This window comes from Anastrepha ludens, chromosome 5, assembly GCF_028408465.1.
Source record: "Anastrepha ludens isolate Willacy chromosome 5, idAnaLude1.1, whole genome shotgun sequence".
Lineage (NCBI taxonomy): Eukaryota > Metazoa > Arthropoda > Insecta > Diptera > Tephritidae > Anastrepha > Anastrepha ludens.
The window spans coordinates 89583434-89727612 of NC_071501.1; the positions used below are offsets into that span (position 1 = coordinate 89583434).

Genomic DNA, 144179 nt, shown 5'->3' on the forward strand with positions numbered 1-144179 from the left:
TTAAAAAGTATAACATTACCGGGTGTATATTTGCAATAGCAGCAGCAGCAGCAGCAGCAGCTTGAAATCCTTTTAGATTTTTAATAATAAAAAATGGGAAAATTGCAGATAACGCCTACGTCACTTCTTAATACCCGCACGAAATCGACGCTGCTACTCAACTTAATGGATTCACAATAGCAGCCATGCCTACAAATTCAGCGTTTCTATGCGCGTATATTTATGTGCGTATATGTGTGCATGTGTGTGTATGTGTGCCTTTGTGAACTTACCTACCCATCAATTAGAAAATTACTATTTGCAGCGCAATCCAATTCAGCCGATGCACCTTGAGTTTTGTAAACTGAGACCAGAGCACCGCCATCACCACCACCACCGCACATCACTCAGATGTCGATGCGATCACATCTCGCAAACCCCATCGATTTAGGAAAGTTGTTGTTGTGCGCTTTTGATCAAGATGAAAGTCTCATGTTTACAAAAAGGTGCCGAAAATAGCGAAAGGATAATACAGCAGAGCAAATGTTGGCGCAATACTCATAAAAAATGCGGCAAAACACCAAACAAAAGCTAAAACTAAGTGAAGCAAAAGCAGAAAACAAAAACGAAGGCTGCGAAACGCAAAATAACTAAAATTCATTTTCCTTTGCTTTCAAAATGTTTTGTCTGTCCAAATTAGATGGATTTTTATATGCCGTCGGTTGTTAAAAGGAAAAATAGTCGGTGCAGATGAAGGAAAAAGAGGTGAAACGCAGCACTTCATTGGCATTGAATTGGCAAATTAGTAAAACGAGCGGGAAATGCGATACGCGCATGCAACAAAAAAAAAAAACAAAAAAAAAAAAAAGAGTAAAGCGAAAAGAGTGAAAGAAGAAGAGTTAAAAAAATATATGTTAATGTATTTGTGTTATTCTAATAAACTTTACACATATGTATATGTGCGAGTTTCCATTTTGATTGAATTGAAGCATTTTTACCTCGTAGAAGATTTTCCGATTTACCATAAGAGGACTTTGATTCGCCAAGCATTGGCGAATAGATGAAGCAACTGGTATAAATATAGCCAAGGCGTATCTATGTGTAGAAGGTGTTTAATTCGCCTTGGGCATTGAGCCGCTCCATAAGTAAAAACACTCTCAGCTGGTTGTCGAAAAATGCCCACAGCTGAGATCACCTGATTCCAAAACGCTACATGGTTGCCTAAAAAATTACTAAATTTCATAGAAAATCGTATCAAAAAGTCTAAAAAATGACGTAAAAACTTAGATATTTCCCAATAAAAAGCATTATTATAGCTAAGAAATATAGGGTGTTCCAATAAGAGGTGTTATTTTGATATTCAAAGAAAATTGCTTTTTTTTAATGTAAATGATCGGATGTTTATTTCATTATAAAGAGGAAGGTATGCCGTTAATAGTGGAAAATAATATCAGGCAAACGACCACCACGACCACGCTTACAGGACAAGATCCTTTTCATAAAATTTTCCATAACCAAATTGCAAAGTGGCTGCGCTATGTCCCCGATAGCCTCACGAATTCCATCTTTGAGGTCTTGAATCGACCCTGGGCTGTTGGTGTGTTGGCGTAGACCTTCTCTCACGTAGCCCCAAAGAAAAAAGTCACAAGGTGTTAAATCACAAGATCTCGGTGGCCAATTGTGATCACTTTTTCGAGAGATAACACAATCTGGACACTTTTCCCGTAAAAGATCAATGGTTTCGTTGCTTGTGTGGCACGTAGCGCTGTTTTGTTGAAAATAAACTTTGTCCAGATCAATACCATCCAATTCCGGGAATAAAAAATGGTTAATCATCTCTCGCGCAATCCATTCACCAATTCCACCTGTTATTGGAAAACCCTATACATCAAAAATATATGTTATTGTAAATTTTTTAAGTCAAAAAAATTATTTTGCATTTTTTTCTATTATTTTTAATGCGCTCCATCAAAAAGACCGAGCACTCACACCATCACACACTTGACTGCCTGTCGAACTCACACCAAGGGTACCTGTCGAAAAAGTGGAAGAAGAAGAGTGTTATTACTTGTATGATTAATTATGATTAATTCCCCTGAGCGCTTATATCAAAAATATGTGTTTTGCTTACATATTTCGTTATTTACATTATTATATTGAAATGGGTTGGATTTTTTTTATTCCCTTTGTTCACTCGGGAGCATAGCGCTTAGAAAAGACTTTTCCATCGTACACGGTTCTGGGCAGTTGTGTTTTACGACGCCCCATGTGATGTCGGTAGCTGCTAGCTCGCGCAACATCGACCTTCTCTAACTACATAAGCTTTGGCCGACCGCGACCTCTGCTCCCTTGCGGGTTCTAGTCTAGTGCCATTCTCGTTATGCTATCTGGTGGTTTTCTAAGCGTGAGACCTATCCATCGCCACTTTCTGCGTTTGATTTGCCATAGGATGGATTTCTCATTCAACGCATTGTTGCTGATGGTGTTCGGTCAGGATATTATACAGAAGATGCGTAGGAGCTTGTAGTCTCTGTGTGATGGTGTTAGAGATCAGCCGTGATTCACACCCGTGCAACAATGCCGACTTCTCACATGAGTTGAATAGTTGCTGTTTAGAGCGCCCGTATGTATTCGCTCGAACGCCGCCCTTGCTTTGTTTAGCCTGCAGTTGACATCTTTATCTGCTCCGCCCTCTGTCGTAATAATGCAGCCGAGATAGCAGAAGCTTTCGACAAATTCCAACGGGCACCCATCAACCATTATATGTTTTCCTTTATATGACTTGTCTTGACTCTCAAAGCCTTCGTCTTAGCGATGTTGACCACCATATGTCATCGGCGAAGTCCAAGTTCTGGAAATGTCTGGTGCAACTCCATGCGATGCATCTTTTGTGCAGTGTCAATTGACTCATAACGTCGTCTAGCACGATGGCGAAGAGAAGGGGCGACAGAGGACAGCCTTGCCTTACGCCTGCGTTGTTGGTGGTGAAAAGGTCACTGATATTGCCGTGGTGTAGCAGTGCCAGTTCGGAGTTCTCGTAAAGGGCTCTGATGAGGCGGATTAACTTAGCGGAAACTCCTTTTCTACTCCGGGTCGGCGACCAATAGTTCTGGCTGTATGCCATCTTTGCCCCCGGCTTTGTTCAACTTCAGCTTCTTGATTGCACCCTTGTGCTTTGAACTGCTGCAGGGTTACATAAAACTGGTTGTTGTTGTTGTTCCCCATATATGTACGGGGAATAGTACCGCAGTGAGAGTCCTTGGCCGGATATAAGTCCCTGTCGTTCCGGTAACCCACTGTCATGGGAACTACCCAAAATTGGCTGTCAAATGAGCGCTGATCTGTCAATATTCTTATCTATCGCCTTATTTTCCATTAGGTATAAAGTTCTCGGAGCCTAAGGCCACTCTATCGGCGGTCTCCCATTAGTGTTTTCCAAAAAGGTGAAGTATCTAGGTCTGATCCTGGACAGAAATCAGTGTTGAAAGCCCAATACTGAAGAGAGGATTAAAAGGATATTAGTGATCTATAATTTAATGGTCCATGGAATCCTCATCTGATGGAAGGCGTTGGAGAAGATTACGTTGGTGGAGCAATTGGAGAGTGTACAAAGAGCTGTTCATTGGGATCAGTGGAACAATTCGGGCCCATAACCTGTGAGGTGAAAAGCATTTATTCTCAAAGCCTGCCGAGGAGCTGGGGTCACTGGCTTTCCTTGCGGTCTCATCTGTATACTTTGCCATCAAGCTTATATGAGTACCAAGCTATGCAGAAGGCTGCACGTCAGATGAGCTGGTTAAACAGGTAACTCATTAAATGGTCGCTTTATGTAAAGAAAGGATAGATATTTTCTTAACTACCAATAGATCTGCTCTTGGGCAGTTGAGGCTCAACATGTAAGAAGGTGAGATCACTCTAGCTACGTGTGAATTTCTGGCTATCGAAGGAGCTTGCAATTCTAACAAACAACTGGAACTTTCGATAGTTTTTTTAACTGGATACTGACCGATGGGTATGCATGCCATGAGGTTCATAACCTACAAGTATAATCGTATCACAATGGATGGATTTTTTTCGGATTAATAGAATTGCAGTACCTACCACGTCGCATTGACGAGGTGAGGTCTTCCCTAGAACATAATTTTACGCAGCTGTCACTTGCCAAAGAAATTGTCCCAGATTTCCTGTGAAAATGTCTAAGATTAGGAGGCCTGGAGAAGCATGAATGAGTACGACAACTGTAGTAGGCGTATAGGGATTTTCAATGTGAAACTTGAGTAAATTTGTAAAAGCGTCAAAATGGTTTCACTAATTAGGCTAATGACTAAAATGAGGTTATTCCTGTGCCGGAAGTATGCAACCAAATAATGTACCCACTTTGCACCCACTAATTGGTTTAAAGAGATGCTGGGAAGCATTGCAACTAACTAACCGACTCATAATGAGTATAGATATGCGAGGGGGTTCAGTAAGTACCCGTGTTAAAAATGAAGACACCATTTTTTCAAATAATTATTTTTTTATTTTTCAACAAAGTCTCTTTTCAGAGAGATACACTTCTCCCAATGCTCCGGCCATTTTCAACCCCTCCAACATACGCCTATGTCTCCCTCGTTTGAACTAAAATTTTTTTCTGTGAGCCATTTCTTCATGCCAGGGAACAAGAAAAAGTAACAGTGAGCCAGATCGGGTGAATACGGAGTGTGTGGCAGTAATTCATGCAGTTTGGCGGCGACAACTCCGTATGAATGTGCTGGTGCGTTGACTTGGTGAAGCAGTGCCTACTTTTTCGACATATGCGGTCGTGTCTCCTTCAATTTTTTGTGAAAGCGGTCCATAAGTGTGGTCATAGATGGCGAAACGTTCCGATAGGCAGCACCCAACTTTGCTTTTATTTCCTCGCATTCTTCCTATCCAAAAATAAAAGGCGAATTAGCGAACGATACTACTCTTTTTCCATCTTATCGAAAATCACGAAACACGCCCTACTCGAATAGCTGCCAAATCCAAACTAACCTATACATCGATCTGAAATTTGTTTTGCCGTCATTTGATGGATGGCAGCACACGATGCTAATACTCGTACCAACTTCTCTCAGTAACACCCTCTGTCATCAAACACGGGTACTTATTGAACCACCCTCGTAAAACTGAAAGTAATTTACCTTTACATCTGCATTCATTGATTCATTTCTGAAACAAAATGTAAGACATAAGTTGCTAATTTTTAGTTTACAAAATCTTTTTATTTCATTACGAGTACTTTACCATTTATTTCGTATAATTGCAATAAACAAATCCGTTTGAAGAAAATTTTTATTCAATGACAGGTGTGAAAATGGTATATTATTAAAAGACATTGAGTTAACGTATCCTAATAATGATAATTCTTGAGTATCATCAAAAGAGTTATTTCGCAAGTCGGTGTTCGCTCACTCTTACTCCGGGTCGTCCTGTTGAATGAACTGATCTCTTTAAGGTGTGAGAGATATCGGGTAGTTGCTTACGTGGATGATCGAAAACTTATTCTTGGAGGAAAGATTTTGAGTACTCTGTTTGAGTTGAAGCAAAGATACATAAAATTGGTGGTCAAAGATGATATAAACAAAGGCACTCTCTGGAAGTTATTCACTACTGACATGTAGACGTCACTTTTGAAAAGCAGTTTAGAAAGTTCTTGGCGGCCACCGTAGCCGAATGGGTTGGTGCGTGACTACCAGTCCGAAGTGTAAGGGAAGGTTCAAAACACCGGGTAGGAGACACCTCAGTTAAAAGACAAAAAATTGTAATAGCGGTTGCCCCTCGCCAAGCTATGTATTTCTGCCATGGAAAAGCTCCTCGTAAAAGCCATTTGCCGTTCTGAGTCGGCATAAAACTGTAAGCCCCTCCATTTGTAGAAAAACATAAATTTTTCTTATTTAGTTTAGCTAGAAGGTCGATTTCTAAAACAAGGTAATTTCATTTGGCTTATAGTATATTATTATTTTGTTTTATTTTATTTTGTTTTACTTTATTTTGTTTTATTTAATTTTATTTTATTTTATTTGAGCTTAATCCATCTCGGCTATTGCCGGAGATTACACATCCCGGATAAAATTTTCAAGGGATTGTGCTCTGGTGGAGCGTAGTCCAAGTTCTACGCCCATGCGATTGCTATTGCTTAAATATTTAAAAATCTACGAACTATTGCACATGTGTCCAGTATGGTCGACTTCTGCATGTCTTCTAAGAGGTGTTGGCAGTCATACTTCTTCAAGTTTTTTATTAAATGCTTAGGCACTAATCCAGTGGACGATATAATTATTGGAATTATATTCACTTCTCTCGCTTTGTACATCCGTTTCAGTTCTATGGCCAAAGCTGCATACTTCGATACTATTTTATTTTATTTTATTTTATTTTGTTTTATTTTACTTTATTTTATTTTAATTATTTATTTTTTATAATTTATAACAGGTACAAAGATTACAATTAAATTAATGTCTATAAATATTAGGTATATAAAATAGTTAAAAATTTTACAAACAAGAAAAACGTTTACTGTAAAAAGTTTCTGACTATTATGACGAGAATTGAGTAAAGCTGCTTTCTGCATGTCGAAAATTAAATATTCTGGGAGTAGAAGAGTTTTCACGTTGTCTGTTAAGTTTTTATGCGCTAGTCCGTGGGCTGAGATGATAATTGGTAGTATGTGCACCTTCCGTAGCTTCCACTGGCATTTGACATCAATGCCTAAGTCAGAATATTTGGATATTTTTTCTGCATATGTTTTTTACATGTTTTTGTTTAGAGGAACAGCAATATCAACTATATAACCAGTCGCTTGAGATTTATCAATCAGGAAAATATCTGGCGTATTGTGGTCTCTTGTGGCATTTGTTAAAACTGTTCGGTCATAATATAGAAGGTAGTTGGAGTCTTCTTGCACAGGTTCTGGGGTGTATCTGCAGTAGGGTATTTTGCTTGGATTTAAGTTGTACATCTGCGTCAGTTTTTGATGGATTATTTTCGCGATGTCATTATGTCGCTTCAGGTACATAGAGTTTGCCAGTGTGGTGCATCCCGCTAGCACGTGGTCTAATGTCTCACTCCGACTATTGCATCTTCGACATTTGTCTGCAGCAGCATTTGGAGCTCGCATTACATATTTAATGTAATTCCTAGTTGGAATCACACCATCTTGTATGGCGAAAATGGTACCCTCCGTTTCGGCAAATATCGACTTGTTGGTAAGCCATAAGTGCGACAATTTTTGGTCGCCAGATGGGCTCAGCAAGTATTTTCAATATACGCCGTGGACAACCATTTCAGACCATCTTTGGATCTTTTCATGTATTGTGGTTGCGTTCCTGATTTCGTAGGATTGATTCATCTGAAGTGGGGTGTAATTATCATCCGCAGCAATTGCAGCCTTGAGTAGATCGGATTGGGAGCACTGATGTTGGAAGTATGCTCTTATGTTTAAGATAAGTTTGTCATGCAGTGCTCCAACATCAATCTGGCCCCTGCCGCTCGCTTTTCTAGATAGCATCATTCGAACGACAGAGCTGTTTGGATGATGTGACTTGTATATATTTAGTCATAATTGTACGTATTATTCGCTGTAGATTTTCTATTTCAGTAGATGACTATTTTACAATTCCGAAGCCATACGATATCACCGGGACGGCAAATGAATTAATAGCGTGGATTTGGTTTTTCCCATTAAGTTGGGTTTTACAAACAGCGTGAAGGCGCCTTTTAAATTCTGCTATTCGATTTTGCTCCTTTACATCGTATTTATGGTGCTGCTTTGCATAACTCCAAGTTACTTGTATACCTCTCCCGGCTCCATTTCTGTTATGTCGAGTCCGCTACTTTCCACAGTTACATGTCGATAAACCACTTTCCCCTTAACTATTGTGATCTTTCGGCATTTATCAAGTCCAATAGGCATATTAATGCCATTGAAGAAGTTTTCGACACATTTCAAAAGATTTTCTAGATGTTTGGAGCTGCTGGCGTAGAGTTTCAAATCATCTACGTAAAAAAGGTGGCTCAGCCAGAATCTTCCAGACTGTCCGTGCTGTAATACAAACCCATGTCCCGTCTCATTCAGGATGTGTGACATTAAGGGGTTCATGCTGAGAACAAACCAGAGTGAACTCAACGAGTCACCTTGAAAGATGCCATTTCGAATGTTTATTTCGGTTGTGTATTGAGAGCTTTCAGGACCAGGTATTTTTATTTTATTTTATTTATTTTTTACTTCTTTCTTTTATTATATTTTTTTATAAATTTTATTTTATATAATATATTATCTTATCTCATTTTTATTTCACTTCATCAACTGCAATAGCTCTTCTTAATTTGGCCAATTGTCTACCTGATCCTTCTTTAGGTGGCCTTCGGCCTTCTCAGGCGCGCGTATCGAATTATTAATACGAGTAAAAAACCATCTTTCCCTTTCAACTTTTTCAAACTCCTCAACTCAATAAAATGTGGTGTGTACGGTTGTGTGCGCGATAATTTTGTCATGATGAAATCATTACAATGTCATGCAACAAACGATCGAGATGCGTGCAACAAAATAGACATTTACACACACACACAAAAGTATTCAACTACACAACTTGGCTTTGGCCAACTGCACAAACACTTAGCTGCTTGTGTTGCCACTGATTTATGTGGCAGGCAGTATGGCCGTTTAGTAGACCATAAATACTCATAACAGGCTGGCGGTGTCGGTGCCGCTGCGCCATGTGTGCAACATGTCTTTGAGTGGCTTCCGCGCGGCCACCTTTGCTTTTGATGAGATACCAATCAAATGGCGCGAACGGGTGTCCGAAACTGAAGACCTACCCGTAAACAAGCAAAACATACATACACTTATGTGCGTATGTATGTATGTATGTATGTATTGTATTTACTTCATGCCGACCGACCGACAAGCGGCGCGCACCGTGCGGATATCAGTACAATCTGCTAGTCCACAGTGCCGGTGGCGATGCCGGTGTCAGTATGCGCATGTAGGTCATGTGTTAGCCACTGATTGGTTGATTGGCTACTTGTGCAACGCTTTGATGTGGGCGCTAAACCACCGCTTCAACACGCCGAAATCCGATGGCGGCGCAGGTTGCATATCCTTGTGTGGCATTGCCTTACTTGGCCATTTTTTTATAGCCACTTGCTTGCCGGTGTGGATGATGCAGAATGAATAGAATGTCTTAATTGATGGCCTTTTTTAAATAGGGGCGGACAAGTTAACGATTAGGGGTCTTTAGGGTTAGACGAGCATCGCTACGTTTATTCGTTTTATCATCAGCAAAGTGGATGCCAGGTAAATATTTGATTTTAGTGTTTTGGGAAAAGTTGCAACTGGGGAGTCCGAAAATGTTTCTTCTTTAGTAAATAAATAAAGAAAAAAATACCTCCACGTTGTTTGGTTTACATTTGGTCTGTGCTGTTGCAACGTCTCTCTTTGGCTCCCTCATTTTATGATTGCTTCGCTTGCGCAAAAATCCTTTCAAACTCAGTATGGCAAATGGAGGACAGCAGCGAAATATTTGGAACACTTTGAAGTCGTCGATTTCCAAAGGATGCGTATCTTTTTGGTTCCGGTCTATGCGTGACTGCAAGTCAACAAGTTCAACCTAACCTATCCTTTCAACCTAGCCTAACCTTTGGTTCCACCATATGGACTCTTATTAGGTGGCGCTTATTGGGTTAATCCAAAGCCTACTTGAAGAAGGTTGCCTAATAAACGACTCCTACTCCTTCTTCACTTCTATGAATAATCACTGCACACTGTGCGAACAGAAAGTATTCTAGAGCAATCGAGAGTCTGCCCAAATTAGTCTCAACTTATTTGAATCCCTCTACGAACCTAGGGCGGGGAATGCAGGTCAACTTACTTACTTACATAAATGGCCTGATCAAGGTTTACAACCCGTTACCGGATTAAGGCCAACTGCAACAAGTCTCGTCAGACGTCTCTGCTTGGCGCGCGTCTTCTCCAAGTTGTTACACCAAGCTATGATAGGGCTCGCTCGACTTTGACCTTCTATCGGATGGTCGCATGGTCGTATGGTGTTCCCCTACATCGTTGTTCTCTAACTTGCCATCTGAATACCTTCTTTGTTGAAACTTCTGCATCCATACGCTCGACGCGGCCCAGCCAGCGCAAGCGCAGAATACTGATGCGCTTCACTATATCCATATCATCGTGGTGGGAGCAATACGTGGCCGCATACCGTGACTTAAGGCCTGAATAGATCTTAAGGTGACCCCACCCTTTGTATTTATCGCACCTAACCGAGGTGGAGTTTGGGTGGAGCCGTTTATGACAAACGCAATACCTCTGGCCAAGGGTTGGATTCAATACCTGCCCTGAGGAGAAATATTTGAAGCAAGATTGTTGCATGGAATTGCTCCTGTGACGTTAGAGGGTGTTGATAAACGGTTCACTAGACAGAGCTGGTTTACTGCGGTGGCAGCCCTTGGTCGAAAAAACCCCGAGTCATTCCGGTAACGAAAAACCGACTGCCATGGGAATGGAAGACTTTTCGTAATATCTTTCTCTCGAATACGCTAAGAGCGGTCAGTCTGCGACGCAATCCATACTTCAGCGCCATAGAGTAGCACGGATAAGATGAGCGTCTTCTAGAGTATTAGTTTGGTCGGGCGAGAGAGGTCTCTAGTACACATTTGCTTACTGAGACCCATTAGCAAGCGTGATTCGTTGTGGCGGCGGTGCCAAGATATATAAATTCCTTCCGCTGAAATACTGGAGCCAAAACGCCACGTGTCTCTTCTAGTGGACAGCATATCCTTAGTCTTGCCCTCGTTAACCGCCAGACCAACTTTAGTTGACTCTCTTTCGATAGCGGCAAATGCTGCCCTATGATGTCAATGTCATGAGCATATACAAGGAGCTGTACACTTTAGGTGAAAATAGTGGCATTCGATGAACAACGGCTCTCCGCAGTACCCTTTCCATGAGTAAGTTGAAGCGGTCGCACGATAATGGATCGTCTTGTCTGAAACCTCGTTCGGTAATGAAAGGTTCGGAGAGGTATTTTCCCTCCTTGGCAGAGCTGGACGTGTTGCTCAATGTTATTTTGCAAAGTCGAGTCACCGAACTCAGATATTGTGGCCACCTATACATCATCCTTTAGCCCTTATTGAGCTATCGAAAGCAGTCTTATAATCGACAAAGAGATGAGGGGTTGTCGTTGTCTTTTTGATACGTTATTTCCAGGACTTGGCGTAGAACGAAAAGCTGGTCGATGGTCGAGTTTCCAGATCTAAAACCACACTTATAAGGTCCAATCAGTGAGCTGGCCTATGGTTTTCGTCTTGCACACAATACGTCCGACAGAACCTTATATAAGATGGCAATTAGACGGATCTACCGGTATTTGGCGTATATAGTAGGGCAAAGGACACTGAGATTCCAATCATTAGGCATACTTTCTTCTAGCCATATTTTACTCAAAAGCTGATGAATTCACCCAATAAGCTCATTACCGTCGAACTGCTCCGGCTGCCTTGTTTTTCTTCCGTTGCTGAATAGCGACACTGACTTCGTCATAGCTGGATGCGGGGCTATTCACCTCGTCGTCTTCAATTGGCGGTACCGGGTCATTTTCCTTAGCGGGGGTTTTATAGCATCATCGCCAGCCAGTAATTTAGAGAAATCCTCTTTCCATAAGATCAGTGTCTCTTTTGTATCTGCAAATCAAGTATCCTAACCTTAAACTTATTAACTAAGGGAAGCTTATATTTAGGACTGATTAAATGGTTCATCTATTAACGAAATCACATAAAACTAGTACGAAACTCATATAGAACTTCAGCCCATCCTTTATTTATCGAATACATATAAAATGAATAATAATAATTGTAAATCTATTAATTTTTCACGGAAATTCTTTTCATTTAAATCCCGCGAAAATCCATTGCTGGGTAGCTTCACTGATCTATTACAAAGTAATTTTATTACTAGCACAGGGTGTCATTAATAAACCCCGGGATATAAACAAAAATACTTTAACACCACCTTAAAATTGTGGCATTATTATGATAAAATTTTACCTACAATGTTTAAATCAAAAGACCTTATTTCACATCTTTTATGTGAATTTCAACAAAAAGTATTAAAGTTAATGAGCAAAATATTCAATTCATTTGAATCTCTCTGTCAGTCACACCACCACCATCATCTTCTGGCAACTCTCTGCACTATTCAATTCGCCGCTGGTAACGCTAAATATATGTTCGTCTGTCTCTTCGACCAAGTAAGCAGGAAAAATTCTGTTAAGAAATTTCAATTAATTTTCAATATTCGATGTTGCTATTTGAAATTTAGTTCGGAATAAATAAACAAATTAAATCATCTGTGTGTGTTTCATAAGTGTGAAGGTGAGTGAATAATTAGGAAAAGAGCGCTAGTGAAAAAGAGTTGCGGGGTTAAAATTTAAGCGTGACTGTCTGAGCATCAGCCTTGCCGGCAAAAAGCCTCCAAGTCACTCCTCTACACCGCATTTGCCAATAACATAAAATGCTCTCAGCAGTCTGGTTTGTTACAACAAAAAAAAAAAAAAAAATAAAACTCGTTGAACAATAGACGACTGTAACGGCAGAAATAATTATTCATATTCATATACGAAACATTTTGTGCGAAATGGAAATTCTAACCAACAATAAGAATTTGTCAAAAACCAAAAACAATTCGCACAATGTTGGCATATTGACGTTTTTGCGTGAATGTGTAAGTGAAGGAAATACAACAAAAAAATAGCGCCTATTGAAGCGGTCGCAAGGCATTTCACTCTTCGTTGTTTCAGCAAACTCAACACAACAAATGGGAGTGCAACATGTTCGATTGTGTTGGCAAACAAAGAGGAGCGGATGCGGATTTGTGCGCCCTTTTCCGTTTGTAAGCACACAAGTAGCTTTACAGACTAAATCGTGTTGTATTGAGTGAACAGTCACAATACTGGATTTTATATTTTTGTTTTTTTTTGTAATCGAAATTGACAAAATTTTGTCATCATTGTTACAATCAAAGTTAGTGAAAAAAGAAATTACAAAATTTTAATGTGCTACATAACCAAAAACTCAGCGCAATCCGAAAGCAGATACAATTGTAAGCTTCCGCTTGTGGAAACTGCTTAAATAGTGTGGTACTTTTTTGCCACTTGCATTACAATCCACGTTGCGACATTGACCCTTAATACTGCACCGTTTAGCAACTCGTGCAATACCCAAGTGCTGCAGCCGTCTGATGCTTGCTGAATTGCACTTGAGAATTTCGTCTGGCTGGTGTAGGCGGGAATACCTGGTTGATGCCATTCTATTTGGATGATGATATTGTATTGCACCTGACTTGCTGCCCTTTCGTTGCGCTCTACATTGACGTACTGCCCGTCCACTAGCCCACTAGTGTTTTTCGTTTTTATTTTTCGAACGGTCAGTTCATCAAGCTTGCAACTTGCTCTGCGCCTGATCGATTGCCTCACCGCGGTCATTCATTTTAATTGATTTGCCTCGACTTCTCTAATCAAACGCGAATGTTTGCGCTCGTGCCATATTTTTTTGTTCAGTTTTTGGCTTGTTGCTGGTGTTGTTAGCATTTACGATGGGTCTTTGTGGCATACCACCACGAAAATAGCTTCAGTTATTTTTGTGCGCTCCGCCGTTAGTCACAAGAGCACCGCGACGAGACGAGCGTCTTCCATTACACTTTGAATAGCCAGATTACTCAACCCTGTATTTGATTTATCAATTAATTTCTTCGTGCGAAGATGAGTGCTCAAGTGCGCGCGGAGAGCGGCGAGGATGGCGGCGGCGCGAAATTGCAACAAGTTGTTACTTTTGAATTACCTTCACGAATTTTGTCTGGCAAAGTTTTGTTTTTCTTATTATTTAGTTTTTTTTCGTGTGCTCACCTTTCTTTGTACTATCAGCTTGAATGTATTTGAAATATTTTATCTGACTATTATACTAATCGCTTTGCATTTTCCGAATTTCTTGTACTTTTTTTTGTAGAAATCAAAATTCAAAGTGAAAATGGCACCAATTAGTGAAAAAAGGTCACAGCCTCCAAATGCGAACCACGTTAAAGAAAACGGGCACACAAGTCATGGCCATGGTCATTCGCATCTTCACACTCACACGAAGGAGAACGCCAGCAGCAATGCGTCCGGGAAGAGTGCAGGTGTGAAAACGAAAGGCTTAGAGATACTTGATTTCCATGAATCGTGGCTGGAGGAGGTCGAACTTTATAAGGATAAATTGTATGTGCAAAAGAATCTTTTGCTCTCATCGCATAATCACGCCCATACCCCACATGGTTGTCAAATCGATGCACCCAGCCATTATATCAGTGTGAATAATAAGTATAAGGTTAATTCAGCATCGGGTTATACGCCTAATGAGCATAGTAACTGTAATAGTATTACAAATGACACGATTGTAAAACGGCAGCGGGGTGCAGGCACATCAGCCACTGGACCTGCCATAGATCCATCGATAATTAGCAATGCCTCATATAACAAATCAAATCGAATTAGTATACGTAGTAACACTGCCGCCCCCCTGACATCCAGCCCAGACTCGACCATACCAATGAGTGGCGTACAGGTATGTGGAATTTATGATGAATTGCTGTGTGTTAACAAATTTATTTGAATTGAATATTGTATTGTGTTTGCAAGCAGACTTTTTTGGATCGATTTGGAAGTTGGCAATTAATGTTTGTTTCGGTATAGGGACTTAAAATTTAGTTTTGATAAAAGATCTCGCGCTTAAATATTTCGAAAGTGGAATGGGAAAACAAAGGGAAAATTTGCCCCGAAATCCAACGTAGCATCTCTCTTGCCAACAAGTGCTACTTTGGGCTAAGTAGGCAATTGAGTAGTAAAATGCTCTTCCGACGAACAAAAATAAGGCTCTACAAGGCTCTCATCGTGCCCGTCCTATTGTATGGCGTCCCTTGGTGTATTTGAGGGAAAGATGATGCGGAAGATTTTTGGACCTTGCACGTTAGCAACGGCGAGTATCGCAGTTCGTGGTCAATGAGCTGTATGAGCTTTACGATGACATAGAAGTAGCACAGCGAATAAAGAATCCAGCGGCTTTGTTGGCTGGATACAAACGCTCCGGCTTTGATAGTATTCGATGCAGGCCCAGCTGGTGGTAGCAGATGAAGCGGAAGGTTGGGAAGATCAGTCGGAGAAGATCTTGGCTTCATTTGGTGTTTCCAACGAGAATGGCGCGCTTTGTTAAATTCGGCCAAAATCGCGTAGGCGGTAATCGCGCCAATCGAGAAGAAGAAGAACGTCCAATTAAAAACAAATTCTAAAGAATTCAATTTAAGCATTCGGTATCTCTTGCAAAACCGTCAACAAATTGCTCATCACGCGGTGTTGATACTGGGAGCCAGATGATAGGAATATAGAGGGCATCATCAGTCCCTACTGATGTGCAGCTCCTACATCTCTCTCGAACCCTCTGCTGACATCAGAGAGTCTAATTGATCACCTATGCTGATGCTTGTTCCATACTGGCGTCCGCCTATGACGCAGATGGCTTGTTTGAAAGTGTAAACTGCTGCCTCAAATCTTTCTCACTTCTTCTAGGTAAGGAACCTCACATTTTGTTCCACCGGATTCGCGACAGCGCTGTTCAGGTAAACTGAATCACCAAGAGCTACTAATGGACTGTACAATTGTCAAATTTTTTATTTGTTTTTATTTTTTTTTTTTCTAATAATAATAGACATTTCGTGAATCACACAGATTTTCCAAATGAAAGCCAAACTAGTCATGTTGTTTTTGTTGTAGCAGCAAAAATAATCCCCATGCAGGTACGGACTCACTCCAGTGCTCGGTCACTCCAGCAGCGCAGTGACAGTCCTTGGCCGGATATATAGTAAATCCGGGTCATTCCGGTAACGTAGAATCGATGCTAGTCATCTTCCAAATCGATTAATCGTCTGCAGGCTGTTTGTTTATAATATTTTTGTTATTACTGTCATTAGTATTCCATAAATTTTGAATTAACAACTCTGTAGATTTTGCTGTGATATCGTAAAACTAACCCCTTTATATTTGTATGTTCCTATTTTTGCTCTTTTCCACCCTTTCATACCAACCAAAAAAAAAAAACGTTCATAATGTGCCCGCGGTGACTAAACTCACAATTCAATACCTAATGTCACCCCGCTCTCCGCTTCCAATGTGCGGTTGATGTCCTGCTGTTGTTAACTGTTGTACAACTTTGTTATGCTGTTCGTTGTTATTCTTATGCATGCGCCCTAACGCTACAGTTGCTTTTAAAGCGACCCCGAGATGAACCGGTCGGAGCGCCAAAGTCTGCTGCGCATAACTCCAAACGCCATTCCCATCCTCACCCGCAATCGCTACCAAATAGCAGTTCACGCCGTTCGGCATCACCACCTAAACGAGTCGTCGGAGGTGGTGGTGTTGCAGTTAACGTAGGTGTTGGTGCTGGCATTGGCAGTGGCGCCTCTGTTGTCAATGGCGCCAATGGCTCCACTGGCATTATTAATGGTGATAGGCCCCTCATGCAACCATCCCAGAAAACGCTAAGTAAAATCATTGTGAATCAGTTCCACGCTAGTAGCCTGCTTAATCATAACGATAAAAAATCGGAGCTGCTTACACAAAATGGCCTAAATAAGACGGCAGCAACCGCTTACGAGACTAGCGTTTATGCCTCGCAGTACATGCCGCTCGATAATCGCACTTATCATAATCGTCATCCAATTGCTGATAACTCTACTTATGTGGGCGTTTCTTTAGCTAAAGGTGGGGACGGTGATCGTGGCAAGCATAATACTCCAGCTGAAGATGATCCCGGTTCAGGTATGCTGATTGTGCATGATTCACCGTTCTAATCTTCTTTAAATTACAAATATATTTCGCATTTTTATTCTTCCACTTCAAGCCATCGACGATGTGAATGCATATACAGATAGTGATTCGGAAGACGAATATACTGGTCATCCATTCTACCTCGCCAACGATTTAAATGAGATACACCAAAGTCGCAATATACGCAACCCCGTTGAACAGCAGATGAAAGATGGCTTGGAGGATAGCGAGGGCGATACCGAGACAAGCGAATACTTTAAGCCGGACTGTATATTATCGCCGAGCTTATTTCCGAATGTGCCGCCTTATTTGAATTTTTCATCGCATGCTGAAAAGGGACCTGAAGTGCCGCCAACACTGCATCGCGTGCTGAAGTGGAAACTGAGTCCTGTAATGCCAAAAATAGTGAAGCGAGTGGTGCTCAACTCAGGATTTCGCATCATAAAAAGTGAGTGACACGCCAGCTGGTGAAAAATTGAAGGTTTACAATATAATCGCATTTTCACCTTTTTGTGTTTTTTTTTTAGATACCACTGATTGGATGGCCGTCTGGGAGAAGCATATGAAAAGTCCAGGCTTCCGTACGATACGCTCACATCAAAAGTACAACCATATGCCGGGTTCGTTTCGCATCGGCCGCAAAGATAGCATGTGGCACAGTATACACAACAACATGAATAAGTATGGCAAAAAAGAATTTGGCTTCATGCAAAAGTAAGTGGGCAAAAAAACCAAGCCGGAATGGTGGCTTAATAAGATTTAAGAAATACATCAATGATCGAAAATTAGTTTTGATTAGATTACTACGAGGCTTGCACTTTGACCTCATGGTATTTTTGGCACTCTCCTCAACACAGGACCTCATTCAAACCCAGTTTCCTTATTAAACTCAGGATATAGCTGGATTGAAGTGATCGAAGATATCAACTTCTTAGTCGGCGATTGCCAAAGGAAGCGGGCATGCGGAAACTTTTAGATTTTGTAAGAACATTAGGTTTGGGTGAAGTAGCGTGAAAAGGAAAGGGTGCCCGAGATTGCCGGACAAAAATTAACATCTTATATCAGGTGGTGCCATAACAATATGGCAGCATAAAATATTAGGCATAAATATGTGGGGACGCTTGGGAGCGACGGTTCTTGTACTTAAACCGAGAGATATTTCGACGTTATTAGAAGATTTCTAACTTTAATTATTTTGCCTTAACGAAAAATCATAAATTATTTATCTAATTTAATTTGTAAAGGGTGTTCAGATTGGAGGTACTTTTTCCAATAGCGTTTTTTTTTGTTTTTGTTTGTTTTTATTAGACGTACAGCCCGAAGTGAAGAGAATATGCGGCTGTAAATGTGAGTTTTGCCGAAGACTTGGAAGAATCGATTCGGCGCCCATCTCAATAACTTGGCCTATGTAATCTTATGGTACTACTTGGGTGATTTTACGCAAAGATCTTGGTTTGAAAGCGTATAAAATACAGCTAGTCCAAGATTTGAAGCCGGTCGATCTTCCAAAGCGTCATAATTTCAGTCGTTGGGCTCTTGAAAAACTCGGCAAAGATCCGCGTTTTGGGACCCGTATTGTTCAGCGATGAGGCCCATTTTTGCTTTAATGGCTACGGCAAAAAGCAAAACTGCCATATTTGAGCTGAAAAGCAACCCGTAGCCATTCAAGACAACCATTTCAGCCATTGAAAACAACCGTTTGGTGCGGCCTATGGGCTGGAGGAATCATCGGCCCATATTTCTTCAAAGACGAGGCTGGCGCCAATGTAACGGTGAATGACGAACGCTATCGCGCCATGATAAACGGCTTTTTGATGCCGCAAATTGAAGCCCGTGAGCTCCACAACATTTGGTTCCCACAAGACGGCGCTACTTGTCAAACAATGGATTTACTGCGTTGTTGTTTCACTGAAAATTTTATTTCTCGTCTCGGACCAGTGGATTGGCCACAAAGATCGTGTGATTTCACACCTTTGGACTTCTATTTGTGTCAAGTCCAACTGTCAAGTCTAACTGGTTTGTGGATAAACCAGCTCGATTGAGACATTGGAAACTAACATTACTAAAGCTTTTCTCGAGACACGGACCGAAGTTAGCCAGCGAATCATTAAAAATTGGTGTTTACGGATGACCGATTTACGGCGCAGTTGTAGCCAACATTTGAAAGGGATTATCTTTAAAAAATAAATTTCCTAACTGGTTCTACACAAAAATAATAAAGTTTGCCCAATCAATTTGAATTTTCATTGGTTAATTTCAATTTAAAATCCGATACCTCTAAATTGATCACCCTTTATCTAATATAGACATTGTTAACAGTATTCTTTTCTTTTTACTGAAAACCCATCAACTACATTCCCTCGCATTCCTCTCGCTTTTCCCTTGCAGATCTTACATTATGCCCGATGATTTGGAGAACCTGCGACAGGTCTGGCCTAAGAATGCTTCGAGGCTGACCAAATGGATTGTGAAACCTCCAGCAAGTGCACGCGGCACCGGCATACGCATTGTGAACAAGTGGAGCCAATTCCCCAAGGATCGTCCGTTGGTAGTGCAGAAGTGAGTGTGTGTGTTTGTGTGTGTGGGCGGCCCAAGTGTATCACGAATTTTAATTTGCAATTGTTGCGCATCTTATTTTTGACTCATTACAGATATATCGAGCGTCCGCTGCTTATCAACGATAGTAAATTCGATATGCGTATTTATGTGGTTGTTACATCGATTAATCCCTTGCGTATTTATATGTACAAAGATGGCTTGGCGCGTTTTGCATCAGGTGCGTGTTTTGTTGGCTGAGCTCAACATGTCTCTTTATCTGTTAACTGTCTGCTTCTATAGTTAAATATAGTTCGGAGCTCACTAGTCTGGATGATCGTTGCATGCATCTAACCAACTATAGCATCAATAAATTCTCTCAAAACTACTCGAAAAACGAGGATTTCAATGCTTGTCAGGGGCATAAGTGGACGCTGCAATCGCTGTGGTCCTGCTTGGAGATGCGCGGTGTGAACACTAAACGTCTGTGGGCGACGCTACGTAATTTGGTGATCAAGGCGATTGTGAGCGGTGAATCGGGTCTGAATCGCATGTATCGCCAAAATGTTAACTTTCGTTATAATTGTTTCGAGCTATTTGGTTTCGATATTTTGCTGGATGAGAATCTTGTGCCATGGTTGTTGGAGATAAATATTTCACCTTCGTTACACTCAGAGCTGCCGCTAGATTTGCATGTGAAAGGCCCACTCATCCAAGCCGTACTGAATACGGCGCTCTATCAAGTAGGTCCAAACTGTCGATATGTTTGTTCAGTCAACAACTTTTTTTTTTTTTTTTTGATCTTAAAGGTGCCACCAAAACTTAACGACAAACAACAAAAAGATATAATTGAAGAATTGAAGCTAAATGGTCCACTGTGTCATGATAAGCGCATCTTTACCACTTGTCTCACTGTCGAGGAAGTGCGCAAGCACAACCAGTTCACTAATCGTTTGATTGAATTTCGTGAGGAATATCTCGATTCCATACTTGATAATTTACTGCCAGACGATATACGCTGCCTAATTATCAGCGAGGATGAGTTTGCTCGCTGTACGCCACTAGAACGCATCTTTCCGACGACCGACACGCACATGTACCTAAAGTTTATCGAGAATCCACGCTACTACAATCGTCTGCTAGACGCTTGGGAAACGCGCTATGGCAATCAGCGTGCACAAGGCATTGCATTGCTGAAGGGTTATTGCGCTGACGGTTATCATTTGCGTGTATCCGATGCTGCGCTGGAGAAGGTGATGCACTTGAAAAATGCACTGCATTAAAGTGAGACACTAAGTATATAAAATATATAAATTTTACAGGAACCTGATGTTGCACTAACGGAAATCGATATGTTGCACCAAAAGAAGAGCGACGATCAAGTTACACTTGTACCCGATAATATGGCAGGCGATAGCGCATTAGCTTCCAAAGCGGGCTCACCTGATTCGACTGCGGATACATCCGTGCGCTCGCAGCGCTGATCAAGCGCATGCTTATGGGCATGTCGTCGGTAACTGCCAGAAGCCCGAGGGTTCAATTGGTGGTGAGCACAGAGGTGAGTGAGAAACTTTATTATTTGCAATATAAAGTGTGGGCCGCCGTAGCCGAATGGGTTGGTGCGTGATTACCATTCGGAATTCACAGAGAGGTCGTTGGTTCGAATCTCGGTGAAAGCAAAATTAATAAAAACATTTTTCTAATAGCGGTCACCCCTCGGCAGGCAATGGCAAACCTCCGAGTGTATTTCTGCCATGAAAAAGCTCCTCATAAAAATATCTGCCGTTCGGAGTCGGCTTGAAACTGTAGGTCCCTCCATTTGTGGAACAACATCAAGACGCACACCACAAAGCGATGATCCAGTCTAGAATGCTGCAGCACTGCAAAGTGTTTTGTGAAAAGCCCGCAGAGAAAACTGTTGAACTTTCTTCTCAAACTTGGTAGAAAAGACCTTCGGTTGATGGTCGGTATTTACAGGACCAGCATTTGAATCATTGAGCACCAGATTTGCCTGTCTTGCTTAGAGGGGACGGATAGCACTGATCATTTTCTCTGTGAGTGTTCTGCCTTTGCTAGAGCCAGGCTACGAATTTTGGGTTCCGATGTCACGAGAATGGGTAAAATTCGTTCTCTCGAACTCGAGGTTATCTCGAATATTATCACAGGACTAGTTATCTCTTCTATCGAGCAGCCAGAGGACGAATTACCTGTTGGGATGCTCTCACTCTAACATTTCACGTATTACTGTAATCCTTACAGGCCCCTGGAAGGTAGGGGATCGTGCAGCCAGACTCAGCCTTCCTTTCAATCCCATCTGTGATCCCAGAAGCTGTGAGGTGGATGAGGTGAAAGGAAGTCTTTTCCACAATTTATGCCAACGTCAAGGTTTAACCAGAACAAGACTTCGCTCTTTCAATAAACCTTTCCTACAGCAAATTAATGAAATCTCAGATAAAAAATTTCCTGCTATATCTGGAGCGCACTGGTTCTGGCTCCAAAACAAAAAAAAAAGAAAACAAGACATCACACGAGAACAGTGGTAATGAAATGGCGATAGTCGCTAAATAAAATTATTTCAGATGAAATACCCAACCATTTTAATAACAACAACAGTTGTCTCTCCTCCTTTCCTTCCCTTGACTAGCTACCCTTTTACTTTCCTAAACTTTAAATACGATAAGCTTTTCCGCCTGAGTGGTTTAGGAGTTACTAAATCTCTCGGTACTTCTTGGTTCGCCTTTTTCAAATTTTAATTGCAACTCTGCGTATTCGAATTTTTTCTGAAATTTTCATGAGTATTTATAATTTTTTTTTTTTTAATTTTGCACGGATTTGGAAACTTGAATTTGTATCTTAAAATTTCTAAATTCTTAAAAAAATTATAAAAATTGTACGCAAAAATTGCCAAACTTGTCCATTAGTGCCTGTGCTATTATTAAACGCACTGTTGATAAATGTAATAATAGCCTGATGCATCATTCTCCAATTTTTGATGCGTGAGTCATTTCAATTATGCAGTGAATAGCTGATTTTTGCATAGGAAAATTTTTATTATTATTATTATTTTTTTTTTTTTTGTGTGTCAATTTGTATATTTTGGCTTTGGGTGAATAATTTTGTTCGCCTCCGTATGAAATATTTAGAAATTAGCTTTATGATGAATTACATTTTTCAAAAGTTGTTGAAATATACCAACTCGATTCTGTGGTTATTTATAGTTCTTAAAATTCTTAAAATTCGGTGATCATAAATCACCCAAAACTATTTAATTGACACGTCAGCTGCGTGTCGAACAGGCGATTGTCAGCGCCGTTTCCGCTTCTTTGTATTAGCCTCTGGACGTGTTTCTGGGTGTGTGTATTATTCTTTTGTTTGTATATTTGCCTTTTGCCATTGATATTGTCGCCGCATAAAAATAACGATTTTTTAATGTCTATTTTCACACTTAGAAATGCCATATTTTAATTTGATGTATGAGCTGCCCTAACACTAAACGACTGCATTCCATTTCCACTAAATTGGCTTCCATCCGCCAACCACCACTCGTCCATTGTACACGAACTGTGACGAACTATTTTACAGTTCATTCGCCCACCCACTGTCAACACTTTTTGGCTTTTTATTTTTTTTTATAATTTTTTCGTTTTCTTCGCATTACAAAATTTTTAAATTTCAAATTTTTAGTAAAATAAAAGAAAAAGGTGGCATAATTTTCTATTTAAGCTTTCTAGCAAGGCTGAGATCATACAAATAAATACATATTAACGGATTTTATGAGCATTTTTTATATATTAAAAAAATGTTAAAGCGCTATAAAAAATAATTCGACGTGACCCAAGAAAAATGCAGGTCTTTTGGTAATCATAGGAGCAAAACAAATCATTTTTTAAAAAGTTATTAGATGCGCAACTAAATTCCCGCTGTTTGTCAATAGATGCCACCAGTAGTGTGTGCTAGTCGATTCTATTGTAACATAACCTAAACGTCATAAACCAAGCTCCGACATATAGTAAACAAACTGCTTCGACACATTAGTGATTTTGTTTTGGTATCATCTACTTTTAGTTTTGTGAAAATGTCTGATTTTGTGCCGAATAATCGTCATTTGCGGGAAGTGTTGATTTTTCTCTTTCATTCGAAAAAAACGGCGGCTGAAGCGCATCGAGAGCTACAAAAAGTTTATGGAGAAACTGCTTTAAGTGAAACAACGTGCCGAGATTGGTTCCGTCGCTTCAAAGACGGTTATTTTAATGTTGACGACCGTCCGCGTGAAGGAAGACCAAAAACTTTCGAAGGCGCTGAATTGGAGGCACTGCTCAATGAGGATCCGTGTCAAACGCAAAAAGAGATTGATTCAGTATTAGGAGTTACCCGCCAATCCATTTCCAAGCGATTGCATGCTTTGCAATGATTCAGAAACAGGGGGCTCCTTATGAGTTAAAACCAAGAGATGTTGAACGTCGTTTTTTCGCCTTTGAACAGTTGCTCTAGCGGCAAAAAAGGAAGGCGTTTCTTCATTGCATCGTGACGGGTGATGAAAAATGGATTCATTACAGCAATCCAAAGAACCAAAGAAAACAAAGTCATGGGGACTGCCCGGTCATGCTTCTACGTCGTCGCCTCGGCCGAATATTCACGCTGCGAAGGTTATGCTGTGTATTTGGTGCGACCTAGTTGGTGTTATTTATTATTAACTGTTAAAACCAAGTGAAACCATCATTGGGGATCGGTATCGACTTCAATTGATGCGATTGAACCTAGCACTGCGCGAGAAGCGGCCGCAATACGCGGAGAGACAAAAGTGATTCTACAGCATTACAACGCTCGGCCTCACGTTGCCAAACCCGTTAAAACCTACCTGGAAACACTGAAATGGGAAATCCTACCCCACCCGCTATATTCTCCAGATATTGGGCCGTCCGATTATTACCACAAAAAATGGCTTGATCCGTGGATAGCCTCAAAAGATGAACAGTTTTACCGCGACGGTATACGAGATCTACCAGAAAGATGAGAAAAAGTAGCCAACGATGGGCAATATGTACTTTCAAGGATTGACTTGTAATCATTTTTTCAGAATAAAGTTGTATCTTCGTCAAAAAAAAAACAGCGAGACCTTAGTTGCGCACCTAATAAAAATTACTCGCCAGTGTTATTTCATTAGCCTGGCACATTTGTTTGCATTTCTCACCCTGCTTGTAAAATGGTGTACCTTAGGCGCTTACCGCTTGCATAACCATGTTTTCCGAAAGCAGCGAAAGCACGTTTTTCGTAATAAGAGTGTCCGATTCGCGAGGCTCACTAATCAATAAATGGTCCAAGGGTAGCGCTATCATTTTGTGCTATGTTTTTATTAGCGTGCTGTTGTGTGCTGTCATGTTGTTGTTGTTGATGTAACAGTTTACTACAATTACTTACTACTTACTATTCACATCTCTGCGATTGCTTACGGGCTTATGAAAAACACACGGCCTTCTCTCTTTCCTCTCTTCCTTTTTCTCTGTCCCACTCTTTCGAGAAGCTGCAATTTCTATACTAAAACCCGCGAACGGATTAACCATATTAAATATGTTGTAAAGAATTCACAGGTGTGACCATTAACTGCGTCTCACTGAATTTGAAATAATCAGCTGATTGGTTGACGTCACATGGTCGTGACATTACTTTGCTTACGAAAAAACTGAGATTGTGTTGGTGATATGCGAAAAAAATTGACACAACTTTCGCTGTTGTTACTTTGCTGTCGTTTGAATAACGACTGATTGGATGAGTGCGTGAATATGTGCGAAATAAGCGGGCTGAATTCTGCTGCCGAGTACCCAGTGACGTGGCAGTCGAAGTTACTCTCACAATTTTGCTATTGCGGTTGGCCAGACCTGGTATTCTGTCAGTCTTATATGCTAGAAGCCTTTTAAGTTCCTACTTGGCTTGATGAATTTTGACCTCGATGGTTCGATGATTTGCTGACTTCAAACGTTGTCGTAGAGTCACCGATGATGCACAATGCAGTGAACGTCCAAATGAGGTGGTAACACCAGAAGACATCAAACAAATCCACAAAATTGTTTTGAATGATCGAAAAGTGAAGTTGCATGAGTTTGCTGACATCGTAAAGATAAAAAAAAATGTGTTGGATTTCTATTGCTCGAGCATTTGACTATGCTAAAGCTCTGTTCAAAGTGGGTGCCACATTTGCTCACTGTTGACCAAAGCAACACAACGCACCGTTTCATAAGTTAATCAAAACAATGACATGAATTGAACTTCGAATTGCTTCCACATCCATCATATTCACCAGATTTGGCTCCCAGCGACTACTGGCTGTTCGCAGACCAAAAACAAATGCTAGCGGGTAAGTTTTTTCGCTCGAATGACAAGGTTATCGCTAGAACTGATGCCTTCGAGGATTTTGAGGCAAAAGATAAATCGTTCTTCAAAGTGGTACTGAAATGTTGGAGCGGCGCTGAAACTATTGCTTTGTTCTTGATAGAAATTACGTTGATGAATAAAGCTAATTTTGAAAACTGTTTTCTTTGTTAGGCCCAGGACTTTTCAGCCCACGTCTTATGCTCGCAGGTTTGCCATTGTCTGCCGAGACGCGACCGCTTTTTGAAAATTTTTTATCTATTTTTTGATGTTCATACCCGGAGATTCGAAGCTGCGCACTCCCGAATGGTAGTCCCTAGTCCTTGCTTCAATCTTCTTTTTTTCCTCTCGCTCCCTCATCTTTCATTACTCTCCTTTATCACTTCACTTCACCACAATCTTCCTATTGCCCTCGGTAAGTATCATAATTCACCTTCAAATGCAGAGTCGAGCGCACCTTGTACGCAAATTATGCAAGATTTTTGTGCATAAAATGTTGAGGAATGCTGCTGAAGTGACAGTCCTTAGCCGGATCTACATGCGGGTCGTTCTGGTTGATGTTGCAAGATTGAGTTACTCGTTTTCGACCAAAGTATTTCGTATTTACATTCCCACGACAGTCCGAACTACGTTACCGGAACGACCCGGATTTACCACCTTGATCTAAAAGTTCCCGCAATACATTCAGAAGATTTAAAATGTAAATTTATTCCTCAAAAGTGATATTATCGCCTTCAAAGTACTCACCATCAACTGCAACGCTCTTACGCCAGGGTTTAATCCGGCTCTCGAAACATTTCTCGTATTTTCGGTATAGCCTTCAGAGCCGTTTTCGATTTTTCCATTATTTCTTTTCGGCTGTTAAAATGCGTAATGCGTCCCCTGACATGGTTTTCTGACTCGATCAAACAGAAAAAATTGCAGGGACCCATATCAGGTGTGTTCTATGGCTGTGGGATGGTATTCGTTTTGTTCTTGGTCGAAATTTCACGTCACCTGGCAATTGTTCCAGGTCATTACTCCAGCCGCAGTTACTCTGCACTTGTATGAGGTATGTTTATGCTGCTACAACAACAACAACGGCAATACCGTCTGTCGACTGTGATTTTGAGTGCTGTCCACCGGCAAGGCTGTTCCACGGGTAGGGGGGAATGTTGCATGCTTTTGCGAGAGCAATAACAAAAACAACTTTTTTACGCAAATTTATGTCAGTGTCAAAATACCCTTTTTAGGTCTTTGGCCGAGTTTCTCCTCCTATTTGTGGCGAGCGTCTTGATGTTGTTGCACAAATGGAGGGATCTACAGAGTTAAGCCGACTTCGTGCTGGAGATATTTTTTTGTTTTTTTTTTGTATTTTGTGATTTAAAAATGAACCTTTATTTGATCTACCCTCATTTTTTTGCTTTCAATTAGTAATAATACAATTTTTCTTTTGCTTCTTTTCAGCTACTGTGAGAGTAAGGAACTAAGACTGAACTTAGCTATCCAACAAACAAAACCTATCTGCAAAGTAATAACACGAAAACGGAAACGGAACAAAAAATATTGTATGATTTAATCGAAAATGATGATCGAGCCAACAAATTGAAGTCATCGAAATTTAGTAAATTTTGTTTGGAAAATACCTTAGGAACCAACGCGCTTTATTAAGTACTGCTACAATACAACTACAATTAAAACTACCTTTACCCACATATACACACATCATTAAGCTAGTGCAAATGGCAAAACAACAACTATTAATTTATGGGAATATAATAATGTTAAATTTGATTTAAAATTGTATTTTGCTAAGCATATTTGAAAAAACAAAGTCTTTAAAGAAAAATCAGAAACAAAACGAAAGAGCCAAGACGAGCATGCAGGCACGAATTTATTATGGAGAAGTGTATGTATGTTTCTAAATGCGCGATAAATAATTACTATTAATGATGATGAATTTTCAAACAAAAAAAACAAAAAAAAAAAAAAAACAAATCTCAATTCTTGAATGAATCTCTTATTTGAGTAGTTTTTCTGAAAGTTGAAACATATTCATTGATATGGGGTGTTTTTTTAGCTGCATGAGAACTATCGATATCGATAACTATAGCTTGGCAGCTGAGAATGGTTGGCATTTCTGTTCAGTAAAGTATTGTAGTAAAGTTTGCAAGTCGACGCAAAGCAATCGTAACACTTGTTCTGGCGTCCAAATTGTGGAATTATACTTTGAAAAATATAAATCTCTTCACGAAGTTCATAGAGCGAAGTGGTGAAGAAGACGCCGATATGTCGATTTATCGCCATTCTCCGCTTGTTGGTCTTTGTCTTTCGACTACGGGGAAAATTTTACGCAAGGATCTTGGCTTACGTGCCTATAAAATACAGCTCGTGTAAGAATTGAAGCGAAATGACCTTCGTTTGCAACGCATTTTTGCTGATTGAGCTCAATTAGATTTTTTGGGAAAAGTAGTCAAAAATTGGACTGATCGCATGGACAACGTAGCTCGTAGGCGCGGCAAACATATGCCTGATGTGATTCAAAAGATTTATCAAAAGATAAAAATGCCTTGAATTTATCAGCCAGATTATCGTAAGCAAAATTAATTTCGACAAATTTTTGTCGAAGCTTTTAAAAAACACCCGATATATAAAAATGTAATTTTGTGAATAACTTCATGGCTTATCTAATTCGATGTTTCTACGGCAAGTAATTCGCCTTTTTATTCGTAGTTCGATCTCTCATTCATAATTCAGTTCCCAATTACACTTCGAATAAAGGATGATACAATATACAGGGTGGGCCAAATAAGACCTACTACTACTACGCAGCAGGTCCATAGTTTGTCTAGCAGTATGCGCAGTTGCTCCATCTTGTTGAAACCACAAATTAGGATACTGCTCCGCCATTGGCCGCAAAAATTTTTCAATCAATGTTCTGAAAGAAGCTCCTGAAATCGATTCCGGCGTTTCTTCCTCATTTTCGAAGAAATATCGACCGATAACTCTAGTGGCCATAACACCGCACCAAACAGTACATTTAGATGGGTGCAACTGATGTTGGTGTGTTGCCCTTGGATTTTAAGAGCCCCACAATCTACAGTTTTGTTTGTTGACATAACCATTTAAATGGAATTGCGCTTCATCCGAATTCAAAACATTTAAAAAATCAATTTGTGTGCCTAATTGTGTAAAGCGAATAGCGTATTGTAGTCGTTGTTGGTGGTCTCGCGGTAGGGAAATAAATACGTCGAAAAATAAAAAAGTTATTTGTGCTTAACATTAGTAGGTCTTATTTGGCCCACCCTATATTACTAGGTTTGGCCATCCGCTACAGTGAAAAACAAAATTGTGAGAATAACTTCGACTGCCCCCTCATCAGGTACCCAAGATCCGGGTACGGGTCTGATGCAATGCGAATTGGGTATCTAAGGTGACGCCATTAAAAAACAGTTACTTTACTCTGACGTCAGCTCCCTTCGCAATACAAAACAAAGAAAAGTGGGAGAAATTACATGTTTGTGGAAATTAATTGAATGGCTTGGTCGCATTGTGATTTCATGATCAAACCAATGAAAACGAAGTGCCGTGTGTTGAATTGTGAAACCACAAAGGCTTTTTTTTTGCGTTTTCGTGCGGAATACACAGTGGCAAGAAAGTGTATGTGTGCGTATAATTTCTTGTGTTTGCTTGTTTCCATTGCTTTCGTCTACTCTTCTTCTTCACAATCAAGTAATTCCACTTCCCATTGTTTGTTTATTGATGGACTCTTACGACACGGCGAATTCGGAAGGCGCAATCTGTTTCTCTAGGCCTTTTCTATGCGCCATTTCGCCGCTCGCTATCTTTATGGTCGATTGACTTAACGAAAAATTTCTATGTGAAAGCAACAACAAAGTTATCAAGCAAGATTCGCCGCTAGAGAGTATGGTCATACAGCATTAGACTGGTATAACTTCGTACAAACAAATGTAATTTAAGGCAAAGAAAAGGCCTTTTATCATTCTTGGGTCTGATGTTGGTCACATCTCTTGACTTACCTATTTTCGCCATGCTTTGAATTTGGTAACTCGCCGTACAAAATTTCGTGAGCGAATTACCTCACTTGTAAGTAATTCAGTATCAATTCCCTTGCGAATTACGAATAAATCGATGTCTTTCCAAAATTGATCGGAAATTTATCGAAGTTAGATGTCGAACTAAAACGAAAAGTTAACTAAAACAAGGGAATAAAGTGAACAAACGTACATTTATAATAATTGAGGCCACAAAAAAAAAATTGTTAAACAAAATTAACATATCGAGAAAGTTGCTGAATACTTTAAGAATTGTAAAGATGCCAAATTGTCTTCAGAAGCGACTTGCACTCAGTTAGTACACTTTCCTCTTGACCTCTACCAACGAGTACACAAGTCTTCAGTTTTTCAGCTCCTGCCACATTTGTAAAATTATGCACCCGTTTCTCACGCAGCCGCAATATCCGTTAATTTTTCGCTCCATATCTCTATCAACGACTTTCGCTGGCTTGCTGTCATTTGCTGAACTTTCTTATTGCTAGAAAAACGAAGGATGAATAAACACAAACTTCGTTAATAAAGTAAAATGAAATCTTAACATTAACTTACTTCTTGTCTCCATTAACGATTTTAACAGCAGATAATAGCATTAAAAAGCAAAGATCCAGAAAAAGAGCTGTCAATGTAAATTACAAATGCGTTGTGGAAACAGATTTAATGTGCGAATTATTTAGAGAGCGAATTATGTGTCGCGAGAACGATAACGTAATAATTTTCATACCAAAGCACGTAAATATCGTAAGAAGCAAGGCGCGTAAAAATCATTTACGTTCTTCGGTTTAGTATTTTTCGCTTTGCATTTTATGCAGTTGGCGTTTAACTGGCAACTCTAATGGCTTTCGCCTTGCAAAGTTTTGCGCTAGATGGCGCCTTTTCACGCGGTTGCTGTCTTTGCTCTATTCCAAAGTGGTGGCAAAGTATGTATTTGCATTACATCTTACGTGCGTTCGCCGTTTTCTTTGCATAAATTCCATTATTTTAAAATTGAACTAAAAAACCGCTATATTTCGTGAAATATTAATTTAAAGAATCAAAACATGGTTTCGAAGAAGTTTTTAAAAGAGTTTGCTCTTCATAAGGGAAGTTTTTTAGGAAATAAAAAAAGGTAGTCCAGTACTCTCTCCTTGCCATGAACATAGATTAGATTAGATTCAATACGAGGTTTGCACTTCCATCTCATCTTTAGTGCCCTCTCCTTGCCTTCAACCCGCCAAAGACTTCCTTCGACTTAGCTCTTGCAATTTTTTATTTGTAGTCTTATGGGTCTGAGATATTTTGTGGCATCGACTTATGTCGTTGAGTTTTTACAACGGATCTATGCTGATATGTAAGATAAACAATAGCATACAAAGAAAGAATATATCGCCGGTCTTATTGGTCGGCGATACTGCTCTTATGGACGATAAAATTTTGAGCAGCGGCATAGGATACCGTGCTCGTGACAAGGGTTAAGCACAAATCCCTTCAAATTTGGTTAGGTTAAAATGGTTGCCCAAGGAGTGGGCACGCTTGGACGAAGAAAACGAATTCGTCCGTTGTGAAACCATTGTGAAGGAAGTAAGGTGGAGCAAGACCGATGGGACGAAAGGAGAGGGCGGAGAGAGGTGGAGGTGGGGTGGTCATTAGGATGGGTTTAGTGTGTATAGATTATGAACGATGACTGTGCTGCGGTTGCAGGGAGAAGCTGCTGAGATGATTCCACCTCATCCTCCATAAATTCGACGCAAAAAGGCTCGAGGTAACTCCAAGTTTCACAGTATGCACACCTCATGGATAGTGTCATGTGAGAAAGCCGCAAAGTTCGAGAGTTGATATTTTGCCAATCTCAGAAGCACGCTCGAGCGCCCCCGATCCACACGTGGCCAGAAGGATTTCGCGACCTTACAAGATTGTGTATTTGCCCAGCGCTCGTTGAGTTGACGCGAATCCCATGTTTCCAGGAGCTTCTGTTTCTTGTCTGGTCAGCTCATCCGCCTTGCAGTTTCTCGCACTGTCACTGTGAGCAAGAACTCGGATGAGCCTTATGTCAAATAATTCGGATGCAATCGGAAGTGAATCCAGACATACCCCAACCAGTTTCAACAGTTTGGCTTGCGGAGTAAATATTTACTTACTTGACTGTTAATACGCATGTGAGTAGTCAATTAGCTGCTTCTTTGATTCCGGCTACCTCTGCTTGGGACACACTGCAGTGGTCCGGTAACCGGAATTTGAGTCTAATGGGAGCTCCTAGCAAAAGACTCCTCCGTCAAACTTTCCTTCCAACTTCGATCCATTTGTGAACAAGTTCACCAGGCCCTGTCCCCAAGTATAGCCCCATGTCCACTCTTCTCTTGCTGGAATGTGAGTGGAGAATGTTCCGATTGCACTAGGCGATGGTGTACATTGATCCCTCGACTGGTGGGTGTACCCCAAGTTTCTTGGGATACTTGAGTGTCCATAAGTGAGGTGGAGCCTATAGTCCGAACCCCTCAGTCTGATTGCGGTACGTGTAGCGGCAATTCTGCCTGCGATGTCTACCGATACCACATTTAACCTTGCGTTAAGCGCTAGAGTAGAATTAGTTCGAAGCATCCCACTGATTCCAATGAGTGCAGTCCTTTGAACTCTCTCCATTTTCTTCACCGAAGTCGTCCTCTTTAGTGAGTTCAACCATTAGATAGTCAAAAGTATATTATTACAATATATAGCCAAAAAGAACTCTAGGTGAAAGCTCCCTAATGTTGTATTCCTTGCTCTCTCCTCAATGTTGGGTTTTCACGTAAGCTTACTGTCAAGAATTAGACCAAGGTACTTCACCTTGTCAGAGCGCACCAACGGAGCACCCCCTATTGGGTTAAGTTGAGCTCTTGGTATTTTATATTTCCTCGTGAAAATTACGAGCTCCGTCTTGAGAGTATTCAACGACAGACCTCAATCCCTTGCCCATCTAACAGCCACGTTCAGATATCCCTGCATCAAATCGTACAGAGTATCCACAAATTTGCCTCAAACAATTAGTGCCACGTCTTCCGCGTAGGCAATCACCTTGCAGCCTCCTCTCGCCGGCTCCTCCAGAAAGTCATTCACAACATCAACCCAGGGAAATGGTTAGGGAACACCACCTTGCGGAGTGCTCATACTCACCTGCCGGCTGAGAGAGAAGCCGCCCCACTCTGTCACGACTATTCTGTCGCTAAGAATTCTGTAGATAAATCTGGTAAGGTCTGCTTCGACCCCCAGCTTACCCAGAGACTTAGTAATTGCCTCCGGGGATGAAAATGGCATTCCATAATTTGTGCTAAATCGGTTCGGTATTCAAAAGCTTTTCTTTAAACTACCTTTTGTCACCCGGATCTGACATATTGCTATTACCTAATGACGTGAGCTTCCAGGTAGCTTCCTAAAATTATATTTATCGATTTATGGATAAACCCTTTTTAAAAAGGCCCTCGAACAGGACGAAAAAAGGCAGACCCAGGTGCCGAACCAAAGGTTTTAATAAAGGTGTCCAATGGCGGGTTAATGCCCCGGGGTTTGTCCATCGAATACTGATGACGGCGGGATCGTCTCCCGTTTGTTATAAAATTTTATTAAACTTCTCACAGGTACATTGCGCTCAAACGAGTATTTGGTTTGTACCCTGAGGATGCTTCAAAATTACTTGAAAAATTTAAATTAATTATTTCTAGCCACTCACAGGCGAGCGGAAATGAAGAAATTCGCCACTTTTGTGGAGTTCTGGCCATCACCTTCCGTAGAGAATTATCGATAGTTCCTCGGTTGTAGCTGTCACAGAATCGTTGCAGGATATCTCACTGTTAATTTCGTTATTGACGGCTTTCTCTGCAAATCATACTTTGGGACTCAATATTCAATTTCTATAGCCGCAGAATCTAAAAATTAATGAACCTAACGGAATCTTAGCTGTACATTGAACACTGATCTGAAAACTATTTACGAGTCTATCAGTTTGAGGAAGGCAAGTTTCCTTAAATTGGGATCTATTTTTTTGCCTTCTGAATCTATCTTCACTTCTTCAAATACCACCAGTAACCTGGCGCTAAGTTATAATTAGAAATTTTATTTTAACTTCACTATCTGCGAAGTAAAGTAATTTTGTTCTAAGCGTTCCAATAAAGTGTGGCAATTTGTGACTGCTTCATGCAACAAATGCTTGTTGCAACATTGTCGCCTGCTTCTGCAACCGCATTCCAAAGGTATTCAAATGGTTGCCACTTCTATTTGTTGCCACAATTTTATGTATCGCGCCTCGACATGCACACGCACAAACATCCAAATCCGACTACTCGTACTGGTACTATAGATGCAACTACCTCAGCTGCTGAATCCGCGCTACAACCTCTCCACCACTCCGGGATTTCTTCGATTACAGGCCAATATTTTATTATAATGACAGAGACAATCTCAGTAATGACGACAATGATGATGAACTGCTTTATTAGTAAGTAGTCGCGCGCGATAAGATTGTGCGCATGCGCAGAGCAGCGATGAGCTCAGTTTCCGCGGCTCGAAAACAGTAGTAACCAGCAGTCAGCAACTTACTCCTCTACAACATTTGTAATAATAACAATAATAAAAACACTCAACACACAAATGCACTGCACGTTCGGCAATAAATAATATTTTTTTGAAATGTGAATTTATAAGAAGTATAAAATATGGAATATGTCTGTAGCTAAGCACTGACGGATTGAGCAATTTCTAAAAGAGGGGGCTTAGTGCAAAATTATTTGATATTTTGTAGAGATAAAGAAGTGAAAAATATATAACACTTCTAAAACAAAAAAAAAAAAACACAAAAAAACATTAGGAACACATTAAGAATTGTAAAGTATATTAGAAAAAATTAATGCCTAGATCAGGTTTTGTTACGGTGGCTGGTTTCCTCGGAAGAGTGCAGAGATGCAGACTGAAGTCAATTGGCTCATTGTGGTTGCACTCGTCTTTCATTTCTATGAAACCACTGCTTTTCGAATTGCTTGAACATTTCGCATATCCCCTGAGTCTACTAGGCATCGAATGAAGTGCTTATATTGAAAGATATGCCTTGCGTTCTTAATAGAGCGGGTCAGCAGCAAAGAAAATGTTCAATGTTCTAGTTTGTCATCACTTCATAGCTCATTCACTGATCGACTGTCTCTATTCCGCAGTGACTCGCTATAACACATGACAACCTATTTGGGAAGCAATCCATTTTGGAAAGAGTGGTTAGCATCTTGGATCTCTTTTCCTGAATGCTACACCAGAGCTCTTTTACCACCCTTTAAGTGGGTTACATGACCCATCTAATGTTTGCTAGTTCAGTGAAAACTATTGCTTATAGTCAGAGAGTCGACCACCCACGTTACTGAGCTCTTGCATCCATTGTTAGGTGTTTGGCCGAGCTTCTCTTACTTGATATTTTTGCACAAATTGAAGGACCTAAAGTTTTATGCCGCCTCCGAACGGGAGATAGTTTTTCATGAGGAGCTTCTTCATGGCAGAAATACACTCAGAGGTTTGCCATTGTCTGCCGAGGGAATAGGCTCAGTTTAGATGTTGTAAATTTGATCCTTTAATCGCTAGCTCGTAAGTAAAAATTTTCAGAAATCAGATCAAACTTTTATTTTTGACTGTCTTTTATTTCTCTTTGTTAACTCAACCTTAAAGACGCTGTAATGATCAAAAAGTCGTAGACTGACGTTCAGTAAAAGCTCTGTTAAATAAACTTCAGCCCAGCATTACTTGTATTTCTTAACTTTGTGCTACTCGTAAATATGACAGTGGACTTTGAACCACACTCGCTTCTGTTGGGCATTTTTGTGAATGACTTTCAACTCAGAAACGATTCTGGTGCATCAGACAGATTTTGAGTGTAATTAATTTCTCTACAAGTAAGAAGCCTTTGAATCTAATACCTGATGGTAAAAAGATCCACTATGAAATCTTTTAGATATTTAAATCTTTGTACACAAATCCAAGACTTCGAACTCTAGATTGGATATTCGCACACAAACATCTCTGCCCTAACGATAGACTTAGCATAGATTATCAACAGACCAACCTATCCGCAGTGGCTGTTAATGTAGTCAATTGTGGCCAGTTAAACATTCAGTGAATAATTTAACGTCAAGAGCCCCTAATCGTTTTATATTTTGTTTTCCGAAGGCTCTTAGCGCCCTTGTGGTGCCACAAGATGTTTGCCAAGGCAAAAGTTACTTTCAAGTTTAAATCCGAACTACTGGCTGGCCACAAAGGCGATTACGATGTAAAGCACGTATTTTCATTTTACCAAAGAGTCCTATATTTCGTGTGCAGTTTTACTTAAGTTAAGATGGCAGCAACTATATAAAGTTTACCACATCTTTGTATTCAAGCGTTGCCCTCTGCGTGGGTAATTGAACCAAAGTCCAGTTCAAAAAAGAGCCAAGGCCCTCATTGACTCACTGACAAAAGATAAACTCTGACACTAATTTACATTGCCTGCAAGCCGCAGAAAGTAATACCTATTTATTTGCTGGAAGATTTCTTTCACTTAGCACTGGCCATATCCGTTTAACAAAGTCAAACCATGTGAAATGTAAGTAGGAGGGAGAATTCAATTTGGACTTTCTATTTACAGGTTCACGTATTATAGTTTGGGTTGTATCGTGGTACCACTCTCCACTTCTTTCTAGCCTAGGATTGAATTCGCGTGGCCCTGTGATTGTGACCAGGGATCTATATGATGTTCTGGTCATTTCTGCTTGTTGCCAACCTCCGTTTCTACTCACTTTACCTTTTTGTTCATTTCCGTCGCTAATCAGCTTTGTCTCTGCTCAGTTTCGCTACATTTCCATTTTCAATTCCAATAATTTCCATTCCTAGTCAATTTCCACCCTTAATCTGCCCTCTCCCTGCTCATTGCGGCTTCAATTCCATTTCCATTTAAGGTGACATCCGCTTCTAGTCCATCTCCGACCTTAATGAGCTCTGTCCTTGTTCACTTTCGCCTCATTTCTATTTTCGTTTTCACTAATTCCCGTTTTTAGTTCATCTCCGCCGTTAATTTGCCCGGTCTTGGCTCACTTCAGCCTCATTTCCATTTTCGTTGTTAATAATTTTTAGTCCATCTCCGCCCTTAATCCGTCGTGGCGCTGCTCACTGCCGCCTCATTTCCATTTTCGTTTAAGGTTTTTTACTTCTAGTCCATTACGTTCTTAATCTGTCTTGTCTCTGTTACTTCCGTCTCATTTCCATTTCGCCATTTAATCTGCCTTGTGCCTGGCCATTTCTGTTTGTCGTCCGTCTCTTCCCCGTTATTTTTCAAATCACTTCCAGTTCTCATCATATCTGTTTCTGGTCTCTTCCGCTAGTTGTGAATCTTCGTTTCGATTTACTTCCGCTTCTTGTCCACATCCGTCTTTTATCAGCTCATCTCTGTTCACTTTGACTTCATGTTTATTTCCATTTTCGGTCATCTCCGCTTAGCGCATCTCCGTCTCTAATGGCCCTTTTCCAGTCATTTCCGTTTTATTTCCACTTCTGTTTAAGGTGATTTCCGCTTCTCTTCCAGCCCCAACCTTTAATCAGCTCTTGTCATCCTGTTTCCGGCCATTTTCGCTCTTATCCAACACCGTCTTTGCTCCGCTCCTTCTCTAGCCAAATCCGATTCGCGTCATATCCGTTTCTGGTAACATTCGCTCAATCTTAATTTCTTATAGTTTCCATCGAAAGTCTAGCTTGGGCAAAGCCCTTCTAGACTGCATAGCTTTTTTGCATCCGATAAGCAATGGTAAGAAGTTCTGAATAGACATGAAGATCTCTCGACTATTACAACGATGGTTATCTAAATCTCTACTGGAAATATACCAACATTTCAAACATTTCGTGGGCTTCAAATTATTCAAGGAACTAAGCCACACATCTTGCCATAAGAGTCTGCTATAACTCCTCTTCATGAGGAATTTGATTGTTTCAAAGCAAGGAATCACTAGGTCGGATTACATCATCGAATATGGAACGTGAATTTGGCAACGAAAAATTTTCTTGTAATTGTAACTTTTCAGTGTCAGCACCGTCATGGGGTCTTAGGCCCCAAAACCACCTTTCAGTCCCCTTCGCTTTTCCACCCTTGCATTTATATACCTAAATCCACGCTGCCGCAAGTAGAGCTGGTCATCGTTTTAGGCAGGTGAACACACATAGACGGGACAGGGAGCGCACAGTCTGTCTGTACAGCGGACAGAAATCATAATGCGAGCATGAAAACAGTTGTATGACTTTTATATTTAGGTATGTAGGTATTCATGCGCATGGCACTCCCTGCAGGGAAATCCATTAGCAGCTAAGGAGATTTTACTGAGTTTAGAAATTAAACTAACGCATTCGTTTTTGTTTTCTTATAAGCAACTGATCAGCCTTTCATGCATCACACACTTTTTGGAGCTTCTAGAGTCATCATACGACACGACCTTAAATGAAAAGACGAAGCTCAGCCTTTCGACTCAACGGTGTTTCGACAGGAAATTAACGGCAGCCATCAGGAGGCATCAGCTATTTTCATTAGCCCCTTTTTATGTATGCAGTAATAGGAGACCAAACAGCAGCCACTGTAGACGAAGAGAGTGAGTTTCTTAATTATGTAGCAGGTGAAAATTTTAGTTATCCAGGATAGACCCAGACATCCTATATATTTGCCCAATATGTGAAGAAGCTCGAACGATACAACCCACCTGAGATCACTGAAAATTCCACTGAATTCAACTCATCTAACACCTTCTAGTCTAACCGCGATTACCCTGATGACAACACTTCGTTAAACATCGATTTGGGCAGAGCTTAGAACAGCATCAACAACAACATTGTAATGCTCTAGGAAATGTCAAATGCTCCCCGTTGCATCCTTCTTTCCATGGTTTAGAGCTGCATAGTACTAAATGCGACAGATACGTTCTAGTATGCGCAACATCTCTGTTTTTACAATCCCAAGCCAATGTTGAATTCAACTTTTTTTAGCGTTTTTACAGCCATAAGAGTTGAGGCATTATGAAGGGACAAACAGTAGTCCAAAGTTTTCGAGAGCTACATTTTTTCTTGGTTTCTTTTGCCCGATGATTTTTGATACTTAGCTTTAGCTTGTGGCTTACCATCTTATGAACCAAGCGTTCTGTGTAGATGGGTAGTTTTCCGAACATTTTCCACCGGGGGTGTATGTCATCTATCCATGTGCAGATATAAATTTAGACAGAAATCTCCGGAATGAGCGAATTACCGTTCCGAGGGACAGTCGGGGGACACTCAAGGTCCTTTAGTGTATCGAGAAAATAAATTTGTTAGGAACGCGCAATCGCATACGGCTCATTTGGGTCCTAGGAAACACGGATATATCAGGGGAACAAAGTAGCTGGCGCTAGAGGGGCTGCTCTCTTGTTACCAATAAGACCCGAGCTCCCTGCTATGAAGCAACACACCATCAAGGAAAAACTTAGGAGTGAAGAGCTAAGACTAAGGGAGGTTAGTTGGCTCCAAATTATGGCGCTATACCAGGCGAAATCCTTACTGAGGTGTACAATAAAAATAGGTTTAAGAAAACCTCCCTAAGGATAGACTAAGAAAGCTCACGAGCATTCTCACAAGCCACTACAGATTTCGCAGTCATCTGCACGGGATTGGGAAATGATCCGCTGACTCTTGGCGCACCGACGGCTTGGTTTCTTTGTCGTACTTAAAGCATCAAGCTTTGTGACCGGTTATAATTTTATCGAAGGTGCAGGACTCTTATATTTTAAAATTTTTGAAGAAGATATTGAACAATACACTTACGACTCTCTTTTTGGGCAACAGTGAAATATCTGTGCAACCTTTGGTGCCGATTTCTTCGTGTTTAGTCGAGCTTCCCCGATAATTTGTCACGTGCGTCTGACAGACCTACAGTTTTATGCTGCCTTCGCACGGTAGATGGTTTTTAAGTAAAACTTTTCATGGCGCAAATGCACTCGGAAGTTTGCAATTGTTCACCGTATGGCGGACGCTATTAGCAAAAAAAAAAATGCTTCTGTTTCTGAAATTTCTTTCACTGGCCTCAACTACTTAGTTCTGGTTTTTCCTAAAGGCACTTAAACCGCCGCGTTTTGGCAGTTGAATTGCGGAATTTTTGATCGGTAACTGCTGATTTTTCTCCTCCTGCCCGGCGAAGTATTTTGAAGTACAACATATCCTTTCGATCTCGTACTGTGTGATTCTTTGCGATTTTTATATGCCAACATAAATAAATTTTATCTCACTGCAGTGCGCAGTTTTTTATCTGAAATATTTATTTGCTGTTCTGTGCCATTTTTCGCTTTTTGTTCTTTGTTTTTTTGTTTGCTCCCCTTCAAATTGTTTAAGTTCATTCGTTCGGTTGTTTTTTGTTTCAACTCGGTGACCAACCGCTCGACTCACCGCTCGTCGCATATGTCAACTGTCTTGCTAAACACATGTAGACATAAATGTCATATGTCTGCAAAAATTTTTCTTCAGCGATTTTGATGTGCTGCGCGCAGTTGAAGTCGCCAACGGGCCCACAAACAACCACAACATGTGTACATGGATACATTGCTGTTGTTGCTGTTGCTGCTGTTGTTGACATTGCCAAAGTTGTGCGTCTGCCCGCTTTGGTTTGAGCTTGACATTGACGTCCGGCAGGCAGGCGCATACCTGGTAGGCGCACTTTTCATCCTTTTTACCTTAATCGATTATCATTTTTAATAATCGATTTCATTTGGACACCATAAACATGTGGACGGACGGACGGACAGACAGGCAGGCAGCAGGCAGACTTATCTGAAGTATGGCAACGGCGACGCACACAGTCAGTTGACTCTGTGCACTTACATATGTAGGTATTTGTGGCAGTTGCAACTTGCCCACTTACAAGCAGTTGCTGCTGTAGTCCGCATTGTTCTCGTTCTCGTTCTTGTTTTGTTGATTTTTGTTTATTTTTTTCGTACTATTTATTTGTACCACCTTTTGCTTTACAAGACCTTGCCCATGTTGCCGTCTGGCCGACATGTAGTACGCAAGTTTAGTGACACCAACTAGACATTTATGATTGTCATCATCCGAAAGGCAGCCAGTAGCCAAGTGGCCAAGTAGCTAAGCGGCTATGCAGCAGCAAATGTCTAGTCTAGTTGAAAAGGGTAGATCACATTAATTAATTGGTTGATAGCTATGTATGATTTTTTATTTGTTTATTGTAATAAATAAAATATAAATGTTGCTGCCATTTATGGTTGAGCAGCTCTACTTTTTCAGTTGAAATATTTCTTGCCTTGCCTGCTCTAACAAGCAAACCCATGGCGCCTTACATTCTGCATGCGGATTGTTTGACTAATGGCTGAAAGTTGGTACTCGTATATGAATAGGCAGCTCAACGGAGAGTAACTCGATGAGCGATTCGATTATTAATTGCAAAAAAATAAATATTCTTCATTTTTCAATTTTTTTCTTTTCATTTTTCAGTTTTTTCACTTCTTTTCATAACTAGAAGTCTAAAATTTTCTCTTTGAGCATTCGGCGATTGCCCTAAATTGCAATATAAACTAATTTTGTCAAATGGGTCCTCATCGATTGATTACTTTTTCTACAATTAAAAGTATCATGTGGTTTAGGTAGGTGAAATGGTTCAAGTACCTGTCTGGGACTCCTCAAGTAGCACTGAAGCGCCGTTTTGATACCATTATGAGACCTCTAACAGGCAGATATCTACAGCCAGCCAGAGCTGTTGATGAAATGGGAAAGATTGATGGTATTTAGATTGGCGCACTGCCTCAAGCTGCCGATAGCACCCAGTGGCCTTAATCGTCTTACCGCCAAACCCGGACATTTACAGAAAAAGGCTCAGCAGTCTCCTTCTCTGAAAGGTCCCCACAGCTTCAGCAATGGGGGTTAAATGGTAACCCCAGCTTTTCCGCATGTGTGCCGATCGTCCAGTGATCGGTAAACACAGCTACGAGTTTCAAAATTGAATGGCGAGTAGTCCAAAGGACTTTCTGAGTCTTTCGTATATTGTACTGGTGCCGAAGGGTTTCCGGAATAGCACATGAAGAAATGGAGCTCCTTCTTTTCTGCGCTTTCCTGAGAAATAATTTGTGCAGTTCCTCTTCAACAACTGTCAGGGGGATGCCGATGTCCGGGTAAGAGGTAGGTCTCTGAGGCCAATTCAGTCCCCTTTCTGGCAAGCTCATCAGCAATTTCATTTCCCTCTATGTTCCTATGTCATGGAACCCAGATCAGAGAAATGATACCTGCACAGCCAAGATATTTGATCTCCTCCTTACAGGATTTTACTAATTTCGTTCTGCACCACGGCGTCATCAGAGCCTTGATCGCGGCTTGATTATCGGAGAAAATGTTAATATCTCCCTCGCTTCCGCGTTCCCCAAGCATTTTGCATGCCTGCAGAATCGCAAAGACTTCTGGTTGAAAAACACTAGCAGTCGTAATAGTACTGAATACAGTTTAAACAGATAGATAAATTGACTGATTTAGAGAAAACCCCTGCTCCCACTCCCGATTCTATCTTGGAACCGTCAGTGAAGACAGAGGTGCAAGCTTCGGAGCAGATTTTTTCCTCCCCATGTGGTCTAGGTGGAAATATTTTTTTTAAATAAGACAGTCTTCCACATATCGGAGGGTACAGGAAGTGAGCTTATGAAAATAATATGATAATTTTCTTGTTAAAGCTTATTTTAGCCTATTCCACTGTGATAAAATTATGCTTTTAAAACAATGTAAAAATTGTATCTGTAGGTCAGGAAGCCAACTTGTGACATCCACACTTGGTTTACCTGATGATAAATATACAAATTTTAGTTTTAATTGCCCTACCTACTATAAATAGTACCCTTAGCATTTTTTTCTCATATACCTATACCCGCTTGTAAAATCATAAATACACCACTGTTTCTGTTTTGGTTTTTTATAAAAACATGGTTCATACTAAAGGGTGGTTAAATTTCAAGGGCTGATGCTGAATGTGAACCACACCTAAACGTCGAGCTTTTTTTTGCATTTCATTCCACAATTTTCAATTTCAGACTAACTCAATTTGAGCCACAAGGAATGACTGTTTGGTGCGGTTTGTGTGCCGGCGGCATCATTGGGCCGTATTTTTTCCAAAATGAGGCCGGTCAGGCAGTTACTGTGAATAGTGTTCGCCATCGTGAGATGATAACGAACTTTTTGTGGCCCGAAATAGAAGATATGGATGTGGAAGATATGTGGTTTCAACAGGACGGTGCCACTTGTCACACAGCTAACGAAACAATGGCTCTTTCGCGCGATAAATTTGATGGCCGAATAATCTCACGTCGCGGCGATGTCAATTGGCCGCCAAGATCATGTGATTTGACACCGCTGGACTTCATTCTTTGGGGTTATTTGAAAGAAAAGGCGTACGTCAATAAGCCAGAAACAATTCAAGAGCTAAAGGATGAGATAATACGGCACATTAACGGCATAGAACCTCAATTATGCCTCAGCGTCATCGAAAATTTGGACCATCGGATGGAGGTGTACTACCGAGACCGCGACTGCCATTTGGCCAATGTTTTGTTCTATACATAATTGAGCCATACCAATATTATCATAATAAAAACAAATGACATTAATTTCCTAAAAAAATTCAATTTTAATATATTAAAAATCAACACCGGTCCTTAAACTTAACCACCCTTTACAACAACAATTAAAATATAGCGCAATCTTTCAAGCCTTGTACAAAATTTTTAAAAATTTGGTCAAAACTTTAAACTAAGAGCTAAAGAATTTTTTGAAGTGCAAAGCTTGAGTGATTACAACTACCGTTGATTTTTGGCAATTTTTTTCTGAGTTGTCGGTCATTTTTTTCCATATTTTTCTATATAAGATTAGGTTCGGTATATCTGGCTGATTTGAATAGATCTTATAGGGTCCGTAGTGTCATCAGTGTTGTTGGGGCCGTGTTAAACATAGTTCGTGATACATGGCTCAGAGAATTTTAATAAACAGTTTCAACTTTTGTCAGCAAAATCCTACAGAGATGAAAAGTATACCGATTCCAGGTCGTAGTAACGAGGTGTTCTAACGTGCCCCTTTCTTCTTTGCAAAAGTTCCACGCGTCGTTCCGGACCAATACCAGTTTGAGCTGCGCGATATGGAGTGAGAGAATGCCCTTGCAGAACTCCAACCACTAGCATTATTCTGGAAATCCTGTAGTACTATAGGTCGAGGTCCCATACAAACGGTTCCGCCTTCAAAACTTCAAGTGAGGGATATATGTTCGACGAACTCATCCTAGACAAACGGGTAGCTGCTTTTATAGTAAGCTGCAAGTATAGCACTCAGACATTATTAAGACCATTGTACTGCACTCGGATTCCCTTTTAATATTCTTTAAATTCACCCGACCTTCGAAGAAATCTGAGTAGATCTTGTGGTGCTAAGGAGCCAAGGTGGTCGTTTCTTAACACATCAGTTCCAAAGGCCTCAAGCCTGATTCGAGCGAAGGCGGCGCAGACGCACAGTAAGTGGTATCTGCCTTAGCAAGCTCGTCAACTTACTCATTTCCCTCTATTCCCTTGTGCCCTGGTAGCCAATAAATTATGACCTATCTATTCTCGCTGAGCTTGCCCACTTTGGATCTACAGGGTAACACGCATTCCGAGCTAGTTATTACAGCCATTATTGCTTTAATAATAGCTTGACTATCGATGAAGATGTTTGTGCGAGTGTCGAGGGGAGTAAATTTCAACGCTAATTCAGCTGCTTTAGTTACAGCATAGATCTCAGCTTGAAATATGTTACAGTGATTAGGATGACTGAAAGTCTTTTGAAGATTAAACTGCAGGGGGAAGACAGCCGCTCTTACTCTGGCCGTCATTCCATGGATCCATCTGTAAATAAAGTGTATGCCATTTTGTTCTGTTACAAGGCCAAGCCTCTTGCCAAAGTTCACCTTGGGGAAACGTACTTTGACCTTCCGTTTATGTCTTGTTTTGTGAGAATTGTCTAGTCATCCTCAGTCTTAGCGCAAATCTTTTTGCTGAGTTTCTTACTACTAATTTGATTGGAGGTCAGTTGAGAAGTTTTGCTATCACCGATGTTGGAGTTGAGCTCATAGCGCCGGTTACACATATTCCTGCACTCCTTTGCACGCTCTCCAATCTTTTAACGTACGTCATTTTATCACACGCCGTCCACCATACTAGCGATCCATAGAGCATTATTGAGTGATATGAGTCACGGAGATAAGCCCCAAGTCTTACCGAGCATTTTCCTGCACGCGTATAAGGCATTAGAAGCTTGCTTTGCTTTTTCTTCCACATTAAATCTTCATGACATGTCGATGTTTTAAGTATTAATTCACTTCCTCCAAGTATCGGTGGTGACCAGTTGGGAATCTTGTACTTTCTTGTGAGTAGTACTAAGTCCGACGTATCTTCCAGTCCAATCAATTCCACCTACTCGCAGATTTCTCTGAGCGTCTTTGTGAGTATTGCACTCATCGTTTGAGGATACCTATCTGAGATGATAACAGCCAAGTCATTGGTCTTGTAATAAGGTAAATGGAACATATTGCTAAGTCTAAGGTTACGAGTAGGACAATTGAAAATTATTAGCTCCACTAAGAAGTGGCATTTAATGATTCGTGACTATGTCCTTTATAAACATTACCGAAGAAACTTTTTTCGCATTTCTAATATTGGCAATGCTAACAAAAGGCATTTACTTTTATATGTAGGCAAACTACAAGGCCAACGGAGGGAATGAATGTTGTTTCTCAATTCTTAAAGATGAACCCTCATAAAATGGATCTCAGATAATGCTGCAATATTTCAGGTCTGATCCAACAAGAGAAAAATACAAATTCCTCAGCGTAGAAAGATCCTGGAACAACTTTGAATTCCCTATTACAAAGCCGAGCTTAGATCTAGACTTGACTATCATAAAGTCTACATGTTTAGAAAATGACATTTTCGATGTTTATAAGACATCCAAGTCTTCCTTTTCATAAATTTTTGAGAGGGTGTTTATGGGTCAACGTACAAACGAAACCAATCGCAACTTTGCGTCTACTGAAGGACAAGTGCTGGCATTTAACAGCATTAAGAGGTAAGGAGTTATCACCACACCAAGTTTCCAATTATTTGCATGCATCAGACAATGCGATGTTACAAAACCGTCTGAAATATCAGGAACAAAGTGGTACACCTGAGGTAACTTGAGGTACACCTGAGGTAACTTTCTTGGCATCAGATTTTATAGTGTTAATACGAGATAAGATATCTGTGAGATAAGATGCAAACTAATTAAGTAAGCTAGAAGACCAATTAACTCAAACTTTTTAAATGGCTGATGCTATAGAACGCTTTCGAAAAGTCGGTGAATCTAACATCGCTTTGTTGGCCTGTTTCAAATTCTTTTAAGACAAATTTTGCGAATAAACCTAAATTCGTAACAGTAGATCTACCCTTAACAAAGCCGTGCTAATAAGGCGGTATGAGATCTGAAATTTGGAACAGAATCAAATCTTGAACCAATTTTTCAAATAGTTTAGATATACTGGAGACTTTGCACATCGTGCGATCATTTTGGATATCCGACTTGTATCGGTATAATAAACGATTGTTTCTAATTATTATTTTTTTTCATTTATAGTTTCTCCTGCTCTACATCTTGTTGGGAAATACTGAAAACTGATTACCAAAGTAATTGAAAAAGTTTCACTGACTCTGATGGTATCCAGCTACCGCATTGACTTGACCCAACACTGAATGCTTTTGAAATAAATTTTATACTCTTTCAACTCAGATTAACTCAGATTAAACGTCAACATAAATTTTATTATTAAAAGGAGAAAACAGAGCACCAAATTATCTTTATTGGTTTATGTCAGCCAAGTATTTTGTGATTTATTTATTTTAAGGAAAATCTGTTTATTATATTTTTAATTTGCTGATTTATGACTTCATCAACTTTCACCAAAACCAAATTAACCACCCATCGTATAAAACGCACCTCAGGGTGAATGTTAAAAATGCCACCCAAACACTTTTGATAATTACACTGTGTAACATTAAAAAAAGAATCGTTGGATCACACGCCTGGTTTTGATAGTTTCAAAAGTATTCAGCTTTTTCGGACAAGCTGAGTAATGTACGAGGTGTGTTCAAAAAATAAGGTGAATTTTCAAATTTCGTGGGACTACCTCTGAAATGTATTCTATAGGAACTTGAAATTATTGAGGGCCCAAAAATTAGAATTTTTATAAAAGGGCAGAGGATACATTTTCGAATATTTGCATTATTGGACAATTTTATCTTAAAAATAATTTCGATTATTTTTCTTCGCTCAACATTAACTTTCATTTCATGCCCATGTCACTATGATAGGTTGCAAATTTTCATCTTCTTTTGATTTTTGGTGAAGTTGAAATGGTAGGGTAAAGAATATTTCTATTCTCTATGTACTTCAGCCTATGCTCCACCTTTTTGTTAAACGATGTTTTCGGACCAATTAACATCGTCAACGTATAAAACCTTGACAAAGATCTAACCTCGAGCTCTTTCGGGAATAGTCATGAAAAAATGTGATTCTTACTTCTGCTGAGTGTCGGGCAATCCGAAATAAAATTAACATTCACATGTAGTTCTTCTTCAACGAATTCATTACTTCTGTTGTAGGCTTTTAAGTTGATTCCTAATATAGAAAGAAGCAAGAATTAGACGTTTCCATACATTTTTCAGTTTTTCTTTGATAAAGGTGAAAATGCCGCTGAAATTGCGAATGGTGTTTATGACGCCGATACCAAAACAGCTAATTACGTGCAATTTTGGTTTCGTCGATTCCGTTCAGGCATTTCTGATGTTAAAGAAAATGTCTATAAAATCACAGATACCTATAATTGAAGTTGGCCGGCACGTTAGTAGTCGTAGCATCGCCCAGAAGCTAAATATCGACCATAAAGCAATTTTAAATCATTTTCAAAAAAAAAAAAAAAAAAAATTATAATGGATTTCTTTTTCCCCAAACTAATATATGATATGGTCCTTAAAAAAATTAAATTAAATTGATAACTAAAGGGTGGTTAAATTTCAAGGGCCGATGTCCAATGTGAATCACACCTAAACATCAACGACACCGTTGGACTTCTTTCTTTGCGGTTATTTGAAAGAAAAAGTGTACGTCGATAAGCCAGGAACAGTTCAAGGGCTAAAGGGTAAGAACCTCAATTATGCCTCAGCGTCATCGAAAATTTGGACCATCGAATGGAGGTCTGCCGGCCTTGAAACTTAACCACCCTTTATTATAGTCGAAGCTATTATACATACATTTTGATCCTGATCTGTTTAATATTTTATAAATTTTTTTTATTTTCACATAGTTTAAATATTTTTTAACCTTATTAGCAGGATCTCAATTTGGCACATATGCGACACGCCATTACTAAAATGCCGAGGTGAAATCTTCGCCTATATAGGGTGCGTACGGTATTTGAGGACAACTTGAGAGTAAAACTAATTAGCTTTCGTTTTAAATAAAATTTAACGAGTAAGACAGCTATAACTTCGGTGTTCTTAGGCGCTTCAGGGTGTTTAATGTTGTTTAGAAGGCGTTGTGATCGGATGACTCGTTGTTCACGTGTTTGCCCCGTCCTAAACTATCTTCTGTGCGTAACGTAGGATTTACACTGGAGATCTTCATGGCCAACTCGACAGATAAGACCCCCAGAAACATTAAGCGCCCTCGCAAGGACCCCCATTGATTTTCAAGGGTCCTCATCAATGATCGCTTGCACTTTTTGAAAAAATTCTGCTGATCGGACAGTGTCACAACGTCCCTCGTCTTTTTTTTTTTTTGGGTTTTGCAACAGATTTTGCGTCTGGTGCTTCCAATTGTCGCGAACCTTATGAATGAGTGAATGGTCACGATTAAGAAAAATGTGATTTGCACATATAGGCTGGCTTCGGAAGCGTCTATTGCAATGATCTCGAATAAAGTTGTGTATTCGGAAACAAATCTATCGAAATATTTGTATTGCATTGTGTTAGTGAACGCATCCAAAAAGTACTAGAATAGCATAAAATGAGTAAATAGCGCATCACTAACATAACCGACAAAATTTGACATTTCATTGTAACATTTTTGGCGCAGGTTTGAAGAAAAAAAGAATTTGGGAGATTGAGTTTTGTTTTATTTTATTTACATATTTTGTAAGTAATTACCACAATTTTTGGTCGTTTTCAGCGGACGTATGGACGGAGGAATCAAGTTTCTGGGCCTTTTACTTTATAACACCCTAATAAATGTTGAACAAAAATTTGTATTGCTACGTTCGTGACCATTTCGTTATTGAGTGTCATATAGAGCTCTAGTGTCATACGAAATGCCATGATTTGCAAAAGTAGTGTTCGATAACCCAAAACTACGCAAAGCTAACTGTACGATGGGTACAATGTTGTATTCCTGTAAGGTGAAGTTATTGTAGTAGTAGTCAGCCACAGTGATGATACCTGCACATGCACTTCATTTTTTGAATGAATTCGAACCAGTCTGCTTTTTACTACTTTTTCCAATCAATCTGACCGTATGACGTCATTGGTGGCTTTAATATTGCAATAAATCGATTGGTTTGTGCGCTGTATGGAAAGTTGCGCCCCTTTGTTGCCCAACTGTCGTCGATGTTTAGCTGATTAATTTCTGGAAACAAAAATTCGGTCAGCATGACTCGATAGTGATCACCTTTCGCTGTAACAGCGATGATGCCGCCTTTGCTCTATGAACTTCGCGAACAGATTTTTTTTTTTCAAAGTCAATTTTCCACAATCTGTAAGCGTTGCTGTGGCGTTAAATGAATCATGATGACTTGCCAAGCTTGATAAACGAAAAACCATAGTTATGGATAACTATATTTCTGAAGCAGCTAAAAAGCCTTCTTTTGTATCGACGTAGAGGTTGATGGTTAGGAAAGCTGATGCAAACATTTTCTTTCCACATTTAATTGCCACACAAAAGATGCCGAAAATAATTCTGTAACATTTACATAGTAATCTTTATGGTCTAAAATCAGAAATACTAACATGGGGTCCTTTTCCTGGCCGGGACTTCCAAAATATTTTGATCAGCTACGAAAATCTTCTAAGGCTTTTTAAAAACCTTCAAAATGTTGCATAGTGTTTTTTTGAACTCACAATTTTTATTGAGCAATTTTTCACATAAAACGCATAGCTTTAATTGTCCAAGAAAGAGCAGAAAACAGAAATTATGAAATATGAAAAATTCATATTTTGTACGAGAGCAATTTGCAACAGTACAACTTCATTTACAAATGCGGAGAAACATTCGCCAATGCATATCCACATACATACATACACACACAAGTTCAGCTGTTGGTGTGCGCCAAAAAGCCTTTGCTGGCATGCCATGTTTGTGCACTTATGCTATGTTGCAGACATTATTTCGACATAGTATGTATATGTGTGTGTGTGCGTGTGTTGCAATGCATGCATTTGAGCAATGTGGATGAGCCAAAATGTCAACGCTGACAGCTGACAACATATTATTAACCAGAAATATATGCGTGCACGGGCTAGCATACAAAATTAATAGCCTGAATTAACTGCGCACAATCAAGCAGAAATGTAGACAGCACAAACACAGAAAGACAGAAAGAAAAAACCCACCAATGAGATGAGGTGAAAGGAAGGGACACAAAGGACAGCAGTGGTGTAGACCTTTGAAACACTAACATGCGAATGCATGTTTGTAGTTGTGTGTGCTGGTGTGTTGGTGATTTTTAAAATGTTATTAAAAATGCGTAAATTTCATCGACCGCCGCCGCCACCGCCGTCACACAGACATCATTGGGGCGTGCAAATATTTTGTATGACATAACCTGAATCAAGCATCATGACGTTGTGAACCAACTACACCCGCGACCACAGCAGCCCGTCGTGAGCCGCACTGAAATTCAGAGCAAAGCGTGAGCCGTAAAGCGTGGAGAGATCAATGGCCTATTTCATTACCGGAGCGCTTTTTATTAATCAAATTCAAAATTAATTACGCGCAAAGGATCGCAAACGCGCTGCGTCTCCATGCCCACAAATCGCCCAGAGGTTGGCCTACTAAAAAGGCCTGCGCGCGACTTGAGCACTGAATTGGTAATACGAAAAATGCGAATATGCGCAGAGCAGGCGCAGATAGCAGTAAAAAATTGGAGAGACCATTCATCTGTTCATGCGCTAAAATATTTTTGGCAGCGCGTCCTCGCGGACAGCGGAGTAATTAAAAAATGTTCGCAAAATTCAAGCGCCAGTACTAAGGCGGCGCTACATGCACACATGCATGTGTATGTGTATATGTATGAAGGAGCGATCTGAACGAGAAAAATAGACGTGTATTTGTGTGACTGCCAGCAAAAAAACGAAGAAACAAAAATAAATTAAAAAATTGCAGCAAGAACATTGGCGCATTCGTCCTGCTGTCGCTCGACACATATCTGTTATCTGCTGCTGCCTGTCTGCAAGCACTTCAGCTGGAGCTCTATGCTTGGCAACAATCCGCTGAAAACATAAGTATTTAGTGATCCAACCTTAATGCCACTCGTCGTCCAGACCGACGTTTTACTCTCCATCCACACTTAACCGTCGCTCCTCTACTTGCTGCGTTTGTCCATCACGTCTGCGTCGTGTCCACCTGTGCCATCATCAGCATCAGCATCGCGTGTGATAATTACGCGCTTCGTTGACCGTTTTTATGTCGTTTCATTTATTAATTAATAATTTCATATTTTTATGATGTCTCCCCAATAATGCAGCAACCAACGCGACAAATCGAATGATGCTTTCGATCCACCGCCACCACCACCATAGCGGCCGGTCTGGTAGTGACGATCTCAATGGCGTTGACTATGGCGATGCCTGATGGCTACATTGGCGACATTGATGCCTCGTCGTGTGTTGCGCTGTTTTTTATTTTTCTTTGTGCTTTTGATGATGATGTGATTAGTTTGCACTTGTCCGGCTGTCCGAGTGCCCGATTGCCCTGCTGGCCGATTGTGTGTCTGAGCGCTTTCTACACCTTATCTTGGTTTTTCGAGTTGTATCTACACTAAGCGACAATTGAAAGTTTGAGACAAGGTATTTTTTTAAAACTCCAATATAATTGGAAAAATTTAAGATTTTACATATTTACCAAATAAAAAAATAACAGCAAACGATTTTTACTTCAATATATAGGAAGTGTGGCTCTTAAATTGTGAGTCTGACAAAGGAAACATTTTATTTTGATCTCATTCATATCTATTTTTCGCCTCCTATTATTCCTACAACGCTCTATGCAAATTTGTTATTATTCGAAACTCAGCTGGAAGTCTTCCTCTGTAAGCTCCTTTTGGACGCGTGCCATTTTTAGCTTTATATGAGGATAGGTGAAAGGTTTAGGTGAGTGAAATGGTTGAAGTACCTGGGACTCCTCAAGTAGCACTGAAGCGCCGTTTTGATACCATTATGAGACCTTCAACAGGCAGATATCTGCAGCCAGCCAGAGCTGTTGATATAATGGATAAGATTGATGGGATTTAGGTTGGCGCACTGCCCCAGGCTGTCGAAGAAAGAAGCACCCAGTGACCTTAGTCGTCTAACTGCCAAACCCAGAAGGCAGGATCTAGTCTAATAGTCTAATTTTTTTATACCGTATCAGTCATGGGGTTGGTTCTCCATCAAAATCGCTCCATAACTCTACTTTGTCTGGCTACTCTGTCTCTGATTGAGAGAATCTAAAACACGTCCATACCAATATAAACTCTGTTTCTCATACCGAGATAGTTAACTTCCGGACCTTCCAACTCTACCATGTTGTTGTTGTTGTTGAGTCCTTGGTCGAATATAAAGCTGGATCTTTCCGGTAAAACCGGCAGAGAAAACCGATTGTCGTGCGAACGCCCAAACCCACGATATTTACAGGCAGTTAAGCTGCCATAACGTGATTCCCACGACACCACTGTTCCAGTTAACCGGAAGGACTCGGATTTATATCCGGCCAAGGACTATCACTTCAGAAGCATACATGTATGAACAATGCTTATGCTGCTACAACAAGAACCAACTCGATATGTTTTAAAAGTCTTAACAGTCCCTACGCCAATACAGCGCCAATCTAAGATGTTTGAGACCAGTGGTGTTTCGAGGAATGAAGAAGCAGATGAGTGCACGAAAACGGGTATGGGACATGATTTGGAGTCCAAGGAAGCAAGTCCCGCAAGAGATACTAAAAATTGCACTAATCTAAAAACCTGCAGATTATCTTGTTAATTTTGGTCAACGTTTGATGAGCAAAGAATACGGAGCTCGCTAAAGCTTTTAAATATAAATTTTAATGGAAATATTGACTGGACACTGAACTATTGGACACACGACCGCCAGGCTTCGAGTTCCGCATAACGACGATTGTAGGAGCTACAGTGATAAAGAAGGGTTTGAGCTCCTTAAGAAGTTCGAAGCATGAGCATAAGATTTCTGAGGAATCGCTTCTTGGCGTATTTAGGTACTCCAGGCACACTTTCGCTGATGAAACTTGTTATACATATATGCATATAATTTCCTATGGTGTCGCGAGGGCGCAAACAACAACTTCCTCCACTCGACTCTATCAGCAGCATTCTTCTTCAGCTCGTTCCAGCTTTTGTTCGTTTTTTTTTATCCTCGTTTCTAAACTTCTACTCCAGGTCAGCGAGGGCCTACTTTTTAGTCGGATTCCTTGTGGATTCCAATCAATTGTAGTGTATGTGATGCCACTTGATTCTCTTCTAGGGGTTCAACACGCCCTATTTCCTTTTGCGAACTTCCGTTTATGTTGGAGTTTGGTTGGTGTTTCTCCACAGGCTGCTATTTGGTGTGGTGTTAGGCTAGCAAAATCGAAATATTGTACGCAGGCAGCGATTTACAAAGCCTTGTAGATGTGGCATGTCTGTAACTGCAAACTTCCAAGTGTCGCAGTCGTACAGTAGAACTGACTTGGTGTTCGAATTCAAAATTTGTATCCTAGACGAGCACCAGGGTGAAAAGAAGAGGAAGAGGATTAGAGAACCTTTCCTGGTCACCATAATAAACCGCTCCGGCCATTGTTTCAACACTCTTAAAGCATTTTTCCCCAAGAAGCATTGACATTTCTTTCGCTGATTAGTTGGATTCTTAATGTTTCTGATTCTGGATGCCTTATATCAACCAAAGGTGCTTAAAGGGATTCAAGTACCCTTCTTTTTCAATATTGACACTCAATTTGGTCGTTGCCTTGTTCAGAGGTGAGGGTCAAATGGCGAATGCCTGGATTTCCTGCAAGCCAAACTTATGATCGTTTCCCTTCATTTGTCGACTAGTGTAGGCACATGAGTGCATGTGGTGGAATTTTTCGCAAGGTGTTGCTGCAACATGCAGTTGATTAAAAAATTAAATTGCCATTTTTCGAAATTTTTTTTGTATTTTTTTTGTTTTTGGCGAGTAATATGTCGTTAATTACTCGAAAATGTGCCAATAATGTGGCAAGCATTGTGAGTGGCGTGGTGCGTTAATCGTTTGCGGCAGTTTTACCGGATTATACAGCTTGGATTCATGCTTCAACTAATTAAAGGTGCCTTCGGAATGTTGCACGTTTATTGCTTTCACTTAAGCATTTTGAATGATTTCGCAGCGAGCTTGCACATGCAACAGTAAAATGCAGATTTTCGCATCAGTCCATATTTAGTAGTAGTTAATTACATTTTTACTGGCTCAAAGGACACATCTGCTGTATTGTGGCGTTCCAAAAAAGAAAAAAAAACCTGCATTCATTCAATTATATTTTTATGGTAAAAGGATTTTATTGCAAATTGGTTTATTACAGTGGAGTTGATGATTTCAATTTAATTCATGTCGCTATTATCGAACTGCTTGGCTTGGATGCGGCCTAATTTACTGATTGGCAGGCTAGCAGAGCTAATGGCAAACCCAAACAGCTTACCGCCTACGGAGCTTTGGCGTCGAAATAGACACCAAGCTGAGCTGGTAAATGCTTCTACATCTCGCAAGACAGATGGAAAAGGCGAGGCTAGGATACTATACCAGAGATGCAGGAAGATCTGCAGTGGAAATTGGAATTTTATTTTGAGGATATTTATGTAGGTGCGTGCATTGCGTTAAGTGACTATAGTACAGTATAATCTCGATAATTCGGACAATTAAATACCAGAGGTTGTCCGAAATATCGAATTTTCCGGATTATCGAGTGGGTAAAAAATTTAATAGAAATCAGTAGATCAGTAATTAAATGAAATAAACTTTTATTTAATCTTAAATTGATTAATATTCAATGAGTTATATGTACATACATATATTAGTTTTTATTCGGCCGTAAAATAATTCAATATATTCGTTTGCCGCAATTTTGTTTCATTTCTCTTTCTGAAGGCAATATCTCTGAGACTCACAAGTTTTAAAATGTCTCCGGATGAAAATTCCTGTTCCTCTGCATATTTAATACAACTATCAAATGCGACAATAGCTTGAGAGTGCGAAATTTTACAATCTTGACTTTCATTTTCGTCAAGACGGCTGTTCTCGTTATCTTCTTCCTCAATCTCGTTGATATCGAAATCAGTGTCGTCATTCAACCACTCAGTAATCTCGTTATCATTATATACATCAGGGGATATTTCAACAAGAAGATCAATTATTTTAGTTGAGCTGCTGGGCCGTAGCATCGCAAGAGGCAAATCATCATCTGAGTCCCATTCTTCGTCATAAAGAATTTTGTTAAAACATTTTCTGAGCACGCGTTCATCCACATTTTTCCAAGCATTAGACTATAAAAAAGCCACATCTTTTAATGTAAAGTTTTTTAAAGATTCTGGGAGATTGCTCGTTGGGCTGGACAAAAGTAGAGACAAAAAACTCTTCCGATAGTTTGTCTTTAAAATTCGGATAGCATTTTGGTCCATTGGCTGTATAAGAGCCGTGCAGTTTGGTGGCAAAAACATAACATATATGTCCTTATCGGCATCCGACAGTGATTGGGGATGGCAAGTTGCATTGTCTAGCAGTAAAATGGCTTTGGCTGGTAAATTCTTTTCCTTTAAGTAACGCTTTACTTCTTTAACGAATGAGTTTTCAAACCAATTTTTAAAGATTTGCTCTGTCATCCAAGCATTTTTGGTATGGGAGTACCCAAGCGGAAGGTTTACTTTTTTAAACGATCTGGGGTTTTTGGCTTTCCCTATCATGAATAATGGAAGTTTATGTTCTCCGGTTGCATTACAGCAAACTAGAAGTGTTACTCTTTCTTTTCCAATTTTGCGCCCGGGTGCGGATTTTTCATTATGCAATGCAAGGTTTTTTTCTGCAAGTTTTCTCCAAAACAAAGCAGTCTCATCTGCATTATAAACCTGATCATACGTAATGCCCATTTCTGCAATTTTCTTTCGCAATTTTTCAATAAAGGGTTGCACAGCAGTAGAATCATTGGAAAGTTTTTCGCCAGATATTTTTAAGAATTTAATTCCATATCGGGAGCGAAAATTACTAAACCAACCATTACCAGCCACAAATTCCACACTTTGTCCGTAAATTTGGGAACAGAATTGTTTGGCCTTTTCTTTGATGATTTCCGAGGAAATCGGTGCATTGTTTCGTCTTGCGTTTACAAACCATTTATACAAGTGGTCTTCCATCTTTTCAAACTCCGCAGGTCGCATAGTTTTATGCTTTCCAAGGCCACATTCTGTTCTAGCAATGTAACTGCAAAATATAATCAAAGGAGTGTAAACTCTTCTTACAAAATGTTTTCGTTTCTTACCTATCAATCTTTAATCCACTTGATTTTATGTCCGAAATTGTAGATTTACCTATGTACATTGTATTTCGCAGCTAGCTGTCGAATTGACTGCCCTTCACTTAGTTTCTTAAGAACTTCTTTTTTCTGGTCTATCGTTAAAAACGTATGTTTTTTCTTAGCTGCTGGTGCCATAGTTAAATTTATACAGTCCACAGTTAAAGAAATTATGGAGTTAATGTTTGAAATTAGCTACTGAACTACACGTTACGCAAATATGCTTATGAATATGAACTAGGAGCCTGACGAGCACTTAAACGCACTATTCACGCAAAGTAGTTAGCAGGGGAGTCCCCTTTATAAAATAAAATAAAAAATAACGGAATTCCTTTTTATTTCAGCATATTCACTGGAAAATAAAGAAGTGTCCGAATTTTAGAGGTACATGAATACGTGGTGTCCGGATTACAGAGACTTCAATAGAAAACGTTTTGTTGTCCGGATTACCGCGCTGTCCGAATTATCAAGTGTCCGAATTACCAAGATTAGACTGTATTTGGATTAATTTTGAAAACGTCTTTGTTTCTTATTTAATTTTAAACTTTATTATTTGATTTATTTAATCTACTCTCATTTAATTTTAATTCATTTTTTACGAAAACATATTTCATTCACTAACAAAAATTATATAAACCAGGTTTCAAAAAAATTGTAAAAATTTAAGTGTCAAATTTGTGCAAATTAAAACACAAGATTCAACAAATTTCCATCAAAATTTTAATCAGAATTTAAGAAAAATTTCGAGTATGCAATTTTGCAGCTTATTGAATTTAGGCATAATAAAGTTTAAGTTTCAAGTGGCGTAAATATACAGGGTCCGCCATATAACTTTACGGAATTAAAAATGCTATAAAAAAGAAACTACTCAATATTTTTCCAAACTGTTTTTATTATTGTGAAGTACAATCCTTCCGGTTAATGATGGAACACAACTTCATTCATATGGCTGCCTCGGCTAGCCATGCACCAACCCATACGATCGGTCCAGTTTTTCAACACATTTTCGATTGTATGCGGCTGTATTTCAGCTATGACATCGCGTATGTTGGCCTTCAGTGCATTAATTGTTGCTGGTTTGTTGGCATAACACTGGTCTTTGACGGCACCCCAAAGTTAATAATCCAACGGCATCAAATCGCAGCTCTGAGGCGGCCAAACGATATCAGAATTTCGGCTGATAATGCGATCTGCAAAGAGAGTGCGCAAAAGATTGATCGTAGCATTCGCTGTGTGGCAAGTAGCGCCATCTTGTTGGAACAAAATGCCACCAATATCCTACTCTTCAATTTCTCGGAACAAAAATTCGTTCAACATGGCCCGGTAACGCTCCCCATTGACGGTTACGGCCACTCCTCGCTCATATTCGAAGAAAAATGGACCAATGATGCCTCTCGACCGAAATCCGCACCAAACAGTGACTTGTTGTGAATGCATCGGCTTTTCTTCGAGTGCGTGCGGGTTTTCTGAGCTCCAAATGTGGCAATTTTGCTTGTTAACATACCCGCCGAGATGGAAATGAGCTTCATCCGAAAAGTTGATTTTTCGGTAAAAGTCTTCATCTTCTTCAAGTCGATCCCAAGCCCATGAACACAACCATTTTCGTTCAGCGGAAGAATAAAACTAATTTTCTGTCAAATCAGATGACAGCTAAGTGTTACCATTCTTCAAATAATACCTAGTTCAAATACGTAGCGATAGATGGCGGGCCCGTAGCATTGATTTTTTACAATTTTTTTTCTGTAGTTGTTGGGGTTTTCTTCCTTATAAAACAATGTCGAATTGGCTTAAAAATCGCGTAGATTTTTGACAACTGTTTTTTTTTTGCTGTAGTCGAAATATCGAGCATTCGTTATATGGCAAAAAGGTCCAACACCGTCTAAACAAAAAAAATTTCAAAAATCTACACGATTTTTAAGCTAATTGAAACTTACACTTTATTATACCAAAATTCAATGGTGCATATTCAAAATTTTCTCTGATTAAAAAGTTTGCAATTTTTATGAAAATTGGGCTTGGGCCACAATTCAGTGGACTATAAAAATGCATACTCAAATTTTGTCTAATATTTTTTCAGATTAAAAAGTTTGCAATTTTTATGAATATTTAAAACTTTTTTTTTTTAATTAACGTTCGAAGCCCAAATTTATATGGTTTTTGTAGGAGAATGAACTATAGTTTCATAAGAAATTACTTAAAATTTAAAGAGAAACAAATAAATTGTCAATGCCTATCGATAATTTCTAGGGCTGTGGATATTTAACGTGGAGTTTATACGGGCGTCATAAGAACAATTCTAACGTACAGACTCACTGCTTAATTCTTATTCCTCCTTTGAGAGAGAAATAGAAGGCGCCTTCGATTCGCCAAGCGTCAGCGAGTGGCGAATAAATCAGGCAACTAGTATAAGTGTTGGCAGTACTGAAAAGGAGCTGCCAAAAATTTCCTCTGCTTGGAAACACTTACTGAGTATTAGTGAGTCTGAGTTCATATAGAGAAATATGTGTTGCTTCAACTCGTTACTTGTGACTCTCGTGCTCTGTTAAAACTCTTTTGTGTGCTCTTTCTTCTCAATATTGTTGTTGCCTTTAAGCTAGAAACTAATAATTGCAACGTGTGTGAACACGACGGGAGCACCAAAAGAATTATCTTTTCGCAAAGTTGAAGCAACAATACGTTACCTGTATGAATATCAGAATTTCAAGTAACAGTATCAGATCAGAATATCAGTTAGTATCAGAAAAGAGAGTTGACCGTTTTGAAAGTGAGGAGTTACACCAGTTTTATGAGGTATAACCATACTTGCTAGCAGTGAATCTTGCACGATAACTTGGCTGAACTCCAACAATTACTTTAAGGCGATGGTTTGCTTAGGAGGGGTTTTAGAACATTATATATATATGTATATCGATAGGTTCAAATTGGACAGCGTTGCATGGATAGTGGAGGTGGTGCTGAAGGAAATGTTGTCTGAGTGATAGAGCTCAGACCCAATTAGCACAAAAGATGAAATACTGTTTATTTAGATATCTATTTTTCATCTATTGTTCGGCCATCCCATCTTCCATGGTTTGGCATGGTCTCTCAAAGGCTAGTGTCCGGTTATTGTTGACGTAATTCTGAATATATCTGCTCATGGCTTGCTGAACAACTCGTTAGTTCTGTATTTTTGTTAATTAGGCTATGTTTGTTTAGTTATTTTGCAGGTATACATTTGTCAAGGGCCTGCTTTTGGAATAGCGGGAAGATCTCCCTTTTGTGCACACCTTGGGAACAGCCTATTTCTATCGCTTCGGATTCGTTACAGGGTGCTCACTGGCAAGAGCTTATCAGCTTTCTTATTTCCTTCTATGTTCCTATGTTCAGGTATCCAGATGAGAGTGATGTTTGTCGTGCGCGCTAAAGCATTAAGTTCTTCTTTGCATTGTGGGACTATTTTTGAATTACTTATAGGTGACTTTAAAGCTAAGATGGTTGGCTTGACTATCTGAAAAAATACATACTTCCGATGGTGTGGCACTCCGTCGTTGGAATCACCGAAGTAATACAGGGTTGCCCATGTTCGACGGAATCGATGACTCTTCGGGCCCATTCCAATCGACGAGGCTTGTCCGCAGGCAACAATCTTTGCGTCAATTGAATCTTATACGGGAATAAATGCAAATCAATGCGGATAATTCGTTGTAAAGTGGTCCGAGCAATGCCCAACTGCTGAGAACGGCGTTTTTGGGATGTCCTTGGCGACGCCTTGGTCGGTTTTGATTTGGCCTCTTTGGATTAGAAAGTCGAAAACCTTTCGTACAAACGTTTAATGGTGTTCTTAGAAGGCGCACTTTTCACATTATTTAATTTTTTATACGCACGTTGAGTTTTCACAATTGACTTCTGTTTTTGAATGTAAATTTCAACAATTTGGAAGCGCTCGCGTGGCGTTTACTGTTCCATGGTAAAAATCTGCTTGGACTGACGCTTCCAACGCGGTATGTTATTAAGCGATCTGACGTCTTTGTCAAAAGATACAGGGTTGCCAGATGGGTCCGTCGAATATTGGCAACCCTGTACTATGAGTATCGGTCATAAATAGTAGGGGGAGTTTAGACCCAGCAGCTCTTTTAATGAATAACGCTAGTTGGCTTCTCTGCTTTTCAGGTGCATTTGGGAACATAAACCTCTGATACCCCAGATGTCTTAAAAGTGAGCCTAGTCAACCCTACGTTGCTTTACATACCTTAGATTACTTTTTGTCTGAATCAATTGGAAGCCATGCTTCGCTACAGCAAAACTTCACTATGCAATCAGCTTGACCCTGTTGCTGATAAAGGATGTTTCAGATATTCCCCCAATTGCTTTTATCCAACACTTTTCAATTGTGGGTGTTCGTTAACCACCTGCTGATAGGCTTAAACATCTGGATTTAGGCTGGTTAGAAAGTTGTACAACAAAGGCGACTTTGAGAAAGGCTTGACGAAGTTATCAGCTGTATTGCATTATTACAGGCGCACCATTGATAGGAAATCCGGTATTTTGCCTACACCAATTTATTGGATTTATGAAACTAAAAGTAGGTACTCGTATTAGAAAACCATTATTAACAAATTGTATTGTGTGGCACAAAATATGCTGGGCTCACATTGCTACAAAATAAGGCAATCCCATGTGAATTCCTGCCTTGCAATAGCAAAAATACTCATACTATTTTTTGTTATTTTCGAGGCCCATAGACTTCATGACCTACAGTCCACAAAGTGTGTCACTGTTTGAGCCTAATGACATCTTCAACAGCTGTTGTGTCCAATAATTGAATACAGCACTGCTTCTTGTTCTAAACCCCCAGGTATTTAGTTGCCAATACCATGAAAAAAATCTACTTTTCATAGATCATTGGACAAAATGAATTAAGTTTTCTTTACATTAAACAAGAATTACCTTTTATTTTTTAGCTGCTTGTCTGACATTAAGATCGATTAAACCCCCTATTTGGCTATCTATGAATTATCGAATGTGTAGTCGATTATGGTGTGTACGACGACTGGCAGGCAAAAATGCCACCATTTGATTGACGATGTGTGATATTTGTCAAAAATTTCATAGACTTATTGCTAAATTTGCTGACCAAAATTAGTCGCAGATCAGCGATTACGTGAATCCATGTGGAATTGTCAAGCTGTTATTGTTGTTGTTGCTGCGTGTGCATACAAAATCGAAGCAACCATATTTGTGGCGAGTAATTAAATACTTGTTAAATGTTAAAATGCTAAGAATTGCTTTGTGGTCTTGTGGCGGAGTGGAGTAAAAAAAGTATCTATGCTTTTGTGCTTGTATATGTATATATATGTACATATATGTGTTAGTACATGTGTACACGTGTGTTCACAATAATGGCAGCGCGACATATACAAAGTTTTGATTTTTTTTATTTTATTAAAAAAATATATACAATTTATAACAAAAAGCAAATTATTAATAATTTTGAGGCATGTGATATTTTTCAAAAGATTTAAAGGATTACTAAAAAGTTATTCTTCACATTGATCAACATTAATACTTTCTTTGAAACTGTCGTTATCACTTTGGTAAAGTACTGGGTTGGCAAGTAAGTAATTGCGGATTTTGTTTAGAAAATCAAAGATAATTTTTTCATGGAACTTAATAACTTTATTCTGTAATGTATTGCCAATTTTGAGCACTGACCTTTTGCCATCTTTCAAGTAACATCATAATCCCACGTTCATAAAACTTCTGGTTTTTATTAGCAAAAAACTGAATCGGGTACGATTTGACATCATCATCATTATTGAAATTTTTGCCATTCAAGGAGTTTTATAAAGATCGAAACAGGATTATATGGTGGATATGGCAAAACATTCCAACCAAGCTCCAGTCATTTTTGCCGAGTAGCCAAAGATGTGTGTAGCCCTGCATTGTCATGATGGAATACAATACCTTTTCGACTTCTCAATTCGGGCCGCCTTTCTTCAATTGCATTATTTAGCTTCGTTAGACAATTCAATGCAGACATCAGAATTGATCGTTTGGTTGGGTGGTAAGAGTTCAAAGTAGACAATTCCTTTGTAATCCCACCAAACTGATAACAAAACCTTCTTTTGATGAATATCAGCTTTTGATGTTATTTGAGTTGGTTCACCTGGCCTGCTCCACGATCTTTTCCGCTTGATATTGTTGTAAACAACCCATTTTTCATCGCCAGTTACCAGTCTTTTTAAAGATGGGTTATTTTGATTACGTTTCTTTAGCAAATCGCCGCTGTTTATGCATTGCGTTAAATGCGTTTCTTTCAGTTCGTGAGGAACCCATGTATCGAGTTTTTGGACATAGCCAAGTTGTTTTGAGTGATTTTCAATGCATGTCTGTGATACATGAAGCTTCTCTGCAATTTCACGTGTTGTACTGTGACGATCCGAATCGATTATTGCTTTGATTAGGCCGTCATCAACTTCAACTGGATAAACCGAGCGTTTTTCATCTTTGAGTGAAAAATCACCAGAACGCTGCCATTCTTTTAAGGTTTCATCACCATAAACAGCACATAGTTTGTTATGAGCTTACGATGCGGTTTCCCTTTGCGGAAATAAAAAAGCAGAATATGACGAAAACGTTCCTTTTGATTTTCCATTTTTCAACGAAACGCCAAACGAAACTGCGCACCGATCAAAAATTGGTTTTTATTGATTCACAGCTGAATTGCCAACTATCAAATAACAAAATGTATTTTACATTTGTACTACGTCTGCAAACCTAAAAATTGAACTGAAGCCATCTATGAGTGAAATCCGCAATTATTTAGTGGCCAACCCAATATATTCTCTGTTTGTTCAAATATGGGGCCGTGTATCCCAAATAAGGTTGACCACAATGCTGATTTTTTGTTCTGTTGCCAATAATACAAATTACTCTCCAATAAATGAAAATGAACATTTTAAATATTGCCTCCATTTCAATGACGTATCAGAACGTCTTGAGCGAATTCGGCCAAATAAGTGCATAACGTTCTGATGCGTCAATGTGCTCAAAGGGTTAAGGGCATTATTACTTAGGTCATTTCGATTTTAAAGATTACTTTTAAAGAAAAACATTTTTTTTGCATGTACACCAACTGTTTTTTAATGTTAATTCAAGGGTTCGTTTTTTTTTTGTTTGGTTTGTCAGTTATATTACATAAATTAATGAAAATAAAAATTAAAATAAAAAATTAATAAAAATCATCATAAATTTGAACTAAGCCCTACAGTTAAGTATGCTGTGAACTGTTAAGTGGTGTATATGCCCCAAGATAGTTCACTGGCTTTATACAGCTATTGTAAGACCAATCATGACCAACGTTGTGCTGGTCTGGTGGTCAACTCATGGGAAGAAAAGTTCGATCAAGCTAGACAGCACTCAAAGAGCAGCTAGCTTTTGTATTAGCGTGGCTCTGAGAACAATACAAACATCAGCGTAAAATGTCATATTGCATTTATTGCCGATTGACCTGTTTTGTAAATAAACAGCCGTTAAAGTGTCCCTAAGATTGAGGGAATCATCAATGCGTAAAGCGAATAACAAGGAGCATTCGCGTATTCTGAACTGTTTCCAAACAAACTTCCCTTTAACTCAATTCCTTTCAGGGCACGGAGTGTTTACTTCCATAGATTCTGTCATGATAGTTTACTAAACTGCCCAATCTGCAAGGAGAGGGAAGACGACGTTGATCACGTCTTGTTTCAATGCCCACGTTATGCCTCCGAAACCTGTAGTATATTCAACGGAGAGAATATTACAGATTTTATGCTATATCGGATAATAACTGGAAGCGAATCTGCGCGCATATAAAACATATCCACAATGATTTAAGACTCGCGGAGGTCACGACTTTCCCGACTCAGTGGATTTACGTTCCCACGACAGAGGGTTCTACGTAACCGGAACGACCCGAACTATCCCTTCAGCACCATTCTCCGTACATGTATGAGGAATATTTATGCTGCTGCGACAACAATAAGAGCTGAGTAGATTTATGCCTTGACAGGCCTTATACTTGAGTTTCCATCTAGAGAGGACTGGGAAAATGGTGTAGTATTTTATGAAAGTGGTGCCAGCATACGAGTACATAGCGACAATTGTAAACTCAACGATCAAATGGGAGGCGGTGTCTATCCGGATACTATAGGTTCCAGTATACCTTTTCACTTACCTGATCTATGCAGTGTATACTGAGCCGAAGTTTTGGCGATTTAAGAAAGCCTTTTAGTCAGTTACAGTCAGAAGTATATATATATATTCCGATAGCCAGACAACTTTGAAATCGCTTGAACACCTTCTATCCGGGTGCACGGCTCTGTGTAGAAGAAGGTTGAATTTACTAGGAATCGCTTTTCTGGGCAGCATCGCGGATGTTGCAAGCCTCAAACTAGCTGGTATAGCCAGCTTTTTAAAGGTCACATAATGGTTTGAAGGATAGTACCGCGGTGTCACAACGGGTCTCTATTTGGCCTAGGTGCGTCGTAAGACAGCCACTTTATATATATTAAGGGTTTTCCAATAAGAGGTGTTATTTTGATATTAAAAAAATGCTAATTTTTAATATAAATGATCGGATGTTTATTTCATAATGAAGAGGAAGGTATGCCGTTGATAGTGGAAAATAACATCAGGCAAACGACCACCACGACCACGCTTACAGGACAATATCCTTTTCATGAAATTTTTCGTAACCGAATTGCAAAGTGGCTGCCCTATGGCCTCGATAGCCTCACGAATTCCATCTTTGAGGTCTTGAATCGACCCTGGGCTGTTAGCGGGGACCTTATATTTCATGGGGCCCTAAAGAAAAAAGTCACAAGGTGTTAAAGCACAAGATCTCGATGGCCAATTGTGATCACCTCTTCGAGAGATAACACAGTCCGGAAACTTTTCCCATAAAATATTATTGGTTTCGTTGCTTGTGCGGTACGTAGCGCCGTCTTGTTAAAAATAACAGTTGTCCAGATCAATACCATCCAATTCCGGCCATCTCTCGATAGCGCAATCCATTCATTCATAGCACCTGTTATTAGAAAACTCTTTATAACTGGCGCTTACACCCTTTTGGGTGTTTGGCTGAGCTCATCCTCCTACCTCCTATTTGTGGCGTGCGTCTTGATGTTGTTTCACAAATAGAGGGACTTACAGTTTTAAGCAGATATTTGTTTTATGAGGAGTTTTTTTATGGCAGTGTGCCATTGTCCGCCCAGGAGCGACCGCTATTAAAAAAAAATTTTTCTTCATTTTGGTGTTTCACGAAGATTCGAACACCCACTTTACCAAACCTAAATCTGGTTGTTTGATGAAATTTTGAATTTAAAAGTTTTCGCCAAGTATTTCCTACTTCCCATTATTAAAGACAAATTTCGTATGATAACTATTCTGTAAATTATTTATAAATAAATTTTTATGCCAATTTGGCTATAATTAATCATAAAAAACCTAAATAATAATGGCCTTAAGTATCTGGGAGGCCTTTCCCAGTAACACTTTATGGGCACACCTCGCATGATAGATTTTCCTCACAGCGCGCTGGCGCAGCCTCTAACAACCGTTTGGTGTTAGTTCAAAATAAAACGAACAAGTAAAAGAGTATTGAAATTTGGAAAAAAGAAGATAATAAATACAAAAATTCTACTGCGGGCTGCATAGAGGAATTTACACGAATTTTTAGTAAAACTGCGTCAAATATTTGCGGCAAAAAAAGGCTTGTAACAGCAACAACAGTGGCAGTAGAAGAAGCCGCAAACTGTTATTGAATGTATTTATTTACGTAAATACGTGCTTACACACACGCACACACACATACACACATACATACCTGCATATATACAGATATGTGTATGTATTTATAGTGTGTTGTTCTTGTTATTGTCGAACAGCAAATTGTCGCTGCTGTCATTTAAAATCACCTTCAGCGCAGCGTACAAACGTTGAGGAATGCGCGGCTACAACAACTACTAGAACAACAATAACGACAAAAATGAAAGCAAGAATTGCATAAAGAACAAGCGACGAAAATAGCAATAACAATAAGCGCTACGCATGCGTGCCACAGCAACAGAATTGTAACAAATGCATTCGCACCAAAGAACAACTCAACAACAATGCAACAACCTGTTGTTAAATTCTTTTTATTTTCCATTCGAGTTGCAACAACTCGACTTGTATGAAAATGGACGCAAACAAAAAAAGAGTCGCAAAAACGAAAAATCCGAAAAAAACAGAGAAAACAACAACAGAATAATACATTTCCAGCGATTAGCCGCCACTGCCTTATCAATATTCCAGCTGTGTGCCGCAAACGGCAACAAGAAGCAGTGGAATAACAATAACAACAATAGCAAAAGTGTAGCGGTAGCTGTAGAACGGCAAGTGGCAGCTGTTGCTACATACAACACAGCGATTGCTGCTGGCATTCTAAATAAAGTGTACAATTGGCTGTCGTGGCTGATGTTGTTGTTGTAGCTGCTCTGCTCTTCGGCTGCTCTGGAGCTATCTGCTTCTGTTGTTGCGACTATTGTCATTACAATGTTGTTGCCACTGTTTGTTGACACACCAACTGGCGTTCTTTTGTTGTTCGTTATTGTTGTTGTTGTTGTTGTTGTTCGGCAATCGTTGTCGTTGTTCTCACTCCAGCCGCTCGCCCAGTCGAAATGGTCAAAGGAATGCAACTTGTTTCGCATGCATGCGAATGCGGCATGCATTTGCGGTATGCCACAAACGCCCCGAATCGAATTGCTGTCATGACCAAAAACAAAAAACAACAAAAACCAAAAAAAAAAAGAGACTAACAATAAAAACTCGACATGAAAAAAGTGAACTGTAAAAAAATTAAATTACTAAAAGCACCACACAAAAACAGTTTGCAAAAAATTAAATCACTTGCCACAAAGAAAAAAACGAAAAATGTCACTTACCCGTCGCGCCGATTGTTGCTGCTGCTGCTGCTACAGTAGCGCAGCAAAAAAGAATACCAGTTGCCAACTTCCAAAAAGCTGCTTGATTTGTTGATTTGGCGGAACGTTTCGCTGTTTGTCGGGAAGTCGGAGTTATCGCAAGATTCGGCGGTGCTGCCTGACAGCCTATGAATTTGACGACGTTTGCTTCTTCTCCTTGACTCGCTGAATTGCTGATGTTGCCGCAAGACAGACAGCCACGAAAATTCACGAAATCACAAATCAGTTGCCACATTGCAGGCACTTTTCTGCGGCGCTGCTGTCTGTTGCACATCTTTTTGGCCTACGATGTGGTTGTTGTTGTTGTTTTTGGGTGTTGCGGCGCGTTGCTTGCAATCAGCGATTCAACACGTCAACAACCGAAATCTCAAACAATTGACTACTGTTATTACAGCCAAACACATACATACACACACACTCACACACATGCACCTATTTACGCGCAAATTTATGCACATACTGATGCATACATTTACTATGTATATGTCTGGTTGTTTCGGAAGTTTGGGTCGCTTTAGATTTTGCGCTTATTTCTTTCCTGCTTTGCTTTTGGCAGTTGTTGCATAATTTTATTGGCTTCCTTTGGATTTTTGGTTTACTAATTTGCTTTGTGTGTTGTGTGTTGTTTTTGTTTTTCTCCTCTTATCTCAAATTTGATATCAACATCGCAAAGCATCATTAATTTTAGTTTTTTGCATTGCCGGGACATACCTGGAGCTCTCTAAGACGCCTTTCAACATCAATTAAAAATTCCTACTGCGTTCAACTTCATTTTTTTTATCAAAACTCCTTCAAAAACTAACCTTAAACGTAGCCTGGAGCTCCCAAAGACACCTTTCATCTTTCATCTTCATTTCAGAATTCCTAGTTCCCTTTCATTTTTGTTATCAAAGCTGCTTTGGAACTTTCACGTAGTTTACTACATCAAATGATATGGCCTTAGAACACCTTATATGGATCTCACGGCGTTCGAGAGAAAGATTCTGCGTAAGATTTTTGAACCTTTGCACGTTGGCAGCGGCGAATATCGCAGACGATGGAACGATGAGCTGTATAAGCTTTACGACGACATAGACATAGCGCAGCGAATAAAGATCCAGCGGCTACGTTGGCTGGGTCAAGTCGTCCGAATGGATACAAACGGTCCGGCTTTGAAAGTATTCGATGCGGTACCAGCTGGTGGTAGCAGAGGAAGAGGAAGGCCTTCTCTGCGTTGGAAAGATCAGGTGGAGAAGGACTTGGCTTCACTTGGTGCGCCCAATTGGCCCCGGTTAGCACGAGAAATAAACGACTGACGCGCTTTGTTAAATTCGGCCAAAATCGCGTAAGCGGTTATCGCGCCGATTAAGAAGAAAAATCAAGTATAAAATAGTTTAACTTACTTATCAGCACCACATTTGTGAATCACCTGTGAGGTCAGCCTAGGAAGCCAAGTGACTCTAACTTCAGTCGACTTGGGCGAAGGTTAATTCGATGAGAAAAAGACATGCTTCTAATTCTTTTTTCGCTGAACACATACATTCATGATACCATATTCAGTAAATTTTTATATAATAATGCCGTATTTGAACAATATTTTGTTTTCTTTTTCATTGCAAATTATTCTAAATTAAAATAGATGAAATAGTTAAAATGCTTAATAAAGCGAAAGATTCAACCAGTGTGTTTGTGGACCAGCTTTTAGTTATAAGTTATAAATACTCAATTGGTAAAGTGCGAGACCTTTTTCAAACAAATTTGTTTTTTTCGACTTTCAAAAAAGGTGATAGAGGGGAAGGCACAGAGGAATATCTTTTATGAATTGCAGTGCAAAACAAAATTCTAATGGGTGTTTTAAATTCTCGGCTGTGACTGTGTGACTCAGTGGGTTGAAGTTAATAACTTTATATATATAATTATTAAAATAAAGCAACAAAAAAAAACTCATTGAGATACCTGGGGAATTATGTGAAGAAATATTGAGCAAGCTTTCCACTTGATTCTGTAGATTTTGGGTTATGGCATACGCAGACTTACAAAAATAAGTTTCAGAAAAAACACTTCAAAGTCGCGCAGGAATAGAACTCCGGCCTGTACGAAGGAACCTTAAATACTCATAACTGTGTCAATTTTTCCCCGATCAATCTGAAATTACGCCCCTGAGCATTCTCAGTTCATCCTTTAACAGAGTAGTGAGTTTTGCAAACCTCTTTTGCTTTTACCTTGATGGTGTGCAGCAAAGCTCGGGTTCTATTAAGGCGAGGTCATATCCTCTCTTGCCAATGTGTCCGCTACTTCGTTGCCCAGTTACAGCCTTGTGTCCTGTACCCAAATTAGCCGGGTGCGATTGCGCGTTCCTAGCAAATTGAAGTTTCTCGATACACTCAAGAAGCAGTGAGGACTTAATCTCTCAGGGTGGCAATGCCATGAGTACTGCCTGACTGACGCTCAGAATAGCGTTCCGTTCATTCCGGTAGTTCTTGTTTAAGTTAATCTCTGGCATATACTTCCGCTTGGAAGATACTTGGAAAACAATCCATCGGCACAGAACGCTTGGTTTGGGACCATATATTCCAGCGCCTATGCCTTCTAGTGTTTTCAAATTATCTGTGTACCAGTGCAAGGTACACTCCCGGAGTTTACTTTCAAATGCAAGTTTACTCCAGTTTACCTGCTCGTCCAGTTCAATCCATCACCTCCATCGCAACTGTGCACCCGTCATTAGAGCTGAGGTCGAATTCAATAATATTTATAAATCTATTGGGATTGACTTTGCTTCTTCTAAACTCTCTTTTATTAAACTGTTTAACCTCCCATTTTACTCTTCGAATTCATGCAATAGGCCCTCAGTAGTTGTTGCGCACCGAATTTATGCAGATCTAAAAAACCGTTTGGGTGAAATTTACCCCAGTGTGTAGATCGCGTATTTGCATATACTCGTACAGTCAATGCCCTTACTATCAAACTTCATTTTTAATTTATATAAATAGTTTTCTAACGTGCAACATAGTTGCCCGATAATTTTTTTATTTAGAACGCAAAGCCTATTTCTGACACAAATTTTCTTTATGTGAATAAAATTCGAGCAGGTGACTATATTATCCGATTCCTTTGCATAAATTAAATTAAGGATTTCATTTAAAATTTATTTTATCTAAATACTTGCAAAACAAACTCTGTTTGTGGAAAAAAGTTTATGAATTTAGGTGAAATTTCCTCCAGTGCGTCGTTTGCGTAAAGAAAGGCATAGCAGCGCCTACCGAAGGTTAATTAAGCCTATAAATAGTTTGATTTGGAATGTTTTGCTATATTTTTTTCTTACGCATTAAGATTATTATTATCTCAGACTATTATTGTTAAAACATCTTTATTTAGTCTGTAAGAAAATTTGTTTTTGTTGACTAATTTTTACTTTTATAAATAAAAAAATAAAAATGGAATCAGAAAACAAAAAATAGAATAGAAGTCGCTACAGGACTGGGAAAACACAGGAAAGGTAGCTTCAGGGGCACTGGATTGTTTTCTGCAAGAAGTAACTATCGTAAACACTATACAGGGTAGGCCACAAAGTGGTTTGTTTTTCAAAACCCAAAAAAATGCAAAAACAAGAGATAATATGTTTCGGTATATTCTCGGTTTATTCAAAATGGTAAACATTGCCATTATTTGCGGAACCATATTTCATTCTTGAGGCTCCTTTAGCTGGCTTCACAGTAGCGCATCCCGTTAACCCAGTTTTCCAAGAGCTTGGCTTGTTCGTTATTCGCTTTAATTATCAAAATCGTTAATTGACTATTTGCAAAATATCGGTCCTTTGCGGCATCACACAAAAAGAAGTCTAACGACGTTAAATTGCAGCTCCAAAGTGACCAATTGACATTGCCGAGGTGGCTGATGGCACCATAAAAGAACTTTGCGCACAAAAGATCGATTTGGGCATAGGTTGTGTAACAATCTGCGCCATTCTGTTGAAAATAAAGCTCCTCCAAGTTTATGGCTTCCATTTTCGGCCACAAAAAATCATTTATCATGCCTCTGTGGGGCTCAAAAATCAAGCTGGAATTCTCTATAGAGGTATGCAGTATTTTAGTAGAACTCCGTTAGCGCGTAGCTTAAGTTGGTATACCTACCTCGACTTGGCAAACCAGTGCGCGATAATTGAAGAAAGCTTTCGCGACACAAACTGCCTTTTTACACCCTTTTCAGTAACACCCTAAGATTAAGTCATTTAGAAGAAATATACATATTTCTTGAATCCCCACCCCTTTCGATTTTTACGATGATATCACTCGCACTTACTTGATCAGCCTGCCACCTAGACTTTTGTACTCTTAGCTGTGCTGCTTCGTCAATGCGAGCGCTAATTATTATGACAATTTTATTGGTACAGGTGAGATTAAAATGGGCGACCATTTTCACTAATGCCTATTAATAACGAAGATAAATAAAAACAATTGTCTACGACAGAAAATAAGCAAACAGAACCGCTAAAGCCACAACCAAAAAACCAATTTTTAGATATCTACCGTACCTGTCTTCGTACGACTATACAAAAATATAATTGAATTGAAAAATATTTTCTTTAATTGATTAGGATCTGCGTCATTTAAGCCCCCCAACTGTTCGTTAAAATACAGCTGCCCACATAAGCTTTTCAGACGTTAAAAGCCTGTGGAAAGTTTTGCTATTTTTTTTATTACTTCTTTACATGCGAATGTTTTGAAATTTGTTTTCGTTAGAAGCAATATGAAATATAATTGGCGCTTGTACCTTTTCTGAGTATTTAGCCGAGCTTCTGCTCCTATTTATGGTGTGCGTCTTGATGTTTTTTCCACAAAACGGAGGAGCCTACAGTTTTACGCCGCCATCGAATGGCAGATGGGTTCTTTATGAGGAGCTTTTGCATGGCGGAAACACACTCGAATATTTGCTATTGCCTATCGAGGAAAAACTTTTGCTATCAATTTGTGTCCATTTGTTTATGTCTTTGATAAAAATGACAAAAAGTAGTGACCCTAAGATGCCCCCTTGGGGAACACCTGAAGTAGCAACAAATCACCATCATAAACCATACATTTTTACCACACACCGTCTGTGCGTCAAATATGACTTAAGCCATTGCAGAAAGTCAGAGTGAAAGCCCAAGCAAGCCAATCTGTTTACTATTAGAATCTGGTGCGATACTTTGACAAATATTTAAAGAAGTCAGTGTAAACGCAATCAACTTGGAGTCCTTTAGAATCTGATGGCATACAGAATTCGCTAAAAACAGCAAGATTAGTAGCTGCAGAGCGGCCAATTACAAAAACATGTTCAATTGGGTTAGTTAAATACTTAACCGCAAAATAAATTTTGTCCTTTACAATGCATTCAAACACTTTAGTGGTGATTAATAGCTTGGAAATCGGCCTTTAATTACGAACATCATTTTTTCTTCCATTTTTAAAAAAAGGTGTGATGATTGGAGATTTCTATTAATTTAAGAAAGTGCCCGTAGACAAAGATTTATTAAAAATAATCTCAACAGGAATGACCAACGCTGGACAATTCTTAAATGGATCCAGTGGTGTAGAAATTAAAAAAATCGATTTTTTGTTTTTTTCGATATTTCGAAAGAACAGTATCTAAAGAATATACTGTAAAATTTTCATGCGGAAAGTCCCAATATTATAGCATCTACAGCCCATTGACTAGGTAGAGAGTGGACCGCGCGCTCCTGTACCTCAAACTTTAAACTCATTTATCTGGAAACGACTTTTTTCGGGCTGGTGTTGTCAAAAAAAAACTGTTTAACCGAATCGTCTGAAGTTTTAATATGTTGTTCACAACATCAACGGCTATCGCCCGTACTAGAATCCTAATATTATTTCAATTATTTCGTTTTCTTTATTATTTTTTATTAAAAAACTGAAAAACCGCCTCGATTTTTAGTGTGTCAAATTCAAAACCGCGCCATTTTGCTAAGTTTTTTTGATTTTATTCTAGTACAGGTACGGTAGAAGACTAATAATTTTTTTTGGTTTTTAAGTTTCAGATAAATAGAAGAGCCAAAATGGACAACACCGTCCAGATCGAAGTTTTCGGGAGGGTCAACTTCAGCACCATTTTTAAAATTATTAAAAGGAAAAAAATAATATAAAAAAAATTATAATATAAAAACAATTATTAAAAAAATTTTAAAAATATAAATTTATAAAAATATGTTTCTTTTTTTTCATTTTTATATGTAAAAGAAGTTAAATAAAAAGCCTAAAGAATTAAATAAAAATTATTAAGAAAATTAAAAAAAAAATTATAAAAAAATTTAAATAAAAAATTATAAAAAAATTTAAATAAAAAATTATAAAAAATTTTAAATAAAAAATTATAAAAAAATGGATTTTATTTAATTTTTATATGTAAAAGAAGTTAAATAAAAAGCCAACAAAATTTAAATACCGTTTTTCATTTTTTTTTTATTTTAAAAAACAATTCCTGAAAATACTCTAAATTTTCGTGCTCTAGACTACCGAGAGCCCTTAAGCAAAATAGCTGAAAGACCATCAACATCTGTATGTGACGAAGGTTTCAGAGGAAGCATCCACTTGAAAATGTCATCAGTGAGATGGGTAGTTTACCAAAATTTAGAGATGAAAATATCTCGGACGAAAGGTCAGGAGGCAGCACCTAATCAGCCGAGACATAAAAAAATCTGAAAATAAGTTAGCTGCTTCCACAGGTGTACATGAATCAATATTATGAGAATAAGTTTCCTTCCTTTCTTAGCCAAAGTTACGAAGTATTTAAACAATTAAATAATACAGGATAATATGTGAAGAATGTGCCATTGGAAGCTACAAGTTTACTCCATCTTTCAGGCAGCATACGGATTCCTTTGACGAAAAATTCGAGTTCTTTTGACTTGATCCATTCATTGAGCCAGTTTGCGATGCTCTCGTAAGAAACGAACCGCTCTCCAATAAGGGCTGACTGCATGACTGGAACAGATGTTAATCCGAAGGTGTAATGTCTTTGCGATACGGCGGGTGGGGGAAGATTACCCTATTCAGTCCCTTTAAATATTTCTCGACCGATTTAGCAACGTGGCCGTGCGTTGTCATGCAGCAAAATTAGTTTGTCATGTCTACTGTCCCATTCCGGCCGCTTTTCTTTGAGAGCTCGATTCAAACGCATCAGTCGGTAACGATCACCAGTGATGGTTTCAGATGATTTAAGGAGTACATAATAAAGGGTGGCTAAGTTTTAAAGGCCGATGTTGAATGTGAACCACACCTAAAGGTCAAGTTTTTTTCTGCATTTCATTTGACTTTTTTCATTTCCAGACTAACTCAATTTGAACCATGGAAAGATACATAATCAAGCAACGCGTTACTTCGTGATTTTTTCGGTCAATTTAATCGTCCAAATGTGCGTACAATTGGAAAAATTGCCGCATTTGGACTAATGATAATCCAAGAGTGTTTGCCGAAAAACCAATGAACCCACAAAGAGTGACTGTTTGGTGCGGTTATTGGGCGTATTTTTTCCAAAATGAGGCCGGTCAGGCAGTTACTGTGAATAGTGATCGCTATCGTGAGATGAAAACGACCTTTTTATGGCCCGAATTGGAAGATATGGATGTGGACGATATGTGGTTTCAACAGGACGGTGCCACTTGTCACACAGCTAACGAAACAATGGCTCTTTTGCGTGAAAAATTTGATGGCCGAATAATCTCACGACACGTCGATGTCAATTGGCCGCCAAAATCATGTGATTTGACACCGTTGCACTTCTTTGTTTGGAGTTATTTGAAAGAAAAGGTGTACGTCGATAAGCCAGCACCGATTCAAGAGCTAAAGGATGAGATAATTCGGCACATTAACGGCATAGAACCTTAACCTTTTCTTTTCTGCCCTTCAAAAGGCATATCACCACCAAACTTCTCTCGATATCCCTCTCCTTCAATTGATGTGGCACCCAGTTACCTGCTTTCTGGACCATTTCCATCGCGTGCAAACGTTTACCGTCGGTTGATCTGTCAACATCCAACTCTTTACACACATCATCAAGGGTTCGAAATGCGTCTTCATCCAATGATTGTTGCAGTTAAGTGTCTTCGAATTTTTTTGGTGCCCTTTTCGCTATCTTTATCAGTCACGTTGAAATTGTCACTTTGGAAGCGACGAAACCAATCTTTACAAGTTGTATTTGATGGAGCGTGATTACCGTAAATGTTGATCAATATACGACACGTTTCCTTTGAAAGGTAATAATTAAGCATGACTTTCCGCAAATGCGGTTTTTTCGAGACGAACGTAGATATTTTTGAAGACACATAAAATAGGATCTTTACGCTTCAAACGATTGTCAACTACTGCAGTTGAGGCCCCACATATACAGCTTCAAGTCACCAGTATATTAATAGAGCAAACACAAATATAGTATCAGCAGCGACATCTCTTTCACGAGGGCGGAACCTCATTCCCATACACTCTTGCCATTCCCTACGGCATCGAATCAGTTCAATTCTGCAGCATTCCTTCTATAAAACTCTTATGTCAAACTCCATCAATGGATCGCCTCTTTCTTATCTGCATCTTCAAACTGCGCTCTATGAATTTAAGATCTAAACTATTCAGAAGCCACTCAATACTCAAAATTTGCTACCTATTATGCTAAAGAAAAAAAGGAAAAAAAAGCGCTGGCTAAAGGATTTTTTTAAATATGTAGCTTGTCTCTAAGAGCTTGTATTGCATACTATTTACCATTGGCCTGATGAAATTAATGAAATATTCAGAATTGCAATCGTCTAGAAAGTTAAGCTCATTTGTGTGTGATAAGTGACCTTCACTCGATAGCCTCAAACTTTCATCAAGTCTGAGAAAATCACCTATTTATTTTCCCATACTTCCTAGGTGGAATATAGGACCTCAATAAACAAATTAGAGTTAAGTTTATTTAATGCAAAAAATTTAATTTGACTTTAAGAATGTCCTTTTTTCGCTTCAGATTCAACTTGTCGCCTCCACGTGTTGGCTGGTCTTCCGCAGCCGCGACTCCCTTGGGGTTCCAATCTAGTGCTGTTCTTCTGCTGTTTTTCAATCGATGGTAATCCAATATTGGTGTCAAAAGTGACTCTTTGGCAGAAGGCGAAGGCTCTGTGATTAAACCAGTAATTCAATGTCTTCCACGAACTTTTTCTCACAAATTTCGGTACCTTCGCGATCTCTCTTTACGCCTTCGGTAGTTTTGAAACTATTTTCTAAATTTCGTGCATTTCAGTCATAGACTCTCTCTCGAACTATCCTTTCGTGCGTCTTGAGTGGGCTCTTCTCTTCCGGCTGCGCACTGGCCGAATTCTCCTTTTGCGTTCATAACCCGAATAGTTTAATTTTATATTTTTTTGCTCGTTGAGTAATTTTCATGAAATCCGGCAAGCCTTAAATTTCACGGCAATAGCGCATCCACCATTCACAAAACCCGAAAGTTTTAAATGCGAGCTTAGTATCTGTCGGAATTTTTATGTCCACAGCTGCATATGCGCATACAAATAATAGGACTATGAATAAGTTCGTGCGGTTTTTTTTCGAAATTTGAAACTTTATTGACGTAAAATGGTTACAAATTTAATATTCAAAATATTGTCCATCGCTTACTACTACTTTCTCCCATCTTTCTGGCAATTCACGGATTCCCTTTGTGAAAAATTCGGTCGGTTTTGCCGCAATCCACGAATCGATCCATTTTTTGACTTCATCGTAATTACGGAAGTGCTGGTCAGCCAGGCCATGTTGCATCGATCGGAAGAGATAGTAATCGGATGGCGCAAGGTCTGGACTATACGGCGGGTGGGGTAGGACATCCCATTTGAGCGTTTCTAAGTATGTTTTGACCACTTGTGCAACATGTGGCCGAGCATTGTCATGTTGCAAAATAACTTTGTCGTGTCTATCGGCGTATTGCGGCCGTTTTTCTCGCAGTGCTCGGCTCAAACGCATCAATTGTCGTCGGTAGACATCCCCCGTAATCGTTTCATTCGGTTTCAGTAGCTCATAATACACAACACCCAGCTGGTCCCACCAGATACACAGCATAACCTTCAGGCCATGAATATTCTGCGCCGACGTCGATGTTGAAGCATGGCCAGGGTATCCATACGTTGCCCGACGTTTTGGATTGTCGTAATGGACCCACTTTTCATCGCCAGTCACAATTCGATGCAAAAAACCCTTTCTTTTGTGCCGTTGAATCAGTTGTTCGCATGCCATAAAACGGCGTTCAACGTCTCTTGGCTTCAATTCATACGGCACCCAATGGCCTACCTTTCGGATCATTCCCATGGCTTTTAAACGTTTGGAAATGGTTGATTGATCAACTCCCAAAGTTTTTGCAACCTCTTCTTGCGTTTGAGCCGGATCTTGATCGAGCAATTCCTCCAATTCGGTATCCATGAACTTTGGCGGCGCACCCTCGCGTTCTTCGTCTTCCAAGCCAAAATCACCACTTTTAAAGCGTGCAAACCACTTCTGGCACGTTCGCTCAGATAGAGCATGCTCACCATAAACTTCCACCAAGATACGATGACTTTCGGCTGCTTTTTTCTTCATATTAAAATAATGAAGAAGAATTCCCCGCAAAAACACATTATTTGGCACGAAATTCGACATTTTCAAGTGTGGTAAAAATATTGTTGTTTACACTTCAAATAAAAAACTTATACTGACGTTTGTGCCTTACGACAGTAGCTCTCCAATGAATGTTTGGAAATGTGGATCGATGGAATAATAATCAAGTTACGCCATCTGTTGTAAAACCGAAACGAACTTATTCATAGTCCTATTATTTGTACTGTTAGAGAAATATTATTGGCATTAGCTTGGCTGTTACGTAACTTTAAACATCCAGCTGCTTGCGGTACACGTTTTTTCAAAAGAAACTTAACAAATTTTAGTAAAATTTTGCCATATTTGTTTGTATTCTGTATAAATGCGAGTATAAAAGTCAATAATTTATTTGCGACAAAAATTTTTAGAATATTTAATGTTCAAAAGAAGTCAAATTGTCAAACTAATCAGACGTTGAGAAACTTTGTTTTAAATTTAATAACTTTTGGCCGTTTCCTCATCTTGTCAATAGAGTAGACCGAGACGATAAATTGCGTCTCTCTTAAAAGTACCCTGTGATTCTTAGCGTTTTCTCTGCCATCCGTCAAAGAAAACATTTTCAATTGCAAAAACGTATGAGTACGGCAACGCACAAGTAATTTATTCCAAAATTACAATTTGAACTCAAATTGACTGGCAGTCGTATTCTGTTTGTAAAGAAACTACAAAATTTTAAAGGGAATATCAACTGGCCTCGGTTCGAGCTCGGCATCGTACAACTCTATAACTAACGCAACTCTTCTTTTTAAAATTTTTCTGACTGGCTGTGTTAGTAAATATATTGGTGTGAAGCAGTTTTACTCTTCTGGAAGCGTTGACATAACTTTTTTACTATTTTCATAGTATTTTCAACATTTAATTCTAAATATATTTTTTGTATTATAACCTAAATGAGAACTATGAAGAAAATAGTTGAAACATTCCATTACATGAAAAAAACCCCTTGCATTTATTTCAGATATTTCAATTGAAAAGCAAGGCGCAGGCATTTCAGCGGACAATCTTGTATTTTATCATCATCATTAATTCTTAGAGATTCAAGTTGGAATATTGGGCCACCACGAATTTCTTCCATTCGGGTCTGTTTTGCGCCACTCCTTTCACTTTATTCTAGCTAAGGCACATGACACGTATTTCTGACTCTCTGATCCCGCCCCAAGTAATGCCGCTTCAAGCTGACGAGGCGTCTTCCATGACGGCATCCAACATGATGTTAAACAGCAGAGGCGAGAGAACACACCTTTGTCTTACACTTGTTAATACTTGAATGCTGGCAAGTTTTTCATGTATCATCCGATCATTAAACATAGTATCAAACGCTTTTTGAAAGTCTATGAAGGCCTAAACCTCTTGGCACATGAAATGTTTCGGCTCTATAACAGGCAGGGAACGCGGCCCACACCTGGAGAAAAAGCAGCGGAGCGACTGCTGACAATAGGCCGGTGGCAGCAGCGGTGGGATGAGTCACAAAGCGGACGTTAGACCTACAAACTCATACCACGTGTTGATGAGTGGTTAATGAGAAAACATGGAAACACCGACTATCACTTTTCACAGTTGCTCAGCGGACATGGCTGTTTTCAGGAATACCTGCACCGTTTTAAGCTGGCAGACAGCCCTTTCTGTCCAAACTGCCCGAATACAGACGAAAACGCAGAACACGTCATGTTTTATTGCGACCGCTTTAGAGAGGAGCGAGCTATACTGGAGCAAGCCCTGGGTCATCAACCGTCCTGCAGCAACCTCATACGAGATATGTGCGCAACCAGCGGTAAGTGGGAGGCAACGCAAACGTTTGCAGGTAAGATTATGACGCCACTTCGCCATATTGATTGGGAACGCAAAGCGTTTCAGCAACAGAGAAGGCAGACAGTCTCTGATGAACCGACAACAAGCACAGACGTTTGAGTGAAACACTCAATACAGTATCATACAGAAGACAAGATGGTAGTGAATTAAGATAACATTACTGCAAGCTTTCCGATGCCACCTTTACTTTGGACCCCTTATAAACATAGTGGGAGTAATTGAGATTATCGACAGTGTATAGCCTTCGTACGCCTGCAGGAGAGAAACCTGGACGCGGGTACTTGTTATGCCTTCGGACATAAACGCGGCCCTACCCAGAAGTTATACTTTTTTGGTCCCAGGGTAGAACTAGCCGAGGTAGAGGATTGTTATAGTATTAGTGGGAGCGTGCCCCACATACCATTGGTGTGACGGCACCTTTGAGATGTTTCTGACATTTTGATTACAACCTCCTTAAAAAAACAAAAAAAAAGTCTATGAAGACCATATAAAGTGAAGTCGTAGACTCAACTGCCTGTTCAGTAATGACTCGGAGCCTGTTGATATGGTCGTTGCCTGAACGGTTAATTCTGAAGCCCGCCTGCTCTTGCCTAAGTTCTGGTTCTTCAGTACCACATAAAGTCGTTTGTTTATGGTGTGCTCGACTATTTTATTGATCATGCTGATCAAGGTTATGCTCCTCCAACTCTTGCATTCTGTAGGTGTGCCCACTATCCTCTCTTCTTTCAGTTAAACAAGAGAGCCGCCGGTTGCCCAGAATTCTAAAAGAAATGAGTGTATTCATGGAATCTGCTTTCAGCAGCTCAGACGATATGTTGTCTTCCCAGGAGCCTTGTTCTTCTTTCGAGACTTTATCGCTGTAAAAACCTCAGAAATGCTTGGACAGTCCGTTGGAATGTCAACTCTTTCCTCTTGACTTGTGCACTGATTTATTTGTGCAACATCAACGGGTATTAAAGTATTGCGTGTAACGAACACTCCGTCAGAATTTCTTATAGGGAGAGAAGAGAGATTCCTGTTTTTGGTTAGCTTGATTGTTGTTTTGCACAATCATCATTTTTTCTTTTTGATAATCAACTGATAGTGTCTCTATTTTTGGAACTCTACCATGACCGAGAGTTTAATAAGCGCTTGAGAAAACGAAAAAGCACCTTCTTCTTTTTTTTTCTTAGCATGACTGTCCTAGGTGGACCATTGCTTCCGCAACTATCTTTCTCAAGATTTCTCGATCCGCTGTTAATCGCCACCAGTTTTGTTTGCTCATCGCTTTGAGGTCATCGATAACCGAATCTATCCATCTTTTCTTCGGTCTTCCCTTCCCATACGGTTGCTTCTTGAAGGCTCCTGAAACAGCGCCTACCGCCACGATAAAATAATGATTCATCAGCAATATCTTACAAGGGTGAAAAATATGTTGATCCCAGGCACATCAACATAGTCCTACAAAGAGCAGGGTAGTGGCAAAGCAAGTGTTCTAAAGTACCCCTAGCAATCGTTTCGTTGCATTGTTACACGCATCGCTTTGGACTAATCCCATTTTGGCTGCGTGATGTGCGGTGAGAAATTGTTTCGTCAGTACTCCAACCAAAGTTTGTAGTCTTCGTATTCCAAGCATAATTTAGTCAGCTTTGTAGCAGATTGAGTGTTCCTATAACAACTGTGCCTCCAGAGCTCGTTTCTCATTCAGATCCGTTTTCAGAAAAGAGAGTGATGGGAATATGTATGACGTGCTCAATCTCGACAAGCGAATTCCAGTCTTAGCGAGCTCATTGGCTCCCTCATTTCCTTCTATTCCTTTCCATCCTGATATCCACTAAATGGTGACCTATCCATTTTGATGAACTCGGCATCCATTTTGGATCTACATTGGTGAACACATTTCGAGTTAGTCCAAGTAGTCTTAATTGATTTAATAGCAGCTTAGCTACCAATGAAAATGTTTGTATTAAGAGGAGTTAATCCCAGAAAGAGATGGCTCGAAGGCGTGTAAGTTAACCTTCAAAAGCTAAACATGCGCCAGTAGAAGGAGGTAGCCTTAGATAGAGACAGACAGTGCAAGGTTGTGAATGTACACCAAGAACTGTGATGCTAAGACGAAGAAGAAGAGTTAGACTAAATAAAAAAAGCAAAAACAAAAATACAAGTTATAGGCGAAAATAACTTCAAAATAAAAGAATGCATTTATTAAAAGCGCAATAACCTTTTTCTTATTGGGTTAATTAAAATTTTGTCACCATATAGCGTCTTTTTTCACCTGTTTATTAGGGCGAGTCGATTTAAAAATCGCTCATTGCTCTGTGAAAACCGTATTCTAGGGATCAAAATAAGAAACTTTGCCGAAGCAACCATACCTCTAAAACGAATTCTGATGCCCCCAATTTGGGTCGAACGAAAAATCCCACTTTGACCCATTTAGAGTGCTCCAATCGAGTCCAAATGTATGACCGACCCCCACTAACTTTGGACGGCCGATCCACCCATGCCAGTGGCACACCACCTGGAACTCCCCTGGGGGATTCCCCATACAATCATTTCAAAATATCACCATTTTTGGCCTTTACATGAGAAAAGAAACTAAAAAGTTCGACACAAATTGGGGGACATCAGAATTTGTTTTAGAGGTATGGTTCCTTCGGCAAAGTTTCTTATTTTGATCCCTAGAACATGATTTTCACAGAGCAATGCCCATTGCTTGCCTCCCCACAAAAGACACTAAAAGTTCGACCCAAATTGGGGGACATTAGAATTCGTTTTAGAGGTATAGTTCCTTCGGCAAAGTTTCTTATTTTGATCCCTAGAACATGATTTTCACAGAGCAATGCCCATTGCTTGCCTCCCCACAAAAGACACTAAAAGTTCGACCCAAATTGGGGGACATTAGAATTCGTTTTAGAGGTATAGTTCCTTCGGCAAAGTTTCTTATTTTGATCCCTAGAATATGATTTTCATAGAGCAATGGGCGAGTTTTTTGCCTCCCCACAAATCGACCCGGCCTACTATTCATTTTTAAACGTTCTTTATAACTCGAGGTCTTTTATAACCTCAGTGCGAAGCAACAATAAGTGAACATTTTTGTTCTGAAATGTTTGCATTATCTAAAAGTTTATATAATTTTATTAGGGGAGTCTTTAGCGCGTTTTTTTATATATCCCCTTCAGGTCTATTCCACGAATTCTACTGATTAAGTGGAAATTGAAATTTCACCTTTTTAGAAGTTCCAAACGAATTCTCAAAAATCTCAGTACTTATTTCTGTATTAAATGAAAACTTATTAACATTTAATGCTAACAATGCAAGCAGGTATTTTTCTATCTCTTCCTCATCTAAGAATTCTAAAATGTTTGATAGAAACTGCAGAGGTCGGGTCTACTTTTGGGATGCATGTCTGATAATATACCTGATAATCGATAATTGAGTAGCTCTTTGAAATTTGAGTAGTTATTTAAAAATAATTTTCAACTCTTGCAAATCATTGAACCCAGCCATTTATTGACGATCACTTCAAAGCTTTTTGTTGCTCGTTTTTCCGATTGTCAAAATCAATTTCGCGTTTTTTGACGTGTGAATTGACAACCGCTGTAACAAACCACAATTTTAGACGACCAACAGTGGCAGCAGCAGCCCCACCAGCACCAGCACAGACGTAGCCACTGCTACATCGCCAACGGGGCGATGGGCCACGTCACACCAAGCTGTGTAGAATTCTCAAAGATTGCAATTGACAATTTGAAAAATTTTAAATTGCAATGCGTAAATTGGTAGCTACTTTACAGTAGCTGGTAGCTGCGCCACATTGCAAGGCAGGCACTTGCAGTGGCTTAACCCTTGGCTGCATTATTGATTGTTTAGCTACACCAAATTGTCGGCACTTCGATTGTATGCTCGTTGATCTTGCTAGCGATCGCTGATGTGTTAACTTGCTTTCGTCCGTTGTTCGGCCGATTGTTGCCAATCAACGCCAAATGCGCGTAGAACATGAAATACTAAAATTGCTGAAATTTTTGTGCCGCATTGTACACCCCAAATTAAAGGTGGAAAGAACAAACGCGCACACACACGCACGCAACGCAGTGAACGTACGATGCGGCGCGCGGAGTGCAAGGTGCGGTTTTTTGTTTTTTTGTTGCGCAGACGATGGCGGCGACACGAGTGTGCAGTATCAGCAACGATCGCGATCGTAAGTGCGACACCGGTCGAAATGTGTGCGTTGCGGCGCGCCAACACCGAAAAAGGATGCAAGCGATGCCAACTACCATAAAAATATGCAATCAGCCGGTCCAGATTGATCGCGTTGATATTCCGAGAAACTGCCAAACTAACCGGCGCATAAATTTAGCGAATGCGAGAAATCAAAAAGTGGACACAAAAAATGAAACGATGATTTTTTTCACATAAAAGCACGAAATAAATATAAAAAAGAAAAATCATCACAAAAGGAAAGAATAATAAATTAAAAAGAAGAAAAAAAGCGAAAGGAAACAATGCGCGGCTGAAGTGCGCCATGCGCCATACGCATGTGTGGATTTATTGCTTACAAGTGGCGGCTATGCAATCGAACGCATCAGGGCTGGCTACTGCGGAGTGCACCAAATGGCTTTCGGCCGCCGGGCAGCAGCGATGGCGGCGTGAATGTGGTTGGAAAGGACAGTGGCGCAACAAAAGTAAGTCGAATTACGCATTGATTGCTTATCGCTTGAACGAGCGGCTGGCTGGACGGCGTCACAATAAGTACCAAGTGGCCTGGGAAGACAAGTCACGACCGCAATCGCTGATGGCATGACCGAAGGATGACTATGTATACAATAGCAGACTGTGCTGCTGAGTCGTGGTAGGTAGATGACGCTGGAGGTGCTGAACCACTCAGTGGTGTATGGAAAGCGAACGAAGGTCGACTTGGTGGAAGGATATTGAGAAAGAGAATGCAAAAAATAAAGAAACCGTGTACAGGGCATTATATAATGCTGCGTGGCATAGAGCAAAGGGGCGCGCAATGGAGGTGGTGTTCACGTGACATCAAAGGTCAGATGTGACCATACTGCGCCCTACTAGCTCGTGGCGACAAAATTGGATTCGCATAATTTAGAGCAGAAGTGGGTCTGTGTTAATAGTTAATGGAAGTCAGAGTTAAACTGGAGTAGAACTGCATTTGAAAGAGAATACCAGCAATGTAGTCTGCATTGGTATACAGATGACTCGAAGACACCACAAAGTATAGACGCTGAAATATATGGCCCCAGAACCAAGAGTTCTGTGCCGATGGGTTGTTTTCCAAGCATCTTCCAAGCGGAGATGTACGTCATCTGTCTATGTGCAGAGATATACTTAGATAGACATTTCCGGAAAGAACGAGTTGTACAATTAGGCGGAACTCAAGGCTCTATCGTTTTGTGAGATTAAGTTGTCACTGGTTCTTGAGTGTATGGAGAAACTTCAATCTGCTAGGAACGGACAATCGCATCCGGCTAATTTGGGCGCCCGGACACAGGAGTATAACTGCTAACGAAGTAGCGGACGAAAAGGGGGCCCTCAAAATGCCATCAAATGTGGGCTGATGATGCGAATATACGAGTATAACCTATCACTCCCAAATGTCAACCTCACTTTCATGCGCTACTCACTGTTTCAAAACTAACGAGGCTCTGATGACTGAGTAACCATCCGTGACATAGGAAATGATGTTACAAACAAAGCTGGCAGCATATCTGGGGGCTAAAGCCGACAACTCAGCACCAGAATCGGGGAAGGGGGCTGATAACCTGCCAGTCTTAAACTTAAATGTATCAACGAAACCATCCCTTTGTGCCCTTGTGGAACCATAAGAACTTATATATAAGTAGCGGTTGCGGCGTCACCTTTAATAAAAGCCGAGCCCTTCCTTGCTATGGGACCACACACCAACAAGGAGAAGCTTAGGAGTGAAGAGCTAAGGCTACGAGAGTTTTGCTGGCACTAAAGTATGCGACGACGCGAGGCGCAATCCTTATAGGGAGGGTGCAACCAAAAGAGATTTAAAAACGTATAACCCTCTGCAAGGATAAACTGCGAATGCTCAGGTGCATTCCCACAGGCCACTGCAGACTGCGAAGTCATCTGCACAAGATCGGTACTTGGTCTGCGGACTCTTGTCGTTTCTGCGACCAATCTCAAGACTCCAATGCACCTTCTCCTTGAATGTAGCACTATTAGGCGGAGAAGATTGAAACATCTCAGCCAACTGCAGACAGAAGAAAGACATATACGCTGAGTCCAACTCAGCTCTATCCTGAGTTTAATAGCGAACTGGGTCAGGATGAGGTACTGTGATGAGCAGAGAGTACAAAAGGCCATGAGGTCGAAGTGCGAACCTCGACGTAATTTATTTGTCCAGCAGATGGTTTTTTTATTAGGCGTTGCAGAATTGCAACTCGGTGTTTGACCTTGACATTACCCGACGAGAGGCGACCGTTATTAGAAATACTCTTTCCATCATTTGGTGTTTCATGTCCGAGGTTTCGAAACCGAGCACTACTAAATGCTGGTCACGCACCCACCCATTCGGCTATGACGGCTCTGAATGATTTACTCAAAAGTAATCTGATTTACCAGGGAATTTCAAGCGTCTCCGTCTGTGAAACAGAATTATCTAACTAGATCTATACTTTAACTCAGGAAGCACAGTCTACATGGGAAGCCTCGATCTACCACAGGATTGCAAAAATAATGCTACGAACTTGCAATACGAAAACAACCAAGTTTATTGTATTACTCCCAAGGAAGGAATGTCAAATATTGGTTGGAGTATTGACGGGACATTGTCTCACATCACATCACATCACGCAGCCAAAATGGGATTAGTTCAGAGCGACGCGTCTAACTTATGCGAAGAAGAAAGCGGGACGGTAGAACACCTCCTTTGCCCACTGCCTGCTCTAAGCAGAACTCGTTACAACTGTCTGGGATCGTTATACTTTTCATGTCTGAGGGATATTGCTGACAAAAGTTTCAACATTGGTATAACACGACTCCAAGGACACTGGACTGCGGACCCTTGTGGTCTATTTGAGATATATTCAGATGAGGCAGCTACCTAATGTAACATATACTTCTTAATATAATATGATAGTTTGAATTGATTTATACAGAAAGGGTTCACGAGGTACCACACGTATATTTTCATGAATGATCGCTCATCATATTCAAGTGCATCAAAATCATGTTGTCTCTTTCGAAGTGGCCCTAATATATATATATAATTGGCGCGTACACCCTTTTTGGGTGTGTGGCCGAGCTCCTCCTCCTATTTGTGGTGTGCGCACCTTGATGTTGTTCCACAAATGGAGGGACCTACAGTTTCAAGCCGACTTCGAACGGCAGGTATGTTTATGAGGAGTTTTTTCATGGCAGATATACACTCGGAGGTTTGCCATTGCCTGCCGAGGGGCGACCGGTATTAGAAAAATGTATTTCTTAATTTTGGTGTTTTCACCGAGATTCGAACCCACGTGCTCTCTGTGAATTCCGAAGTCACGCACCAACCCATTTGGCTACGGCGGGCGCTAATCTCCCTAATATCTGTAATTTTTATCAGCTGGAAGTACCTTTTCATTATCTGCGGGCTTCGCTCTCGCTATACAAACCCTTAAATACCCAGGTAGTGCGATCCTTAATCCATCCGGATGATGGAATATAAAGCCTGAGAAGATGTTTGTACACATTTTTGTATCACAAGCCTTCCCTTATAATGCGACACCCACGTTAGAGGTCACAATGTTCTAGGGCCCTTTAAAAATAATAATAAAAATTATGCTCAGCTTTCCTTCTTTATTTAAAAAATAATTGGATGCTGCTGTTTTTTAGTCGCAATGTGACACTGCACTTAATAAATACCATTACTTTTAAATTTGCTTCATATCTGTACACCCATCCAATCACATCAGATCAGATCATTTTGTTGAGCTACTGTAATTTCAGAGCGAAAATTGAAAGCAACAAGAAAAAATCAATTTTAAAAAGCCAAGATTGCTAGGCTTTGTCCAAATTTGGCAGTCGCGCAAGTATGCCAATTGCCTGTTACCTGCTGCCTACTGCACTTCTTGCCACTTATCACTGAGCCAAGATCGGCGTGCTGGCACAACAAAGGACGACATGGTCCTTTTAGTTGACTGACCGACTAACAATCGACTGCATTACTGCCTGCCGCCGCCAAGGCATAGAAAGCCAAGCGTTAACTAGCCAGTTAGCAAGTCAGCAACTTGGCCAGTCGTCAGATAGGTAGCAAGTCATGCGGGAATTTTCGCAAGACAAATATACAAACTTATTATTCCTTGGCATAGTGAAAAGGCTGCGCCAAATGTCCTTACTCCATATGTTCCACCTCAGTGCCACATAGCAATAGCAACAACATCAACTCGAGCATATGTATGCCAGTTTTTGCCGCGCTGGTATAATAACACCAGCACCATTTGTCCCGCTTGCCATTGCATTAACTGTCTGACTTGTCAACCGGCTCGTAGTTTTTGTTTTTTGCCTATGGGACTATCGTCAGAAGAGGACGAGGTTGTGGCGTGTTCAGCTTCGCTATTAGCTCTTGTTGTTGCTACTGCTGCTATAGATCGCATGTGTGAATTAAATTGTGACTCGGCACAGCCGCGTCTAGTCCAGTTGCCCATTTTTGGCATTGAAATTTTCGACTCAAATGGCAATGGCATTTAAATATATATTTACTGGCGGCTCTTAGCGTTCTTTGGCTGGTTGCTTGACATTTTGTAAGTGGCACTGGAATAAGTGAAGTCGCTCTGTCATATAAAACTATTTGTAGGCCTACATTAACCCAACGTACATTGAGTTGGGTATCATATCAAAGTATATAATTTTTGTTTTTGTGAAGTCCTTTTTGTGGCATTCCGTGAACTTATGAGTAATGTGAGCTTAATATACGACTGAATGAGTTTCGACCGGACTTGGTGAGTGCATCGGGCTTGGTATTATGTTCAATATTAGAATGTCCAAACACCTATCAGACTTTTTTAAGTCAACAGACAGACTCGACTTTGGATGTTGTTTCAACATAGCCAGGTCGGTTGGATCAACAGAATCTATATTTTTTTGTTTTTATAGTAGCCCTGCGTCCTGTTTGGTGAAGATGAGATTAAGAAAAAATGGGCCAGCGAAATTGACTACAGCTGGGTTTATTTAGAGTAAGAACGCATGTGAAGAGATGGTACCCCATATTAATATTTTGGCTTTCAGGACATCTGAAACGAAAAAGTTAAACTGATTCTTATTCTGTAGGCTTCTCATTCTGGTAGATGCTACAATGGGAATTTTCTTTTTTGAAAAATAACAAAATGGCGGAATTTTGAAAAAGGTATGTTTTTCGGGTGGAAATGTTTTTTTAGTATGGAAAGTTAGTGCTCAAAGGAAACGAAAGTATTAAAATACCTAAAAAATATCTACAAAATATGAAACAAATTTAAATTTTTTTCACAAAAACTATGGATGTGCCAAAAATCAAAAAAGTTCTCAACAAAAAGTGCTAAAAGCTGATATAATTCAAAATTTTCTAATCCAATTTGCATAAATCGGGTATCGTTTTAAAGGTTATAAGTCAGACAATATTTCGATTCAATTTTATTCATAATTTTACCCACAAAAAAAAATTTTTTTTAAGAGGCTCTACTTTTTAATTTTTGTAAATTTCTATATTCTAATTTTTTCGACTGAACTATAACCAACTAATAAACATTTTCAAAAAATACCTTTAAATAAGACACTTCCTGAGATGGAGTCTCAGAAGGCTTCAGAAGTTATGACCAGAAGTTCCAAACAGCTTAAAATGCAAAACAAAGAAAAAAATATAAGCGTTGTGTCGACTTACAACACGCAGTTTGCTTACAAAAGACATACAAATTTTACTGATTCAGCTATAAAGGGCTTCAGGAAATATGTACTTGCCTTTTACACCTAGACTAATTGATTTGTTGGAATAATCATAAACCCGTACCTGTCTTTTTTTTTTAAATCGGTTTGTTGTTTCTTCCTTGGAACCCTATTTGCATTAATTTTGCGACCACAACTACTAAGGCGTGAGTTGGTGCATTGTCATGATGGAAAAAGAAGATCACTCGACTTCCTCGATTCAAACGAATGCCAAACACAAATAAATTAACCGATCTAGCTGAAACTTGGTGTGAGTTCTTCCAAGAGATGCTACTAACTAAGCATAACCTCGATATGCGCCAGTAGTGCCATCTGTTTGACTTTGCGAGGACATTTGAAATGACCCTCGAATGTAACTGGTGCTTACAGCTTCTATTGGGTGTCTGACCGAGCTCCTCCTCCTATTTGTGGTATGTGTCTTGATGTTTTACCACCTACACAGTTTTATGCCACCTCCGAAAGGCAGATATTTTTATGAGGAGCTTTTTCATGGCAGAAGGACACTCGGAGGTTTGCCATTGCCTGCCGAGGGGCGACCGCTATTAGAAAACACTTTTTCGATCACTTGGTCTTTCATGCCTGGAAATTCGAAGCTACGCACTACCGCCATTCGGCTACGTCGCACAGTGATTTAAACAATGGACAAAAATCAAAAATTTAAAAGCAATATTTTAGAAAAACTAAAATGGAAATAAAATCTTCATTATATTGCTCAAATAAAATCACCTTAAGTTTATTTTTATTTTTTGTTTCCTTATCAGTAAAATTATGATAAAGTCTACCTAAATAAAATCCTATTTTATTTCTTTTAGATTTGATCAACATTTATTATCGTATGGTAGTTCATTCTGAACGTTTCGTTATTTTATAGTTTGACTCGTTTATTATGGCAAATATTCAGCAAGGTATGTAAATATTTTAATATATGTTTGGTATTTTTCTTAATTTTTTTTGTAAAGTAGTCATTATTTTTAGAAAACTCTATTTTTGGTAAAAGGTGCCAAAAAGTGCCTTTCCAAATTTGTTGTTATTTGATATTTTAAACTGTTGTGTTTTTAAAGGTATAGGTCTTTTTTTGCGCAAAGTTGTACTTTATTCCGAATTTTTATTTTTTAGGTACTTTGTCAAATATAAAAAATAAAGATTTGGTGGATACATGGATTCCATTGCCCAAAAAACAAAGGAAAAATAAGTTAGTTGAAAAGGTTCTAAACCTAATGAGACTTCAGACTGTCACGAAAGCAACTAAGCGGGAATTTGAAAAATCTGTTGGCATTTTTTGTGCAAAAATAAATATTAAATGGCAAACAAATTTTCGCAGAAAAGAACAGTTTTTAGCCAAAGAAAGCAAATGGCTGAACTCTGAAATATATATGACCTCATCACTAAAAGCTATTTTAAGAAAACCAGCTGTTCCAGGTAACACTTTTGCTGAACAAAGCACTTCTCGTGGAAGACCATATGTAGCTTTTGGGGAGTCAAGTGAGAAGACTAAAAAGAGGCGAATTGAAGAACTGGTCTCAAAATACACCTTGGAGGAGCTTTCTTTTGCGGTAAAAGAATTATCTAAAAAAAGTAATAGTCAGGTTGAGTTTAAGGAATTCAAAAAACATTCATTGACTTTACAGGAGACTTTAGCGCTTTATCTTCAGTTAGAACTTTCTCAGAGAAAATATAACTTACTTAGATCAATTATTAATAGTGTGCATTCAGAATTTTTACCTAGCATCTATAAACTGCGACAGTTTCGAGACAGTTTATTACCAAAAGATATTATAACCACAGAACAAGCATCTGAAATAAATCTACAACAACTTCTTGATTATACATTAAAAAGCATTTTAAAATCAATATTAGACAAAGAATATATAAAAAGTGAAACTTTAACTCTGACATGTAAATACGGATTCGATGGAAGATCTGGGCATAGCACCTACAAACAAGTATTTAGCTCCACAGAAATGACTGACGAATATTTATTTTTAGTTGCTATGTCACCCCTTAACTTGTCAGATGAAAAAGGTTATATTTTTTGGAATAATCCTCGCTCTTCGTCAACATTTTTCTGTCGACCAATTAAATTTATTTTTGTTAAAGAAAATTCCGATTTAGTTAAAACAGAAGGCTTGAGACTGCAGCAAGAAATAAACGATTTAAAACCTATAACTATAAATTTTCCAAACAAAAATTACACTGTAAATTTTAAATTTCACTTTACAATGCTTGATGGAAGTTGCATTAATACCTTATCAGAGACTAATTCTACTCAAACTTGCTTCATTTGTGGAGCTACACCAAAACAAATGAATACAAAAGAAGTTCTTAAACAACCAGTTAAAATCGAAAATTTTAAATTTGGGATGCCATCTCTTCATTCGTGGATCCGTAGCTTCGAATGTTTATTACATATTGCTTATAGGCTTCCTTTTAGAAGCTGGCAAGTAAAAGGCACAGAAAAAAAGCGTTATTTAATATTCAAAAGAAAAAAATTCAAGACGACTTTAAAAGAAAATTAGGCTTAGTTGTGGATAAACCTAAGCCAGGTTACGGGTCCACTAATGATGGGAATACGGCAAGAAGGTTTTTTCAAAATCCCAAAATAAGCTCTGAAATAACGGGCATTGATGAGAATTTGATTTTTAAATTTTCTCAAATATTACGTGTTGTGTCTTCTGGAAAGCAAATTAACATCGACAATTTTCGAGAACTTTTAAATAATACCAGAGAGCTTTACATTGAATTATATGACTGGTTTTATATGCCTTCCAGTGTCCATAAATTATTAGTTCATGGCGAAGAGATCATTAAACATTTTGATTTACCAATAGGGCAACTGGCAGAAGACGCACTTGAAGCTAGGCATAAGGAGGTACGAAATAGTCGTCTTTATCATACACGAAAAAATTCTAGAATAAACACTAATAAAGATATTATGACATATTTACTAGTAACATCAGACCCCTTTATATCTTCTCTGAGAAAGACTACCACTTCGCATTCTTTTAATTTTTCGGATATTAAAACCTATATTTTAGAGGAAAATGTAAATCAATTTGATTTAGAAAATATTTCAGATAGTGACTAACTAAATAATTTTGTTTTTCTTCCTTTCCTATGTTAAGTATATTTTTTTGTACTACTGAAAAATATTTTTTTTTTATTATTTAAAGTTTATTATATAAAGTTGGTGAATGCGTTAAAAATATTCCTAGCTAATTAAAGAGGAAACATAATTTTGATTTTTTGAAATGTATAGCAAAAATTATTGTTTTAAATAAATTAATATTATTAAAAGTTCAATGTTTAATATTCTAAAATTTTTCGTTTATACTTCCTGCCCCCTAACTTAGCCCAGAACTTTTTTTTCATGCTACAGTTGTAACTCTATACATGAGCTACACAACTGCTTTTATTAAATTAAAATCGGTAAAGTAATACAGGAGTAGTGATTTTTGTCCGATTAGCCCATATACTTGAATCACTGTGCGTCGGTCACCTAGTCTTATGAAATAAAAATTATTATCCCTTCATCGGGTTCAGCCTTCTAAAGGTGTAGTACGACAATTTCATAAAAAAACAAACAAAAAAATACATAATAAAATCAAATTGAATGTCTAATTGCTTGCAATACTTCATCGTTTATCTGATTGTTGGGCGTATGCCTGTTAAGGCTTAATAGTTTGATTCTTTAGGTGGCGCTGGAGTCGAGACGATTTAGGGTAATCATATTTACCAACCGACTTGTTTCACATTCTGAACAAGCACATAGGTTTTTGACGGAAGTTTTTCTCTATTTTCACAATCAGTTCCTGAAATGTGCGTTGGGTACGAACGCCACTAAGCTGCTTTAATGTGCAGCGCTAAAAAGCGACTTGACAAGCGATAACAATTGCTATGCCATATTCGAAAAAAGAAAGAAGAACAACAAAAAACTGCAAAATGATGAAAAGTGTCGCATAGGGAGCGTGTAAACGTGCCACAAGTGCGTCATGCACCACAAATCGTCATTTAACTTGGACAATTTTCCTTCTCTCGCTGCCGCTTCCTCATCTATGTATGCACCCCATCAACCTCATCTCCACGCTACTTTACGAGTATGCTCCGCAATTGCCTCTTCACCAGATCGAGTGGCAAACTACTTTGACTTGTTCAACGCTTTTGCGACAGTCACATCGGCTGATAAGATCAGCGATTTAGCGCCGCCATAACAAGCGCGACATTGCAGCACGGCCACATTCGTTTGCCTGTCCATACCATCGTCTCACCGTCCCTTCGTCAATCCGTTTGGCTGCTTGGCGCATTGCTTCATACGCGTGTGGCAGCCACTCAATTGCAGCGGTAATCTTTAATTAAAATTAAATGCACCCATCAGCAACACAAATCAGTATCAATGTTGATGGCAATGGCGATGCCAATGTTGATGATGATGTGATGGTGTTTTTGTTGTTGGTAGTATTTTTGTTATTTTTCTTGTTGTTTTCGTTGGTTGTGCTGCCATTAATGGCGTTACTAATATTGGCGTTGATGGCTGTTGGCAGGCGGGCCACATCACCACCACATCACCGTCACTTTGGCTTGTCCAAGTATTGGCCAATTTCCTTGCGATTACCGTGGCCGCATAATGAGTATGAATGAGGCAATCATAAGCTGTAAGTATTCACATTTATTTAGCGATTTTCTGTTTGCAAATCACCACAACAAATTCGATCGTACGCCAGTACACAACAGTCCAAACAAGTGATAAATGCACCAACACACACACATACACATATATATGGCGCTGATTGTCTGGCAGGTCTGCTGATTGAGTCATCTTTGCAAAACTGCTTAACAGTCACCTTCTCAACGCTTGCCATTTGGTCTTTAGCTTGACAAGTGAACCAGCAGCTTAGCTACTCTGCTGCTCATCACCGCTTCAACTACAAGTTCTGCTTGAACTGGCTCACTGGGATTGGTCGGTTGGTCGGTTAGCTGGCTGAATTGAATGCCTCTGTTAGAATCAGTAAAATTAATTTGATTCAATTCAATTAACGCTACTCAAGCGTCTATGAAACGACTGGCACGTTGTCGTAGTTATCCTCGTCCGCCATGTCCGCCTTCTGCACTACATCAGCTTTTGTTGCCGATGACTGGTTCACGCCAGCAACATTTGTTGCAATGACAACGCTTTTTGTGTATGTGTATGTGGTTGCACATTTTTACGTCTGCACCACACCTTTTCAAATAGAATGGTTGGAAAACGACAAAAAAAGAATTTGAATGTAAATTGAAAGTAAGCATACAAACCAGAAATATGTTTGCAAATTGCAGTGACACTTGTTGCTGCCTTAATCAGTGGCATTTGCTACAAGAATTTCGCAGAATGGAGTATTTGTATGGTGGGTTATTTGAATTTTGAGATCCGAACACAATCAGATTCTTAAGTTTTGGAGAGAAAAGCAGAAGCTGTAGTTGCCATAGGTGAACTGTTTGTGCGTGACTACTATTTAGGTGGTACGGGTGCGAAGCCCATTAAAGTAAATAAGTAATTGGCGTGTACACTTCTGTTAGGTGCTTGGCCGAGCTCCTCCTCGGTGTGCGCTTTGATGTTATTTCACAAATGGAGGGACTTTCTGTTTTAAGCCGACTCCGAACGCAAATGGTTTTTTATGAGCAGTTTTTTCATGGCAGAAATACACTCGGAGGTTTGTCATTGCCTGCCGAGGAGCGACCACTATTGAAAAAACTTTGTTTATTACTTGAAGTTCATGTACGGACATTCGAACCTACACACTCCGAACCCATTCGGCCACGGCGGTGAAACCCATTGGTGGCATAAAATATAAATTGATAGAAAAAATTGGTTCCAAACGTGTCTATCTCTCTACACACTGCGAGTGTATTTTGCTATGGAAGAGCTTCTCATAAAAATCACATGTTGTTCGGAACCGGCATGGGACTGCATGTTCTTGTAACTGGGGGAAGACTTCTCTAATCTAAATTGCTTTCATTTTAGCCCCGTGAAAAAAGGGCAGCTAAGCAGTAGAGGCTGAGATGATTCCATCTCATTCTGCATACAGCTGAGGCAAAAAGCTGACTCGAAGTAATGCCGAGTTTCACAACATGCATAACTCGCGGACAAAATCCTGTAAGGGCGCCCACGAAATACGAGAGCTGAGATTTTATTAATCTCAGAAGATCCGTCGAGCGCCACACGTGGACGACAAGTTTTCGCGACCGTACCAGTTTGCGTACTTTCACAGCGCTCGCTGAGTTGACGCGAAGTCCCAATCCTCTTCCTTCGCGGGGAAATCACCTCACAGGTCCCTTGTCTGGCCAGCTCATCCGCCTTGCAGTTTCCTGCAATGTCGCTATGACCAGATACCCAGATAAACCATCAAAGAATGCGAATCGCGAAAAGATGCGATACAAAGTGAAGTCAGGCATACCCGAACCAGTTTAGAGTTCACCGTCATCGAACCCAGGACTCTGATTGCTGCTTGGCTGCCGGAGTAGATATCAACCTTAAGTTAAAAAGTTAAACTAGCGTTCGTTGATGATGTTGTTACTTTTTTTTTTAAATTAACCTCAAATCTTCTTCTTCTTAATTGGCGCGACGATTTTGGCCGAGTTTAACAAAGCGCGTCAGTCGTTTCTTTCCTGAGCTAACCGGCGCCAATTGGACACAGTGAAGCCAAGTCCTTTTTCACCTGATCTTCCCAACGTTGAGTAGGCCTTCCTCTTCCTCTGCTCAAATATATATTTACGAATATTCTAAAGCTATTTTGAGATACCGAACTAACAATAAAACAAATTAACACCAGTGAAAAAAAATCGAGATTATGTCTTAAGGCATAATAAATGAGTTTATATACCTGAGTGCATACAAAAATGATCTCCAATACTGCCAATTCTACGTAACCATTTATTCACTTTTTACTGCTTACAAATACAAAATAAAACTATAATTTTCACTGCGAGTATTAATCAACAACATCAGTCAAGCTGACATCAACAAGTCACAAATCGAGATTTAAGGCGCCGCGGCGGAAAGACAAACAAGCATTAGATTTGGTAGTAAACGTAAAGTAAATGGGTTGTCTCGTGTCATTGCCACTGTAGCTACCATATGTTGGCAAAACAGCCACCCATTTACATGCGAGCGTAAGTTACGAGCAGCTGTGCGATACTGCGGCGATAAGGAACCCAATTACGTGCAGCTCTGGATGTGTGTTTCGCACGTCTAAAACACATGCAAACATGCATTCATGCATACATATAAATATAATAATGTTAGCTGGTATTCAACTTTGCATCGTCATGCATGTCAACAGCGACACCAACAACCTGGGGACGAATAATGGCAGCAGCAGCAGGAGCAATAAAAATATTTACAATGCTTAAGCGGCTAACAACCGAAACAACTGCACACACTGCGACTACAATAAAAAACAACAAATTCCAGTTGATGCGAAAACCGACGTCTAACAGTTGCCTAACCGCAACACTTTGCACTTGCTTGTCTAATGGCGGCTGCTGAAGCACGATGGGTTGTTGAGTGACTACCATTCGGGAATGCGTAGGTTCGAATCTCCGTACCTGAAACAGAAAATGTTTTTTCTAATAGCGGTCGCCCCTCGGCAGACAATGACAAACCCCCGAGTAGATTTCTGCCACACAAAAACTGATCATAAAAACGATATGCCGTTCGGAGTCAGCTTAAAACTGTAAGTTCCTTCCTTCCTTTGTGGAACAACATCAACAAGCACACCACAAATAGGAGGATGAGCTCGGCCAAACACCTATCAGAAGTGTATGTGCCAATTATTTATTTTTTTTTTATCTTATGACCCTTTTTGATAGAAAAGTGAAACCGTTTTCGGGCGCAAAAAATTTAATATTTTCCAGGTGGAAATTCTAGTAACTAATTGGAGTACTAGTTTTTTATTTTTATTTTATTTTAACACCCATTGGAGGAAGAAAAAGAGGACGCCCACGAAAGCGATGGTTAGATGACGTCGAATCAGATCTTAAGCAAATGTACGTACACAACTGGAGAGATGAAGCCATGGATAGAATAAAGTGGAGAAAAATTGTTGATGAAGCTATGGTCCACCACTGATTGTGAAGTTAAGAAGAAGAACTGAAGTACTATACACCGGCAATTATTATTGGCAAGTTCTGACAATTCAACTATTTAGTTTTTAATTTCAATTATTTTTTATAAAAACATAGTTCATTCTGCAACAAATATCATATAAGACAAAGTCTCGCACTTTGTACAAGATTTATAAAAAAATCGAGAAAGTTTTAATTGAAATTTTTAACCAGAATTGCAAAAACAAAAAAAAAATTGGTACGCAGTTTCATAGCTCATTAAATTTTAGTCCAATGAAGTGCAAGTTTGAAGTTGCTAAAATTTTTCGTTGTATTTTTATAATTTTTCCCCTGTCGATGCTTCGCATTTCCTTCGTATATTAAATAAATAGCCAAAACTTGTCAATACGTGGTACCTTTATTATAATTCCGGGGAGTTTAGAAAGGATCAGGGAATAGTCACATACATATAGAATGTCGTAAGTCGAGCTAAAGGTTTTAGATTGCGCTCAACTTTCATTATATTTCTAGCAAAGTATTTATAAAGCCCTGATTTTCGACAAGTAAAAAAAACTGAAAAGTTGAGAAATCGGAAGTTAATTATGTTAATTATATGTTGAGTGACAGATGACAGATGACTTTTCGGTTGAAGGACCTATCGCGTGATTTCTTTTTAAGAACTTGGCTAGACAGATGGCCTTACTTAAATATTTGCAGGATTACGTAAAGCCGGTCATGCAGACGACCTATACTGCACCTTCTGTGCAAATGATGTTATTGAAGATGCAGAACATTGGTTATTTTGTCTGTCCGCAGTTTGAAGTCGAAAGGTACGCGCATGTCCCGGCGTCAATCACCACCGCAGCATTAAATGTAGATAGCAAAATACGTGGTAGGGGTCTAAGACGACATGAAAAGAGGTACCGCCTAGGAATTGTTCTCTAGGCGTCACTTTTAAAAGGTTCTTTGTAATTAGCGCTTACCTACTTTGTTGGCCGGTTTCACTTCGGAAATACAATCGGAGGTTTGCATTTCCCTGCCGAGGCGCAGGCGTATAGATAAAAATATTAAAGTATAAAGATTTTTCATACACAATATATTTTCAGAAGCCTGGCAGGAAGGCAATTTTATTTTTCGGAGTGATGTCATCAACTCTACAAAGTAAATATTATATTTAATTTTTGCTTATAGCTCGGCCAAAAGAAAAAACGTTTTAAAATAATAATATTGTAATAAAATATAATAAATTGTGGAAAGAAAAATAAATGGAATATAAATTTGTGTATTAAGTAAATACGCATTCATAATTTTTAACACCAAGTGCCCCTTAACATGTACTTAGATATCTCTGAAAAGACTGACAAAAGTCGGACGAAGTGTATTGCAAAGGTGGCGATTGCCCCCCTGCATGTATTTAGCTATCTACTTGTAATACAGCAGTGGCGATACTCTTTTGGAAATTGGGTAGAAGTTGGGAGCTTTGATATTCACTCCATTTAAGAACAGTAGTACATTATTTTTTTCAATATTTTTATATTTTATAGAACCTATGTAAGCAGCTCTCACGTTCTTATTCTTCTTCTTAATTGGCGCTATAACCGCTTACGCGATTTTGGCCGAGCTTAACAAAGCGCGCCAGTCGTTTCTTTCTCGTGCTAACCGGCGCCAGTTAGACACACCAAGTGAAGCCAAGTCCTTCTCCACCTGATCTTTCCAACGCAGAGAAGGCCTTCCTCTTCCTCTGCTACCACCAGCTGGTACCGCATCGAATACTTTCAGAGCCGGAGCGTTTGTATCCATTCGGACGACATGACCCACGTTACGCGCCATTAAAGAGAAACATTTTCTACATAAAATCTGAAATTTCAAATCTAAAACCACACACCGAATTTTTAACCTCCACTTTTTCAAACACTTCAGCTTTTCATTGCAAATTCGTAAACCTCATATATGTACGTACACATGTAGAAGTTGTATAGCCGATAATGCGAATAATTTAATTTTTGTCTATTTTTAAAATTTCATATTTAAATCTGTTTTTTATTTATTCAATAAATTTTGTTGCTATTTAGATTTGGTTATTGTTGTTATTTTATTGCAAAACTCAAATGATGCAATTTCAGTCGCCGATTGCACCGTTTGATACGGTCTTAATTAATGATACGGACGATTGACCGGCTAGAAGGCTGGAGGTCCAGCGCGTTGCTAGTTTGACTGGCCTACTGCCGGACTGGTTGGTTGACTCCCCGACTGACGCGCTTATGAGTTAGCTAAATGTGCAATGCAAATGCGATCTATTTGATTGTCCAACTGACTGACTGACTGGCCGACTACTCATATTTAAGGCGACTGGGGCAGTGGCACTTATAGGACAGAGGCAGTCAATCAAACAGTTACAAGTAAATAATTTGCACATAACAATTTTTGAGTGGAAACAGATGAGGTGCAGGCACCTAAACAACAAATGTACACAAGTTTTTATGTAGTTGCATACAAACATACATACATACATGTGTGGGTACTACATATGCATATGTACGTATGCGCCTGAGTGCCTATCGATTAACTGTGTGTGACTCGCGCCTGTTTATCTGGCCTGAAGTGTGACTAGCGCTGCTTAACTAATTGCTGCCAATTTAATGTTTGCGTTTATCAAAAGGATCAGCCGAAAACATTTATGTGAATTGATTTATTTTCAAATTGCTGTTTTGGTTTTGGTTTTTTCCCCCATTCACAATGAGTAATATTGGGCGTGTTTTTCGCTGCTGGCAGTAAGCATGGACTCATTTACTCCCCAGTGCTGTGCATGGGGTGGTTAAATGACAAATTAGAAAATTGCAATAAACCAAAAAAAATTATTTACTTAATGTTTAGTTGTTTCTAATGCTCGTAAGTGGTAGTAAATTGAAAAAAATAAGGAAAAACAAGAAATATGTTTACGCTGCTTATATTTTCTTACTGTGTTACCAATTACCAAGCCTTGACTATCTAAAAATCACAATTCCAAAATGCTCCAAGAAATCTTACAGGTTCTATTTCTCAGGCTTTCAGGGTTCCGCGTTTAAGAAAAGTGTTGCTGTAACAAAAACAGAAAAAAAGCATTATAAGAATCATGCGATTGAATGCATAGTCTACAGATATTGGTGGAGACGCTGTTGTTCAGTTCACTTAAGAGAGTTACTCAACAGAGTTACCTTAACAGAGTTATATTAACAGACTTATCTTAAGGCAGCGGTTGGAGGCACTGTTGCTGAGTTAAGTTAACAGAGTTACTTAACAGAGTTCCCTTAATAGAGTTACCTTAACAGAGGGTGTTCTTCGATTTCGATGTAACTCAAATATGTTGCTCTCTGATCAAAATAATGAGACACGTATTTTTTTGTTGGCCCGAAAAAATTATTTTCAAGACTTATCGGCAATTTTGTTTTTCGGCTCAAAGTCGTTTTTTTTAAGGGGGTAGTATGGTTAATTCGGTGTAAAACAAGCATATTTTTCGAAATTTTTTTTGTCGACACAGTTGATTTATTCAAAATTTCAAAATTACTTCATTATAAAGTCATATTTAAAGAATATTGTGTGAAATTTTCATTGATTTTTATGAAGAAATGAGTTGGTGGCAGCGAATCTTCGCGGACGTCTCATAAAAAAATGTTATTGCGGTGTCCCTCAGAACTCATTACTGGATCAACTAAAATCAAAAAACCAAATTGATTTCATCAGCTAATAAAGTTTCGCAGGTAACAACGTCGAGTTTTTTTTTTTTTAATTTTGTCATATTTTAAAACAACAAAGTTTTCAAGTTTTTTTTATGAAAAATCGGTGTTTTGACTTCAAAGCGCTTTAAAAAATTAAAAAAAAAAAAAAAAAAAATTCGACGTTGTTACCTGCGAAACTTTATTAGTTAATAAGCCGATTTGAATGATTCTGGGTTCAAAATAATCGTAATTACTTACACGACCGAGCTGTTAGTTCTGCCTTCTCCAAACTGGATAAAGAGGCAAAGCGAATGGGTCTGGTGGTGAACGAGGACAAAACGAAGTACCTCCTGTCTTCAAACAAACAGTCGGCGCACTCGCGTATCGGCACCCACGTCACTGTTGACAGTTATAATTTTGAGGTTGTAAAAGACTTCGTCTATTTAGGAACCAGCATTAACACCGATAACAATGTCAGCCTTGAAATCCAACGTAGAATCTCTCTTGCCAACAAGTGCTACTTTGGACTAAGTAGGCAATTGAGTAGTAAAGTCCTCTCTCGACGAACAAAACTAACACTCTACAAGACTCTCATCATGCCCGTCCTAACGTATGGCGCAGAAGCTTGGACGATGACAACATCCGATGAAGCGACGCTTGGAGTGTTCGAGAGAAAGATTCTGCGTAAGATTTTTGGACCTTTGCACGTTGGCAACAGCGAATATCGCAGACGATGGAACGATGAGCTGTATGAGCTTTACGACGACATAGACATAGCGCAGCGAATAAAGATCCAGCGGCTACGTTGGCTGGGTCATGTCGTCCGAATGGATACAAACGCTCCGGCTCTGAAAGTATTCGATGCGGTACCAGCTGGTGGTAGCAGAGGAAGAGGGCGGCCTCCTCTGCGTTGGAAAGATCAGGTGGAGAAGGACTTGGCTTCACTTGGTGTGTCCAACTGGCGCCGGTTAGCACGAGAAAGAAACGACTGGCGCGCTTTGTTAAACTCGGCCAAAATCGCGTAAGCGGTTATAGCGCCAATTAAGAAGAAGAAGACTTACACGAGCGACTTCATGTAGAAACAATTGCAAAAAAATAGTTGAAAATGTTTTATTTTGCAAAAAACAAAAAGTGCGAAACAGGTTTTTTACTCAAAAATTCATTACTCAAAAACAACTCATTTTAGCTACTGGGCATAGCTCAATTAAAGTTTGAGATGTCCTTTTGATTTGGAAAAAGTTAAAAAAAAATACACTTTTTGAAATATTAAATTTCGAAAAAATTTCAAAAATTTTTTTTTTTTGCAAAATAAAAAATTTTCAACTACTTTTTTGAAATTGTTTCTACATGAAGTCACTCGTGCAAGTAATGACGATCATTTTGAACCCAGAATCATTAAAATCGGTTCATTTGTGACCAAGTTATGAGCATTTAAAAAAAATTTCTTATATAATTAAAAAAAATCGATTTTGAGCCGAAAAACAAAATTGCCTATAAATCTTGAAAAAAAAATTTTTCGGGCGAACAAAAAAATACGTGTCTCATTAATTGGACCAGAGAGCAACATATTTGAGTTACATCTAAATCGAAGAACATGACCCGAATAGCCCGGCTGAATTGAAATGGAAAGCATCAGAGTTAACTAACAAACATCGTAGGCTCGTACATACATATGTACATCCTTTGTTAAGTATTTCGCTGAGCTCCTCCTCCAATTTGCGGTGGGCGCGTCTTGATGTTATTACAGTTATTGTTCACATAAATATAAGGCGAGAGTTAGTGCACTGTTAAGTAACTGTGTTGAGTAACTCTGTTGAGTTAGTGTTCTGTTCAGTTAACATAGAGTAGATGGTAGGCGTAGATCAAAGTGTTGGTACTCGAATGCCTTAAGAAGCTTGATTCGTTTCTGTCAAATTTTTCTTGAAAGAAAAGGAATCTTTCGAAGCAATTTTCTTGAAGCACTTAACTAAGAACATCTCTTTTACCCAATTTTATGTATTTTAAGCCAAAAACAAATCCAAAGTAATAAATTTCCAATTCAAAGATGTTGCATTCTTTAGAACTTATCACATTTTCGCTGAGTATTTTAGACTTAGCACAGTTAATTACCACTGAATAGAAGCGGTCAGAAATAAAGCAGGTAGTTTGTGAAGTGTTAAGAAACAATGCATTTTTTTTCTCGCTTCTAGTGTTGTGTGTATAAAAAGTTAAATATAAAAGGCAAGCATAAACTTTAACTCAAGTTTTATTGTTTTTTGTTCTTATACAGGGTGGCACAAAATTAATCACCCTATCAGAAAATTTATAATTTTAGCAAATGGAACTAGACAGCTGCAGTAAACAAGCAGTGGAGTGCGTAAACGCCAAAATCATTTATTTTACAATATTTAGAAAAAAATGATTCAAAAATAAAATGTATGCTCAATTTTTCGCCATCTTGTAGATCTATCAGTTTGGGGCTGATGTTCTCAACAGTCACATTTCTGCAAGAGAAATCTGAATTTGTGATCTCGAAAATTCAATTGTTTGCACATCACTTAATCGATGAATCTAAAGGTACTCATAAATAAATTCCAAACCCTCAACCATTCCAACCAGCTGCAGTTCATCAACTTCATCGGCAATTACTCAATTCGTCATGGCCGCCCTTCTACTGTTGTGCGAATGCAGGTAGGCGCTGAGTAATTACAAAGCCAATAGTGCCATCAACACTCATTGCATAGGCAATAACAAAAACAATGAATGCGAAAACATTAACTGGAAAAAAATTGCAACTGTAATCAAAGCGCAGCAACGGCGTCACTAACTACTAAACGGCGCCACATTTAACATTTGCCGTGCTCGCAACCGCCTGACACCCTGACGCAACAAACACAAACACCAATACAAACATAACGAACACGAACACACACACACACATACATACAATTATAAAATTCAAGTCCATGCACAAGTGCCATCAATTTCATTTAAGCGCCAACTAACAGACCCATAGCCTAGGCGGATGCAGCCCAGCTGGTGCGCAGCTCACACCAACACGAATGTGGAACTCCCAATGCAGTGGCAGCAGAGAATATATGGCGGCTCCAATGAGGTCGGCCGCCTGCCACTGGGAAAATGCTAGACACCGGTCGCCTCCAGTGCCACTAATTGCACGCCACACACATGTGCCACATTTTGCGCGTGCAACGCGCTGATTCCTTCATCAAATAGTTGGCGCTTGGAGTGAGTGAGGCTCGTTTGCATCCTCCTTCGACATCTACCAAGTGGACATTCGCTTCGTGTGAATTGTTGTTGGTTGTTTCTTTTTTTATTTTATTTTTTCTTGCGCGCACGGACGTCCACCTACGCCGCGAACGTCTACACGCACACACACACACAAATAATATGTGGCGGCGTCAACGAGACCAATCGTATGTCGTGCTCCATATAAACCAGCTCACCTTTGCCGTGACTTTTTGCTGCATATGACTTAGGCTTTAAGCCGCCTTAGCGCGCTGCTGCTTTACGAGTATTCGTGTGCGCCTCCCACGGTCTGGCAGCGAGACGCATATTCAAGTAGTCATAGGCGAGGGCACGCCGTCGATGCGGCGGGTATGTGAGCGGCCGCTGCAGCGTCGCGATGCTTATCAGCGCAACATAATTTACACAATTCTTTTGGCCAGCTGTGGCCGGTTGGTCAGTGGCTCTCCACTGGCGGGTTTGTGTTGATGCCGCGCGGCAGCAATTCCTTCTGCATGTGGTGTGCGCCTCATTGTTTATCATTTGCGCCGTGACCAGTGGCAGCCGTGGCCGATTACGGCGCAACCTCGCGTACTCGTATTGGTCTGGTGTTGGCGGGCGTTGGTCGCAACAATGCAACTCTCGCGCCTTTTGCTATTTTATTCACTTTATTTGAGTTTTTTCTGCATGCACTCAACCTTTTCTATGCTTTCTTGACTTTTGCGCCATTCTTGAAGTGGATGTACTTGTTTGCCTTGCGCGCTTTGTTGCATGCCACAATCACTGTTCCCGCAGGTAATGAGGTGGCAAGCTTGAACGCCAACTTGGCATTTTGACTATGCTGAGTAGGCGCCTGGCGTCTTGCTGTTCAACCTTTTGTTTTTATTTTTCCTTGAACTTGTGTATGAGATTGAGACAGTAAGAATGTACACACATACACACATACTTATTAACATGAATTATTTATGTAGTTGTGTGCGCATGTTTGCTTACCATAGCCTTTACAGTGTTGCTTGTGAGTGGGGTCAGCGCGAACAAGATTAGAACGTTTTTATTAGCCAACTTGTATGTATGTATGTGTGTATGTATAGATGTATATGAGAATGGACGGATTCGCATGAAATTCAATGCAAAATTACGTTTGGTTTTTTTGAAGATGACTAAGGAAAGTGTTGTTCATATGCACTATTGATAGTCCAACGAAGCACCCAATCCGTAGTGGACATTCAAACTCCTCCTCGCGTTAGAATTGAGAGATCGTTGCTTTAATGTTGGTACTATTTCAATTGCTCTCTATTTTAACAATCAAACTATTGTTGAGCAAAAATCTGACGGCATCTTTCCTCGATAAGCAAGCGGCGTCGGATTGCAGAAATTTATTGAAGAAAAAATTATCTCAACATCCATAGGCAGAATCTTCCTCAAACTGCTGAAAAATTGTACTTGATGTTTATTCCAAAATTTTTAAGACACTGACCCCCACACCATTTTGCTTGTCAAGGAATGGCTGCTTTCAGTAAGAAGCCAGGAGAGAGTGTGGTATACTCTCTCCTGGGTCCAGTTTTACACCTAATATAACATTTTTAGCGCCTACCGTAGCCAAATGGGTTGGTGCGTGACTACCATTGGGGTGTAGAGATTGGAATCTCCGGGCATGAAACACTAGCTAGAAAGTTTTTTTCTAATACCGGTCGCCACTCGGCAGACAATGGTAAACCTCCGAGACAGAAAATCATCTAGAGGTGTAGCACCTTAAACTACATAAAAGCACCATTTAAATTTTAAGAAAAGTAACCGTTCGCTATGCGATTCTTGGAGATCCATTTGAAAATGAGATAGACACCGGAACGATGACTGATTTACGATGGTATTAGCCGCTTCGTCCTTCTGACAGAATTCATCAGGTTTTTAATATCAATGCCTGCTATATCGGCAGACGTAGAAAAGAGATGAGAACCAAGATACTTAAATCTTAGTCCTGCGAAAGGAGGGCATTTATGGCGAAGGTGATGAGATGCTGCCTCCTCAACCTCTATACAACTGACGCAATTCAAAGTAATGCCGCGTCTTACTGCATGTATACCTCGCGGTCAATGTCCTGTAAGGGCACCCATGAAAAATGTTAGCTCTCCCTCGAGCGCCTCCGACCCACTCGTGACCAGAAAGATTTCGCGCCCTTATAAGTTTGCGTACTTACACTGTTTGCTGAGTTAACATGCAGTCCAACTCCCCAAGAGCATACCGCAGGTAGCCAAAGGGACGCCAAAGGGAGGGGTGCGCATTGATCAGTCGCCAAAGGGATAAGAGGTCAAGCTTGTAGCGTAAGCTTCTCAGTCTGATTGCGGCACGTGCAGCCGCTGATTTGCCTGCAGTGCCTAGAGGTACCACATTTAGCATTGCATTAAGCGCTACAATTGGAGTAATTCGAAGTACCTCACTGATTCCAATGAGGGCAGATCTTTGGATTATCTCCAGATTCTTCACCGAATCATTTTCAGTATAGAGCCAAAATACCACTTTAGGCGAGAGGCCCAATCTTTTTCCAATAGCACCTTTGCATCCAATGTACAATGCTATTATTACCTTCCCTTTCCTCTCCTCATTATTGAGCTTCCAAAGTAGTTTACTATCAAGGATATTCGTACAGGGTATCTACAAACATTCCTGTAACAATTAGTGCCACGTCGTCCGCGTAAGTAATCACCCTGCATCCCTTTCCCACCAGCTCCTCTAGCAAGTCATTGACAGCAACAACCCAGAGAACACCGCCTTGCGGAGTGCCCTACCCACCTGTCGCTGGGAAGAGACGCTACGCCACTCTGCCGCAACCAATCTGTAGTTAAGAATTTTGCAGATAACTCTGATAAGGGCTGGGATCCGATCCCCGTTTTTGAGGATTTAAGGATTGCCTCCGAAGGGACATTATTAAAAGCCCCGTCAATATCGAGAAAGACTCCCACTGCGAACTCCTTCTGATATAGAGACTCCTCTATATCTTTAACAATTGTTTGTAGGACAAATTCAACTGATCTGCCTTTACGGTAAGGAAATTGAGTATGCGGCAAGCGCCCCCGAAGAATTTCGCTTCTTATGAGCAGGTCTATCAGTCTCTCAAGGGTTTTTAGCAAGTCATTGGCCAGGACGATTCTTCTGCATATGGTTCAAGCAGCTCACAACGGCCGGGATTAGCCCACGTATCCTCTGGGTAGCTTCCGAACACCCGTTCGGGAGTGAGCTAACGTGAGAAGGCGAAACATTCCAGGATAGCTGGTTGTGCGTTGGGTTTGGGACCCACCACTTAAAAATCCCCCCCCCCCCAATGAAAAGTTTGAAAAAGCCTCGGATGAGACCTCCCTATACTGATGACGACCCCTGCAAACGAAATAAGGAATATGATTTGAGGGCATGCACCTGGAATGTCCGGTCCCTTAATGGGGAAGGTGCCTCTGCCCGGCTGGTTGATGTCCTCGTGAAAGTAAAGGCTGACATCACTGCCATCCAAGAGATGCGATGGACGGGGCAAGGTAAGAAAACCATAGGACCTTGCGACGTCTACTACAGCTGCCATGTAAAGGAGCGCAAATTCGATGTCGGATTTGTTGTGGGAGAGAGACTTCGTCGCCAAGTACTGTCGTTCACTCCGGTGGACGAGCGTCTCGCAACAATCCGCATCAAAGCCCGTTTTTTTAACATATCGCTAATTTGCGCCCACGCCCCGACGGAAGAGAAGGACGATGCTACCAAAGATTCCTTCTATGAGCGCCTGGAACGCTCCTATGAGCGCTGCCCCCGCCACGACATAAAAATCGTGCTTGGCGACTTCAACGCCAGGGTGGGCAAGGAGGGCATTTTTGGTCCCACAGTCAGAAAATTCAGCCTGCACAACGAAACATCCGGTAACGGACAGAGGCTGATCGACTTCGCCGGGGCCCGAAACATGGTAGTCTGCAGCACCAGATTCCAGCATAAGAAGATACACCAAGCCACCTGGCTGTCTCCTGATCGAAAAACACGAAACCAGATCGATCATGTTGTGATAGATGGAAGACACGCTTCTAGTGTATTAGATGTACGTACGATCCGAGGACCCAACATCGACTCGGATCATTACCTTGTTGCAGCCAAACTGCGCACACGCCTCTGTGCAGCAAAAAACGTGTATCTACCTACGCAAAGAATGTTCGACATCGAAAAGCTGCAATCACAACAGACAGCCAGAAGATTCGCCACTCGACTCTCACTCCTGCTCTCAGAGAGTACTGCCCAACAAACCGGCATCCACGAACAATGGAGCAACATTTCTCGTTCTCTACGTACCGCCGCCGAAGAAGAAATCGGATTCCGGCGAGCCCGAAAAAACAATTGGTGCGACGAGGAATGTCATGCTGCCGCAGAAAGAAAGGATGCCGCCTATAGAGCCTCGCTGCGATCGGGCGCAACGCGAGCCATGTGGGATCGCTACAGAGAGCTGAAAAAGGAAGAGAGACTTATTATCCGACAGAAGAAACGAGAGGCTGAATTACGTGAGTGCGAGGAGCTTGAAATGCTGGCCAATAGGAACAACGCCCGAAAATTCTACCAGAAAGTTCGGCGGCTTACAGAAGGTTTTAAGACCGGGGCGTTTTCCTGTAAGAACAAAGACAGCGAACTGGTGACTGACGTACAGAGCAATCTTAAATTATGGAGGGAACACTTCTCGAACTTATTAAACAGTGACAGCTGCGCATGTCACCGAGAAAGTGAAGATCCCGATACCCCAATCGTTGACGACGGAATTGTCGTTCCGCTGCCCGATCATGACGAGGTGAGAATAGCGATAACGCGGCTAAAGAACAACAAAGCCGCGGGCGCCGACGGACTGCCGGGTGAGCTATTCAAACATGGCGGCGAGGAGCTGGTAAGGTGCATGCATCAGCTTCTATGCAAAATATGGTCGTATGAAAGCATGCCTGCCGATTGGAATTTAAGTGTGCTCTGCCCAATCCATAAGAAGGGCGATCCTGGAATTTGTGCCAATTACTGCGGGATTAGTCTTCTAAATATCGCCTATAAGGTTCTAGCGAGCGTATTGTGTGAAAGGCTGAAGCCCACCGTCAACCAACTGATTGGGCTTTATCAGTGTGGCTTCAGACCTGGAAGGTCTACCATCGACCAAATATTCTCAATACGCCAAATCTTGGGAAAGACCCATGAAAGGAGAATCGACACACACCATCTTTTCGTCGACTTCAAAGCTGCATTCGACAGTACGGAAAGGAGTTACCTGTATGCCGCGATGTCTGAATTTGGTATCCCCGCAAAACTAATACGGCTATGTAAGATGACGTTGCTCAACACCAGCAGCGCCGTCAGAATTGGGAAGGACCTCTCCGAGCCGTTTGATACCAAACGAGGTTTCAGACAGGGTGACTCGCTGTCGTGTGACTTCTTTAACCTGATGTTGGAGAGCATCGTACGAGCCGCAGAACTTAATCGCTCAGGCACAATTTTTTATAAGAGCGTACAATTGCTGGCGTATGCCGATGATATTGACATCATCGGCCTTAACAGCCGCGCTGTTAGTTCTGCCTTCTCCAAACTGGACAAAGAGGCAAAGCGAATGGGTTTGGTGGTGAACGAGGACAAAACGAAGTACCTCCTGTCTTCAAACAAACAGTCGGCGCACTCGCGTATCGGCAGCCACGTCACTGTAGACAGTTATAATTTCGAGGTTGTAAAAGACTTCGTCTATTTAGGAACCAGCATTAACACCAATAACAATGTCAGCCTTGAAATCCAACGTAGAATCTCTCTTGCCAACAAGTGCTACTTTGGACTAAGTAGGCAACTGAGCAGTAAAGTCCTCTCTCGACGAACAAAACTAACACTCTACAAGACTCTCTTCATGCCCGTCCTAACGTATGGCGTAGAAGCTTGGACGATGACAACATCCGATGAAGCGACGCTTGGAGTGTTCGAGAGAAAGATTCTGCGTAAGATTTTTGGACCTTTGCACGTTGGCAATGGCGAATATCGCAGACGATACAACGATGAGCTGTATGAGCTTTACGACGACATGGACATAGCGCAGCGAATAAAGATCCAGCGGCTACGTTGGCTGGGTCATGTCGTCCGAATGGATACAAACGCTCCGGCTTTGAAAGTATTCGATGCGGTACCAGCTGGTGGTAGCAGAGGAAGGGGGCGGCCTCCTCTGCGTTGGAAAGATCAGGTGGAGAAGGACTTGGCTTCACTTGGTGTGTCCAACTGGCGCCGGTTAGCACGAGAAAGAAACGACTGGCGCGCTTTGCTAAACTCGGCCAAAATCGCGTAAGCGGTTATAGCGCCAATTAAGAAGAAGAAGAAGATCCCTACCTTATACAGTTCTCATCCTGAGGGATACTTAATTCTTTTGGCGCTATTAGATAAGCGTCGGCAATGCGGCCTTAAACTCAGAGAGCTCAGTTATCCACCAAAGCGAGTTTTACTTCCTTGGGACTGGACGACTGGAGGTTCTAAGTGGACTGGAGTTTTCAAGAGCACTATTACAAGCTCAGGTGAAAATAGCCACCAGCTTGTCGATCTCTCCCTCGGAGAGATCTAGGAGTAATCTTTCCCTCGGTGCTTCAGGGAGAAGGTTTAGCTGATTTCTGCTATATGTATCCCAGTCCATTCTCCTCAGATTCCTGTAGGATGTTATTTTTGGACAAGTTTGAGTAAGAGAGCACAGAGAGAGAGAACGGAGCGTCCAGTTTTTGGTCTGCTAGTCCTTTTTCTATCCTTGACAGAAACTGTATCTTGAAATTTTTTCACCATCGCGAATTTCGCTATGTGTTGTTCTTAAAGATCGGCAATTTTCTTACTAAGTTTCAATAATATGAACGTGTTGTTCTATCGCGTAAAATTGTCCATCTGTCTACTTGACAGATGTCAAAGATGACATAAAAAAGGTATCGTCTAGGAAATATTCACTACTGACATCTAAGCGTCACCTTTGAAAAATCCCTTACAAATAGCAAATTCCGTATCACTCTTCAATCTGTGATTGCTTTTTTTGACATTTTCCGATTTCTAACAACTTAAAGATTCTGTCTCTTATTCATTACTTAGGCATAATTTGTGTAATCAAAGCTAACATCCAAATTGGTTTTGAATTATCTCCAGTCATTTTAATGAGTTTAATAATACGCGTTTGTTTTTTTGGCTTACCTGCCATTCCGAACTGTTTCTGGTAAATGAGATCTTTTGTGTAGAAATAAGATTTGAAATTCACGAAATTACCAACACCGTTATTTGGTCTCCTTATGTGCCGCAATTACGCTAATAAAATGCCAAACACCCACTATTATTAAATTATATAGAAAATAAATCTGAGAAATTAGCGGCGGCAAGAAGTAGTGAAAACGAAACCAAATAGAAATCAAATGCCGTATAAATAAAAAGCTAAGTCTTACCGAAATGCCACAGACGTGAGGGCGTTCGGAGCAAAAACAAAAACATGCACAAAAACAAAACATACGTAGCTTAGCATTCAAAACAAAAACAGACCAAATTAGGCAGACTACTGCGCTACTTTTTTTTGTTTTTTTGTAAATTCCCCAACAAACACCGTTTGTCGGTTGTGACTTTGCTCCAATTAAATGATTTTTTGTTTCACTTTTGTGAAAGAAGTCACGACACCGCTGGAATGCCATCAACCGATGAGTTGAATGATTTGGAAGTGGAATATGGATTCGCATGGAAAGGCGGGCAATGAAAAAAAAAACCAAGAGGTGGTTGTGGCGGCGGTGGCATCGGCATCGGCGGTCAAGCAGGTAGCTCGCTCATCAGCGAAGCTAAACACGAACAGCGCTGACGGACATTAACTGCAGTTGCCGTTGTCCGAAAATGACGCCGATTCGGAACGATTCGAAACGTAAACAAAAACACATATGTACATAATTAACATTTAAACAAGAAATGCAAAAAATTGCGTATTTTACCGGGTTTTTTGGAAGTCAAGCTTCAGCAAAGCGAACAGAAAAAACACACACAAAAATTAAAAAACACGTATTGAAAGTGAATTACTTGAAAATTCAGTAGAAATTAGTATAATAAAAAATTAATATTTTTTACTTTTTATTCCGTGGCATTTAAACGCCGACGCTGGCACCACCATCGCCACCGCCTTCAAATACGCCGTGGGCATTACCTTTTTTTTTGGTGATTTCCAAACAGTCAATCAGCAGCGTATTGCAATCTGGAAAAAATGCGCAGTTATGATCCGCTCAGTTATGAGCACTTTAAGTGCTTGCTGCGTGAGAGAATTTTTGCGGCATTGTTTTGACGGGTGTTGGCATATTTTTGATGGGTGCTCACTGACAGCAGTCATCCGTCACACAGGCGAGATCCCAGAAAGCTGTGTGAAATTTTATGTGAAATGCATATAACCCACGCCGTCGTCATGCGCTTTTTTCCTTATGAATTTGTGCAGCTTCATTCCTTGAAATTATTTTCTTTTGTTTTCGTTAGGCTACTCCTTTTCCATTTTGTTGTTGCTGAATTCCAGCAGGTTCAATATGAGCTTATTATCGGTGTATTTTGTTAACTAATTTTCGCATAATTTGGCTACTGTGCGGCGGATGTCAGATTTATGATTTTTTCATGCAAAATAATTATTTATTTTGAATGACGAGTAAATTACACTGAGAATTTTATTTCTGTGCAAGTCTTGGTCAGCTGAAGAAGTTCAGGGATTATACGCGTAACTGCTATATATTTGAGTAAGTATATTTTGAAAATTTTAATATTTTACACTTCTCGAACACTTCGTCACACTTATTCGTAGTAGAGATCTGAAACCGCGCAAGGAAAGGATGTTGCCTATAGAGCCACGCTGTGATCAGCGGTAACGCGAGCCATATGGGTTCGCTGCCGTGAAATAAAAAAGGAAGAGAGACGTATTATCGGAAGAAAAAAAACGAGAGGCCGAAATGCGTGAGTGCGAGGAGCTTGAGTTGCTGGCCAATAGAAACAACGCCCGACAATTCCGCCAGAAATTTGGGCGGCTTACAGAAGTCTTCAAGACCGTGGTGTTTTCTTGCAAGAAGAAAAACGGTAAGACTGGCATCCAGAGCGTGTTTAAATTATGGAGGGAACACTTCTCGAACTTGTTAATTATTGACAACTGCGCATGTCAGAGAGAATGGGAAGATCTCGGAACTACAATCGTTGACGACGGGATGGTCGTTACTCTACCCGACCATGACGAGGTGAGAATAGCGATAACGTGGTTAAAGAACAATGAAGTCGCGGGACCGACGGGTTGCCGGCTGAGCCATTTAAACATGGCGGCAAGGAGCTGGTAAGCTCCTATAGAAATATGGTCGGATGAAAGCATGCCTACCGATTGGAATTTAAGTATACACTCCCCAATCTGCACTTTTGACCTGGAAAATCAACAATGGATCAGATACTCACAATACGTCAAGTCTTGGGAAAGACCTCTAAAAGGAGAATCGACACACAACAAATCGACAAAAATATTTCAAAGCTGCATTCGATTCATACAATAAAAGGAGTTGTCTATATGCCGCGATGTCTGAATTTGGTATCCCCTCAAAACTAATACGGATATGCAAAAAGACGCTGCTGAATACCAGCATTGCCGTCAGAATTGGGAAGGATCTCTTCGAGCCGTTTACAACCAAACGAGGCTTCAGGTAGAGTGATTCGCTGTCGTGTGACTTCTTTAATCTGATGTTTGAAAAGATCGTGCGAGCCGCAGAACTCAATCGCCGCGGCACAACTTTTTATACGAAGTATCTTCTGTCATCAAACAAACAGTCGGCACACTCGCGTATCGGAACCCACGTCCCTGTTGACAGCTTTGATTTCGAGGGTATAAGGGACTTCGCTTATGAACCAGCTTTAACACCGATAATAATGTCAGCCTTGAAATCCAACGTAGAATCTCTCTTGCGAATAAGTCCAGCTTGGACTACGTAGGCAAACAAAATCGATACCCTGCTAGGCTCTCATCAAGCCTGGCCTAACGTATGGCGCAGAATCTTGGACGGTAACAACATCTGATGAGGCGTCTCTTGGAGTGTTTGAGAGAAAGATTCTGCGGAAGATTTTTGAAACTTCGAACGTTGGCGGCGGCGAATATCGCAGGCGATAGAATAATGAGTTTTACGACGACATAGACATACTGCAAAGAATAAAGATCCAGCGTTGGCTGGGTCATGTGGTTGGTCAATGGATGCAAACTCTCCGCCTCTGAAAGTATTCGATGCGGTACCCGCTGGTAGATCAGGTGGAGAATGACTTGGACTCACTTGGTGTATACAACTGGCGATGGAACGAAATCGACTTTCAATTAAAACTGTGGGTAGCTTCGAACAAAATGTAAACTTAATGTGAACTGCAAATAATTTTAAGTGAAGAGTTGGTTCAGTCTATTGCATAGTCTCAGGCACATCAGCTTTTGTGATCAGCGGGGAGATATCTATCGAACTCATCAACCGGGAACAAGTGGATGCATGGGATTCCAGAAAAACTCCAACACTAGCGCTGCGGTATGCAGATGTCAAACCTCGCAGCGGTGGTAGAGCCGATGGGACACTGAATCGAGTGGTGGACGGCAAAGCTGATTCCTATAATAGGGAAATGGGCTCAAAGGAACTTCGGGGAAGTGGGCTATTTCATCTCAGGACTCAATCTCTGTCAGGCCACGGATTCTTCCTAAAATATCTATACCGCATGGGTAAGGCAAGGTAAGCCATCTCAGACGCATATACTATGTACGAAGCACTTAGCGATGACACCGAACATACGCTCTTTAGTTGCAAGAGACAGGCCAAGATCAAGATGAATTGCCGAACCAGAAGTCGCCATGGGGAAACTTAAGGTCAACAAGTGGAAGGAATCAGCCAAGGATCGGGGCAAACGGAGATATTTGGTGCAACAGGCCAAAGCTCACACGAAGCTGTAGCGCCAAATGATGGTGATGATCGCTCAAAAAGTTACTCAGAAACAAAATTCTCAGAGTAATTTTGCGCCACCTTGTATGTCATATGATATAATAAATTTGTGTAGAAACTATTCCGCAAATTATTTAAAAAAATAGCTTTTTCAACTATAAGTGAGCCGAAGCCAGCAACATCCTTACCCATGAATTCGCGCAATTTCGTATTCACCACTGACTCCTCTATTTTGTACACCAACGCTGTACTTTCTTAGAAGAAGATACCATCGCCTTTCCAAGTACTGCCACCCACTCGTTCCTCATTATTTTTCATCGCTAATTATTACAACATTTTCCATATTTCCCACAGTCAATACGCATTTGTGGCAAATTTTAAGGAAATGCATTTGCAATTGCAAGGTGCGACAGACAGGCAGCAGCCATCCTGCCATGCAGTCAGCGCCTTCGCGTCGCATGGAAATCATTTACTGGCGTTTGGCGCCTGCAGTCTAAACCCTACAAATGTGCGCTTGCCACGGCCGGCCCATATGTTTAAAATTCCGCGATCGCACAGCTAAACAGCGTACGCGCCTCACATACGCCTGCGATCCGCCAATAGCGCGCTGGCCGGCTGCACGGCAAATGCATGCGTGCAATTGACGCTTACACACACACACACACACACACACACAACGAGAAATATAAATTATACGCAAACATTGTAAATTAGCACGTAATTGCGTATAATTTACAACATTTCGATTGTTACAACCAACGTTCTTGGCACAGGGTCGGGCGAGAGGTGGTTGGGGGGACGAGAGATGCGTATTTTTTCACTCATCATGGTAATGTGGTTGTTGTTGTACTTGCTGGCGCTGACTGGCTGTTGATTTGGTTGTCGTTCATATTTATTTGTTGTTGAACTCGCAAAGCTTCATTTGTATGTATTTCTTATTTTCCTATACCATATATGTGTGTGTGTATGTGTGCACATGTACCCATTTGTTCGTAATTGATTGCAGGAATTTAAATTGACACATAGGTGGCGCATGCGTGACGCTTTTGCCCTTGTTCCCGGTGTCGGTGGAGCAGGCGTGCCAGAGCTGCCCATCGCAGTCACAGCAATCACAGCAGCAACAACTACAACTACTACAGCCTATTGCCAATTGCTGGCTCCATTGATGTCTGTTCATGTTGATGGTTGTTGTTGTTGCTGTTGCTGCTGCTGCTGCCGCGACTGTAGTTCTCGTTGCTGTGGTGCTGTGGTGTTGCGCGTACGTACGAGTCGCTGGATTCGCGTTGCATGTAATGACATTTGGCGCCAATTTAATGCATTGCCATAACATTTAATATGACATTTAAGTGACATTAAGAATATTTTATTGATATGTTGGGCAGTTTGAAATTACAACTAACAACCTGCAAACTGCAAAATGCTTTAGCAACAACAATAACGATTCTATGTTGCACTTTATTGCTCACTTTCGCTGTTGTGCACGTGAGAAAGCAATGCCAGCTGTAAGGGAGTAGCATTTCTTGTGAGACTTCTTTGTTTGCATTTAAAAGAAATTGGTAAATAATCAAATGTCAATACTTTAATTCGCGTTTGGCCTCTCGTCTTGAATGCAACTATGACTTGATTATTTGCAAATTTGTGGGATAAGCCGTCGTAGCCGAATGGGTTGGTGCGTGACTGCCATTCGGGGTTGCGAAGGTTCGAACCTCCGTGCAAGAAACCTCTAAATGTTAGAAAAGGCTCCTCATAAAAACCATTTGCCGTTCGAAGTCGGCTTAGAACTGTATGTTCCTCCATTTGTAGAACAACATAAAGGCGCACACCACAAATGGGGGAAAAAACTAAAATATATATCGCGCACTTACACTAACACAAATAAATATCGCGTAGAAAGTCCTAGCGAGCGTTTGTGTGAAAGGCTGAAGCCCGCCATCAACCAACTGATTTGACCTCATCGGTGTGGCTTTGGACCTGGAAAATCCACAATCAACCGAGTAATCGCAATACGCTAAGTCTTGGAAAAGACCCATGAAAGAGAATCAACAAACACCATCTTTTTGTCGATTTCAAAGCTGTATTCGACAGCACGAAAGGAGTTTCTTATATTCCGTGATATCTGAATGTGGTATCCCCGCAAAACTATTACGGCTATGCAAAATGTCGCTGCTCTACGAGGTGTGTTCAAAATTTGCCAGAAAATTCGTACTAAAACTGCTCAATTTCGACCAACAGCAGCATCGCATGAACGTTGCCAATGAAAAGTTGCTCCAAATTTGCTCCAAAGCTCAATCATCTCAATGAAAGCTGCCGCACGAACCAAGACCGAAAAAAGCGCGCCAAGTTCGTTCGAATGTAAAAGTTTTGCTTACCGTTTTCTTCGATTGCAGGGGCGTTGAGCACACAGGGTAAAACGGTCCTCCTGAAAAAAAAGAAAAATTGGCTCTTGCATCACGATAACGTCCCTGCTCACACATCGTTGCTTGTGCGCGACTTTTTGGCCAAAAACAACACACTAATGATGCCACAGCCACCGTATTCCTCAGATCTGGCCCCCTCTGACTTTTTCTTGTTTCCGAAACTGAAAAGTCCCTTGAAAGGACGACGCTACGCTATGATTAACGAAATAAAGACGGCATCGAAGGAGGAGCTGAACAGGATAAAAAAAAATGATTTTTTGAAGTGCTTCGAAGATAGGAAAAAACGTTGGCACAAGTGCATAATATCTCATGGGGATTACTTTGAAGGGGGCAAAATAGATATTAATGAATAAATAAATAATTTCTGAAAAAACACAAAAATCGCGATACTTTTTGAGTACACCTCGTATAGCAGCAGCGCCGTCAGAATTGAGAAGAACATTTCCAAGCCGTTTGGTATCAAACGAGGTTTCAAACAGGGTGATTCGCTGTCGTGTGACTTCTTCAATCTGATGCTGGAAAAGATATTAGGCGTTAACAACCGCGTTGTGAGTTTAGTCTGTTCCAAACTAAATAAAGAAGTAAAACGAATGAATCTGGTGGTGAACGAGGGCAAAACGAAGTACCTCCTGTCATCAAACAAACAGTCGGCGCACTCGCGTATCGGGACCCATGTCACAGTTGACAGTATTAACACCGCCTTCAAATCCAGCAACTGAGCAGTAAAGTCCTCTCTCGACGAACAAAATTAACACTCTACAAGGCTCTCATCATGCCCGTCCTAACGCATGGCGCAGAAGCTTGGACGATGACAACATCCGATGAAGCGTCGCTTGGAGTGTTTGGGAGAAAGATCCTGCGGAAGATTTTTGGACCTTTGCACTTTGGCGAATATCGCATAATGCAGCGAATAAAGATCCAGCGGGCCACTGAGCTCACAATATAATTAATAATTTATTAGATTATTTCATTTGCCTAGCGCGCATATCGGCAATTCTGTACCGACTTATGAAAAGGTATTACATATTTTATTTGCAATCTGAGTATCACTTAAGCTAACAATAACGCTCCATGACAACTAAAACCACCATGCCACTGATAGCTAGCCACACTAAGCCGCAACTATCCGCTAGTCGTTTCATTAATTAGCTTAGCCTAATTTCAATAATTCTCGACAGGCTTAGGAAGCAAAAAGTTTTCTTGTTGTCTGTGAGCTCTGCCTGTTAGTTCGCATTGATTTCATCCAAACGTTGTTAGTAATGTAGTTTAGTCTGCATCTGGTTTTAGTCAGGATCTCAGTTGTCTCCAACCATTTTCCAAATCAAGATTGAAAGTTTCCGGCTACATTTCACAGATGGCTGGAAAGATGTTTGCCTTAAATATCTACATCGATTATGAATTGTTCATTTGAAAACGGTTTGATGTTTTTAATGGGCTTCCGAGTGCGCGAGGAAAAAGCAGCTGAAGCGCTTTGCTGAACCTCACCAAAAGCGATTTGATCTTTTTAGTGCTAAACAGTGCAATTTCTAGTCATTACCCTTTCGAATAAAACTGTTTCTTTTGCAATAGTAATGAAAAATAACTTTATACTGATTAATTTCTTTATAAGCCTATTAATTTATACATATAGATATATTTCAATATTAATATTTTCTATTATTTTCATTGCTTATTGTATTTTGCTTCATCAGTTGTGTAATTATTTGTACTAAGCCATTTGGTGAAACTTGGCAAAATTATACAATAAAAGTTTGAAATAAAAATTGTAAAAACCAGTCAAAACAATAAACGTTCAAATATTGTTACACAGATGTTCTTGGGCGTGAGTGTTTGCTTTTTACAAGCATACCCTGCAGGAAAATTCACAAGTACCGAACTGATGTGATTTCCGTGAATTTAGTAACAGTTCACTTTCTTCATCTTTTTCAAATACAAGTCGATAGATGGGAACAAAGGTACTTAGAAAGTATTCTGTGTAGCTGAAGCGATGGAACATTGCGATCTAAAAAGGTATTTTGCAGCTCCGTATTAGAATCTTACCCCTAGTTAGCCTACATCTGATCCTTCAGCCAACCCAATAAATCCTAAAAGTTCCTTGGCAAAGCTTAGAGGTTCTATTATAGTGGAAGTTTTAGTATTGAAATCTATGTCTGGCCATCCTGAATAGAGAGTCTCAGGAGACAGACTTAAGCAGTATGAAAAGATGTTAATTGTGACTGATTATGTAACCAATAAGCAACGTAATGTCAACCGTACCTAACGACTTGATGTCATTTATACTGGAAGGATAAAAAAATGCCTTCAGATGTATGAAACATTGAGTGTACCCCCAAGTAATTACTGATATGGGCTGATCAAGGATCACAACCCGTTACCGGGTTAAGGCCGACTGCAACAAGTTTCGCCAGGCGTCTCTGCTTTGCGCTGCCAATCTCTAATTTGTTACGATAAGCGATGATAGGGTTTCCTCGAATTGGTTCTTACATTGTAGGCACAATCTTCCCCTACGTCGTTGACCTCAAACTTGCCATCTGAACATCTTCTTTCATGGAACTTCTGCATACATACGCTTGACGTGGCCTAGCCAGCGCGCTGCTGCAGCGCCAGCACTGAAGATTTCCCAAAGTATTTTTCTCTCGAATATCTCAAGAGCCATAAAGTAGCACAGCAGAGTGTTAGTTTTGTAGGGCGAGAGAGGTCTCTGCTACATATTTGCATACTGATACCATAGTAACACCCATTAGCAAGAGTGATTCGTCGGCTTATCGCCAGGCTGACATTGTTCCATCCAAGAGGATGGTTCGGTGTGTAGAAGTCCACGCAAGTGGTGAAAGTACCTAATTGCCCTTCACTTGGGAGTGGCCAGAATGATTATTCTGCATACGGTCCAAGTAGCTCACAACTTCAGAGCTTCGCCAAGTATCCTCTGATCCAAATATCCGTTTAAGAGCGAGCTAATGTGATAAGGAGAGTCAACTCACGATATCTGGTTGTGCGCACTGTTGTGACATAAGTAACCGATTCCAGTGAAGCCCCCTAAGTATTTATAAAACAGAAAGATGGCCCCAGAATGGCTCTAGTCGCATAAGACCATTTGTTGAAACTCCTCTTGAATTCGATCACGCAGGGCCCTTGTTTCGGGGTATGCATCATAAAAATTCTAACACTGATTGGTACTAATGGGTCCAGCCAGACCATTTTAAACTTTAACTCACTATTTTAAAATATGGGCTCAAAAGTCCCGGGATTATTATATATAAAAATGGGTATTTTTTTGTTCAAAATTAGTTTTATTCATTATCATGATTTTCATCAAGAACAACGCAATCATTCCAGCGCCGCTCTAACATTCCAATGCCACTTTTGTAGAACGATTTACCTTTTGCTTCAAAATCCTCAAATGCCTCAGTTTCGGGGATAACCTCTTCATTCGAGCAAAATTTCAAGTGCAAATTTTTACTTGATTAAAACTGGAGTAGAGCCCATAGATAGTAAGCAAAGAAGTGGCGAATAGAAGGCGCCTGTATTTGTTCACCTATTTTAGAGAAGGTTAAGGTACTTTGCCTAATGTCCACATATTTACTTTTCTGTTTTGTTACTCTCGCACCATGAAGACAGATATTGCTACATCCAGCTCAAGCAGTATTGTAGTTTGCAAAGCACCTAAGCGTAGTAGCAGCGAGCCACAATAATATTTCCTGCTGGGTGCTTACCTCTTAAACTTAGCCATGTGCAATTTTCTTCATATACGAGTGCATACTTACATACATACAAAAAACATTATTGTATTTCCATATTTGCGTCAGTCTGTACCGGCGCGAGGCAGCGTGTAACTAAGGTGGATTTTTATTGTAGGAATCCAGCAACACCTCGCCGTTGTAATTTTACACTTGCCACTTGGCTGCAAAAGCATTTGTAAAAGCAGATGTTTAATGTATTTATGTACATTTGTCCGTATGTATGATCATTTGTAGCCTCGCAGTGTTGCATGAAGATAAGCGACAAGAAAACAGCTGAAAGCCGACATATGTTCTTATTTTCGCTAATTAAGATAAAATACTTTCGAAATACTTTTTGAACAGAAAATAAGGTGCAATATAAGATCTGAAAATTCCCAGTTGACACTTCTTTTTAAAATAGTCGTTATGCGAATAACAAATGGTAATAACAAATGGTGAATTACACATCTTAACTGGAAATTTGCATGCGATCGAGACACTTCGGAAATGGGGCTTTTAATTGACACGAAAAATTTAAAAATAAATAAATAATTGGCGCGTACACTTCTGTTAGGTGTGTGGCCGAGCTCCTCCTCCTATTTGTGGTGTGCGTCTTGATGTTGTTCACACAAAAAATTTACTTCTGGTAAATTAAACTTAAATTTAAAGCATTCCTGGTATTGTACAGAATATTTCATATTAAAATGACAATTATTGCATTTTTATCTCGCGATTGGGAGAATGGGGCGACTGAGGCACTTACTCTAGTTACTCAAAAGAGTTACAGAAAAAATTTTGTAAAAATTAATAATAAATATTGAAGGTGCCAAATTTCATCAATATCACATTTGTTATTACGAGGAGTGCGTTTTATATGTCGGGATTTGGCAACCCTGGTGCTGAAATCTGTCAACTGACAGCTGCATCGCAAAGTTTGACATTTTTTGGCTTTTACGTACTCAGAACGTTTTGAAATACCAGCGCTATTTGTGTTGTTTACAGTAACTTAAAAGATTCATCTCGATCCAAAAATGGAATTAAATCGTGAACATTTTCGTGCGATTATTTTTTACAACTTTCGATGTGGATTAACTCAGCAACATTGCTTGGATGAACTTAATACATTTTTTGGCGATGAAGCTACATCAAGGACCAGTGTTTATCGATGGTATGGTGAATTCAATCGTGGTCGTAATTCACTCCAAGACGAATTTCGTGAAGGTCGTCCAAAATCAGTTGTTGTTCCGAAAACCATTGATGCTGTGCGCGAACTGATATTGCAAGATGGTCATGTGACCTATCGTGAGATTGAGACAATCTTAGGCATTAGTGGGACCAGCATACATTCAATATTGCATAAACATTTGACTGTCAAAAAAATTTGTTCGCGTTGGATCCCACACAATTTGTCAATCGCTCAAAAAAAGGCTCGTGTCGATTGGTCGAAGGAAATGCTCAAAAAATACGATCGCGGGGCTTCGAAATACGTCTATGACATCGTGACAGGTGATGAAACATGGATTAACGCATATGACCCCGAAAGTAAACAGCAGACGACTGTATGGGTGTTTCAAGATGAGCCAAATCCAACAAAAGTTGTTCGCGCACGAAGCACTTCCCAGCAAATGGTCGCCTGTTTTTTTGGAAAAACTGGACATGTCGCAACCGTACCACTAGAACAACGCAGAACAGTAAATTCTGAGTGGTACACAACCATTTGTTTGCCAGTTGTCTTCCAAGAAATTAGGAAAACCAATCGCCAAAGATGGATCACTCTTCACCAGGACAATGCGAGCTCTCACACATCGGCTAAAACAACTGCATTTTTGAGCACCCAAAACATCGAATTAATGGGTCATCCGCCGTATAGTCCTGACTTGGCACCGAATTACTTCTTTTTATTCCTGTACGTAAAAAACAAACTGAGAGGTCAACGTTTTTCGACACCTGAAGAAGCGGTTGCGGCATTCAGAATGCATGTTTTGGAGGTACCTCATTCAGAGTGGCAAAAGTGCTTCGACAATTGGTTCAAACGCATGCAAAAGTGTATAGATCTTCATGGAGAATATTTTGAAAAACAATAAAGTGATTTTCGATGATTAAAATTTGTTTTTGTTCTCTAATCCCGACATATAAAAGGCACCCCTCGTATTATAAGTTTGTTTATACAGAACAAGCATTTGAATCAACCCAATTTTCCAATACCTCTTTAATGATTTCTGGCTCTATCTCACAAATGACTCAGCTGATATTTGGCGTAAAAAGTAGCATCGTTTCAGAATTGTTTGTGTAGTAAGGATCTTCAACGATACCTTCATTTTGTTTCTCTGACCGAAGTAGTTTTTCAGGGAACATTTGCGAAAATAATTGGCTCAATGTTACACTACCCCAAAAGCTGCGAAAAACTGCAACTCTCTGCGGATGCATTGGCTTTTCTACCGTCACGCGGTTATACTCAATACAACAACTTTGTTTGAGAATTCATCTTTTCAACAAAACTGATACTTAATTCTATTGTAAAGTGATAATGAGTTGGATAAACGTTTGATTTCGGTGATCGTTTCTAAGAGAATAATCCAAGATCTTTGTGATCTTAGTAAATTGTTGATATCGGGCCAAACGACACTGACTGTGGTAATAACATCTGTTCAAAAAGGAACCGCAATTGCTCAACAAAAGGAGAATCGTTGAATTATTATTTATTTATTTTATTCGTTTCTCCGTGGTAACCAATGAACATATTTTATGCCTTCCTCTATCGACACAATCGCTTCTAAACGCTTCCCGGAAAATGGTAACCTCAACCGAGGGAGTAAGAAAAGTCAAATGCGGCCACATCAAGTGAATATGCAGCTTGTGAAAGGATATTTTTGTTGCTTTAGATCAAATAGTTGCGTAAAAGCTGAGGTATGTGAGCCAATACAGAAGAAATCAAGAGTTTTTTTTTCAAAATTACCTCTTAATCGGAGACAACTCTTCATATTTACTTGTTGGTCAGAGTGGATAGCTACACCACAGAAATCAAAGAAATCGCTTAACAAGATATCCATTTTGGACTGACTTTTACCGGTTTACCAGTATTCAAACTTGACAGTATAGATGGAACAACGTGACAAAGGACCGCTGGACATGCCGTTGCAGCCTTGACTTGAGATGCTGGCAAGAAAGCCTGGAGAAGTGGATTTTAATATAATTCACTTTCATTCCGGGCACGTGTGTTTTAAAGTAAATCGGATCCTGTTTACGACTGCTGTGGCAGAGGCAGTAGAAGATTTCCATCACTCCAGAGTCCCTCGCGCAATTTATGCTACAAAACAGGTAAAAATCGACGACAGCATGTGATGTAATAACAGAGACGATGAAGAGACTAAGAAGCGTTCCCACGATAATTTATACCCGGCCAAGGATTGTCACTCCAGCAGCATTTCCCGAACATGTGTGGAGAATGTTTATGCTGCTACAACAACAACAAGGCTAAGGACCCTCGAAAGGTTACGGTGCAGGAGCGGCGACTAAATCGTATTTAACTCCTACTATGTAACACTTGGCGGCAGTTCTGAGAGGTCAGGGGTATGACCAAACAATAGTCTTGTTCTGGATTCAAAGGGCTACGTGAGGATGGTGCGCTACTATAACGTCTATAAAAAGAGGTTGTCTGTAAAGTCGGTTTACTGACGATAGTTTAACGTGACAATGTCATAAGAAAATATTGATGGAATGGAATTTTAATTTTATTTGTTTGATAGGTATTTTGTATGGATATAGAGGAGGAGAAAAATGGAATCGCAATGGAATAGGTCAAGTTACATTTACACAAACGTGAAAAATGACGAAACATTTATCAAATTCATGAAAGATATCTTCAATTTCGATTGTGCATCAGACGTTAATAAGTCAACAACACTAAGAGGCATCATCATCGATTTGACTTTCTCAAGACACATTACACTTGAAACACTCCCTTTCATTTCCTATTTTTCCTATCATCGTTTATTGTCAACAGAGAAATGGTTCATTACCATGCACACAGGAAGAAGGCATATGCAAATACAAATATGTGTTAAAGTTCAAAATGGTCTGGCTGGACCCATTAGTATCAATCAATGATGGAATTTGTATGATGCATATCCCGAAACAAGGGCCCTGCGTGATCGAATTCAAGAGGAGTTTCAACAAATGGTCTTATGCGACTAAGACCATTCTGTGGCCATCTTTCTGTTTTATAAATACTTATGGCGCTTCACTGGCATCGGGTTCTTATGACTGGGACCCGTCACAACAGTGCGCACAACCAGATATCGTGGGTTGCCTCGCCTTCTCACATTAGCTCATGTCGAACGTTGCAGTTTGTTTGCTTTGTTCGTTCCGCGCTTTCGCTTGCTCTTCATTCAAGGTAACGGCAATGAGCAAGGTAACGACAAATGAGCAAGGTAACACTAATGAGCAAGGTAACGACACATTTTTTCGTGCGTGCAGCTGGCTAAATCGAATTATAAGACGTTATCACGTCAAAAAATAACAACAAACAATATAACCTGCCATCTAAATGATCTGTCGTAGAAGTAGATAGATGACCGGGACAAGTCAAATAATCAATCAGAGTACGACTCGCCTTAAAATCTTCCTGTTTAAGCGCGATTGATTTAAATGAACAGAAGTTAAGCTAACATTATTACCCAACGTTATTCAAACGTAAAGCGGCTGCACGATGACTGACAGTATTAAAATATCATGAAGAAAAATTTGTCATTGGCAGAATAAAATCTGATCAAAAAAATACATTTGCAGTCGGCGCACCCTAAGATGCATATTAAGGGGGGAGCCTGGTTTATAAGGTCAAAAAAATCAATTTTTTTTCGTTTTAAGCGATTCCTAATATATTTCAGAATATTCACACAAAGTTACAGAGCGTAATTCTCAATATTTCTGTAGATACAAAGCCAAAGGTAGGCGAGCGTTAGGTAGTGACGCTGTGACCGGACAGCTATAGTACAAACTTTATCTTCTTTTCTCGACTTTTCATTTTTATGATTTCTTCGAATTGGCGTACATGAATGAAAAAAAACTAATGAACCTTTTGAAGTGAATCATAGCTTGTTTCCTTCAGTATGAAATTCTCTTTTATTTGAACTAACAAAATAGATAAAAAAAGATTTTTATACCAAGTTGAAGTGAATTTGTTTTTATAGAAAGGCATTTTTTTCTTTAAAACCTCCAAAAAGTTGAAATTTTGGAATTTCTCTCAGTTTTCTTAGTTCATCTAGAATAAAAAATCATGATAATTAGAAATCCATTTGAATTTTTTGCTTTAGATAATAATTACGAGCTGTATCTTGTACGCCAGTTGGAAACTCCAGCACTGCAGCGGTCTACTAATTTCTATGTTAAACATTTTTTTCAACTTATTTTAACCAGTACAAAAATTTTTTATACTTTTTAAATGTTTATTAAAAGATAGAAAAAACTTTGCAGTGCTAAATTAATTTTTTCCTTAAAAAAAAAAAATCGCAAAGAGATGCAATTTTTAGACCTCATAAACCAGGCTGCCCCCTTAAGCGTATTTCAAAAGTGACACTTAGATGTCAATGGTGATTAATTCTTAGACGGTATCTTTTTCTTTATGTGATCTTTGATATTTATGAAGTAGCCAAATATACAATTTTAAATTTATTATGAAAAGGGCCGATCTTTAAGAGAACATAACGCAAAGTTGGTGATTTTTTTGGTGGAAATAGTCGCGGCTGTGTCGAGGATAGAAAAAGGACTGGCAGACCAAAATCGGGACGTTCTGTTGAAAATATTGTTGCCGTAGCGCAAAGTGCTGCCGAACAACCTTTAGCATCGATCGATATCTCGATATACTCAACAATTAGATGTTCATGAATCAACTGTTTGGCGGATGTTACCCAGAGTGCTCGTGATAGATATTTAAATGATATATTTTTCACGTATAATGAACAAGAGCTTAATAAAGTATATAAGCGATTGAAAAATACAGCTTTAGAGACGGGTCTACGTGTAAACGCAGAGAAAATGAAATATACCCCCTTCGCAAAGAAACCGAGTGATGATGCACACATTGAAATCGATGGTGAATGCATTCAGAGGGTTTACAAATTTAAATATTTAGGTCTCTCCTTCAGCAGTAAATCTGACACTTCTGTGGAAATAAATGACCGAGTAAGCGCGGCAAATAGAGCATAAAATTAATCAAGTCTCAGTTGCTATCAAAAGCTCAAAAGATGGCAAATGTGTAAAGCGCTTGTACGACCCATACTAACATGCAGCAGCGAGGTATGGGTACTTAAAACAACAAACATCGACCAAATACTGAGGTTCGAAAGAAAGATACTGCGAAAAATGCATATCGTATATGGTCCCTTCCACCGACATGACGGAACATATCGGATAAGATAAAACTGATACGAACACGATGCATTGATTCAAAATGGAAACGCAAGAGAGCTACCAGTATAGCGTTCCATAGGTACGTGGTTGGACGGAGAGGATTAAACGGGGATCGCAAACTGGGAGGGCGTAGCTGAGGATCGATCGGAGTGGCGAACCGTAGTTGTGGAAGTAGTGGTCTACACAAGACTGTAGTGCTACTGCTGATGGTGATTTTTCATGTATAATAGAAGAGCCGTATTTTGAATAAAAATAGTAAAACCTGAAAGCATTTAAATTTTTCCATATTTTATTTTAAATCAACATCTAGGGGCATTTTTTGAAATACCCTTTATTTAGTGCAATCCCTGTAAGTAGAGCAAAACTGTTTGAAAAAAATGTTTTCTGTTTGCACGTTTCGCCAACTGTTTTGCCACCATTTACAATTTACAAGTGCTTGCTTTAAATAGCATATTTTGCGAAACTTTTTTTTTTATTTTCCACTGTTTGCACTGCGACTGAGTCAACCGTTGGCAAATATTGAACAAGTGGCATACTGCGAGATAAAAGAAAAAAATATGCAATAAAAATACTACACCAACGATAAGCTTTTAGGAAAGTGGGAGCTCTCGTGTTGGCGCACCAGCAGCCGTAAAACAGCAACAGTTGCTGCCACAATTACTCACGGGCGCTGGGGCTGCACTGTTTGCTGTGTGCGCTGTGCTGTATGGAATGTTTCCATTGGCGCCACATTTCAATTAAGCACCACAATAACACATCAATTGCAGCCAAATGCAAGCAGCACCGTCAGTAACGGCGCAAAGCGTCAGCAACAATCGATCGATTGCGATGCCAATTACAATTAGAATGCACAGCTGAATTGCTGATTGACAGATGGGCTGCGCAGTCGCGCTATTGCGCGCCCCACCAATCGAGCAATCGACGAGTAATCACAATCGTAATCGCCTCGATAGCCATGTCGTACAATTCGAGAATTTTATTTAATTCTCGTATTATTTGTTTGTTTTTGAAATTTTCACATTTCGTGTTTGCATAAATAAACTTTTGAATTCTTTTGCTGGATTACCGGAAAAAATTTGCACATTTGTGTGTGTATGTATGTATAGATGCGTGTATGTATGCACGTATGATGGGTGGTTCTTCATTTGGCGCACGTTGGGATAGGTTAAGTTCGTTTGACATGAGCGGCGTTGTCAGTGTCGCGCCGCCGTGCCATCGACTGTCGTGCATTGTTTTTGACATGAACCTAATAAACAAATTTTCAGGAATTACCGTAGTGGTAAGTACTTACACACACACATATATGAGAATGTAATTAGCTTGCAATTCATGATTAACAATTTTTTTTTAATGAATTAATGCCTGCATATTAATCAAATGCCTTGTAATATACAGTCCACGACAAAAGTATAGCGTAGATGTATGTGCCCATTATTAAGAAAAAACTTGGCTGCAAATATTTTTGTGTGCATGCAATTTTCTAATAAAGAATAGTGAGAATAGAACAGTTGCGGTCAACTAATTAGGTACGAAGAATAGGCAGGCACTATTTTTAGGCCACGTCAAGTTTTTGAAATAGTTTTTAATAGCACCCAGTTTCTAAGGAAGCCATTTTTGGAAAGTATATTATTTATTGATTTAAATTCACAAGCGTATAACTTAGCCCCCCATAAAACAACAAAAGATGGGAGACTACTAACATCTGACAACGAGCAAATGGAGCGTCGGAGAGAGCTTTCGGTGGCATTCCACATTAAGAAAGTGACTTAGATGGGCCGATGTTGGAACCTTCATGCCTTCTCGTACAAAATATCTTCTCCCTCGCCAGCAAAACAGGATATACTCACTGCTATAGAATCCCTAAAAAGCAAGAAGACGGCCAGCTGCGTCTTCCAGCAGACGTTTTTAAGGCTTGCCCAAAGCAGACTACAAATCTTCTTCAACCTATTTTTAATGTTGTCTGGGATGAAGAGAAGCTCCCCTATGATTGGTTATAAGGCATTTTGGTACAAGGCGCTTTGTAAAAGTTATAGGGAAAAAATGCTGCTGTCAAAGATCCTGTCCAGTGTGGTGTTAAATCGCATCGAAATCATAATAGACAACAATTTGGGGAAACAACAAGCATACTTTAGAAGCAGCCGATCCTGTGTCGACCAAATCAGCGCTCTGCATATCATTGTGGAACAAGCCCAAGAATGGCAGACAACCCTCCAACCAACATTTGTAGACTACAGCACAGCTTTTGATAGCAGTGACAGTGGGATGCGCTCGGATTATCCCAACAAAATTGGTTACGCTAATTCGCGCTCACTAAAATCATTTTAGATCCAGAATTTTACATAATGGTAGCTTGTCCGAAAGTACTGGAGTACGACAAAGATGCCTTTTGTCTCCGTTCTTACTACTGATTATGATTGATGGCATCCTGAAAAGCTGCATCGGTTGAAAAAAGAGAGGTATTCATTGGAACTTCCATGAGCTCCTTGAAGATCTCGCTTAAGCCGATGATATCTGCCTCTTTTCCGTCAAACACGCCGGTATGCAAAGCAAAATTGACGACTTATTCTCAACATCACTACCAGCAGGTTTGAAAATAAACCCCGATAAAATTTCGGTCACGGTCTTCAGAAGATTCGGTCTACACCGGTTCGTGCCCTTTAAATAATGATCAAATTGAGATCGTAGACACTTTTCCATATTTAGGCAGTATCATATCCACTGAAGATGGTGCTAAGTTAGACGCTAGCGGCAGAATAAGCAAAGCAAAGGGCGCGTTCGCACAACTTCGTTCCATATGCATATGGTCATCGAATGTCTTCAGCGTGCACGTAAAACACCGATTTTTCAAGTCAAATATATTGTCGGTACTGTGTTATGGCTCACCTGGCTTACAAATATCTGGATTGTGAACAAAATTCAAAGCTGCATAAACAAATGTCTGCGCAGGATGTTGGAGATATGGTGACCTAATACGATAAGCAATGACGAGCTGTACAAGAGGGGCAAAATTCAACCGATAGCTGACTAGATAAAACTAAGAATGTGGAGATGGATTGGCCATACGCTTCGCAAAGACGCAAGTGAAATTTGTCACCAAGCCCTGGACGGGAACCCATAAGGCACTTGCAAGGTTGGCCGCCTAAAAAGGTCATGGAGGTGAATGGATCGGAAGGAAGTCCAAGAGTCTGGAAAGACGTGGAACAAAATTAAGCCACTTGCTAAGAACAAAAAAAGGGTGAAAATGTTTTATCGAAGCCCTATACTCCAATGGGAGAAGCAGGAACTTAATCTTAATCGAATAGGGTTCAAAAGGCCAACATTGCGCTGCACATCAAATCGTATCACACACTGGGTTTACACTTCGGTAGTTCTGCTATATGGAATACTTGCGCGATGGCAATCAACTCAAAAGGCACGTTATATGAAATTGCTAAGGAAGGTCCAAATAACAGCGTTTCTATGCATCACAAAGACCACCCCTAATAAAACGCTCGAGGTGGTAGTCAACTTGTCGGCTCTAAATCTGGTAGGAAAACACGTGGGCGTCGCTTCAGTGCTTAGAGTGAAGACCCGGCGGTTCGGCCACGCTTCTATAATACATACATACATAGAGTAGTTATAAACACAAAATCGACTATTATAAATAAATTTTTACACGGTTGGATCCAAGCTTGAAAATAAAGTAGGCCACTGAGTTTTTTCAAAATCATTAGAACTAGAATTATCTGTTCGACTTCCGGACAGCGTCTATCAAGCAGAAGTCTTAGCCACAAAATCGTTAACTGTATACCTTAATATACACGCCGTAACAAAAACTACGTTAAAATATTCTCGGGCAGCCAGGTGGCCATCAAATCAATGGAGGCAATTATACTAAGATCAAGGGGGGCTCAGGAACGCCTGGTAGCTCTGACTGATATTAGCACCGTCTTCCAGGTCGGTCTTATATGGATTCCTGGACATAGAGATACTGAGGGAAATTACAAGGCCGATGAGCTATCCAGAAAGAGTATTAATCTTCCACTACTTGAAAACAGAGGCAATATTGGAATTTCTACTTCAACTTGCAAATTAAGGTTTTTTGTATTCTCCAGACGGTCACCAGTTTAATTTGGCCGCAAATACATTAGAAAAGATCAGAAGAATTGCTCAACCTCTCAAGAGAGAATATCTCGAAGGTCGTGGCCGGTCATTGGTTGTTAGGTAGGCACTCTTCTAGGTGAAAAATAATTTCTCATGAATACAGCAGAAGTTGCACAAACGAGAAAGAGGAAGAACCAGTAGAATACTTCCTCTGTAATTGTACAGATTTAGCTAGGAGTAGAGCAAAGTTGTAAATCAAACTTATCCTACGCTTCATAAGAGAGCATAACTGGTTCCATGGAAAATAAACACTGAAGTTCCAGTCTTACACAGTGATACTACAACGGATTTAAATGGTTTAAGTGAGTTGCCTATTAACCACAACTACCACAACAACCTAATTTAACCCAACTTAAGCTTATAGTTGGAGTTGTCAGTAATTCCACCATTGCTCGCAGAATAGCAAACATTTTACGCATATGGGTGCCAGGGCATAATGATTTGCAAAGGAATTGTAAGGCAGATAAATTAACGGCCCTACCACACGCCTCCCTCTCGGTACGGAGGTTGTAGGTATACCCCTCTCAACCTGCAAACTGCGTGATACAAACGGAGTTGTCGCTTCAGCAAATGTGAGATCGGTTGGTAGTCTGACATGTAACGCTACGAAAAAATTTGGCCAGAATAGGACGGCAATCGCGCAAAGGCATTACTCAGTCGGTCAAGGAAAAGCGTATGAGCACAAGCCACTGTCTCCTAGGTCGACATGCTTAAAGATTGAACCTACCTCATTTTGACTATTGCAGAAACTCCAAGAATGAGGAGTTTTACGAGACTTTCAGTCTTCTTTATTGTAACTGCCCTGCATGGCATGCCAGTAAGATTAGATACTTTGGCTCATCGTTCTTGAATGACCTGAAGGACATTATGTCTGCCAGATTAATGGGTTTTCGCTTAAAATGAAATGATTTAACGAGGTGTAACAGGTAAATTGTCACTGTAGTATCACAATGAATCGGTGAAGGCCTAAGTGAGTTGGTTTAAAAACCGACTGCGACCCTAATTACGTACACTTCATGATGATGATGATTAATTGCTAACGCACCAATCACTGGTCGCATAGTGCTAGTATAAATCATTTCCATTGATTTCAGTTTTCTGCTTTTGCTTAATCTGTGCCCTTGTCAGGTTTTCGTCTTTACGATCTACGTCGAAATGAGCCTACGTCGCTATGAGCCCCTTGGACGCATTCTATTTCATGCTCTCTGTGGATACCAGTCTAAAGAAACTCTGCTGGCATCATGCGCTGATTTGCGCAGATTATGCCCTATCCGGCGCCACTTGTTTTTCCGAATCTTAATATTTATCGGTCTTTAGTAACCAGATACGGAAAATTCGGCAAAGACAGGGGCTCACAAACGTTTGAACCCTTACAGTTTGACAATTTCTTAAAATTTTCTTACTAAATGCCTGAAAGCCTGATGTCAGTTTATATTTACGCGCGCAAAAGTGGCGCAAAAGTAACCTTGCGATGTTTTTTGGTTGCAATTTAAAAAAAAAAAGAAAAACTTTGATTCTTCTTGTGGATTATTTTTATTTGGTCTTTTAATTTTTTTACATCCGCCACCACCACAGTTGATTGCCATTTGAGCCCTTTTTATGAAATTTTCCATCACTTTGGCCAAAACTTCCGGCGATAGGTCCTCACATTCTTGACGGATATTGTCTTTAAGAGCTGCAAGAGTCTGAGGCTTGTTGACATAAACCCGCGACTTCAAAAAGCCCCACAAAAAGAAGTCTGGAGCGGTCAAATCAGGCGATCTTGCTGGCCAGTGCAAATCGCCAAAACGGGAGATTAGGCGCCCGGGAAATGCATCCTTCAGCATATCGGTTGTGGCACGTGCAGTGTGTGCCGTTGCACCGTCCTGTTGGAACCACATGTTTTCCAATCCCAATTCATCAAGTTGCGGCAAAAAGAACTCGTTGATCATTGCTCTGTAGCGCTCACCATTCACAGTAACCGTTTGGCGCGCGACGTCTTCGAAGAAAAAAGGTGCGATGACTCCTCCAGCGAAAACAGCACACCATACAGTGACTTTGAGCGGGTGTAATAGCTCTTCGTGGGTTACACGCGGATTTTCAGTGGAAATGGGCCTCATCACTCATGATTATTTTTGATGAAAAATCCTCTTCCTCTTGGTGGTGATTAAGGATGGCTTGAGCGTAAATTCGCGGTAAAGACCGTCGACTGATACCCATTTGCGTGGCACGTCGTCTGGTCGATGTCGACGGCGCTTCCATGGCATCCTCGGCTACAGCAGCAATATTCTCTGCAGAACGGCTACTCCGGGGTCTGCCACGCCTGGCAGCATCTCGTATTGTGCCAGTCTCTTCGAGGCGAGCGGCTAAACGTCGCAGTGTTTCATCAGTAAGCGTTGGACGGCGAGGAAATCTACGACGAAATTCACGTTGTGCCAAAGTCACCGACCGATTATTGGTCAAATAAATAGTCAGCAATATTCCGCGTTCTGGAGCAGTGTAGCGTAACATTGTTTATTAATGTGTATTTCGGATGTGTTTACTACACAAATGTCAAAACAGAACTGACATTATGGGCCAATCGCAAAATTTATAGCATTTTCTGATAGGAGGATTACTTTAGCGCCACCTGTTAGAAGCGTGATTGCCAAAATTTAGGTGCTTTGACCAATTGGATTCTAACAAACGGCATTACTTGGCCTTATAATATTTATTAAATGCAATATATTCAATAAAATATATAGTCACCACCATTAGCTGTAATGGCTGCATGGCATCTTTCAATCTTACTGTTTGACCGTCCATATTTATTTTCTTTCGATTGTTTGCTTAACTATTGCGTAAATGTTTTCAATAGAGTTGGCATCAGGCGACTTTGAAGGCTAATCTAATTTCATCCATTTCAATAACATTTTGCTGATTGCCCTCTACACACCTTCGGCTCCGATGCCTGGAATTATTGTCTTCTTGTAAATTCGCAGATTGGGTAGTTCTTCCAAACATCTTCGCAACTGGCGATAGTAACGCTTTTTGGTATGTTTTAGTAATAAAAACTGCGTTACAATTGGAGATAAATACAAATAAACGACCAAGCCACTTTTTGGAGAAGCAGCCCAAATCATGAAGCTTAACAATACACTAGAATCGACGTATGCAACAATTTACCCAAAAGGAAGATTCATCAATGAATATTACACTTGCCCAATTCCGTTTCATTGTCCCATGAAAGCCCTTTTTCAATGTGTGATAAGGGAGTTTGAGCAAATATTTTTCCAAAAAAATGGGTTTAAAAATTCTACTAAAAATGTACGAACATTATATAGCACGCGAAATCACTAAACTACCACAACATTGTGACCAATTTTGACTAATTTTCTTTATTGTATTTTTATTTGTCTTACATTTTTTATAAAAATATATTTCATCCTGCAAAAAATATCATTCAAACCAAAGTTTAAACTTCGTACAAAATGTAGAAGAGCTCGACACATTCCCATCAGAATTTTAACATTTTAATCAGAATTTTTGGAAAAATTTTGAATATGCAGTTTTGTAGCGCATTGAATTTGGAGACAAAAAGTTCAGGTTTCAAATGACTCAAAAATTGCTTTGATTTTTGACAATTTTTTTTGCGGCGGTCTTCTACATTTTCTTTCCCACGAATGCTCATCATATTTTTTAGGTGAAAGAAACCACCCAATACGGGCAGAAAAAAGTTTTTATCACAAAATGTTATTATGAAAGAAAAGTAAGTTTTATCCGAAATTTCCTCCACTAAGCGCATAAAATACGCGTTTAAAAACATAAAACACGAATAATTATGACAATTTGGAGACCAAAGAAGTAAAAAAATTAAATCAGCTACTCCACTCCTACTGCCTCTTTAGTGTGCCTGATGTGGGTGGGCCAAATAAGACCTTCCAATCCTAAACACAAATAACTTTTGCATGTATCATTTATTTTAATTAATTGTTTTTATACAATACATTGAATATATTTTATAAAAATTATGTATGAAATATTACATCCGACAAATATCCACCATTTTTCTCGATACAAAGATTGGCTCTTTTTAACGCGTTTTCCATTACACCACATAATGTTTCTGGTTGAAGGCTCAGTATTTCGTATCGAATATTTTGCTTCAGCTGTCTAATAGTCTCTGGTTTATTAAGATACACTTTGTCTTTTAAATATCCCTATAAAAAGAAGTCGGGCGCAGTCAAATCTGGCGAACGACGTGGCCAAGGGAAATCTGAATTTTTGGAAATCAGACGGTCGCCAAAAATTTCACGCAGTAGGTCCATATTTTGCCTAGCAGTATGCGCAGTTGCTCCATCTTGTTGAAACCACAAATTGGGATACTGCTCCTGACATTGACCGTAAAAAGGTTTCAATCAATGTTCTGTAAGAAGCTCCTGAAATCGATTCCGGCGTTTCATCCTCATTTTCGGAGAAATATGGACCGATAACTCTAGGGGCCATAACACCGCACCAAACAGTACATTTAGATGGGTGCAACTGATGTTGGTGTTTTGCCCTTGGATTTTCAGAGTCCCACAATCTACCGACCAAACTCCTAATCATGAAGGCTGTGGGAGCTGATCTGGAATTAAAATGCTGCCGATATTTACGCTGCGTTAAAATAATTGATCGTTGACAAGAATAGAAAAGCTCGATAATTCTAACGCTTTGTGTTGTACTGTAGGGTTCCATAATAAATTTCCAACAATTCAATTATAACCTACAAAAAGAGAAAAATAAATTTGTCAAAAAATAAAAAAGTTATTTGCGCTTAACATTAGTAGGTCTTATTTGGCCCACCCTGTATTATATATTTGTGGCAGATTGTAGGTGAATGGCATTTCGTTATTATTATTGGCAATTAGCGAAAGCAGAAAATCCAATGTCTAATTAAAAACGTGCCGGCTTACAATCCTATAAAAACTGTCTCTAAATTTCCATATTAATAGGTTTTTGAAGAAAAATCGCTTAAAAATAAAATTCCAATAGACTTTTTAAACAGAAAATTGCTTTCAGTCTGTTGTATAGCAAATAATATTATATATGCAGGGCAATTTTGCGCGGGTCACTACTTATTTTGTCAACCTTTGCTGGGTTATAAAATACTGGCAGACTTGAGTGAACTCGCAAAATTTGCATCCGATTTTGTTTTTGCATAACTTTTTTATTGATTAAAAAATATCATTTTGAGTGATGGAAATCTTTATGTACTGTAGCTGCCCATGATTCAATAATAAAAGGTTTGCTCAGTAAGCAGCTTTCTCATTCCCTCTTGACAAATCGGCTCCCTTAGCAAGACACGGGGTTGTTAACTCTAGAAATTTTTAGCAAAAGTGGAAGAAATGTAAAATTTGTAGGAAAAACATTTCGTTTTCAAAAGCGTGAATAAGCACTTGCTCGCTATGTGAATAACCAAGCAATATGGAAACCAAACTGACATACAGCTTAAATCAGGATATCACAAAGCATATTTTTGGGGCAATGAACGTGAAAGATGGACGTTTTGACAATTTGAGTCCAATGCCTTTCAAATACAGGTGGGGGAAGTACTTACTACGTTACTTTAAAGATACATAAGTTACCAACAAGAGCTCATTTAGCAATATGTAACTAATCATAGCCTCCTGATGGCAGAAGGCTTTTTATGAGCAGCTTTTTCATGGCAGAAATACACTCGGAGGTGTGCCATTGCCTGTCGAGGAGCCTCTGCTATTACAGACAACATTTTCTATCATTTGGTGTTTCATGCCCGTGGTAGTTTGTCGAGTAGTTAGGAATGAATAATTGCGACTGGGGGGTCAAAACTCCAAACTTACGTGAGCATAGCATAGTAAAGCAAGGCGCAAGGAATTCATTAGGGCCATACTGCTTAGGTAATATAATAGCTTCATATTGGTAAAACTTCCCAACTTCGTGATCAGTTTTCAATTTAAAAACTAATTCACTAAATATCAATCTGGGTTTAACTTAATAACATTTTTTTTCATTCATGGCAATTTCTGTTTGTACTAGTTATAATTTAAGTAAAAAGAAAACGTTTTTCGTTACCATTTTTACCAAGAAGGTATTTAATTTTTCCACTTTCTACGCCCTTCTTAAATGCGACCTTTTGTAAGGGAGTGTCAAAATTCTAATGTCACAAGTGAGCAAACCTTTAATAATTGAATCATGGTAACTGCCTAGCTCACAAGTGTCAAATGTAGTTGATGTACGACGCCATTTGTAAAAATTATAAATCTTTCGATAGGATGATTAATTTTGTGCCACTTTGTACATGGTTGCCTAAAATGTAAAATAAATGGAGAGTATTTGAGAAAGGTACACAAGTTAGGTAATATTTCATAAAATACCAAAGACGAAGAATTACTCTTAGAAAGTTTAAAAATGATATGAGACCTGTAATTCTGGGAATGCATCATAATCCTTTACGGCAAAGTCAAACTTTTTCTAAACTAACAAGGTTCCGCTAATGGATTTGTGTAGGGTGGAGAAAAAAAAATACAAGTACGAGGGCGGTTTAATAAGTAACCATGTTTGATGGCAGAGGAAAGTTGGTATTACCATCGTGTGCTGCCATCTATCAAACGACGACAAAACAAATCTCAGACTGATTGGTGGGTTAATTTGGATTTGGCAGCTATTCGAGTAAGACGTGTTTTGTGATTTTCGCTAAGATAGAAAAAGAGGAGTATCGTTCGGTAATTCGCTTTTTGTTTTTGGATGTGAAAAAATGCGAGGAGATAAAAGCAAAGTTGGATGCAGTCTATGGGGACGCTTCGCCATCTATGACCACAGTTACATATTGGTACAACGAATTTAAACGTCCGCTCAATCCGTTTTTGATGAGGAGCGACCAGTGTGCTCTGCCCAATCCATAAGAAGGGCGATCCTGTAATTTGTGCCAATTACCGCGGGATTAGTCTTCTAAATATCGCCTATAAGGTTCTACCGAGCGTATTGTGTGAAAGGCTGAAGCCCACCGTCAGCCAACTGATTGGACCTTATCAGTGTGGCTTCAGACCGGGAAAGTATACCATCGACCAAATATTCACAATACGCCAAATCTTGGAAAAGACCTATAAAAGGACAATCGACGCATACCATCTTTTCGTCGACTTCAAAGCTGCATTCGACAGTACGGAAAGGAGTTACTTGTGTGCCGCGATGTCTGAATTTGGTATCCCCGCAAAACTAATTCGGCTATGCAAGATGACGTGGCTTAACACCAGCAGGGCCGTCAGAATTGGGAAGGACCTCTCCGAGCCCTTTGATACCAAACGAGGTTTCAGACAGGGTGACTCGCTGTCGTGTGACTTCTTTAACCTGATGTTGGAGAGCATCGTACGAGCCGCAGAACTTAATCGCTCAGGCACAATATTTTATAAGAGCGTACAATTGCTGGCGTATGCCGATGATATTGACATCATCGGCCTTAACAGCCGCGCTGTTAGTTCTGCCTTCTCCAAACTGGATAAAGAGGCAAAGCGAATGGGTCTGGTGGTGAACGAGGACAAAACGAAGTACCTCCTGTCATCAAACAAACAGTCGGCGCACTCGCGTATCGGCAACCACGTCACTGTTGACAGTTATGATTTCGAGGTTGTAAAGGACTTCGTATATGTAGGAACCAGCATTAACACCGATAACAATGTCAGCCTTGAAATCCAACGTATAGTCTCTCTTGCCAACAAGTGCTACTTTGGACTAAGTAGGCAATTGAGTAGTAAAGTCCTCTCTCAACGAACGAAACTAACACTCTACAAAACTCTCATCATGCCCGTCCTAACGTATGGCGCAAAAGCTTGGACGATGACAACATCCGATGAAGCGACGCTTGCAGTGTTTGAGAGAAAGATTCTGCGTAAGATTTTTGGATCTTTGCACGTTGGCAACGGCGAATATCGCAGACGATGGAACGATGAGCTGTATGAGCTTTACGACGACATAGACATAGCGCAGCGAATAAAGATCCAGCGGCTACGTTGGCTGGGTCATGTCGTGGTCCATGTCGAATGGATACAAACGCTCCGGCACTGAAGGTATTCGATGCGGTACCAGTTGGTGGTAGTGGAGGAAGAGGAAGGCCTCCTCTTCGTTGGAATGATCAGGTGGAGAAGGACTTGGCTTCACTTGGTGTGCCCAATTAGCGCCGGTTAGCACGAGAAAGAAACTGGCGCGCTTTGTTAAACTCGGCCAAAATCGCATAAGCGGTTATCGCGCCAATTAAGAAGAAGACCAGGATGCCCGGCAGCCGTGGTTACTGAGGAAATCATTCAAAAATACCACGTCATGATTCTCGCTGATCGACGAACGAAAGTGCGCGAAGTAACAGAGGTCATAGGTGTGCCGACCCGAAATGTTAATTAATATTTTATATGATAAGTTGGCGATGAAAAAATTGTTGGCTCGATGGATGCCGCGAATACTCACAAGCAACAACAATCGGACGCGGCTCTTAACTTCGGCGCAGTGTTTGGAGCAATTTAAGTGAGATCCAAAGAAATGTTTGCGTGGAGTTGTCACCGTTGATGAAACCAGGATTCATAAGTAAACACCAGAAACTAAGCAACAATCAAAACAATGGACTTCTCCCGGTGAATCTGCTCCAAAAAAGCAGAAGGCAGTTTCATGAGCTGAAAAGGTCGTGGCGGCGATTCTTTGGGATGCGAACGATCAGTGGACAATACTACAGTGAGTTATTGGACCGGTTTCACAAGAAATTGACTGAAGCACGTCTGGATCCGGCTCGCTGCGACTTTTTCTTGTTTAATAACATGAAGAAATGGCTCGCAGGAAAAAAATTACTTTAAACGAGGAAGTCATCGCCGAGCCAGAGGTGTATTTTGGAGAGTTCGACAAATCCTATTTTTTTGGAGGAGTTAAAAAAAAATGGCCGGAGCGTTGGGAGATTTTTATTTTTCTAAAAGGGGACTATGTTGAAAAATAAACAGTTTTTTTAAAAAAAAGGGTGTCTTCATTTCTAACACGGGTACTTATTGAACTCCCTTCGTACACATGTCTCGAGGATTTTAAAACATACGTCTGAATATTTTTAGATACCCTGAAAGTTCCAGTAGATATCGATGGAAGTCCAACGCAAGTTTAGAATGGAAAATCAAACACGAAAGCCAACATAAATCCGCATCCACCGGCTCGGCCGCCGTAGCCGAATGGGTCGGTGCGCAACTACCATTCGCAATTCACAGAGAGAACGTCGGTTCGAATCTCGGTAAAAGACCAAAATTAAGAAAAACATTTTTCTAATAGCGGTCGCCCCTCGGCAGGCAATGGCAAACCTCCTCATGAAAAATACATCTGCCGTTCGGAGTCGGCTTAAAACTGTGGGCCCCTCCATTTGTGGAACAACATCAAGACGCGCACTCCACAAATAGGAGGAGGAGCTCGGCCAAACACCCAAAAAGGGTGTACGCGCCAATTATATCTATACTATATGTGTATGTACCCTCACCTTAGACCAGCCAACCTCCTACAGCTGAGATAAGTTTACGGCTGCTGCGAAACATTCCGCATTACTTGCGAAGTGAAGCTCGAATTCAAATTTTAAAAAGTTAAATCGAATTTCGGGGCATAAATAACTTCCTATAATCAAAGGCTGTTCCGCCAGCTGTGGCGCTGCACATAACTAGCACAGTTGTCGCATTGGCCAGCCGGAAACCGATTCAGGCATAAGCATTGCATGCCCGCCTGCGAAAGTGAACGATTTCCAAACATTTTTTCGCGTTATGCTAGATTTGGCTCATTAAATTGCATCAATTAGTTCCACTTTTCATGCATTAAGCGACTACATTTCTTTCATTTATTATCTCAGCCCAAAGCAAAAACTAACGAAAAATTCTATTTTACACCGCACAAAAAAAATTTACAGAAACATTTCAAAGAGCGCGCACACACACACTTTTGTACCGCAATATGCAAACGAACTCGTTGAAACCAATAAAATTATGCAATTAAAAGTGTCGGACATCTGTTGCATGCAAAATAAACACGAAGAGGCTGTGGTATGCATGCATGCAACGCAGACAGTCGGCCAACCGAGCTGGGACGGGAAGTGTGTGGCATCTCTTGCGTTTACGATGTGAGCGCTGAAAAAGGCACACACACACACCAGCAATTCACTTTAGTCCCAGTAGCAGCGCCGTCTCCCAAACCAAGAAAATCTAATGAAATTGCAATTCAGAAAAATGCGACGTTTAAATTTAGATTCATATCGTGGCGGTGATTTAATTTTCACAAACGTTTTTTTTCTATTCAGTTGCTCTTTTTCTACTTTGCCGCATTTTAAATTCATTGTTGAGCCGCCACAGCAACAGCCAAACAGAATAAAGTCAAAAAGCCATGAGGCCAACGAGCAACAGCCGGCTGCAGCTAAATTTTCGCCATCGCTACGAGCAGCCCGGCAAATGAACTTTTTGCGTAATTTCACCGCTGTCTGTAAATGTGGCTATCGTTGCGTCTGTGACTGCACAATGTTTAGGCCGCGCACATATGTATGTGCGTATGTATGTATGTATGTATGTATGAATGTAGAAACACGAGTAATAGCGTTGCCGCGTGCCGTGCGGCGAGCAGGCTGAATGCCTCAAACGGCAAATGCAGCGTGCAAGCTGCTGGCTAGAACAACATTTGGCAAGCGACCTGACGACTGGCTTGCAGTCGCATTGGCTGACTGACGACGATAGGCGCAGCGCCTCAATTGTGCAGCTGGTTGTTTTTGGGTTCGGTCGTTGGTCTGCGGTCAGTCAGCGCCATGCAATTTTCTAAATTGGTCGCACTTTGGTGTTGGTCGTGCGGCCAAAAAAATGCCACCAATGACAACAATAAGTGTGACAGAAGTGTACCGAAGGCTATGGGCGGTAGAAGAGGTGTATTGCACGGTAGTTGCTAGCAGAAATGGAAATGAGCTATTAGAGATAATTCAAAATAATGATGTCTGCTACCACGCACTGAATAACCGCCTGCCTTCTGTTGGAGAGACTTTCAAAGCGTTCAAGAGAATTTGACTTGAAAATCTGAAATCGAATATGGGAAAAAGTGGAGTTAGAAAACATGGCTCAGTAAATTCACTTTTAGGCGTTCAGGAATCGTTGGGAAGCTAAACTTGTATCAGTGGCCCAATCGCTTACTTGTGTAGCTCTAGATTACGTGCCTCTAAAGGTTCAGTTAAAGTTTTTCTAACATCGGTCGCCCCTCGGCAGGCAATGGCACACCTTCGAAAAGCTTCTCAAAAAAAAAACTATTCAGATTCGACTTAAAACTGTGGGTCCCTCCATTTGTGGAACAACATCACGACGCACGCCACAAATAGGAGGAGGAGCTCGGCCAAACACCTAACTGAAGTGCACGCGCCAATTATTTATTTAGTTTTTTAAGGGCTCAGTTAATCTAGACTCAACTTATTTTATGAATGGACTGCTTTATGAGAAATCGTTGAGGACGATTGATGCGCATATTTCAAGCGAATACGTCATCAGTCCGAGTGTGGAAATAAACTTACGAGGAAGCTATTGTAATGCCAGCAAAGCAGCTATCAAAAGCGCTATCATCT

At 40.0% G+C, this 144179-nt stretch overlaps 2 protein-coding genes across 4 annotated transcripts; one reads left to right on the forward strand and one right to left on the reverse strand.

The window, feature by feature from the left end:
- The first annotated feature begins 12219 nt into the window (after positions 1-12219).
- Positions 12220-27533, forward strand: LOC128863216 (tubulin monoglutamylase TTLL4). 3 transcript variants are annotated; one of them, XM_054102260.1, is made up of 11 exons: positions 12220-12381; positions 14011-14604; positions 16292-16850; positions 16933-17307; positions 17387-17573; positions 19248-19418; positions 19511-19635; positions 19698-20137; positions 20204-20647; positions 20717-20952; positions 27207-27533. In XM_054102260.1, the coding sequence occupies exons 2-10, from the start codon at positions 14032-14034 to the stop codon at positions 20876-20878; spliced, it is 3036 nt and encodes a 1011-aa protein (XP_053958235.1). In that variant the 5' UTR covers positions 12220-12381; positions 14011-14031; the 3' UTR covers positions 20879-20952; positions 27207-27533. The 3 variants fall into 3 exon arrangements, with proteins under 3 accessions (XP_053958235.1, XP_053958232.1, XP_053958234.1); XM_054102257.1 differs by lacking the exon at positions 12220-12381 and adding an exon at positions 13639-13826; XM_054102259.1 differs by lacking the exon at positions 12220-12381 and adding an exon at positions 13640-13826 and having other exon boundaries at positions 16304-16850.
- A 28089-nt stretch (positions 27534-55622) lies between these two features.
- On the reverse strand, positions 55623-56682 carry LOC128864802 (jerky protein homolog-like). Its single transcript, XM_054104560.1, has 2 exons — positions 56624-56682; positions 55623-56565 (listed from the first exon to the last, which is right to left on the reverse strand). Exons 1-2 carry the CDS (start codon positions 56680-56682, stop codon positions 55635-55637), a joined length of 990 nt encoding a protein of 329 aa, XP_053960535.1. The 3' UTR covers positions 55623-55634.
- Positions 56683-144179: the final 87497 nt, after the last annotated feature.

Coding starts and splice junctions, on each gene's coding strand:
- LOC128863216 (XM_054102257.1), top strand. CDS start 13,767: ATGAGTGCTCAAGTGCGCGCGGAGAGCGGCGAGGATGGCGGCGGCGCG. Junction 14,605..16,291: donor TACCAATGAGTGGCGTACAG/GTATGTGGAATT, acceptor CTAACGCTACAG/TTGCTTTTAAAGCGACCCCG. Junction 17,308..17,386: donor AGGATTTCGCATCATAAAAA/GTGAGTGACACG, acceptor TTTTTTTTTTAG/ATACCACTGATTGGATGGCC.
- LOC128864802 (XM_054104560.1), bottom strand. CDS start 56,682: ATGTACATAGGTAAATCTACAATTTCGGACATAAAATCAAGTGGATTA. Junction 56,566..56,623: donor AGTGGATTAAAGATTGATAG/GTAAGAAACGAA, acceptor TATATTTTGCAG/TTACATTGCTAGAACAGAAT.